A 144,179-nucleotide genomic window follows, 5' to 3' on the forward strand; every position below is an offset into this window, starting at 1 on the left:
ATTTGATAACATATATGGATGGATTTCAGTTAGGTAATGCTATTACAGGTGATGGAGTCAAGATGGTGTCTGGAGTCAAAACGGGTTCAGTAATGAAACAGTGGAATTGTGAAACAGTCTTAAGGGGATGACAGGGTACCTGTGCAAAGTTGCGCAGCTGTAGAATTTCTGCCTTACAAGTGCCAGAGACCCAGGTTCGATCCTGACTATGGATGCTGTCAGTACGGAGTTTGTACGTTCTACCTGTGACCGTATGGGTTTTCGCCGAGTGCTCCAGTGTCCTCCCACACACCAAAGATGTGCAGGTTTGTAGGTTAATTGGCTTCTGTAAATTGTAAATTGTCACCAGTCAGATAGTGCTGGTGATTAGGGTGATCGCTGGTCGGCGCGGACTCAGTGGGCCCAAGGACTTTCGTTCCACGTTGTATCTCTAAACTAAACTAAACTAAACTAAACTAAACTAAACTAAACTAAACTAAGGAAGGGTTTGAAGAAGGGTCTCAACCCGAAACGTTACCCATTTAGAAAGTCGGGTAACGAAACGTTATCCAATTTATCATCGCCCGTCGGGGACTCTAACATCAAGAGCCTCGATCAGCTGCTTGACTGTGGGGAGAAGAATAAGAGCGGATAGCAGGGAAGTGATGACTTTTGCCTTCCATCACAGTGAGGAGGTGTTTGGAGATTCACTGTGATGGATGTTTGTGTGGAATTGTGTTGATTGTGTGTTTTGGGTTTTTTGTTAGTGGGACTGCAGGAACATTATTTCGTTTGTACCTATGTTTGAATGACAATAAACCTGATTGTGATTCTTTCTCTCCAGAGATGCTGCCTGACCTGAGTTACTCCAGCACCTTGTGTCTATCTTAAACTAAACTAAATAATACTTTACAGTAATGTCAAGGATAATGTTTAACTCTGTTACCTGTAATGTAATATCTAAAGGAGATTGAAGAGATTTGCTATGTCTGTGTTTGCATCATGGCCTGCTTCGGCCACTTGAATGCCCAGGGAGAATGGAGATTACAGATTACAGGAGTGGTGGACACAGGCCGGTCCATCATGTGTATTGACCTACCCACCATCGAAGAGATCCATAGTAGGCACTGCCTCAAAAAGGCAGGCAATATCATAAACATTCCACGGGACCCTGGTCACACTCTCATTTCATTCCTGCCATTGGAAAGAAGGTACAGGAGTCTCCATGACCTCCAGGGTCACGAACAGCTTCTGGCTATTGTACGCTACACAACACCAACCTCAACAACCTCAACACCAACCTCAATGGGACTGTCATACGCTGAGAGAATGTAGCGGCTGGGCTTGTACACTCTGGAGTTTAGAAGGATGAGAGGGTATCTCATTGAAACATATAATATTATTAAGGGTTTGGACACCCTAGAGGCATGTTCCCAATGTTGGGGGAGTCCAGAACCAGGGGCCACAGTTTAAGAATAAGGGGTAAGTCATTTAGAATGGACATGAGGAAAAACCTTTTCACAAACAGAGTTGTGAGTCTGTGGAATTCTCTGCCTCAGAGGGCGGTGGAGGCCGGTTCTCTGGATACTTTCAAGAGAGAGCTAGATATGGCTCTTAAAGATAAAGGCAGGAACGGGGTACTGATTGGAGTTGATCAGCCATGATCACATTGAATGGAGGTGCTGGCTCGAAGGGCCGAATTTCCTATTGTCTATTGTCTATTGTCTATTGTCTAACACTCTTGACTCTTAATGCTACGAGTGAAACTTTTTTTCATGCAGTTCTGTTGGTCATGTTTTTCAGGGCCAGTTATCACCAGAGCTCGTGAATGAATCCCATCTGCTCAAGACCTGGCTCTGAATGTTTCCAAGAAAATGCTGATTCTCTGTTGGACATTGGGAGGCTTTTTGTTGGAGCTTAGCAATCACCCTCGATGGTCCGCCCCGCAGAAGCACAAACATTTTGTGAAGTTAACATTCGTCCCATCTTCGTGGTGGCTGCTCTTGGGACTGTTGGCCCTGATGCACCAAGCACACTCTCTGAGGTTGAAGATCGGCGTGGTGGGACCCTGGAACTGCGACCCAGGTTTTTCTAAAGCTCTTCCAGACCTGGCCGCCAAGTTGGCCATGGATCGGATTAAGAGGGAGAAGCTCCTGCAAAGGGGATATGAAGTTGAATACATGGTGCTTCCAGATGACTGCCAGACCTCGAAAGCTCTCACAAACTTCATGGGGTTCGGCAAGCACGTGTCCGTGTTCTTGGGTCCCGTGAACCCCGGCTACTGCGAGGCCGCTTCACTGATGGGCAAGTATTGGAATAAAGCAATATTTTCATGGGCTTGTGTCAACTTTCAACTTGACAACACCATCAGCCACCCGACCTTTGTGAGGACCTTGTTATCGCCCGCCAAGGTTTTGTTTAGTGTGATGAAACACTTTCTCTGGGCCCACATTGGCATAATATCTTCAAATGAGAACATCTGGGTGGACACTGCCAACAAGCTGGCCAATGCCCTCAGGTACAATGGACTTCCAGTTGGGATTGTCAGATCGATGGGCTACACTGATGAAGATGTGTTGAATACCTTAACGAAGATTAAAAATGTTCCAGACCTTAGAGGTGAGTTTGCTTGAATGAATACAAGATTTTTGGACAGGTACATGGATCGGAAAGGTTTAGAAGGATGTGGGCCAAACGTAGGTAGGTGGGACTAGTGTAGATGGGGCATCTTGGTTGGCACTTTGGGCACCAGGGGCCACAGTCTTAGAATAAAGGGGAGGTCATTTAAGACTGAAGTAAGAAAAAACGTTTTCACCCAGAGAGTTGTGAATTTATGGAATTCTCTGCCACAGAGGGCAGTGGAGGCCAAATCACTTGATGGATTTAAGAGAGAGTTAGATAGAGCTCTAGGGACTAGTGGAATAAAGGGATATGGGGAGAAGGCAGGCACGGGTTATTGATTGGGGACGATCAGCCGTGATCACAATGAATGGCGGTGCTGGCTCGAAGGGCCGAATGGCCTCCTCCTGCACCTATTTTCTATGTTTCTATGTTGGGCTGAAGAACCAGTTTCCGTGTTGCACTGTGTGACTCCACAACATAAAATGCTCTGAATGCATGTATGCGCACTAAGGCAGTGTGTGCATTTATTGGACACATGGAAGGTATATGGGCTGGGAAGCTTAGTTTAGAGATACAGTGCGGAAACAGTCCCTTCGGCCCATCGAGTCAGCACTGACCAGTGATCCCTGAACCTTACCCTACCCTATTTGTGGTGGGAGATTGCAACCTTCACATGGTCCGACCTGTTTCGACGAACCTGGCATGGCGTGCATTCCCTACACACACTAGGGACTACACATACATTGTACCACGGCAATTAACCTACAAACCTGTACGTCTTTAGAGTGTGGGAGGAAACCAGAGCATCCGGAGAAAACTCACGCAGGTCATGAGGAGAACGTACAAACTCCGTACAGACAGCACCCGAAGCCTGAATCGAACCCGGGTCTCTGGCGCTGTAAGGCAGCAACTCTGCCACTGCGCCTCTGTGCCTCCCTTAGGTTTAGAGGGATATGGGCCAAACACGGGCAGATGGGACTAGTGTGTATGGGGCACTTTGGTCAATAGACAATAGACAATAGGTGCAGGAGTAGGCCATTCAGCCCTTCGAGCCAGCACCGCCATTCAATGTGATCATGGCTGATCATCCACAATCAGTACCCCGTTCCTGCCTTCTCCCCATATCCCCTGACTCCGCTATCTTTAAGAGCCCTATCTAGCTCTCTCTTGAAAGTATCCAGAGAACCGGCCTCCACCGCTCTCTGGGGCAGAGATTGTCAAGCATGGACAAGTTGGGCCGAAGGGCATGTTTCCGTGCTGTATGACTCTATAACTTAATAGGCTCTGAGTGCATGTGCATGCACCTAATATAGATATTATTTCTATCTCCCAATGACCATTCTGTTAAAATCAAAGTCCATAAAGTGTGCACGCATACTGTATAACTAATTATAATTACAAATAATACAATAAACCAGCCAATTCCTTCTCTCCATAGAATCTAAATGGTGGCCGATTAGGAAAAGGGGAGATGCAACGAGACCTGGGTGTCATGGTACACCAGTCATTGAAAGTAGGCATGCAGGTGCAGCAGGCAATGAAGAAAGCGAGTGGTATGATAGCATTCATAGCAAAAGTATTTGAGTATAGGAGCAGGGAGGTTCTACTGCAGTTGTACAGGGTCTTGGTGAGACCACACCTGGAGTATTGCGTACAGTTTTGGTCTCCTAATCTGAGGAAAGACATTCTTGCCATAGAGGGAGTACAGAGAAGGTTAACCAGACTGATTCCTGGGATGTCAGGACTTTCATATGAAGAAACACTGGATAGACTCGGCTTGTACTCGCTAGAATTTAGAAGATTGAGGGGGGATCTTATATAAACTTACAAAATTCTTAAGGGGTTGGACAGGCTAGATGCAGGAAGATTGTTCCCGATGTTGGGGAAGTCCAGAACAAGGGGTCACAGTTTAAGGATAAGGGGGAAATCTTTTAGGACCGAGATGAAGAAAACATTTTTCACACAGAGAGTGGTGAATCTCTGAAATTCTCTGCCACAAAGGTAGTTGAGGCCAGTTCATTGGCTATATTTAAGAGGGAGTTAGATGTGGCCCTTGTGGCTAAAGGGATCAGGGGGTATGTAGAGAAGGCAGGTACAGGATACTGAGTTGGATGATCAGCCATGATCATATTGAATGACGGTGCAGGCTCGAAGGGCCGAATGGCCTACTCCTGCACCTATTGTCTATGTTTATATGTCTATGTTTCTAGATGCTGCCTCACCCGCTGAGTTTCTCCAGCATTTTGTGTCTACAGTATAACTAAAATAACTCTCTCAGCACTGTTAATCATTTCTATTGTTATACTCGCGTGGAGGCACAGACCCACATACACACGTAAACATATGTGACCTGCACTCACACATGCATAGTCATGTATGAAAATGTGATGGAAATGTAGATCTGTACACACAAACACACACACACACACACACACACACACACACACACACACACACACACACACACACACACACACACACACACACACACACACACACACACACACACACACACACACACACACACACTCACACACACACACACACACACACACCACACACACACACACACACACACACACACTCACACACACACACCCACACACACACACATACACACACACACACACACACGCACACGCACACACACACACACGCACACGCACACGCACTCACACGCACTCACACGCACTCACACACACCACACACACACACACACACACACACACACACACACACACACACACACACACACACACACACACACACACACACACACACACACACATATCAGGCAGAGGAGATTAACCTGGCATCATGCACAGCACAGATATTTGGGGCTGAAGGGCCTGTTGCCATGCTGTACTATTCTACAGATGTTCTACGTTCATTCTTTGCTATAAGAAGAACAGTCACAGTTTCTCCAAACTAGTAGCTTGTGGCCTTAATTGGAGCCATATTGGTCGATCTATTGCCTGTTACATTACTTATTTAACTTCAATCAGTGAGGATTTGGAGTAAGCTGGTGTGCAGTTTTATGGAGAGTTTTAATAGATTAAATAGAAATGATTCTCACTGTGTTGGCTCACTGCCACAGCTCAAAGTTAATTGGCAACTGGGGAGAGAAATAAACAATCTTTAAAAGAACAAGTCGTAAAAGCTGCTTGTAATGAAAAGGAAGCAAGATGCAGAACCATAGTATGGAAAGGTTACAGGGAAGATTTACCAGGAAGTAGATTTAAGGGAATAACGTTTAGTGCAAGGTAAAGCCTGCAAAGTCCGATCAAGGATAGTCCGAGTGTCACCAAAGAGGTCAAGTCAAATCAAGAGAGTTTATTGTCATGTGTCCCAGATGGGACAATGCAATTCTTGTCCTATCGATATAGTTGCCTGATAACAGCTGGGAAGAAACTGTCCCGGAATCAGTCTGAAGAAGGGTTTTGACCCGAAACGTCACCTATTCCTTCGCTCTATAGATGCTGCCTCACCCGTTGAGTTTCTACAGCATTTTTGTCTACCTCTGAATCTGGAGGTGTGCATTTTCACACTTCAGTACCTTTTGCCTGAAGGGAAAGGGGAGGAGAGGGAGTGGCCGGGATGAGACTGGTCCTTGATGATGCTGCTGGACTTGCCGAGGCAGCGTGAGGTGTAGATGGAGTCAATGTGGGGCAGTGAGGAGTCAAGAGGATTGAGAAGTAAAGCCAGAGGGAGGGATATGGGTGGAAGGGGACTGGTTGGCACTTCCGCCCTCTGAGGCAGAGAATTCCACAGACTCACAACTCTCTGTCTGAAAAAGTGTTTCCTCGTCTCCTTTCTAAATGGCTTACCCCTTATTCTTAAACTGTGGCCCCTGGTTCAGGACTCCCCCAACATCGGGAACATGTTTCCTGCCTCTAGCGTGTCCAAGCCCTTAATAATCTTATATGTTTCAATAAGATCCCTCTCATCCTTCTAAACTCCAGAGTATACAAGCCCAGCTGCTCCATTCTCTCAGCATATGACAGTCCCTCCATCCCGGGAATTAACCTTGTAAACCTACGCTGCACTCCCTCAATAGCAAGAATGTCCTTCCTCAAATTAGGGGACCAAAACTGCACACAATACTCCAGGTCTCACCAGGGCTCTGTACAACTGCAGAAGGACCTCTTTGCTCCTTTACTCAACTCCTCTTGTTATGAAGGCCAACATGCCATTCACTTTCTTCACTGCCACAGCAGCATAGTCGCCGAAAAGATGGCGTAAAGTGGGACAGGCCCTTAAGGATCGTAGCTAAGCTTCCTAGGAAAATATGTTCACCTTCCCTCACACAGACACGTAGAGATTCTAGGACTGTGAGGGTGGCAGGCAAGGAGGAAATGGTTGAGGACAGAGTCAGTCGGTGCTGAAGAAAACACAAAGTGCTGGAGGAACTCAGCCGGTCAGGCATTCGGCCCATCGAGTTCATGCCGACCATCGATCACCCATTCGCACTAGTTCTCTGTTATCCCACTTTCTCATCCAATCGCCCACACACGAGAGGGATTTTTCCCGAGGCCCAATTAACCTACGAACCCGCATGTTATTGGGATGAGGGAGGAAATCGGAGAAAGCCAACGTGGTCGTGGGGAAGATGGACATAATCGACAATTGGTGCAGGAATAGGCCATTCGGCCCCCCCCCCCCCCACCAGTAGTTTGGTACAGTAAGCTAGTCCCTGGTGGGATAAGGGTTTACAGTCCCAATGGCCTCTGGGAAGAAACTCCGTCTCATCCTCTCTGTTTTCACAGCAAGACAGCGGAGGCGTTTGCCTGAAACATAGACAATAGGTGCAGGAGTAGGCCATTCGGCCCTTCGTGTCAGCGCCGCCATTCACTATGATCATGGCTGATCATCCAGAATCAGTACCCCGTTCCTGCCTTCTTCCCATATCCCTTGATTCCGTTAGCCCTTAGAGCTAAATCTAACTCTCTCTTGAAAACATCCTGTGAATCGGCCTCCACTGCCTCCGGTGGCAGAGAAATCCACAGATTCACAACACTCCGGGTGAAATTTTTTTGCCTTATCTCAGACCTGAATGGCCGACCCCTTATTCTTAGTCAAAAGGAAGCGGGACATCTGTTTAGCTGAATCAGGGTTGATTTTGAAGAAAGCTTGATGTGTGTTTGTCGTTCTGTGTCTGTTGAAGCTGCATGAATTACAGCTGTTTAGTTTAGAGATACAGCGCGGAAACAGGCCCTTCAGCCCACCGAGTCCGTGCTGACCAGCGATCGCCCCGTACACTGACACTGTCCTACACACACTAGGGACAATTTACAATTTTATCAAAGCCAATTCGGGATTTGGTCAGGTCGGGGGAGTTCCCCCCGCCACAGGCTACTGTGCTACCTGCTCCATGCTCAGATAGTCAGCGACTAAACCATCTCCCCCACCTGGTTTGCCAGGTGAGGAGGGGGCTGTGGTCCCCAGCAGGATCAAAAACAAGATATAGATATAGATATAGATATAGATATAGAAAATAGGTGCAGGAGGAAGCCATTCAGCACTTCGAGCCAGCACCGCCATTCATTGTGATCTTGGCTGATCGTCCCCTATCAATAACCCGTGCCTGCCTTCGCCACATATCCCTTGACTCCACTAGCCCCTAGAATGATCTCCCCTTTATTCTAAGACTGGGGGCCCTGGTTCTGGACTCGCCCAACATTGGGAACATTTTTCCTGTATCTAGCTTGTCCAGTCCTTTTATAATTTTATATGTTTCTATAAGATCACCCCTCATCTTTCTAAACTCCAGTGAATACAAGCCTAGTCTTTTCAATCTTTCCTCATATGACAGTCCTGCCATCCCAGGGATCAATCTCGTGCACTGCCTCAATCACAAGGATGTCCTTCCTCAGATTAGGAGACCAAAACTGTACACAATGCTCCAGATGTGGTCTCACCAGAGCCCTATACAACTGCAGAAGAACCTCTTTACTGTTATACTGAAATCCTCTTGTTATGAAGGCCAACATTCCATTAGCTTTCTTCACTGCCTGCTGTACCTGCACGCCAACTTTCAGTGACCGGTGTACAAAGACACCCAGGTCTCGCTGTACCTCCCCCTTACCTAACCTAACCCCATTGAGATAATAATCTGCCCCCTTGTTTTTTACGCCAAAGTGGGTAACCTCACATTTATCTATATTATGCTGCATCTGCCATGCTTCTGCCCACTCACTCAACCTGTCCAGGTCACCCTGCAACCTCCTAACATCCTCTTCACAGTTCACACTGCCACCCAGCTTTGTGTCATCCGCAAACTTGCTAGTGTTGCTCCTAATTCCCTCTTACAAATCATTAATATATATGGTAAACAGTTGCAGCCCCAACACCGAGCCTTGTGGCACTCCATTCGCCACTGCCTGCCATTCTGAAAAGGACCCGTTCACTCCTACTCTGCTTCCGGTCTGCCAACCAATTTTCTATCCATGTCAAAACCCTACCCCAGTACCATGTGCTCTAATTTTAGTAACCAGTCTCCTGTGCGGGACCTTATCAAAGGCTTTCTGAAAGTCTAGATACACTACACCCACTGGCTCCCCTTCATCCATTTTACTTGTCACATCCTCAAAAAATTCCAGAAGATTAGTCAAGCATGATTTCCCTTTCATAAATCCATGTTTAATCCATGACTTGGACATACTTTTACTGCTATCCAAATGCCCCATTATTACCTCTTTAATAATTGACTCCAGCATCTTTCCCACCACCTGTCAAAGGGCGGATGAGCTTCTAGCGAGCCAACGACCATCCACACTTCAGTAGAAGTTGCGATCACTGTCGTACACAGCATTGTAAGGAATGATGATAAACCACACATACACCAACATCCTATACTTCCAGCGGCGGAAGTCGGCAGGAACTGGAGGACAGAGATGTGTGGTGCGTCCGTCACCGTTCCGTTGGAGACCAGCACCACTGCGTCGCTAATGTTTGCAACGATGATGAATGAATGAATTGAACGGTCTTGAATCCTTACCTCCTGTACAAATGATATTTGGCTCAAACCAACAGTATGAGTCGGCGTTTGGAGGTGATCCCCCAGGGAAATGAATGTCAGTGTCTCCGTACTGCAGCGTTTCATTCGCCATATTGATGGTGTAGGTTGGCAAGAGACGGTCACTTCTCCCGTCTGTGTCCAAGATGACGTAGTCAGCTATCCCCTCACCACCTTCTCCAATGTTTTCAATGATGATGAATTAACCTACAAACCTGTACGCCTTTGGAGTCTGGGAGGAAACCGGAGCACCCGGAGAAAACACACGCAGGTCACGGGGAGAACGTACAAACTCCGTAAAGACAGCACCCGCAGTCGGGATCGAACCTGAATCTCTGCGCCGTGAAGCAGCAACTCTACTGCTGCGCCACAGTGCCGTAGTTGTTAGAGCATTAATTGGATGCTGGCGTGCAGGTGTAAAAACCAAAGAGAAAGAAAATGTATAAAGATTACATGAAGCTTAGTTCGATGTACTGTCCAGGTTGACTCTTCACAACTATTGTGGTGTCAGACGTATTAAATAAAACCCTGGATCGCCTTGACCGAGCCTTGTGGTGTGTTTTCAAGTTTTCTTTCAAACAGACCCATTTGATGGTCGACAATATGACGTGTTATAAGTTCATAAGTTCATGAATGGTAAGAGTGGAATTAGGCCATTCGGCCCATCAAGTCTACTCTGCCATTCAACCATGGTTGATCTATCCCTCCCTCCTAACCTCATTCTCTTGCCTTCACCCCATAACCTCTGCCACCCGTACCAATCAAGAATCTATCTCTCTTTGCCTTGAAAATATCCATTGATATTATATCCATCTTACTTTTCTTTGTGGTCAATATGATAGTGGTCTTCCCAAAGCAGGTCGGAGACACAAATGGTAGTATGGGGTGGTTAAAAATGTCCGCTGATACGACTCTCAGCTCATAAGGTCATTAGATCACAAGTGATAGGAGCTGAATTAGGCCATTCGGCCCATCAAGTCTGCTCCGCCATTCAATCATGGTTGATCTATCCCTTCCTCCTAACCCCATTTTCCTGCCTTCTCCCCATAACCTCATAATTAATCAAGAATCTGTCAATCTCTGCCTTAAATATACCCATATACCCAAAAGTCACCACCCTCCTCCTTTAAGGTCCCTTAATTCTGAGGCTCTGGCCTCTAGTCCTAGACTCTCCCTCTAGTGGAAACTCCACATCCACATCCACATCCACTCTATCCAGGCCTTTCCCTATTCGGTAAGTCAATATGCAGCATTCCAAAGTTATAATCGGAGACTCCACCCGGGCCAGTTGTTTTCTACGGGTTCACTCTAAGGAAGGTGGATTTGGTGTCTGAGATGGTGAGCAATGGGAATAAATGCTTTCTCTAAGGACCGAATGGCCTAATCCTGCACCTATTGTCTATTGTCTAGATGCACCTATTAGGTGTAGTAGGTGAACACGTGCAAAGAGTTATCCCACCCCGGTCATTCCTTCTTCTCCCTGCTCCCGATGGGCAGAAGGTACGGAAGCTCAAAAGCTCTCTCTACCAGACTCAGGAACAGCTTCTTCCTCTCCATTATCAGGCTATCTCGGTCCTTGCATAAGCTATGTCACTGCTGGATTCACCTCGACCCCATTGTGGACATTGGACTTTGTCTCTGGAACTGATGCGCTACAATACTGAGAACTATATTCTGCATTCTTGCAAACGCTCTCCGATGCTGGCCCATCACTTCCCCGATATGGGACTCAACACTGCTCACCATACTCCAAATGTGGTCTGACCAGTTCCATAAAAAGTCTTGTTTAAGAAAGAACTGCAGATGCTGGAAAAATTGAAGGTAGACATAAAATGCTGGAGTAACTCAGTGGGTGAGACGGAATCTCTGGAGAGAAGGAATGGGCGACCTTTCAGGTCTAGTCCCTTTCTCAGACTGATGTCAGGGGAGGGGGCGGGACAAGGATAGAATGTAGGCAGAGATAGTAGGACTGGTGGGAGAACTGGGAAAAGGGAGGGGATGGGGAGAGAAGAAGAGAGAAAGAGAGAGAGAGAGAGAGAGAGAGAGAGCGAGAGAGAGCGAGAGAGCCCCCTCCACTGACATCAGTCTGAAGAATGGTCAGGATGCTTTCAAGAGAAAGTTAGATAGAGCGCTTAAAGATAACGGAGTCAGGGGATATGGGGAGAAGGCAAGAACGGGGTACTGATTGTGGATGATCACAGTGAATAGCTGGCTCGAAGGGCCGAATGGACTACTGCACCTATTGTCTATTGTCTATTGTCTTATCCTTTATAAAAGCACGAGTCTTTTAACCAACGTAGAGGAATCAAGAACCAGAGGACATAAGTTTAAGATGAGGGGAAAGATTTAATAGGAACCTGAGGGGCAACTTTTTCCATTCAGAAGGCAGAAGGTGTATGGAATAAGCTGCCAGAGGAGGTAGTTGAGGCAGATACTATAACAAACTAGAAGACTCTTGCACAGGTACATGGATATGAAAGGTTTAAAGAGATGTGGACCATATGGCATTGGGGTCGACATGGATCAGTTGGGCTGAAGAGCCTGTTTCCTTGCTGTATGATTGTATGTCTATGATCATCGTTGATTGTCTTGGAATGTTGGTATCACAGGCAAATCCAGCACTACTGACCTCTACTGCTTGAGAAAGGAACACTCTTCACCTTGGCATGGTGGCGCAGTGGTCGAGTTGCTGCCTCACAGCGCCAGAGACCCGGGTTCGATCCTGGCCAGGCGTGCTGGCTGTGCTGGTTGTGTTTTTGTGTGTACGTATGCGTGCGTGTGTGTGTGTGTATATATATATGTATATATATATATATATATATATACACACATACACATACACATACATACACATAAATATATATATATATATATATATATACCAGACTAAGTGGGACCCGTTGGGTCCCATGTTCGCACAGGAGGGCTGGTCCCCCAACGCAATATTCCACCTCTCCACCAATTCCAATCTGGAGCGCTAGTATGGGTGTTGTGGGCTGAAGGGACTGGTCTCCAGAGGGCTAGTATGGACATTGTGGGCCAAATCTGGAAGTGGGGGCGCTGTTGAACGGCTGCGGCTCGCCTGCAGTCCATCTGTCTTTACTTTTTTTAGTTGTTGTTTTTGTCTTGTTTTAGTCAAATTTTAGTTATTAGGTTGTGTTATGTGTGTGGGGGGGGGGGGGGGGGGGGGCTGAAACATGGTTTTCTGTCTCTCCCTTTGGGGGAATGCGACTCTTTCTGTCGTATCCCCCCTACTCTGCCTCCGTCTGCGCTGAGGCCTAATGGTGGAGCTGGCGGCCTCCAACTGCGACCGACCTCGAGGCTCCGGATGCAGAGCCAGCCGGGACTTACAACTAGAGGCTGGCCGTCTTCGAGCTGTGGCGGCGTTCCGACGTTCCAGTGGCAGCGGCACGACTCGGGGCTGAGACTGTGCTCATGTGGCTGAGGCGGCATTCCCGCGGCGGCGACCTGAATCCGGGGCTCGGCCACGGGCCTGTGGACGTCGGGAGCTCGCAGGTCACAGGTTGGTGCCTGTTTTCCGGAGCTCCCGCGGCAACAGCTGCATCTGCTGGACTGGAGGGCGGCAGCTTCGACCACCCCGGGCCGCGGAGCTTGAACCGGCCCGTTCGCGGAGCTCGGTTGAGCCGCGGGACTGACTACCATCGCCCGGTGGGGTAACAACATATCGCCTCAGCACAGAGGGAGAATGAGGAGGGAAGAGACAGTAACTTTAAGGCTTTTGCCTCCATCACAGTGAGGAGATGCCTGGTGAACTCACAGTGAGGAGATGCCTGGTGAACTCACTGTGGTGGATGTTTATTTGTGTTTATTGTGTGTTTTGTTGTTTATTATTATATGTATGACTGCAGGCAACGACATTTCGTTCAGACCGAAAGCTCTGAATGACAAATAAAGGATCTAATCTAATCTAATCTAATCTAATCAAATGGATTCTTGGTGTGTCAGCTCAGTCACTCAAGCCTGATGTGCTGGCAGCTCACTCACAGCTGGTGGGCTAGCATTTGACTCACGACTATTCCTTGAAATTCCATTTCAAGCAGGGTGCAAGGCCACCAAATTCAAATCCATTTTCCTACCACTTCAAGCAGGGTGCAAGGCCACCTAATTCAAGTGCAGTTTCATACCACTTCAAGCAGTGTGCAAGGCCACCAAATTCAGGTGCAGTTTCATACCACTTCAAGCAGGGTGCAAGGCCACCATAAATCCACCATAAAACCACACAACACAGTTCAGTAGACATTCAGTGTGTTCAGTTGATTCACAGCTCAGACAGAGTTGTGACCTCTCCCTCCCCCATCATGCAGAGACTGAGCCACACCCACACTTCCGGGTTTTATAATCCCTCCCTCCTCCCACCGGAAAAGGTGTGGCTTTCATGGCGTGATTGACAGTAGAGAGATTCTCAACATTTTTTAAACACTAATAACACTTTTATTTTTCATTGATGGGAAGAATCCTCTGCACCTGATGAGTGGAGGGGGACTGAGTAAGATGGCCAAAAATCACAGCCGTAAGTGTAGCGTTTTATCTAAAATCAATTTACAGTGCAAACAGAAAGTTGTCAAGTTTAGACCACCAACCATTTGCACTGCTTTTACTTCAACCCAAACACCCAACCAACCATTTGCAGGGTTTGAAGTAAAATCACTGCAACTTCCTCCTCCTCGTTGGCCTACCAACTGGATTGGCGCGTCCTTTCCTGCCGGGGACTGGACCAGAGCTTCAGCAGCGGTAGTGCAGCGCTGGATACATCGCGGAGTTGGCGATGCCTTACCTGGGATCGCCGTTTGAAGCTCCGGAGTGTTGGGCCCGCTGCTTCAACATCGCGGAGTTGTTGTTTGCGGATCTAGCAGCGTGGGCGGCACTGACCATCATCGCGGAGTCCTGGGACCCTTTGCCGGGGGCCGCCAGCGTTGAATCTCCGCCCAGCTCGGCCTGTGGACTTCGGGAGCCGCGGACCACGGTAGGAAGTGGCCGATTCGGAATCCAAGTCGCTGAGGATGTTCTTCTGTCCCGATGTCGGAGTTCCATCATCCCGGCGAGAGGGCCTGAACATCGAGCCGCCCCGACCATGGGGTGAACATCAAAGAACATCAAAGAGGAGGTTGACTGAACTTTGGTGCCTTCACTCACAGTGGGAAACTTTGATACCGCTGTGTGGGGATGTTTATGTTCAAGTCTATCGTGTTCTGTGCTCATTATTATTCATATGGCTGTATGGTGAAAATAGCATTTTGTTGTTTCTGTACTTGTACTCTGCACAATGACAATAAAGTTGAGTCTAATCTAATCTAAAAATAACATCAATCTGAACGCAAGTTGACACAAACCCTGTCAATTTCGTTGTACATGGTTCATGTTACAATGACAATAAAGAAACTATTCTATTCTATTCTACATGGGAGGCTTGTTCCCCCAACGCAACCCATTCCCCGATATGATATTCCACCACTCACCCATTCCCCCAAACTCCAGCACTCACCCATAGCCCCCAACTGTGCAGGGGCGGATCCCCCAGCACTGCCTCCCCCTCCTCTTGCTGCGAGGACTTTATAAAAGAATGCAATTGCCTCCTCCACCTCCTGTTCAGCTAAACACTTGCTGGAAGTTTTGCCGGAGTGTTCCTCGTTAGCTGGGCCAGCAAGGATTTTAGCTGCTAAATTTTTCTTAAACTTGAATTTCTAAAGTTAAAATAGACAATAGACAATAATCAATACACAATAGGTGCAGGAGTAGGCCATTCGGCCCTTCGAGCCAGCACCGCCATTCAATGTGATCATGGCTGATCATCCCCAATCAGTACTCCGTTCCTGCCTACTCCCCATATCCCCTGACTCCGCTATCTTTAAGAGCTCTATCTAGCTCTCTCTTGAAAGCATCCAGAGAAGATTCAGATCAGATCAGATTCAACTTTAATTGTCATTGTCAGTGTACAGTACAGAGAACCGGCCTCCACCGCCCTCTGAGGCAGAGAATTCCACACTCACCACTCTCTGTGAGAAAAAGTGTTTCCTCGTCTCCGTTCTAAATGGATTACCCCTTATTCTTAAACTGTGGCCCCTGGTTCCGGACTCCCCCAACATTGGGAACATGTTTCCTGCTTTATGAATAACTTGTAAAATATAACACCAATCTGAATGAAACTTGACAGACCACCAAAGGACAATGGTGAGTACGGTGGTGCAAAAATGTTAGCGCTAACCTGTACCGTTTTGGCGTAGGTCCTTGATTACACACATATACGCGCATGGATAGATAGATTGATAGATAGACAAACGAGATGAGAGTTTTAGTTAACTAGTCAACTAACAGCATTCAGTAGCTAGACAGACTGTCAAGACTGGTGATGGATTGTGGATCTTGCAGGATGTCTTATAGGGGAAGTTATTGAGCTCTATGGCGGTGAGGCTAATATTAGCGTGTGTTTGTCTTGCAGTGATTGTGATGTGCATGCACTCTGTCTTCATCGGAGGCCAGGAGCAGTCAACCTTCCTGCGGCGAGCTCACGACATCGGATTGACGGATGGCAGATACGTCTTCATATCCTACGACACGCTGCTCTACAGCCTGCCCTACAAGAATGCAACCTACTCCGCCCTGAGGAACAACTCCAAACTATCAGCCGCCTACGACGCTGTCCTGACCATAACAATGGCCTCAGAAGAGATGTCCTTCCACGAGGCGTTCTCAAAGGCACAGGAGAGTGGGGAGATAACAACATCCCAGCCTGCGGAAGAGGTACATGGGCTGAACCCAATGGAAAATTACCCTGGGAATATTGGAGGGGGAGGCATGGTGGCACACCGGTAGAGTTACTCCATATCTCAGGAAGGTTGTCTTCTTGTTGCGAATGAAACATAAACCAAAGGAATAGTTAGATCTCAAGTCGGGTGTTGAGTAGCCAGGTTGTTGTCTCTGTTGGTGTCAATGTCTGCCGGGCCCTGAGTTCCATTTGGTGGGTGGTAGAGCGGGCACCCAGAGATGACATGGTTGGCTGTCTGCTGTTAGAGAGGGTCCAGAGGAGGTTTACCAGAAGGATTGGGTTAACATATGATGAGCGTTTGATGGCACTGAGCCTATACTCGCTGGAGTTCAGAAGGATGAGGGGGGGGGGGGGGGGTCCTTATTCAAACTTATCGAATATTGAAAGGCCCGGATAGAGTGGATGTGGAGTGGATGTTTCCACTAGTGGGAGAGTCTAGGATCAGAGGTCATAGCCTCAGAATAAGAGGACATTTAGAAAGGAGATGAGGAGGAATATCTTTAGTCAGAGGGTTGTGAATCTGTGGAATTTGTTGGCACAGACGGCTGTGGAGGCCAAGTCAGTGGATATTTTTAAAGTGGAGATTGACATGTTCTTGATTAGTGCGGGTGTCAATAGTTTTGAGGACAAAATGCAGGAGACTGAGGTTGAGCGAGAGAGATAGATCAGCCGTGATTGAGTGGTGGAGTGGACTTGATGGGCTGAGTGGCCTGTTTCTGCATGGTATCTCTGAACTAAATGAAACCTGTCAATGTTCAATTCTGTTGGGGCATCATGATGCAATAGACAACAGACAATAGGTGCAGGAGTAGGCCATTCGGCCCTTCGAGCCAGCACCGACATTCAATGTGATCATGGCTGATCATCCCCAATCAGTACCCCGTTCCTGCCTTCTCCCCATATCCCCTGACTCCGCTATCTTTAAGCGCTCTATCTAACTCTCTCTTTAAAGCATCCAAAGAATTGCCATCCACTGCCCTCTGAGGCAGAGAATTCCACAGATTCACAACCCTCTGTGTGAAAAAGTATTTCCTCATCTCCGTTCTAAATGGCTTACCTCTTATTCTTAAACTGTGGCCCCTGGTTCTGGACTCCCCCAACATCGAGAACATGTTTCCTGCCTCTAGCGTGTCCAAACCATTAATAATCTTATATGTTTCAATAAGATGTCCTCTCATCCTTCTAAACTCCAGAGTGTACAAGCCCAGCCGCTCCACTCTCTCAGCATATGACAGTCCCGCCATCCCGGGAATTAACCTTGTAAGCCTACGCTGCACTCCCTCAATAGCAAGAATGTCCTTCCTCAAATTAGGGGACCAAAACTGCACACAATACTCCAGCTGCAGTTGTACAAGTCGTCGGTGCGACCACACTTGGAGTACTGCGTGCAATTCTTGTTGCCTATCTATAGGAAGGATGGAAAGGGTACAGAAGATGTTTGAAGGGGTTGAGCGGGGCGAGTCTTTAACACATCATGTGGTGGGTGCCTGGAACGCACTGCCAGGGGTGGTGGTGGAGGCAGATATATTAGTGGAGGGATATGGGCAATGTGCAGGTAGATATGTGATGATAGACACACAAAATACTGGAGTAACTCTGTGGGTCAGGCAGCATCTCTGGTCGGAGCCCTTCTTCTGACTGAAAGTAGAGGTGGAGGAGGGTGTGCAAACTGGAGGGAAGAAAAGGCCAGGACAAGATGAACCTCAGGAAGGGTGGAGCCCACAATGGTCCATTGTTGGCTGGGGAAGATGTGATAACAAGCGGGATACAAGGAAGCGGACAGTGGAATGGGTAGGACGACCAGGGTGGGGGAAGTGGAGAGAGTGGGGATGGGAGGGAATGGAGGAGTTACTTGAAATTAGAGAAATCAACGTTCATGCCGCTGGGGTGTAAACTACCCAAGTGTAATATGAGGTGCTGTTCCTCCAACAGTTTGCGCTGGGACTCACTCTGACAATGGAGGAGGCCCAGGACAGAAAGGTCAGATTGGGAATGGGAGGGGGAGTTGAAGTGCTGAGCCACCGGGAGATCAGGTAGGTTAAGACGGACTGAGCAGAGGTGTTCAGTGAAACGATCGCCGAGCCTGCGCTTGGTCTCGCCGATGTAGGGAAGTTGACACCTGGAACAGCGGATACAGTAGATGAGGTTGGAGGAGGAGCAGGTGAACCTCTGCCTCACCTGGAAAGACTGTTTGGTCCTTGGGCGGAGACAAGAAGGGAGGTAAAGGGAAAAGAGGTAGTATCTCCTGCGGTTGAAGGGAAAGTACCCGGGGAGGGGGTGGTTTATGTGGGACGAGTTGACCAGGGAGTTGCGGAGGGAACGGTCTCTGGGGAAAGCAGAAAGGGGCGGAGATGGGAAGATGTGGGCAGTGGTGGGATCCCGTTGGAGGTGGCGAATGTGTTGGAGGATTATATGCTGTATGCGACGGCTGATGGTGTGGAAGGTGAGGACAAGGGGGACTCTGTCCTTGTTGCGAATGGGGGGAGGGGGAGTAAGAGCGGACCAATATGATATCGAGGAGACCCTAGTGAGAACCTCATCTATAATGGAAGAGGGGAAACCCCGCTTCCTAAAGAATGAGGACATCTCCGATGCCCTGGTGTGGAACACCTCATCCTGGGTACAGATGTGGCATAGACGGATGAATTGTGAGTAGGGGATGGAGTCTTCACAGGAAGCAGGGTGAAATCATTGATAGACCCAAAGAACTGGAGTAACTCAACGTATCAGGCAGCACCTCTGGAGAAAAGGAATAGTTGACATTTCGGGTCGAGACCCCTTCTTCTTTGTGAAAAGAATTGTATCCTATCCTCCCTGGGGTCTGTTGGTCAGGAAGTCAAGGATCCAACTGTAGAGATGAGTGCTGGCACCAAGTCCCATGAGTTTGGTGACAAGCTTGGAGGTATAATGGTCTCGACCTGAAACGTCACCTATTCCTTTTCTCCAGAGATGCTGCCTGACCCGCTGAGTTCCTCCAGCATTTTTGTGTCTATCTTTGGTTTAAACCAGCATCTGCAGTTCCCTTCCTGCACATTTAAGGGCCTGTCCCACTTGGCCATCATTTGCGCATCACGCAGATGGTGCGCGAAGATTTTGTACATCCCAAAATCCTGAGGTGCCGCTCGACCGCGCATCACTGCCTATGTCACCACGCACCATGCGCACATCACGTGTGTGTCACAACGCGCGCGTCGTGTTGTGTAAATGATGTCGAGTAAATTACATGCAAATGACGGCCAAGTGGGACAGGCCCTTTAGTATAAAAGTCATTGTTGGTGGCTCTGAGCAGGTCCTGGTTTGTTATCCTAGTTCCCGCCCCCACTGCGTGGACAAATGTTGGGCTTCTTCTTGTGCTGAAACATTAAACCCATCTCATCTCATCCTGCAGGTTTCTCCTCTATTTGGAACCATATATGACGGTGTCTACTTCATCGCCAAGACTATGGAGAATGTGCTAAGGGATGGGGCCCACATCTCCGGAAGGACCCTGGCCAACCATACCAAGTTCCTCAACTTCACCGGTTTCAGCCAGAAGCTGGCGACCGGAGAAGGTGGTGAGGGGATAGCTGACTACGTCATCTTGGACACAGACGGGAGAAGTGACCGTCTCTTGCCAACCTACACCATCAATATGGTGACTGAAACGCTGCAGTACGGAGACACTGACATTCATTTCCCTGGGGGATCACCTCCAAACGCCGACTCATACTGTTGGTTTGAGCCAAATATCATTTGTACAGGAGGTAAGGATTCAAGACCGTTCAATTCATTCATTCATCATCGTTAAAAACATTAGCGACGCAGTGGTGCTGGTCTCCAACGGTAACGGTGACGGACGCACCACACATCTCTGTCCTCCAGTTCCTGCCGACTTCCGCCGCTGGAAGTACAGGATGTTGGTGTGTGTGCGGTTTATCATCATTCCTTACAATGCCGTGTACGACAGTGATCGCAACTTCTACTGAAGTGTGGATGGTCGTTGGCTCGCTAGGAGCTCATCCGCCCTTTGACAGGTCTTGTTTTTGGTCCTGCTGGGGGTCCACAGCCCCCTCCTCACCTGGCAAACCAGGTGGGGGAGATGGTTTAGTCGCTGACTATCCGACCATGGAGCAGGTAGCACGGGATTACATGGTACCCGTGGCGGGGGAACTGCCCCCGACCGCTCAAGGTTTTTAAATTTCCAATTGACTTTCTATTGCAGTTCGATCTATAGTTATAGAATCATAGAGCAAGGACACAGGCCCTTCAGCCCGACTCACCCGACAGATGGCACAATGGGCTAAGTGTTCGGCTGGCAACCGGAAGGTAGCCGGTTCGAATCCCGCTTGGAGTGCATACTGTCGTTGTGTCCTTGGGCAAGACACTTCACCCACCTTTGCCTGTGTGTGAATGTGTGTGAGTGATTGGTGGTGGTCGGAGGGGCCGTAGGCGCAGATTGGCAGCCACGCTTCCGTCAGTCTGCCCCAGGGCAGCTGTGGCTACAGAAGTAGCTTACCACCACCGAGTGTGACTGAGGAGTGAATGAATAATGCGATGTAAAGCGCCTTGAGTATTAGAAAGGCGCTATATAAATCCCATCCATTATTATTATTATTATTATTATCCCATCCAATTATATGGTGGTACTTTATTCATAACATTGAAACAGTGAAGCTTAAGCTCACTACACATAAGCTTCTCCTTCTTCTTGCGTATGGCGTGCACAGCCTAACCTTGTAAGACATCTTGTTCTGTTTGTGCACGCCAGGTTGATTGCATTCGTCGAAACAGGGTGGACCGCATGAAGGTTGCAATCTCCCACATAAGCAAGAGAGAGTTAGATTTACAGTAAATCTTAGGGCTAAGGGCATCAAGGGATATGGGGACAGCCTAACAACTGCGGAACGATAGCGCAGCGGTAGAGTTGCTGCTTCACAGCGCAGAGACTCGGGTTCGATCCTGACTGCGGGGGGTGGAGTTTGTACGTTCTCCCCGTGACCTGCGTGGGGTTTTCTACGGGTGCACCGATTTCATCCCAGAGTCCAAAAACATGCAGGTTTGTAGGTTAATTGTCTTTGGTAAAAATTGTAAATTGTCCCTCGTGTGTGTAGGATAGTGTCAGTGTGCGGGGTGATCGCTGGTCGGCACGGACTCGGTGGGCCGAAGGGAATGGTTCGCGCTGTATCTCTAAACTAAACAGCTGCAATTCATGCAGCTTCAACAGACAGAGCAACAAACACACCTCAAGCGAATGAGGAGACGACTCACGACCGTACAGGCGACATGTCGCGGGGTGAAGCCTGTATGGTCGTGAGTAATCGCCCAAAGAGTCGTACCTTGTTCTGGTGGCCGCTGGATTTTCAACATGTTGAACATTTTCTGCGACCTGCAACGACCTATGAAGGGTGCCGGCCGTCGCCGAAAAAGTCGCGTAAGTGGGACAGGCCCTTAAATTCTTGACCTGCCCACAAAGGCCAAGCTAGTCTCATATTCTTCTAAGCCTTGGCAAGTATGATCACAACGTTTTAGAATCATTGAGAGTGGTACATGGCTATGGAAAGTTTAGAGGGATATGGGCCAAAAGCAGGCAGGTGGGACTAGTGTAGATGGGACGTGTTGGTCGGTGTGGGCAAGTCGGGCTGAAGGGCCTGTTTCCACACTGTATCACTAAATGACCTTTCCTTTCCATGTACCTGTCCAAAAGCCCTTGAAGTGTCGTTATACCACCTCAATCATTTCCTCTGCAGCTCTTTCCATTTACCCACTTTTAGTTTTTAATTTTAGAGATACAGCGCGTAAACTGGCCCTTCGGCCCACCGAGTCCGCGCCGACCAGCGATCCCCGCACATGGACACTATCCTACACACACCAGGGACAATTTACCCATTAATGCCAAGCCAATTAACCTACAAACCGGTACGTCTTTGGAGTGTGGGAGGAAACCGGAGATCTCAGAGAAAACCCACGCAGGTCATGGGGAGAAGGTGCAAACTCCGTACAGACAGCACCCGTAGTCGGGATCGAACCCGGGTCTCCGGCGCTGCAAACACTGTAAGGCAGCAACTCTACCGCTGCACCACCGTGACACTGAAAACATTTCCCTACAGGTTCCTATTCAATCTTTTCCCTCTGACCTTACACCTAGAGCTTGATCACAAACACAATCACAATCCTCCCCTTCTCTGCTCTCCCTCAGCCCACTGGCTCCACCTCTCCCTTTCTTCTCCCCCCTCCCTCCCCCCCCACTCTCACATCAGTCTGAAGAAGGGTTTCTGCCTGGAATGTTGACTATTTCCTTCGCTTCATAGATGCTGCCTCACCCGCTGAGTTTCTCCAGCATTTTTGTCTACCTTTGATTTTCCAGCTTCTGCAGTTCCTTCTTAAACATAATCACAATAATACTTTATTAGCCAAGTATGTTTGCACCATAAACGAGGAATTTCATTTGCCAATCCAGTCATTCCTTTATCTTGAGAAAACAACTTTGAATTATCCCTATCTATTCCCCTCGTGATTTTGTACACCTCTATGAGGTTGAGCCTCATCCTCCTGCATCAAAGGAATAGTCCCAGCCTGCACGACCTCTCCCTCTAGCTCAGACCCACGAGTCTTGGCAACATCTTCTCAAATCTTCTCTGCACTCTTTCCAGCTTTAATGACATCAGGGTCCATGGTGCGGGATGCTATCTGCATAGAGCGGCACAGTGGCGCAGCGGTAGAGTTGCTGCCTTACAGCGCCAGAGACCCGGGTTCGATCCTGACCTCGGGTGCTGTCTGCACAGAGTTTGTATGTTCTCCCAATGGCCACTTTCTCTGGGTGCTCCGGTTTCCTCCCACACTCCAAAGATGTGCAGGTTTGTAGGTTAATTGGCTACTGTAAATTGTCCCTTGTGTGTAGGATAGAAGTCGTGTACGGGGTGATCGCTGGTCGGCGTGGCCCTGGTGGGCAAAAGGTTCAGTTCAGTTTAGTTTAGCTCATTGCCATGCGTACCAAGGTACAGTGACAAGATTTGTCCCCGATCCTCACTGGGGTCTGGTGGGCAGGAAGTCAAGGATCGTGACACCAAGTCCCATGTGTTTGGTGATAAGCGTGGAGGTATAATGGTGTTAAAGGTAGAGCAGTAGTCTATGGAAAGGATTCTGATGTTGGTGTTTCTCTTATCCACCTTTTCCAGGCATTAGTGTAGGGCATTGTCTGTGGACCTGTTGGGGCGGTAGGTGAACTGTAGTGGGTCAAGGCCTCTGTGTAGACTGGATTTAATGCATCCCATTACTAGCCTGTAGCCATAACTAGTCTAGAAGGGCTGTACATGATTGGATTTGGTGTTTAGTTGAGAAGGTTGCGGATAGTAGATCAAATGCTTCTCCTCAAACTTGTTGGGTATTGTTCAACCTCCCAGGCTGTTTAAATGATGCCTGATGAAAGGATATTCACCTCAGGCCCAGCGGACAAGTGTTCTCCCGCGACACTGTCACATAAAGGGCTGAAAATCATCCATTCATCAAAAATCCCAAAAATCCCAAAATCCCGTTGGTGTATCAGGTTGCACTCTCCACGGATGCTGCCTGACTCACCCAGTGTTCCCTTAATCTTTCACCACTTTCAGTTTCATTTTTAAATTTTAGATTCCTTTTTAAATTTTAGATTCCTGTGCAGTAATCATTTTTCATTTCTCTCTCCTTTCTCCCCTTATTTTCTTTTTTTTTCTTTTTTTCCTTCTTCCTTTCTTCCTTTCTTCCTTCCTCCCTTCCTCCCTTCCTTCCTTCCTTCCTTCCTTCCTTCCTTCCTTCCTTCCTTCCTTCCTTCCTTCCTTCCTTCCTTCCTTCCTTCCTTCCTTCCTCTCTCTCTCTCTCTCTCTCTCTCTCTCTCTCTCTCTCTCTCTCTCTCCAGGCATTGAGTTAAAAGTCGTAATCCTGGGCTTTGCGTTAATCATTGGCCTTGCTCTCTGTGGACTTGTGGTGGCTTACTTTATCAGGTAGGATCTTTATCCATCCATTGCTCCTTTGTACGGCGATGAGCTTGGGTCACCTGTCGGACCCTCAGCTGTGGGGTCCGCAGGAGCCCGCTGTTCCAGGCGTAGACTCCGGGCAGATTCCCAGCGGCACGCACTGATCTTGTTACTTTTTCAGACGGCGAATCCAACACATACAGATGGTGAAGGGGCCCAACAAGATCATCATGACCTTCGAAGATCTCACCTTCATCAACCCTCAGCTCAGCAAGAAGGTGGGTATGTGGCTCCAGCTCTCTCTTTGTCTCTCTCTCTGGTGGAATATGAGGGCAGACACAAAAAGCTGGAGTAACTCAATGGGCCAGACAGCATCTCTGGAGAGAAGGAATAGATGATGTTTTGGGACATAATCATAGTCATAATCATATTTTATTAGCCAAGTATGTTTTGCTACATATGAGGAATTTGATTTGCCGTACAGTCATTCTGATAAAAAGCAACAGAACACACAACATACATTTTAAATCATTCCGTCAGGGTGATCAAGCTCCTGCATCGGGGGGAATCTCAGCTCCCCTGCGCCGGGCGATCTACCCCGGGTCAGGGCGAGTCGAATGTCGTGCGGCTTTTGGAACTTCCCGACGTCGGTCTCAACCCGAGACTGCGAGCTCCTTGATGTTAAAGTCCGCAGGCCGCAGTTGGAGCGTTGATCCCAGGCAAGGGATCAGCTCCAATGGTAACTCCACGGCCCCGCGGTGGGACTCAAAGTTAATCCCGAGCGAGGCCTCCAGCTCCATGATGTTAGGCCGCAGATGCGACCGGAGATACGATCCGGAAATCAATCGCATCTCTGGCAAGGTAAGAGATTGAAAAAAAGTTTCCCCTGACCCCCTCCCCCCACATAAAACAAACCGGAGAACTTTAACACAAACTTTTAAAACACACTTTTAAAAAGACGAAAAGGACAGACAGACTGTAGGCGAGGCTGCCATCGAAGCGCCACCTGGTGGAATTAAGTTCTAAAGCAGAATTAGGCCATTTGACCCAAAGATCCTATAGCGTGCACTCGACCAATAAGACGTAGTAGGGTCATGGGCAGATTCATGGGTAATTTACAGCCCCATTCCCGTAACCTTCTGTCTCCGCACTCCTGTCTTTGCTTTGCCCATGGTGTCCACATCTTGTCAACAGAGTGATCAAATGAATGACAGTGCAAGTTTAATACAATTATCAACTCAAACACAGCACAAAAGCCATTTAAAAAGAGATTTAAAAAAAAAAAAAAAAATTTTAAAACATTAAAAAAAGAAAATTAACAGAATTATAATTTATTGACATTAATCATTTACAAAAAATAACAGAATTATCAGGAATGGACTATCTTGCTTGTTATAGGATCTTTGGTTTGACCCTTCATGTCTACTCCACCACTCAATCATGGCTGACCCATCTTTCGGGAAAAAAAACCCACGTGGTCAAGGGGAGAACGTGCAAACTCCGTGCAGTCAGCACCTGTAGTCAGGATGATGGTGGATGATGGTGGAGGCAGACTTTTGGATCGGCATGTTCTATGAAAGCAGAACCAATCATGTGGTTTACTTGAAGGGCCAACATCAGGTCAGTGGGCTGAATGGTCATCCATGCCCTGGATGATCACCAGGTCACAATATCTGACACATCATGGACCCGATTGTGAAGAAACAAGGAACTGAAGATGCTGGTTTTCACAAAAAGGCACAAAGTGCTGGAGTAACTCAGTAGGTCAGGCAATATCGCTGGAGAACATGGCTAGGTGATGTTTCAGGTCGGGATCTTCAAACATCATCTGAGTTTAGTTTTGTTTATTGTCACGTGTACCGAGGTACAGTGAAAAGCTTTAGTTGCGTGCTATCCAGTCTGTGGAAAGACAATACATGATTACAATTTAGCCATTTACAGTGTAGAGATACATGATAAAGGAAAAAATGTGAATGATGTTCAGTGCAAGATAAAGCCAGTAAAATCCGATCAAAGATAGTCCGAGGGTCACCAATGAGGTAGATAGTAGTTCAGCCCTACTCGCTAGTTGTGGTAGAATGTGAACAGCTGATAACAGCGGGGGAAGAACCTGCCCCTGACTCTGGAGGTGTGCGTTTTCACACTTCTGTACCTTTTGCCCGATGGGAGAGGGGAGAAGAGGGAGTGGCCGGGGTGAGACTGGTCCTTGATGATGCTGCTGGCCTTGCCGAGGCAGCCTGAGGTGTAGATGGAGTCAATGGAAGGGAGGTTGGTTTGTGGTTGGAAGGCAGGTGGGTGTTTGGAACACCTATCCTTGTTTCCAGAGATGCTGCCCAACCCTCTGGGATCCTCCAGCACTCTGTGCCCTGATTGGGATCTTGTGCCTTGAGAATGTGACTCCTGATTAGACTCAGCTCATCAATTGATGCTGAGTAACGGGCTGATTGTTAACAGATTCTGTCAGGCACGCCTTTCCAATGGTTCTTCAGTCTTTTTAACGCAGCAAGCTTGCTGCAAGATCAGATGGATTAAACTCTGGACACGATGGACACAGTTGTTTAGTTTAGTTTAAGTTTAAAGACACAGCGCGGATACAGGCCCTTCAGCCCACCGAGTCTGCACCGACCATCCATCCCTGCACACTAACACTATCCTACACACACTTGGAACAATTTACAATTATACCAAACCAATTAGCCTACAAACCTGCACGTCTTTGGTGTGTGGGAGGAAACCAGAGCACCCGGAGAAAACCCACGCAGGTCACAGGGAGAACGTACAAACTCCGTACAGGCAGCACCCGTTGTCAGGATCGAACCCGGGTCTGTAAGGCAGTGTAAGGCAGCAACTCTACTGCTGCCCCACCATGCAGTCTCGATGGAACTCATCATACTGGTAGTGGTTTATCATTGTCACATATTGTGAGTTACAGCAAGAAACTCTGTTTTGTGTGCTAACCAGGCAAGTCACACCAGACATGAATGCATAAGCCAGTCTAAATGAGAAAAGTTAGGGAAGCACTGTGTCACCGCAGGAGAGTTGCTGCCTTACAGCGCCAGGGACCCTAGTTCAATACTGACTACGGGTGCTGTCTGTACGGAGTTTGTACGTTCTCCCCGTGACCTCCAGGTTTTCTTCAGGTACTTCGGTTTCCTCCCACACTCCAAAGACGTGCAGGTTTGTGGGCTATTTGGCTCGGTATATCATACACCATCTCCAGTGTTTGTAGGATAGTGTTCGTGTGGGGGGATCGCTGGTCGGCGTGGTCTCGATGGGCCGAAGGGCCTGTTTCCGCGCTGTATCTCTAAACTAAACTAAACTAAACTTCCGAGAAAGTGCAGATAAAAAAAGAGCAAGGGCCACAACGAGCTGGATTGGAAGATCGAGAATGATATTAAGATTCATTCTGAAGAAGGGTCTCGACCCGAAACGTCACCCATTCCTTCGCTCCATAGATGCTGCCTCGCCCGCTGAGTTTCTCCAGCATTTTTGTTTACCTTAAGATTCCTTAGGAATTTTTTGACTTTAGTCTTTAGTTTAGAGAAACAGTGAGGAAACAGGCCCTTCGGCCCGCAATGTGTTTGCTAGACATGATACCAACACCAATTCTTATCCTTCTGCACATAATCCCTATCCTTCCATTCCCAGCACATCCTTGCGCCTATCAAAAGCCTCCACCACTACCCTCGGCACGGCTATCCAGGCACCCACCACCCTCAGTGGAAAAAACTTGTCCAGCTCCTTTAAACGTTGCCCCTCTCACCATAAAACTGGGCCCTCTAGTGTCTGTGTAAGAAGGAACTGCAGATGCTGGTTTACAATGAAGGTAGACACAGTAGGTTGACGCGGAAACAGGCCCTTCGGCCCACCGGGTCCGTGCCGACCAGTGATCCCCGCACATTAACACTATCCTACACCCACTAGGGACAATTTTTACATTTCATACCAAGCCAATTAACCTACAAACCTGCACGTCTTTGGAGTGTGGGAGGAAACCGAAGATCTCAGAGAAAACCCACGCAGGTCACGGGGAAACGTGCCAACTCCGTACAGACAGCGCCCGTAGTCGGGATCAAACCCGGGTCTCCAGCGCTGCATTCGCTGTCAGGCAGCAACTCTACCACTGCGCCACCGTGACCGCCCCTTGATGGGCTGAATGGCCTCATTCTGCCCTGATCACTCATGAACTTCTGAACCTCCCGTGGGAATTAAATTAAAAAATGTACAATTCACAACAGAAAATTATAAATTAAGGATGTTTTCTTTTCCTTCCCGAAGTAGAAACTGACCCTGGACGATCTGAGTGATGGAAGAAGTATGTCTGAGCGGAAGAGTGTGAAGTCCATGGGGTTATCCATGTCGGGGAAAAGTTCAGCCGTGGTGTCGCATGAGAATTCAAACATAGCGGTGTATGAGGTAAACAACGCTGCCCTCAACATGTTGGTTCGGTTAAGAATATTAGTTGGTTAGGTTGGGATTAATCATTAAGAATAAGGGGAAGGTAGACAAAAATGCTGGAGAAACTCAGCGGGTGAGGCAGCTTCTATCGGGTGGGGCACCCGAAACGTCACCTATTCCTTCGCTCCATAGATGCTGCCTCACCCGCTGAGTTTCTCCAGCATTTTTGTCGACCTTCGATTTTTCAGCATCTGCAGTTCTTTCTTAAAGAATAAGGGGAAGGCCATTAGGTCCGAGATGAGGAAAAACCTCCTCACCGAGAGAGTTGTGAATCTGTGGAATTCACTGCCACGGAAGGCAGTGGAATCCAATTCATTGGATGTTTTCAAGAGAGAGTTAGATTTAGCTTTTAAGGCTAATGGAATCAAGGGATATGGGGGAGAAAGCTTAATCCCTAAAGGAATTAAGGGATAAAGGTTCAAAGGTTCAAAGGTCTGTTTATTGTCACGTGTACCAATTAAGGTGCAGTGAAACACCGATTACCATACAGCCATACTGAAAAAGCAACAAGTTACACTACTACACAAAAGTGAACATAAACATCCACCACAGCAGATTTCCCATACTCCTCACTGTGATGGAAGGCAATAAAGTCTAATCTTAGACAATAGACAATAGGTGCAGGAGGAGGCCATTCGGCCCTTCGAGCCAGCACCACCATTCAATGTGATTAAGGCTGATTATCCACAATCAGTACCCGGTTCCTGCCTTCTCCCCATATCCCTTGACTCCTTCCTCTTCTTTCTCCCACGGATATGGGGAAGAAACAGGAACAGGGTACTGATTCTGGATGATCAGCCATGATCACATTGAACGGCAGTGCTGGCTTGAAGGGCTGAATGGCCTACTCCTGCACCTATTAGCTATGTTTCTATTTTTCATTGAATTGAATTGAATACTTTATTGTCACATGTGACGAGTCACGGTGAAATTCTTTGCTCGCATACCCCTGGTAAGCAAATAGTCGCCTATAAAGCACGCTGACCAAGTGACAAAGTACCCTCACGCCAGGTCCCCCACTGTCCATTGTTCTTCCCCCTCCCTCACGCTGGTCCCCCCCCCCACTGGCTACTCCATTGTCCCTTCCCCCGGCAGCGGCGTCCTCACTTCCACGTGGTCCGTCCTCGTCCGTCCGTCGGCGCCATCATCGACCGCCGCGCCGTCCTCTCCGCTATCGCCGCCAGATCCTCTCCGGACGCCTCCGTGGCGCCGACCCGGGCACCAATCGCGGGCTCAGGGGCTGATGGCCGTGGGCTTCATCGACCCACGTGGCTCCAGCCCCGGCTTCTCAGCGGCAAGGCAAGGCAAGGCAAGGCAACTTTATTTATATAGCACATTTCATACACGAGGCAGACTCAAGGTGCTTCACATAAAAACATGTCATACAATAAAATGAAATAATAAAATGAAATAAAATAGAAGAATTAAAAGAAAAGAAAAGCAAAATTAAAAATGCATTATAAAAAGTGCAAAAGTTAAAAGTGCAATGTAGTTAAGATTTAGCTGAAAGCTAAAGTAAACATAAAAGTTTTCAGTCTTGTTTTAAAAGTGGTCAAAGTTGAGGCAAGTCTTAAATCTTCAGGAAGTTTATTCCAGCTATTTGTTGCATAGTAACTAAATCCTGCTTTCCCATGTTTTGTATTTACTCTGGGAATCACTAACAGATTGGTTTCAGAAGATCTTAGCGGTCTAGAAGGCTTATATAGTGGAAGCATGTCAGTGATATACTTTGGTCCTAAACCATGTAGTGATTTATAGGCGAGCAGCAGGATTTTGAAATCAATTCTCTGACATACAGGGAGCCAATGTAAGCGGCACCTCCGGAAAACGCCTGGCATCCCGGTTATTCACACCATCTACACTTCAGTTTATCAGTTTAGTTTATTGCCACATGTACCGAGGAACAGTGAAAAGCTTTTGTTGCGTGCTAACTAGATAGCGGAAAGACAATATGTGATTCAGAGAAGGTTTGCTAGACTAATACTCGGAATGGCAGCTTGAACAGGTTAGGCTTGAATCTGCTTTTAAGCACAAAACACATTCTGTCTTAGGCTTGTGCAGGCTAGAACTGCAGATGCTGTGTTAAATCGAAGGTAGACACAAAATGCTGGAGTAACTCAGTGGGACAGGCAGCATCTATGGAGAGAAGGAATGGGTGACGTTTCGGGTCGAGACCCTTTAGTCTGAGGAAAGATGTTAACCCGAAACGTCACCATTCCTTCTCTCCAGAGATGCTGCCTGTCCCGCTGGGTTAGGTTTACCGCACAGTAAACCTGTTGTGTTTAATCTTCCAATATTAGTAATATTATTAATTAATACTGCAAGTGCAACAGTGTGGTCAAAATCTAAATTTACTGTGGCATGTTGAGAACCTGAATTCAAATGACAATGACATTTGAATTCTAATGAATATGAAATCTGAATTCAAGTGAAAATGAAATCTGGATTCAAATGACAATGAAATCTGAGTTGAAATGAAAATGAAATCTGAATTAAAAAAAAGAAAGAAGGAAGAAATCACTGGGTGGATTTAAGAGAGAGTTAGTTAGAGCTCTAGGGGCTAGTGGAGTCAAGGGATACGGGGAGAAGGCAGGCACGGGTTATTGATATGGGACGATCAGCCATGATCACAATGAATGGTGGTGCTGGCTCGAAGGATCGAATGGCCTCCTCCTGCACCTATTTTCTATGTTTCTATAATCATGTGATAGGAGAAGAATTAGGCCATTTGGCCCATCAAGTCTACTCCGCCATTCAATCAAGGCTGATCTATCTTTCCCTCTTAATCCCATTCTCCTGCCTTCCCCCCCATAACCCCTGACAATACAGGTATATGATGATCACAGTCATAGAGTGATACAGTGTGGAAACAGGCCCTTCGGCCCAACTCGCCCACACAGACCAACATGCCTCATCTACACTAGTCCAGCCACCTGCATTTGGTCAATATGCCTCTAAACCTGTCCTATCATGTACCTGTGTAAACGTTTCTTAAACGTAGTGATAGTCCCAGCCCCCGGCAGCTCGTTCCATATACCTACCTAAGGGGCAACTTTTTCACTCGGAGGGTGGTGGGTTTATGGAACGAGCTGTCAGAAGGGGTGGTTAAGGCAGGCACGATAACAAAGTCTCAAAGACATTTGGACAGGTACATGGATACGAAAGGTTTAGTGGGATTTGGGCCCAATGCGGGCAGGTGGGACTAGTGTTGAGTCTATCTTGCGGCTCGGATGTTTCGAGATTTAGCGCGAAATCAGGCCCTTCTGCCCACCGGAGTCCACACCAACCACCAACACTATCCTACACACCCAAGGGACAATTTTACATTTATAACAAGCCAATTAACCTACAAACCTGAACAAAATGGCAGCGGCGCGGGCACATCGCGACGCCCCGTGTCTCCCAAGAATTGGGGAAATAGCGACAATTCCCCTACCTGTTTCAAGGCTGCTCACACGGAGCAGTCTTGTATCCCTTTCGTACAGCCGCCAGGGACTCCTGGACTTCGGTTCCTGCGGCTGCAACAACTTTCTGGGCGATCTCCGTCTCGCTCCTGAGCTCGTCAGAGCAACGGAGCACCGGAGCCGCGGGGCTGGAGAACACCAGCGGAGCAGCGGGGCTGGAGAACGCCAGTGGAGCCGCGGGGCTGGAGAACACCAGCTGAGCCGCGGGGCTGGAGGACGCCAGCGGAGCCGCGGGGCTGGAGACCGCCAGCTGAGCCGCGGGGCTGGAGAACGCCAGCTGAGCCGCGGGGCTGGAGACCGCCAGCTGAGCCGCGGGGCTGGAGAACGCCAGCTGAGCCGCGGGGCTGGAGACCGCCAGCTGAGCCGCGGGGCTGGAGAACGCAAGCGGAGCCACGGAGGCGCGGAGCAACGGAGCGGCAGAACACCAGCGCGCACCAAGCCAGCTCGGCCGACCGGAAGCATCAACAGACGGCGACGCATACGAAAGCACCGCTGGGGACACAGAGATGGGTTAAAGGCCAGGTTAGAGCTAGCCCCACACAGGGTAGCGATTCCTAGCCTTTTCCTCGCTAACGTGCGCTCACTGGCAAACAAAATGGACGAACTCCGGCTAAGGATCACCTCCCACAACTGGACCAAAGACTGCAACATCCGGATCTTCACGGAAACTTGGCTCAACATCGACGTTCCTGACAGCGCCATCCAGCTATCGGGGCGTCATTTACTCCGAGCGGACAGGACATCAGACTCCGGTAAGACCAGATGTGGGGGTCTGTGCATTTATGTAAATAAAGCATGGTGCACGGACTCCACCATCATCGAGAGTCACTGCTCAGCTAACCTTGAATTCCTCTTGGTTAGATGCAGACCGTTCTATCTGCCCAGAGAGTTCACCTCCACTGTTGTGACTGCAGCCTATATCCCTCCTGATGCTAATGCCAAGCTTGCAATGAAAGAGCTGCATACTGCCATTAGCGATCAACAGACGCACAACCCCGAGGCAGCCTTCATTGTTGCGGGTGACTTCAATCACTCCAACCTGAAGACTGTACTCCCCAAATTCCACCAACATGTCTCCTTCCCCACTAGAGTAGACAAGACACTGGACAAAGTCTACACCAACATGGCTGAAGCTTACAAAGCCATCCCCCTCCCCCACCTTGGTCAGTCTGATCACGTCTCATTGTTCCTGCTCCCTAAGTACTCCCCACTCGTCAGACGGGTTAAACCAACTGTGAGGACAGTTAAAGTCTGGTCAGAGGAAGCGGACTTCACACTTCAGCAGTGTTTTGGAAACACTGACTGGAAGGCGTTTGCAGCCCAGGCCACCCTTGACTCCCACACGGACATTGATTCCTACACATCCTCTGTTCTGGACTTTATAAACTCCACCATCAATAGTGTCACCTCCCTCAAACAGGTGACCATATTCCTGAATCAGAAGCCATGGATGAACAGCGAGGTCAGGCTACTGCTGAAAGCACGGGACACCGCTTTCAGGTCAGGCGATGCTCGAGCCTACAGTTCAGCCAGGGCTAACCTGAAGAGGGGCATCAAGAAGGCCAAGCACTGCCATAAGCTCAGGATTGAGGAGCACTTCAACAACAACTCCGACCCCCGACGCATGTGGCAAGGCATCCAGGCCATCACGGACTATAGACCCACCAACACCACCCCCACATCCAGCGACGCCTCCTTCCTTGAGGAGCTTAACCACTTTTAGGCCGCTTCGACAGGGACAATCTAGAGGCAGCCATCAAGGCTGTGCTACCTGCCGATCACCAACCCCTCACACTCACCCCCTACAACGTATACGTGGCACTGAGTAGGACTAATGCACGTAAAGCTGCTGGCCCTGACGGCATCCCCGGGCGCGTGCTCAGGGCCTGTGCTGCGCAGCTGACAGACGTCTGGACTGACATCTTCAACCTGTCACTTGCCCAAGCAGTTGTCCCCACGTGCCTTAAAACCACCTCCATCGTGCCAGTGCCAAAACACTCCACTGCGGCAAGCCTCAACGACCTCCGCCCAGTTGCACTTACCCCCATCATCACCAAGTGCTTCGAGAGGCTGGTCCTGGCACACCTCAAAAGCTGCCTACCCCCCACACTGGATCCCTATCAGTTTGCCTACCGCAAGAACAGGAGTACGGAGGATGCCATCTCAACGGCACTTCACTCTGCCCTCTCCCACCTCGACAACAGAGACACTTACGTAAGAATGCTGTTCATCGATTACAGCTCAGCATTCAACACCATTATACCCTCTAAACTGATCACCAAACTCGGTAACCTGGGCATCGACCCCTCCCTCTGCAACTGGATATTGGACTTTCTAACCAACAGACCCCAGTCGGTTAGGTTAGACAAGCACACCTCTTCAACCCTCACCCTGAACACCGGCGTTCCACAGGGCTGTGTGCTGAGCCCCCTCCTCTACTCCCTCTTCACCTATGACTGCACACCTGTACATGGTACTAACACCATCATCAAGTATGCAGATGATACAACGGTGATTGGCCTCATCAGCAACAACGATGAGTCGGCCTACAGGGAGGAGGTCCAGCACTTAGCAGCATAATGCGCTGACAACAACCTGGCCCTTAACTCCAAGAAGACCAAGGAGCTCATTGTAGACTTCAGGAAGTCCAGGGGCGGCACGCACACCCCCATCCACATTAACGGGACGGAGGTGGAACGTGTTTCTAGCTTCAGGTTCCTGGGTGTTAACATCTCCAATGACCTCTCTTGGACCCACAATACCTCAACTCTGATCAAGAAGGCTCACCAGCGTCTCTTCTTCCTGAGGAGACTGAAGAAGGTCCATCTGTCTCCTCAGATCCTGGTGAACTTCTACCGCTGCACCATCGAGAGCATCCTTACCAACTGTATCACAGTATGGTATGGCAACTGCTCTGTCTCCGACCGGAAGGCATTGCAGAGGGTGGTGAAAATTGCCCAACGCATCACCGGTTCCTCGCTCCCTTCCATTGAGTCTGTCCAAAGCAAGCGTTGTCTGCGGAGGGTGCTCAGCATCGCCAAGGACTGCTCTCACCCCAACCATGGACTGTTTACCCTCCTACCATCCGGGAGGCGCTACAGGTCTCTCCGTTGCCGGACCAGCAGGTCCAGGAACAGCTTCTTCCCTGCGGCTGTCACACTACTCAACAATGTACCTCGGTGACTGCCAATCACCCCCCCCCCGGACACTCGTCCCACAGGAAAAACACTATGACTGTATGCATGTAAATAGATTTATTTATTGAAATCATATTCTATGTCGCTCTTCCAGGGAGATGCTAACTGCATTTCGTTGTCTCTGTACTGTACACTGACAATGACAATTAAAGTTGAATCTGAATCTGAATCTGAATCTGAAACCTATACTGTGCGTCATTGGAGTGTGGGAGGAAACCGAAGATCTTGAGAAAACCCACATGGGTCACGGGGAGAACGTACAAACTCTGTTCGGACAGCACCCGTAGTCAGGATGGAACCCTGGTCTCTGGCGCTGTGAGGCAGCAACTCTACCGATGTGTTTAGTACTGTGTTTAGCTCAGATGTGTTTAGTACTGTGGGTCATGACCATGAGCATTTATCTGCTTTCTGCTGTTGCATTTGTTGAAATGTCCTGAAGTTGATGCTGAAATATTTATTTTTTAATCGACCAGGGGGACTGGGTCTGGCTGAAGAAACTTGACTCCAGAAGTAACCAAGAGGTACAGAAATCTACAACCAAGATACTGAGAAAGGTAAAGCTGGGCTCCCATAAAGAGCCTTATGCCAAGACAGATATCAGTTTAGTTCAATTTATGGGCCTGACCCACTTACACCAATTTTTCAGCGACTGCCGGCACCCGTCATAGGTCGTTGCAGATCGCCGAAAATTGTCATCAAGTTGAAAATCCAGCGGCGGCCAGAATAAGGTACAACTCTTTGGGCGACTACTCATGACCATACAGGCTTCACCCCGCGACATATTGCCAGGGTGTCGCCTGTTTGGTCGTGAGTAGTCTCCTAGTCACCCAAAGAGCCGTAGCGTCTTTATGGTCACCGCTGGAATTTCAACATGTTGAAAAGCAGCGTGAGTGGGGCAGGCCCATTAGAGTTACAGCATTGAAACAGGCCCTTCGGCCCAACTTGCCCACACCGGCCAACATGTCCCAGCTACACTAGTCCCACCTGCCTGCGTTTGGTCCATATCCCTCCAAACCTGTCCTATCCATGTACCTGTCTAACTGTTTCTTAAACGTTGGGATAGTCCCAGCCTCAACTACCTCCTCTAGCAGCTTGTTCCATACACCCACCACCCTTTGTGTGAAAAAGTTACCCCTCAGATTCCTATTAAATCTTTTCCCCTTCACCTTGAACCTATGTCCTCTTGTCCTCGATTCCCCTACTCTGGGTAAAAGACTCTGTGCATCTACCCAATCTATTCCTCTCATGATTATATACACCTCTATAAGATCTCCCCTCATCATCCTGCGCTCCATGGAATAGAGACCCAGCCTACTCAACCTCTCCCTATAGCTCACACCCTCTAGTCCTGGCAACATCCTCATAAATCTTCTCTGAACCCTTTCAAGCTTGACAATATCTTTCCTATAACATGGTGCCCAGATTCTATGTTATCCCACTTTTTCATCCACTCCCTACTCAAAAAGGACAATTTACCGGATCCCATTAATCTACACAAACCCACACGCCTTTGGGTTGTGGGGGAAACCGGAGCACCCGGAGAAAACCCACGTGGTCACATGGAGAACGTGCAAACTTCACACAGGCAGCAGCCAAGGTCAGGATCGAACCCGGATCTCTGGCGCTATAGAAATATAGAAACATAGAAATTAGGTGCAGGAGTAGGCCATTCGGCCCTTCGAGCCTGCACCGCCATTCAATATGATCATGGCTGATCATCCAACTCAGTATCCCGTACCTGCCTTCTCTCCATACCCTCTGATCCCCTTAGCCACAAGGGCCACATCTAACTCCCTCTTAAATATAGCCAATGAACTGGCCTCGACTACCCTCTGTGGCAGAGAGTTCCAGAGATTCACCACTCTCTGTGTGAAAAAATTTCTTCTCATCTCGGTTTTAAAGGATTTCCCCCTTATCCTTAAGCTGTGACCCCTTGTCCTGGACTTCCCCAACATCGGGAGCAATCTTCCTGCATCTAGCCTGTCCAACCCCTTAAGAATTTTGTAAGTTTCTATAAGATCCCCTCTCAATCTCCTAAATTCTAGAGAGTATAAACCAAGTCTATCCAGCCTTTCTTCATAAGACAGTCCTGACATCCCAGGAATCAGTCTGGTGAACCTTCTCTGCACTCCCTCTATGAACCAGCAATTCTCCCAGATATTATCATATAGTCACAGAGCCATACAGCATGGAATCAGGCCCTTCGGCCCATCTTGCCCTTGCCAATAAAGATGCTTCTGCCTGCATTTGGCCTATATCCCTCTAAATCTGTCCTATACATGTACCTGAGATAGACACAAAAAGCTGGAGTAACTCAGCGGGACAGGCAGCATCTCTGAGAAAAGGAATAGGTGATGTTTTGTGTCGAGACCCTTCTTCAGACTGAGAGTCAGGGGAGAGGGAAGCGAGAGATACAGACAGTGATGTAGAGAGATATAGAACACATGAATGGAAGATATGCAAAAAAGCAATGATGATAATGGAAACAGGCCATTGGTCTAGGTGTAAACGAGTTACAGACAATGAGTCTCAGCAAGATGACTTTGAAACTAGTAGAATGTCTTGGATGGGGAGGGACAGAGAGGGGATGCAAGGATTACTTGTAGTTAGGGAAATCAATATTCATTCCTTTTATCATTTTGCATATCTTTCATTCATTTATTCTGTATCTCTCTATTTCGCCATCTATATCTCTTGTTTACCTATCCCCTGACTCTCAGTCTGAAGAAATGTCTCGACCCGAAACGTCACCCATTCCTCGAGAGTTGCTGCCTGTTCCGCTGAGTTATTCTAGCTATTTGTGTCTATCTTTGGTTTAAGATCATAGGGAATATGAATAGAATTAGGCCATTTGGCCCATCAAGTCTACTCCGTCATTCATTCATGGGTTGATCTATCTCTCCCTCCGAACCCCATCCTCCTGCCTTCTCCCCAGAACCTCTGACACTTAAACCAGCATCTGCAGTTCCTTCCTGCATGCTATCCACGTAACTGTCTAATTGCTAATTCGTAAACGTTGGTGTGTTGTCTCTCTCTCTCTCTCTCTCTCTTCGAAGATGAGAGACCTGAGGAATGAGAATGTGAACCCCTTCTTGGGCTTCTTGTGTGACCGTGGAGTGTTGGCCATCGCGACGGAACACTGCTCCCGGGGAAGTCTGCACGACCTACTCCGCAATGATGACGTCAAGCTGGACTGGATGTTCAAGTCTTCCCTTCTGTTGGATCTGATCAAGGTGATTGATGCCTGGGTGAAGGCCTCGCTTGAGGGTGGCCGTTTAGTTTAGAGATACCTCCAGATCCACATTCTTCAATGCCAAAGTCAAAATCACTTTTATTGGTCACATACACCCGAAGGTGCAGTGAAATGAATTTGCCAGCAGCGATACACTTAAAAAGAACACACAATACACAATATAATTTAACACAAACATCCAGCACAACATTCTTCACTGTGGTGGAAGGCAACAAAGTTCAGCCGATCCTCCTCCTTTGTTCACCCGTGGTCGGGGCCATGAATACTCCGTAGTCGCCGCTACGGACGGCCCGATGTACAGGCCTTCTCGCTCGTCGGGATGATCTAAGCTCCCACGTCGGGACAGTCAAACACACTCCACGGTTTGGAGGTCCCGAATCAGCACTTTCCTACCGGAGACCGCGGCTTCAGGGTGTTATGTGTAACTCTGCACCGTTTCATCTTTATTCACTACGTGCATCAGTTCAAGGAGGTTTTGTTCGGTTTAGTTTAGATTAGAGATACACACAGTGCGGACACAGGCCCTTCGCCCCACCTTCAGTCCGCACTGACCAGCGAGCACCCCGCACACAGTGCCACCCTACACACACTAGGGACTATTTACTGAGGCCCTAGAAACCTACAAACCCGCACGTCTTGGGAATGTTGTCTTGTTTGACCCGCCCCGTTTTCTCTTGGTAATTCCTGTCCTGACCTTCAGTGACCAGGACCTCAACTAGAATAAGAAAACTGACCAGTTAGACAACAGACAATAGACCATAGGTGCAGGAGTAGGCCATTCGGCCCTTCGAGCCAGCACCGCCATTCAATGTAATCAAGGCTGATCATCCCCAATCAGTACCCCGTTCCTGCCTTCCCCCCATATCCACTGACACCGCTATCTTTAAGAGCCCTATCTAGCTCTCTCTTGAAAGCATCCAGAGAACTGGCCTCCACCGCCCTCTGAAGCAGGGAATTCCACAGACTCACAACTCTCTGTGGGGAAAAAGTGTTTCCTCGGTCCGTTCTAAATGGCTTACCCCTTATTCTTACACTGTGTGTGGCCCCTGGTTCTGGACTCCCCCAACATGGGGAACATGTTTCCTGCATGTTGGTTTGTCACTGGTTTATTATTGCCAGCTGCACCGGGATACAGAAAGGAAAGATTGTTTGACGAGCCACCCATCACAAAGCTTCAATGTTTAACATCTCTCTGCCAGGGGATGAAGTACCTTCACCATCGAGACTTCCCGCATGGACGGCTGAAATCCCGGAACTGCGTGGTAGACGGACGCTTCGTGCTGAAGGTGGTGGACTATGGCTACATCGATCTAATGGACGCGCAGAAGGTTCCTCACCAGGATCCAGCACCCGAAGGTACTGTGTACGAACCAAGTGTACAGACCCGCTTGTTCTAACTGTTTACTCTAGGTTAGTTTAGAGATGCAGCACGACAGTCAGGGTGGCGCAGCGGTAGAGTTGCTTCCTTACAGCAGAATGCAGCGCCGGAGACCCAGGTTCGATCCCGACTACGGGTAACAATAGACAATAGACAATAGGTGCAGGAGTAGGCCATTCGGCCCTTCGAGCCAGCTCCGCCATTCAATGTGATCATGGCTGATCATCCCCAATCAGTACCCCGTTCCTGCCTTCTCCCCATATCCACTGACTCCGCTATTTTTACGAGCCCTATCTAGCTCTTTCTTGAAAGAAAAAGTGTTTCCTCGTCTTCGTCCTAAATGACTTACCCCTTATTCTTAAACTGTGGCCCCTGGTTCTGGACTCCCCCAACATCGGGAACATGTTTCCTGCCTCTAGTGTGTCCAAGCCCTTAACAATCTTGCTGTCTGTATGGAGTCTGTGCGTTCTCCCCGTGATCTGCGTGGGTTTTCTCTGAGATCTTCGGTATCCTCCAAGCCAATGTAGGTTAATTGGCCTGATAAAATGTAACGATTGTCCAGTATAAAATTGTCCAACTTCCAATGCTGAGTGATGCTTTGCATGTAGATCCAGATCCGGGAAACAGGCCCTTCGGCACCAACCAGCGATCATGAGTCATGGAAGCATAATTAAGCCATTCGGCCCATCAACTTTACACCACCATTCAATCATGCTGGAGTAGATTAGATGGGCCAAATGGTTATCTTCCCACCAAACCCCATCCTCCTGCCTTCTCCCCATTTATCCCTCTAAACTATTTTCATTCAAAGTACAGAGCATCAAGGCACACCAGGCTACTATCAGAATTCCGGAGCTGTAGACACAAGAAACTACAGATGCTGGTTTACCAAATACAAGACACAAACTGTTGGAGTATCTCAGCAGGTCATGGAGTCATTCAACATAGAAACAGGCCCAACTTGCCCACGCTGACATACATGCCCCCACCTACACGTCCCACCTGCCTGAATCCTGCCCGTATCACTCCAAACCCAATCCATCATATTAACACTACCCGACACACTCTAGGGACAATTTTACACTTATACCAAGCCAATTAGCCTACAAACCTGTATGTCTTTGGAGTGTGGGAGGAAACCGGAGATCTCAGAGCTGAACCTCTACAAGGCGCTGGTCAGGCCAGTTTTTGGAGAACTGTGAGCAAATTTGGACCCCACATCAGAGGAAGGATGTGCTGGCTCTGGAGAAGGTCCAGAGGAGGTTTACAAGAATGATCCCGGGAATGAGTGGGTTATCATATGATGAGCGTTTGACGGCACTGGGCCTCTACTTGCTGGAGTTTAGAAGAATGAGGGGAGACTTCATTGAAACATACAGAATAGCGAAAGGCTTGGATAGAGTGGATGTGGAGAGGATGTTTCCACTGGTGGAACAGTCTCGGACCAGAGGTCACAGCCTGAGAATTAAAGGACGCTCTTTTAGAAAGGAGGTGAGGAGGAACTTCTTTAGTCACAGGGTAGTTAATCTGTGGAACTCATTGCCACAGAGGGCTGTGGAGGCCAAGTCAGTGGATATTTTTAAGGCAGAGATAGACAAATTCTTGATTAGAACGGGTGTCGAGGGTTGTGGGGAGAAGGCGGGAAAATGGGATTAGGAGGCAGAGATCAGCCATGGCTGAGGAGACTCGCTGAGCTGAATGGCCTATTCTACTCCTATAACTAGCAATGTTACAAAATTTTGTAATTAAAAAAATCATGTCTGCAATTTATCCCATCAGATAAAGCATAAAAAGAAGTTTAATTTGACACCTAATTCACTTTCATATCTTCAGTATTAAAAAAGTTATGGCCATTTTCATACTCGGAAATTAGCATCTTGTTGATTATTGATTTTCCATTGACTTAACACAAAAGCTGTGATCAAGAACAGTCAAAAGCCCATAACTTTATTAAAATTTAAGAGAACTGAAATAAATTTTCAGTTGTTATAGATTGAAGCATTCTGAAACAAATATTAAACAATCTTACTTGGATGACCTGAAGTTAAAGCATATAATTAGTTAGTTACCCAATTGTAGCTAATTACAAAATTCAATTACTAGATCTAAACATCTATCCATTTCTTAAGAAAAGATTAACATTTTTAAATAGCCTAAGTGTCCAAAGAACATTCACACAAGAATTCACAATAAAACATGATTTTTAAATCTCATTGACATTAATTTATAGGCCAAATGGAAAGAATTTAGTGTTCAATGGCTGTAAATTAATGGCCATTTAAATCAGTTTGCGAGTGGGTTTTTCTGGATGGTTTGGAACGTTGCCATTGCGGTGGATTTGAAGCCCATGTGGCATGAAAGATACTGTGGGTTTGAATGGGCCCCCAAGTCACGTACTCGCAATTTAAAATTTTGAATAAAGGGATCTTAAGAAGCCCTTTTTAATGTAAAAATAAACAACCTACCTTGCCTTGTCCCCTACATGAGATCCGTCCCGTTGTCGGGGTTCGCGGCTTTAGAGGATGATTTTTAATCTACTATAACAATTAAATATCCCAATTTAGTTTAAAAATAGCTGCAGCGAACAAATTTTGCAGTGATTTTTCGTCAGCAACTAGTCAGGCTGAACAACATCGATTTCAACAGCCGAGAGAAAAACGCATTTTAAACCCGCCCCCCTCTCAAAGGTGACAAAGTCGCGCACACGGGCAGCGACAGAACTGCAGTGCCGCTGAAGGTAAGTTTTGCAATATACCTACTATATCTTGTGAACTTGTCAAATGCCATGCAGGTCATGGGGAGAACGTCCAAACTCCATACAGACAAGCACCCATAGTCGGCATTGAACCCGTATCTCTGGAGCTATAAGGCAGTAGCTCTGTCGCTATGCCACCATGCTGCCTGTTAGTCTGTCATTGTATAGTTTGCAAAATCCCTGTCAGTTTAGTTTAGTTTAGTTTATTATTTCTGGCGCGGCACAGTGGCACAACGGTCGAGTTGTTGCCTTACAACCCATTCCCTTCATTCTGTGCCTGTACACCTCGGTACACGTGACAATCAACTAAACTAAACCGATGAAGGGTCCCGACCCAAAACGTCACCCATCCGTTTCCCAACCATTCTGCCTGACCCGCTGAGTTACTCCAGCACTTCGTGTGTGTATGCATTCTAGACTATACTAAGTCAGGTAAACATGTTGGCCGGTGTAGGCATGTTGGGACAATAATAGACAATAGACAATAGGTGCAGGAGTAGGCCATTCAACCATTCGAGCCAGCACCGCCATTCAATGTGATCATGGCTGATCATCCACAATCAGTACCCCGTTCCTGCCTTCTCCCCATATCCCCTGACTCCGCTATCTTTAAGAGCCTGACAAAGGGCCTGTTTCCACACTGTATCACTCTATGATTATATGACATTGTGTAGCTAGTCACTTCCATTCCAGAGCTACTGTAAACCCTGACTCTTGGGATGATCTTGCATTCATCTGTCCTAATCTCCAGCTTCATGGATTAAAGTGAAAATTTGCCTGACTTTAATGTGCAGGAAGGAACTGCAGATGCTGGTTTACACCGAAAGAAGACACAAAATGCTGGAGTAACTCAGCGGGTCAGGCAGCATCTCTGGACCCCAAATGAAGAAGGGTCCCAACCCAAAATGCTGTCTATTCCTTTAATCCAGAGATCCATGTTCCCTATGTTGGGGGAGTCCAGAACCAGGGGCCACAGTTTAAGAATAAGGGGTCGGCCATTTAGAACGGAGATGAGGAAAAACGTTTTCACCCCGAGAGTTGTGAGTGTGCAATTCTCTGCCTCAGGAGACCTGGAGGCCTGTTCTCTGGATACTTTCAAGAGAAAGTTAGATAGGGCCCTTAAAGGTAGCGGAGTCAGGGGATATGGGGAGAAGGCAGGAACGGGGTACTGATTGTGGATTATCAGCCATGATCACATTGAATGGCGGTGTTGGCTCGAAGGGCCGAATGGCCTACTCCTGCACCTTTGTCTATTTTCTATTGTCTATAGAAACCTGACCTGCTGAATTATTCCAGCATTTTGTGTCTATCTTCATTATGGAAGGAGCTGCCAGAGGAGGTAGTTGAGGCAGGGGCTATCCCAACATTTAAGAAACTGTTAGACAGGTAAATGGATAGGACAGGTTTGGAGGGATATGGACCAAATGCAAGGCAGGTGGGGCTAGTGTAGCCAGGACATGATGGGCGGTGTGGGCAAGTTGGGCTGAAGGGCCTTTTTCCACACTATGAGTCTAAAACAACAATCTATCTCTTTATTTTCTCTTCAGAGTTGTTTTGGACGGCTCCTGAGTTTCTGAGGGACCCTGAGCTATCGAGGAAAGCGACAATCAAAGGAGATACGTACAGCTTTGCAATCATCCTGCAGGAGGTCGTGGTCCGAGGGTCACCATACTGTATGCTGGGTCTCAGTCCTGAAGGTGGGTGGTGTCCAGCATTCCTCGGTCATAAGGCCATAAGGACATAAGGAATAGGAGTAGAATTAGGCTATTTCGCCCATCAAGTCTACTCCGCCATTCAATCATGGCTGATCTACCTCTCCCTCCTAACCCCATTCTCCTGCCTTCTCCCCATAACCTCTGACACCCGTACTAATCAAGAATCTATCTCTGCCTTAAAAAATATCCACTGATTTGACCTCCACAGCCTTTTGAGGCAAAGAATTCCACAGATTCACCACCCTCTGACTAAAGAAATTTCTACTCATCTTCCTAAAAGAGCGCCCTTTAATTCTGAGGCTATGACCTCTTGTCCTAGACTCTCCCACTGTAAATGCTGGCCAAAATAGAGACAAAATAAAGCTGAGGATTCATGCATTTACAAGGCCTAATGGCCTTTTCTGTGTAAGAAGCCACAGGCTGCTAGCTTGTGCCGGGAAGTCTAAGTCCCAGATCAGTACATCAGATACGGAAGGTCCAAGTATCTATGCAATTGTTAGTATGTATGAGAATCTTGCAGAGAAACTCCAAGGTGTTGTGGATGGATGAGTTTGATTGGATTGTAAATAATGTAAACAATGTTGCAAGACAGTTACCCTGCTGTTTGTTGATTGGCCAGAGTGTTAAGCCCTGGCAGAATTATTTGTATTCCAAGGTAAATGTTGCATTATTCAGTTAAACTGACTTCCTTCCAGAAGCTTCTGTAAGAGACATTGTTTGGGACTTTTTGTAATTGGTTTGGGGAACTGTCAATAATACTTTGATGTAATTGATATGTATGATTGGTTTGTATGGGGAACCACCCCTATGTAGTTCGGCCCCTCAAGGTTCGTTGACCTATAAAAGGTAGCCCTCATTTGGATCGGTGTCGATTTTCTGGAAGGGCGTTTGGGACAGACTGCGTGACCTTTTGGTAGTGCCTGCTTGCACGAGGCTGAAGGGCTTGGCCAGACAGAGACAAGGATCGAACCAGTAGTGGTTTAGATATCTTATAGGGGGATTTGTTGTTCAACCAAAAATAAAGTTTGGTTGTTCCAGTGCTTGACTCGGTATTTTATCTGAACTAGACTGAGGGGGGTGAGCTTTAGGAGCCTATTTACACCACTAATGGAAACATCCTCTCCACATCCACTCTATCCAGGCCTTTCACCATTCGGTAAGTTTCAATGCGATCTCCCCTCATCCTTCTAAACTCCAGCGAGTACAGGCCCAGTGCTGACAAATGCTCATCATATGTTAACCTACTCATTCCTGGGATCCTGGGAGAAAAACATTTTTTACACAGAGAGTGGTGAATCTCTGGAATTCTCTGCCACAGAATGTAGTTGAGGCCAGTTTATTGGCCATATTTAAGAGGGAGTTAGATGTGGCCCTTGTGGCTAAAGGGATCAGGGGGTATGGAGAGAAGGCAGGTACAGGATACTGAGGTGGATGATCAGCCATGATCATATTGAATGATGGTGCAGGCTCGAAGGGCCAAATGGCCTACTCCTGCACCTATATTCTATGTTTCTATGTTTCTATCATTCTTGTAAACCTCCTCTGGATCCTCTCCAGAGCCGGCACATCTGTCCCCAGATGTGGTGCCCAAAATTGCTCACAATATTCGTTGTAGACCATTTTCCTCGAACCTCATCCCCTCTGATCTTTCGTTTTCACACCTTACACCTTAGGAGAAACTTTTTCACCAGGAGTGTTGTGAATCTGTGGAATTCTCTGCCACAGAAGGCAGTGGAGGCCGATTCACTGGATGTTTTCAAGAGAGAGTTTGATTTAGCTCTTGGGGCTAACGGAATCAAGGGATATGGGGAGAAAACAGGAATGGGGTACTGATTTTGGATGATCAGCCTTGATCCTATTGAATGGCGGTGCAGGCTCGAAAGGCCGAATGGTCTACTCCTGCACCTATTTTTCTATGTTTCTATGTTTCTTACCCTTCTATATCTATGTCTCCCTCTCCCCTGACTCTGAAGAAAGGTCTCGATACAAAACATCACCCATTCCTTCTCTCCAGAGATGCAGCCTGTCCCTTATGAGTTACTCCAGCATTTTGTGCCTATCTTTGGTGTAAACCAGCATCTGCAGTTCCTTCCTACACATCTCTTTGTGTGCTGGTCACAGAGGTGGATCTGCAATCAAGTATTACAATCGCTCCACTCTTTTAAACCTCTACTCTGACAGCAACATTTCCAACTTTGACATTATTCCCTTTATCCTGTATCTGTACACTGTGGACGGCTCGATTATAATCATGTGTAGTCTTTTCGCTGACTGGGTAGCACGCAACAAAATGCTTTTCACTGTACCTCGGTACATATGACAATAAACAAAAGTCAACTATCTTTAATTGGACTTTACTGGACTTTAGCTTGTATTAAAGGTTATTTCCTTTATCCTGTATCTGTACACTGTGGACGGCTCGATTGTAATCTTGTTACTGACTGCATCGCATCCATCAAAACCTTTTGCTGCTCCTTGGTACATGGGACAATGATAAACTAAACTAATGATGTTAAAGCTTTATAATACTTACGTTAGGCCACATTTTATAGTCTAAATTAGAAACTAGACAATAGACAATAGGTGCTGGAGTAGGCCATTCGGCCCTTTGAGCCAGCACCACCATTCAATGTGATCATGGCTGATCATCCACAATCAGTACCCCGTTCCTGCCTTCTCCCCATATCCCCTGACTCCGCTATCTTTAAGAGCCCTATCTAGCTCTCTCTTGATAGTATCCAGAGAACCGGACTCCACCGCCCTCTGAGGCAGAGAATTCCACAAACTCACCAGTCTCTGTGAGAAAAAGGGCTTCCTCGTCTCCGTTCCAAATGGCTTACTCCTTATTCTTAAACTGTGGCCCCTGGTTCTGGACTCCCCCAACATCGGGAACATGTTTTCTGCCTCTAGTGTGTCCAAACCCTTAATAATCTTATATGTTTCAATGAAATTCCCTCTCATCCTTCTATACAAGCCCAGTCGCTCCATTCTCTCAGCATATGACAGTCCCGCCATTCCGTGAATTAACCTTGTAAGCCTACGCTGCACTCCCTCAGTAGCAAGAATGTCCTTCCTCAAATGAGGGGACCAAACCTGCACACAATACTCCAGGTGTGGTCTCACTAGGACCCTATACAACTGCCGATGGACCTCTTTGCTTCTATACTCAACTCCTTCCGGAAGTGGCGGCGCTGGGAACGGCTGCGGCTCGCCTGCAGTCCGTTTGTCTTTTACTTTTTTGTGTTGTTTTTTTCGTTTTGTCTAGTTACGTTTTTGGTTTTTAGGTCGTCTTTATGTGGGGGGGGGGGGGGTGGGGGTTGAAACGGGGATTGCTGTCTCTCCCTTCGGGGGAATACGACCTTTTTGTCGTATCCCCCTTCTCTGCCTCCGTCTACGCTGAGGCCTAATGGCGGAGCTGGCGACCTCGGGACTCTGGAGGCAGCTGACAGGACTCGCCTTGAGCTCGCTCCCGTGAGGGTGGCCCAGCCCGGGGCTGGAACTGCGCTCTCGTGAGAGTGGCCTGGCGAGGGGCTGAGAGACTCTCCCGTGAGGGGCTGTGGCCCGTCGGAGTGGCCCAGCCCGAGGGAGAACGGCACTCCCGTCGGAGTGGCCCAGCCCGAGGGAGAACGGCACTCCCGTCGGAGTGGCCCAGCCCGAGGGAGAACGGCACTCCCGTCGGAGTGGCCCAGCCCGAGGGAGAACGGCACTCCCGTCGGAGTGGCCCAGCCCGAGGGAGAACGGTACTCACGTGAGGCCGATCCGGCTCGGGGCTGGAATGGTGCTCCGGTGGCTGGGACGGCGTTCTGGCGGCGGTGACCCGAGTCCTGGGTTGAGCCGCGGGCCAGCGGCTGCGTGTGCTGGACTGGTGGGCGGCAGCTTCGACCACCCCGGGCCGCGGTGTTTGAACCGGCCCGTTTGCGGGGTTCGTTGAGCCGCGGGACTGTTGTGCCATCGCCCGGTGGGGAATCGCCTCAGCGCAGAGGGAGAAGAGGAGGGAAGAGACAGTAACCCTAAGATTTTTGCCTCCACCACAGTGAGGAGGTGCTTGGAGGATACACTGTGGTGATGTTAATTTGTGTTTATTGTTGTTTATTATTGTATGATTGTATGTAGGACTGCAGGCACGAAATTTCGTTCAGACCGTAAGGTCTGAATGACAATAAAGGTATTCAATTCAATTCAATTCAATTATAAAGGCCAACATGCCATTCGGTTTCTTCACTGCCTGCTGTACCTGCATGCTTACTGCATGTTTACTTTCATAGACTGATGAACAAGGACCCCCAGATCCCGCTGTACTTCCCCTTTTCCCAACAAGTCGTCACTCCACCTGATTCTGCTGCTTTTTTGCACTGACAATTTAATAACAACTCTGACACTGGCCACTTAAATCAGCTGCCCTGGACAATTTATCACTGTTTTTACTTGCATTTTAATGTTGCTGTTTTTTACCTGCACTTTTTAACTATTTGTATTGTTTTTATCAGGGACTGGATTGTTTTTATTGTTTTTATGTATGTGTGAAATGTTTAACTTTTATGTGCGATGCTCCGGTATTCCCTGGGAAACGTCTTCTCATTTTGCACTGTACATCTGTTGCTTTGCAAGATGACGCTAAAGGTTGATTGATTTATATACCCGCGTCGCTGGGCGTCACCCGCAGGACAGCGTACGTCAGCGTGTGACAGGGGCACCACATGATGAGACACCCAGATGTCACCTGAAGATTTTGAACTTTCCAAAATCCAGGGGCGACAAGGAGACACCGCGTCACCCCGCGTCACCCCGCGTCACCCCGCGTCACCCCGTGTCACCCCGCGTCACACCCCGCGTCACCCCGCGTCACCCCGTGTCACCCCGCGTCACCCCGTGTCACCCCGCGTCACCCCGCGTCACCCCGCGTCACCCCGCGTCACCCCGCGTCACCCCGTGTCACCCCGCGTCACCCCGTGTCACTCCCGTGTCACCCCGCGTCACCCCGTGTCACCCCGCGTCACCCCGCGTCACCCCGCGTCACCCCGCGTCACCCCGCGTCACATCGTGTCGCCACGCTTCACTCCGCGTCACCCCGCGTCACCCCGCGTCACCCCGCGTCACCCCGCGTCACCCCGCGTCATACCCGCGTCACCCCGTGTTACCCCGCGTCACCCCGTGTCACCCCGTGTCACCCCGCATCACCCCGTGTCACCCCGTGTTACCCCGCGTCACCCCGCGTCACCCCGCGTCACCCCGCGTCACCCCGTGTCACCCCGCGTCACCCCGCGTCATACCCGTGTTACCCCGCGTCACGCCCCGACTATGCCACGACAACCTCTTTTCAGGCTGTCGCAAAAAATGTCACCCTAGTGGGACAGGCCCTTTAGTCCTTCCTTCATAGGTTCTAGGAGCAGAATTGGGTAATTAGTCTCGTGTCTGTTCTGCCAATTAATCATGGCTGATCTACCTTTCCCTCTTAACCCCATTCTCCTGCCTTCTCCCCATAACCCCTAACACCCATACTAATTAAGAGTTTGTGAATGTCTAAAAATATCCATAGACGTGGCTTCCACAGCCGTCTGTGGCAATGAATTCCACAGATTCACCGCCCTCTGACTAAAGAAATTCCTCCTCGTCTTCTTTCTAAAGGTATGTCCTTTTATTCTGAGGCTGTGACCTCTGGTCCTAGACTCTCCCACTAGTGGAAATATCCTCTCCACATCCAGACCTTTCACAATTCAGTACCTTTCAATGAGGTCTCCCCTCATCTTTCTAAACTCCAGCAGGTTCAGCCCCAGAGCCGACAAACGCTCAACATATGTTAACCTTATCACCGCCGGATACACAACCCATTGACGTGGCCTCCACAGCCGCCAGTGGCAATGAGTTCCACAGATTCACCGCCCTCTGGCTGAACAAATGTACTTGTCGTTTTCTCCTCAGAGATAATAAAGAAAGTGAAGAAGCCTCCGCCGATGTGTCGGCCCACAGTCTCCCCGGACCAGGCACCGCTGGAGTGTATCCAACTCATGAAGCAATGCTGGAGCGAGCTGCCGGACAGGAGACCCACCTTCAATGAGATCTTCGATCGAGTGAGTAGACGGAGGGGGGGGCAGCGGTAGAGTTGCTGCCTCACTGCATCAGAGACCTGACTACAGGTGCTGCCTGATGCTGAGGACTCGAATCTCTCGCAGGCCCAATGATTTTTATTGCAACAACACTGAGTGATTTTACACTTGTTGTCGGGCGAGTTACTCCTTCGTTTTGCCAGAGACCCGGGTTTGAGCCTGACTGCGGGTGCTGGCTATGTGGAGTTTGCACGTTCTCCACTTGGGTTTTCTCTGGGTGCTCCAGTTTCTTCCCACACTCCAAATATGTCCAGGTTTGAGGGTTAATTGCCTTCTGTAAATTGTAAATAGTCCCTTGTGTGTAGGACACTGCTAGTGTACGCGTGATTCCTGGTCGGCACGGAATCAGTGGGCTGAAGGGCCTGTTTCCACACTGTACTAAAGTCTAAAGTGAAAGGAATCAGGGACTTGAATCTGTCGGAAATGAGGAGTTGAACTGATCGGAAAGATACAGCATGGAAACAGGCCCTTCAGCCCACCGTGCCCACGCTGACCATCGATCACCTGTTCCCACTAGTTCTATGTTATCCCACATTCCCATCTACTCCCTACACATCAGGGGGCAGTTTACAGAGGGCCGATTAACCTACAAACCCGGACATCTCTGGGATGTGGGAGGAAACCAGAGCACCCAAAGGAAACCCACGCGGTCACAGGGAGAAGGTACAAACTTCACACATAGACAGCACCTGAGGTCAGGATGAAACCTGGGTCTCTGGCCCTATGAGACAGCGGCTCTACCAGCTGTGTTACTCATTGGAGCGGGTAACATCCATGGAGGCAAGTTCTTCACGCTGTGGGTGCCTGGAACACGCTGATAGGGGGACTGGTGGAAGGAGATACAATAGTAATATTTAGGAGGTACATCGGCGTATACATGAACAGACATGGAATTAAGAGACTTGGGGCAAGCACAGACAAACATGCAGTTACAGTTGGCGTCGTGGATAGCATTGGCAAAATGGGCTGAAGAGCCTGTTCCTGTCCTGTACTGCCACATGTTCAATGTAAATATGGGGACAATTCATTAGAATTAGTGTAGATGGGTACACAAGGAATGGCAGTTCACTGGTCGGCACGGACTCGGTGGGACGAAGGGCCTGCTTTTCCGTGCTGTATCTTCAAAGACTGAACTCTAAACTTTGGGATGTCTTGAGGTTGTGCCGGTCGCTATAGGAATGCAAGTTCTTTTTATTGCACCTCGGAGGAGGGGAGAGGCTAGTTTAGTTCAGTGCAGTTTAGTTTAGTTTATTTTCATGGTGCAGTGAAAAGCTTTTGTTGCCTGTTCACCAGCCAGCGGAAAGACAACACACGATTACAATCAAGCTGGCCACTGTGTACAGATACATGATGAAGGGAATAACGTGATTAACGTTTAGTGCAAGATAAAGCCAGTAAAGCCCGATCAAAGATAGTCCGAGGGCCATAACAAGAGCAGATGAGTATAGGAGCAAAGAGGTCCTTCTGCAGTTGTACAGGGCCCTAGTGAGACCACACCTGGAGAGAAGGCAGGTACAGGATACTGAGTTGGATGATCAGCCATGATCATGTTGAATGGCGGTGCAGACTCGAAGGGCCGAATGGCCTACTCCTGCACCTATTTTCTATGTTTCTATGTTTCTATGTTTCTATGTATTGTGTGCAGTTTTGGTCCCCTAATTTGAGGAAGGACATTTTTGTAATTGAGGGAGTGCAGCGTGGGTTCACAAGGTTAATTCCCGGGATGGCGGGACTGTCATATGCTGAGAGAATGGAGCGGCTGGGCTTGTACACTCTGGAGTTTAGAAGGATGAGAGGTTATCTTATTGAAACATAGAAAATTATCAAGGGTTTGGACACGCTAGAGGCAGGAAACATGTTCCCGATGTTGGGGAAGTCCAGAACCGGGGGCCACAGTTTAAGAATAAGGGGTAAGCCATTTAGAACAGAGATGAGGAAACACTTTTTCACACAGAGAGTTGTGAGTCTGTGGAATTCTCTGCCTCAGAGGGCAGTGGAGGCCAGTTCTCTGGATACTTTCAAGAGAGAGTCAGATAGAGCTCTTAAAAATAGCGGAGTCAGGGGATATGGGGAGAAGGCAGGAACGGGATACTGATTGGGGATGATCAGCCATGATCACAGTGAATGGCGGTGCTAGCTCGAAGGGCCGAATGGCCTACTCCTGCACCTATTGTCTATTGTCTCGGATGAGGTAGATGATACATCAGTACTACTATAGACAATAAACAATAGATAATGGACAATTAGGTGCAGGAGTAGGCTATTCGACCCTTCAAGTCAGCACCTTAATTCAATGTGATCATGGCTGATCATCCACAATCAGTACCCCGTTCCTGCCTTCTACCCATATTCCCTGACTCCGCTATCTTTAAGATCCCTATCTAGCTCTCTTTTGAAAGTATCCAGAGAACCGGCCTCCACCGCCCTCACGACAGTCCCTCCATCCCGGGGTTTAACCTTGTGAACCACTGCTCTCTTGTTGTTGGTGTTGGGCAGGGCTAATGCATTCACCACTGTTTCGTCCAAGTTTAAAATCCTAAACAAAGGGAAGAAGACCAACATCATTGACTCCATGCTGCGGATGCTGGAACAGTATTCCAGTAACCTGGAGGACTTGATCCGGGAGAGGACGGAAGAGCTGGAAGTGGAGAAACAGAAGACGGAGAAGCTCCTGTCCCAGATGCTGCCTCCGTGAGTAGACTCCATCTGCCCGTAGCTCGGAGCCAAGGCCTCCATTGACATAGAACATCATGGAAGGTAGACAGAAAATGCTGGAGGAACTCAGCGGTTGAGGCAGCATCTATGTAGAGAAGGAATAGGCGGCGTTTCCGGTCGAGACGCCGCCTATTCAAGTTCCTCCGCCATTTTTTGTCTACCTTTGATTTTTCCAGCATCTGCAGTTCCTTCTTAAACAATAGAACATCATGGAGATGAGTTGGGCTAGTATCTTACACAGAGAATGGTGGGACCATGGAACGTATTGCTGGAGGATGTGGGCGTATTGCGAGTCCATGCCGACCTTCGATCCCTGCACATCAACACTATCCTACACACACAAGGGACAATTTACATTTATACCAAGCCAGGTAACCTGCAAACCTGTACGTCTTAGGAGTGTGGGAGGAAACTGAAAATCTCAGAGAAAACCCACGTGGGTCGAGGGGAGAACGTCCAAACTCATTACAGACAGCACCCGTAGTCAGGATCAAACCCGGGTCTCCGTCGCTGCAAGCACTGTAAAGAGCCTGTCCCACTTACGCAACTTTTTCGGTGACTGCCGGCACCCGTCAGAGATCGGTGAAAATTTTCAACATGTTGAAAATCCAGCGGCGACCAGAATAAGGTACAGCTCTTTGGGCGACTACTCACGACCATACAGGCTTCACCCCGAGACATGTCGCCAGGGTGTCGCCTGTATGGTCGTGAGTCGTCTCCTAGTCACCCAAAGAGTCGTAGCGTCTTTCTGGTCGCCGCTGGATTTTCAATATGTTGAAAATTTTCGTCGACCTATGACGGGTGCCGGCAATCGCCAAAAAAGTCGCTTAAGTGGGACAGGCCCGTAATGCAGCAACTCTACCGCTGCGCCAACGTGCCACCCTAATCCAGCTTTTTGTGTCTATCTTTGACAGATACGATAGGAGTGTTTACAGTTACAGTTTATTGTCACAGTGAAAAGCTTTTGTTGCGCACTAACCAGTCAGTGGAAAGACAATACATGATTACAATCGAGCCGTTTACAACGTATAGATACATAATAATAATAATAATAATAAATTTTATTTGTTGGGCGCCTTTCAGACATCTCAAGGACACCTTACAGAGATTAACAGGAAATATAAACATAAATCAGAATAAAATAAGTAATAAAGACATCACAGAGACACAAACTAAAAACAGAATTCAGTCCAAAAACAGAAAATCAAAAACACAATGTGAAGAGAGAGCAGCGGCAGCTAAAGCGCGCCAGCGTCCACTCTCCCTTCCGACAGCCATCTTGGACACAGACTTACAGGATTACATTACAGACAAAAAATCATCCCCCCACAATGGTTACCACTGTGGAGGAAGGCACAATGTCCAGTCCCCACCAAGTTCACCCCAAAGTCAGGCCTATTGAGGCCACCGCAATTGCCTCTACGGAGGCCCGATGTTCCTGACCGTTCTCACCGGGTGATCTTGCCCCGGCGTCGGGAGAGTCCTCTCAGCGGCTGGGCCACCTGGAACGGCCGCTTTCTAGTTGGATGCCGCGGCTTCCGAAGCCGACAAGGCCACGCCGGATTGGAGCTCCCAGGCTCCCGATGATGAAGTCGGCGCCGCCCGCTCCGCACCGCAGACCCGCAGCCCGGAGGTGTTGAACACGGCGGTCTCAGCTCGCCGGTGCTCCAGTGCGTCAATCCAGCGCGGCGACCCAGGCAAGGCATCGCCCGCTCCGCTCCGCGATGGCGCTCCAGCGCTGTGCCGCCACCGAGGCCGAGGTGCTGGGCGGTCCCCGCCAGGAAACGGCGCTCCAAGCCCGCTGGTAGGCCACGAGGACGGGTCGACGGGCAGCCCGGAGAAAAAGCTGCCTCGCCGACCAGGTAGGGACCTAGAAGTAGAGTTGACACCTACCCCCCACATTAAAAAGTCCATATCCCCAACGAACGAAAAACAGGACTCACTAAAAACTATAAAAAAAGCGAATTAAAACGGACGGCTGCTGGCTAGCAGCCGTTCCACAAGATGGCTCCTCCTCCTCTCTGATACATGATAAGGGAATAACGGTTGGTACAAGGTAAAGCCAGTAAAGTCCGATCAAGGATAGTCCGAGGGTCACCAATGAGGACGACAGTAGCTCAGCATTCCTCTCCGGTTGTGGTAGGATGATTCATTTGCCTGATAACCGCTGGGAAGAAACTGTCCCCTGAATCAGAAGGCATGCGTTTTAACACTGCCACCGTATACTTTTATGAGGCTTCATGAGGGTTGTGGCTTTTATGTAACAGCAGATGAAATCAGTTTAACTACCTCCAATCCAAACCTAGGCTAATCGGCTTGGTTTAAATGTAAATAGTCCCTTGTGCGGGTAGGATAGTGCTTGTGCGCAGGGATTGCAGGTCGGCATGGACTCGGTGGGCCGAAGGGCCTGTTTCCGTGCTGCATCTCTAAACTGGGCATCAGGAAGTGGCTGAAGATGCTGGTTTACACCAAAGATAGACACTAAATGCTGGAGTAACTCAGCGGGCCAGGCAGCATCTCTGGAGAACAGGACTGGGTGATGTTTCGGGTTGGAGACTCGGGTCTGAAGGAGAGTTTTAGCCCGAAATGTCACCTATTCCTTTTCTCCTGAGATGCTGCCTGACCCGCTGAGTTACTCCAGCATTTTGTGTATAACTATGCATTATGTTTGGCACAGACCTTGTGGGCCTATGGACCTGTTCTGTTCTATGTTCTAACATAGAAAATAGAACATAGAGCATTGAACAGTACATTAGTGAAGATGGTTGTGAACGATTGCAGCAGGATCTGGATCAATTGGCCAGGTGGGAGGAGGAATGGTTGATGGAATTTAATACAGAGAAGTGTGAGGTGTTGTATTTTGGGACGTCGAACAAGGGCAGGACCTACACAGTAAATGGTCGGCCTCTGGGTAGTGTTGTAGAGCAGAGGGATCTAGGAGTACAGGTAGATAAGGTGGTCAAAAAGGCTTTTGGCACATTGTCCTTCATCAGTCAGAGTATTGAGTATAGAAGTTGGGAGGTCACATTGCAGTTGTACAAGACATTGGTGAGATCACATTTAGAATATTGTGTTCAGTTCTGGGCACCATGTTAAAAGAAAGATATTGTCAAGCTTGAAAGGGTTCAGAAAAGATTTACGAGGATGTTGCCAGGACTAGAAGGTGTGAGCTATAGGGAGAGGTTGAGTAGGCTGGGTCTCTCTTCCATGGTGCACAGGAGGATGAGGGGAGATCTTATAGAGGTGTATAAAATCATGAATAGATTGGGTAGATACCCAGAGTAGGGCAATCAAGGACTAGAGGACATAGGTTCAAGGTGAAGGGAAAAAGATTTAATAGGAATCTGAGGGGTAACTTTTTCACACAGAGGGTGGTGGGAATATGGAACAAGCTGCCAGAGGAGGTAGTTGAGGCTGGGACTATCCCATTGTTTGAGAAACAGTTGGACAGGTACATGGATAGGACAGGTTTGCAGGGATATGGACCAAGCGCAGGCAAGTGGGACTAGGTTAGCAGGGACATTGTTGGCTGGTGTGGGCGAGTTGGGCCGAAGGGCCTGTTTCCACTCTGTATGACTCTATTTCAAGAACAGGCCCTTTGGCCCACAATGTCTGTGCTGAACATGAGGCCAAGATCAATTCTTACCTACCTGCGTGTAATCCTTATGCCCCCATCCCCCACATATCTATGTACCCATCCAAAAGTCTCTTAAACACCACTATTGTATCTCCCTCCACTACCACCCCTGTCAGCATGTTCCAGGCACCCACCACCCTCTGTGTGAAAAAAACCTTGCCCCATACTTCCTTAAAGTTGTGTTTAGTTGAGTTTATTTAGTTTAGTTTAGAGATACGGCATGGAAATATATCCTTCGGCCCACTGACTCTGCACTGACCATCGATTACCCCGTTCGCTAGTTCTATCCTGCACACCAGAGACAATTGACAGAGGCCAATTGACCAATTAATCTTCAAACCTGCATGTCTTTGGAAAGTGGGAGGAAACCGGAGCACTCAGAGAGGAGGAGAACGTACAAACTCCACACAAACAGCACCCGCAGTCAGGATCGAACCTGGGTCTCTGGCATAGTAAGGCAGCAACTCCACTGCAGGGCTGCTGTGCAGTCTCTAACTTGGCATCAAGTTTGGCCCAGACATTGTGGGCTGAAGGGCCTATTCCTGTGCTGCCTTGTGACAATAAACAAAGCTGAACACAAGAATGTGGTTTGGGGGGGGGGGGGGGGGGGGGAGAAGGCAGGAGAATGGGGTTGAGAGGGAAAGGTAGATCAGCCATGATTGAATGGTGGAGTAGACTTGATTGGCTGAATGGCCTAAGGCTGTTCCTATAACCTATGAATTTATGAACATCTATGGAGATAATTAACTTTCAGATTTTTTAGATTAGATTAGATTAGATTTCTTTATTGTCATTTAGACCTTTCGGTCTGAACGAAATGTCGTTGCCTGCAGTCATACATATAATAATAAATACCAAAACACACAATGAACACAAATTAACATCCACCACAGTGAGCTCACCAGGCACCTCCTCACTGTGATTTGCTTTTAGTTTAGTTTAGAGACACAGCGTGGAAACAGGCCCTTCGGCCCGCCGGGTCCGTGCCGACCGGCGATCCCCGCACATTAACACTATCCTACACCCACACTAGGGACAATTTTTACATTTACCAAGCCAATTAATCTACAAACCTGTACGTATTTGGAGTGTGGGAGGAAACCGAAGATCTCGGAGAAAACCCACGCAGGTCACGGGGAGAACGTGCAAACCCCGTACAGGCAGCACCCACGGTCGGGATGGAACACGGGTCTCCGGCGCTGCATTCGCTGTAAGGCAGCAACTCTACCGCTGCGCCACCGTGACCCGCCCTTGTAATCGCATTCTCTTGTGTCTCTCCTCAGATCTGTGGCGGAAACATTGAAGACAGGCGGCAACGTGGAGCCGGAGTATTTCGATGAGGTGACCATCTACTTCAGCGACATTGTGGGCTTCACCACAATATCAGCCATGAGTGAACCGATCCAGGTCATTGATCTCTTGAACGACCTCTACACTTTGTTCGATGCTGTTTTAGGCAATCACGATGTATACAAGGTGAGGGTTTGCAGGGAACATCCACACCATCGGTCTTTGCTGGACTTGAACTTGCACTAAACCTCATTCCCTTTATCCTGTATCTGCACACTATGGCCGACTTGATTGTAATCATGTATAATCTTTCTGCTGACTGGATAGTACACAATACCTCTGGTCATGTGACAATAAACTAAACTAAACTAAATTAAATTAAACTAAACTAAATCAATAGACAATAGGTGCAGGAGTAGGCCATTCAGCCCTTCGAGCCAGCACCGCCATTCAATGTGATCATGGCTGATCATCCCCAATCAGTACCCCGTTCCTGCCTTCTCCCCATATCCCCTGACTCCGCTATCTTTAACAGACCTATCTAGCTCTCGCTTGAAAGTATCCACAGAGAACCGGCCTCCACTGCCCTCTGAGGCAGAGAATTCCACAGACTCACAACTCTCTGAGAGAAAAAGTGTTTCCTCGCCTCTGTTCTAAATGCCTTACTCCTTATTCTTAAACTGTGGCCCCTGGTTCTGGACTCCCCCAACATCGGGAACATGTTTCCTGCCTCTAGTGTGTCCAAGTCTTTAACAATCTTATATATTTCAATGAGATAACCTCTCATCCTTCTAAACTCCAGAGTGTACAAGCCCAGCTGCTCCATTCTCTCAGCATATGACAGTCCCACCATCCCGGGAATTAACCTTGTAAACCTACGCTGCACTCCCTCAATGGCAAGAATGTCCTTCCTCAAATTAGGGGACCAAAACTGCACACAATGCTCCAGGTGTGGTCTCACTAGGGCTCTGTACAACTGCAGAAGGACCTGTATTAAACTCAACTTAACTCAACTTAACTAGCATCTCCTCTCCTCCGAGGAACATTAGAAAGACCTTGCATTCCTATAGCGCCTCGCACAACCTCAAGACATCCCAAAATTTGGACTCGAGATACAGGACGGAAGCAGGCCCTTCATCCCGCCGATCCCTGTACACTAACACTATCCTACACACACAAGGGACCATTCACAATTCATACCAAAGCCAATTAGCCACAAACCTGTACGTCTTTGGAGTGTGAGAGGAAACTGGAGCACCCTGGGAAAACCCATGCAGGTCACGGGGAGAACGTACAAACTCTGTTCAGACAGCTCCAGTAGTCAGGATCAAACTATGGTCTCTGGCGCTGTGAGTCAGCAACTCTACCGCTGCGCCACCGTGCCGTCTAGCTCTTCACAATTATTGGGTGCCTTGAAAATACAGTCAGAGCATCATACAGTGTGGAAACAAGCCATTCGGTTCTCACCATCAAACAATCATCTGGTGGCTCAGGTTCAGCTGGCAGAGCTGCACACGCACAGTGCCAGAGGCCCGGGATCGATCCTGACCTTGGGTGTCTTAACTAAACTAAACTAAACTAAACTCAACTCAACTCCTCAACTCAACTCAACTCAACTCAACTCAACTCAACTCAACTCAACTCAACTCAACTCAACTCAACTCAACTCAACTAAACTAAACTAAACTAAACTCAACCTCAACTAAAGTCTGAAGAAGGGTCTCGACCTGAAACGTCACCCATTCCTTCTCTCCAGAGATGCTGCCTGTCCCGCTGAGTTACTCCAGTATTTTGTGTCTATCTTTCACTCAACTAAACCTTGCGGAACAATCGATTGTGTCAATTGCTTCCATTTGATCCTTCAGGTTGAAACGATCGGTGATGCTTACATGGTGGCGTCGGGGCTGCCACAGAGGAACGGCAACAGGCACGCTGCGGAGATCGCCAACATGTCTCTGCACCTCCTCAGCTCCGTGGGTTCCTTCAGAATGAGGCACATGCCCGAGGTCCCTGTCAAGATACGAATTGGGATACATTCAGGTGAGACCCCCCCCCCCCCTCCCGCCGTCCCGTCCAATCCCGTACCACAGGTAAATGTTTTCTAGTTTTAGAGACACAATGTGGAAACAGGCCCTTCGGCCCACCGGGCCTGCACATTAACACTATCCTACACACACTAGGAACAATTTTTACATTTACTAAGCCAATTAACCTGCAAACCTGCACATCTTTGGAGTGTGGGAGGAAACCGAAGATCTCGGAGAAAACCCACGCAGGTCACGAGGAGAACGTACAAACTCACCGCTGTGCCACTGTGACTGTGTTCAGTGTTGCTGTGTTGGAAGCTGAGAGTCATAGAACAAATTATAGACACAAAATGCTGGAGTAACTCAGCGGGACAGGCAGCATCTCCAGAGAGAAGGAATGGGCGACGTTTCAGGTCGAGACCCTTCTTCAGACTGATGTCAGTGGAGAGGGAGATACATAGATAAGGAAGTGTAAAACGGGACAAAGGACTTGGTTGGCCAGGTGGGCTGAGGAATGGTTGACTGAATTTAATACAGAAAAATGTGAGTGTTGCAATTTGGGAGCACTAAATTGTCCTTAGTGTGTGTGTAGGATAGATAGTGCTAGTGTGTAGGGATCGCTGGTCAGCGCGGACACGGTGGGCCGAAGAGCCTACTTCCACACTGTATCTCTAAATGAAACTAAAGATAGAAACAAAGCACTGGAGTAACTCAGCGGGACAGGCAGTATCTCTGGAGAGAAGGAGTGGGTGCCGTATTGGGCGGAGGCCCTTCTTGAGAGTCAAACTTCAAACTAATGGGTCTGTCCCACTTAGGCAACTCTTTAGGCGGCTGCCAGGGGCTAATTTTAATGGAATTCACCTACGACACCTGGCGACAACCTACTACAACACCTGGCAACAACCTACGACAGCACCTATGTCAATTTAGACAACCTACACAGCACCTACGTCAACTTAGACAACCTACGACAGCACCTACGTCAACTTAGACAGCCTACGACAACACCTGGCAACAGCCTACGACAGCACCTACGTCAACTTAGACAACCTAGACAGCACCTACGTCAACTTAGACAGCCTACGACAGCACCTACGTCAACTTAGACAACCTAGACAGCACCTACGTCAACTTAGACAGCCTACGACAACACCTGGCGACAGCCTACGCAGCAAAAATTGTCGCCACTGTCGCCAAAGATTTTTCAATATGTTGAAAATATTGCGGCAGTCGCCCAAAAAATGGCCTAAAGGACAGGCCCATAAAGCTACATTGTGCAGTGGTTCTAATGGATGTTTTCATTCTCTTGTCCTTCTCCTCCCCTAGGGCCATGTGTGGCCGGTGTGGTGGGGCTGACGATGCCACGATACTGCCTCTTCGGAGACACAATCAACACCGCCTCGCGTATGGAATCCACAAGTTTGCGTGAGTATCATCGGGTCATCGGATCAGAAGTGATAGGAGCAGAAATCGGCCATTCGATCCTTCAAGTACGGGTGGCGCAGCGGCAGAGTTGCTGCCTTACGAGCGCTTGCAGCGTCGGAGACCCGGGTTCGATCCTGACTACGGGCGCCGTCTGTACGGAGTTTCTACGTTCTCCCCGTGACCTGCTCCGAGTTTTCTCCGGGATCTTCGGTTTCTTCCCACACTCCAAAGACGTACAGGTTTGCAGGTTAATTGGCTTGGCATGTGTAAAAATTGTCCCCAGTGTGTGTAGGATAGTGTTAATATAGGGGGAGATCACTGGTCAGCGCGGGCCCGGTGGGCCGAAGGGCCTTGATCCGCGCTGTATCTCTAATCTAATCTAATAATCTAAAAGGTCTACTCTGCCATTCAATCATGGCTGATCTATCTCTCATCAGAAGTGAAGTAAAATTACCATGAATCACATCATAGAGTGACTGTATGCTGCATCGACCAATGTTATCATCTGGAAATAGTCAATCATAGACCAGAGGAAAACAGAAAACACAGTAACTTTCTTCAGGTTTAAGGTTACGTTTATTATCGCCAAGATACAGTGTAAAGAGTTGTTCTGCATGCGATGCAAACATAAATAGAATCCCAGTCTGAAGAAGTTTTCCATAACGTCAAAATAACATTAGCAAATGTGAGGTTATCCACTTTGGTAGCAAAAACAGGAAGGCAGATTATTATCTAAATGGCGTCAAGTTGGGAAAAGGGGAAGTACAACGGGATCTGGGGGTCCTTGTACATCAGTCTATGAAAGTAAGCATGCAGGTACAGCAGGCAGTGAAGAAAGCGAATGACATAGAAACATGGACATAGAAACATAGAAAATAGGTGCAGGAGTAGGCCATTTGGCCCTTCGAGCCTGCACCGCCATTCAATATTATCATGGCTGATCATCCAACTCAGTATCCTGTACCTGCCTTCTCTCCATACCCCCTGATCTCTTTAGCCACAAGGGCCACATCTAACTCCCTCTTAAATATAGCCAATGAGCTGGCCTCAAGCATGTTGGCCTTTATAACAAGAGGTGTCGCCGTGTCAGGGAGGAACATACAAACTCCGTACAGACAGCACCGGTGGTCAGGTTGGAACTGGGGTCTCTGGTGCTGCGGCACCGTGCCGCCCTGTGTTGTTGTTTTTGCTACGTGGTCCATCTCAGTGTCCTCCACCAACACTGTGTCCTCCACCAACACTGTGTCCTCCACCAACACTGTGTCCTCCACTAACACTGTCCTCCACCAACACTGTGTCCTCCACCAACACTGTGTCCTCCACCAACACTGTGTCCTCCACCAACACTGTGTCCTCCACCAACACTGTCCTCCACTAACACTGTGTCCTCCACCAACACTGTGTCCTCCACCAACACTGTGTCCTCCACTAACACTGTGTCCATGTCCTCCACCAACACTGTGTCCTCCACCAACACTGTGTCCATGTCCTCCACCAACACTGTGTCCTCCACTAACACTGTGTCCATGTCCTCCACCAACACTGTGTCCATGTCCTCCACCAACACTGTGTCCTCCACCAACACTGTGTCCTCCACTAACACTGTGTCCTCCACCAACACTGTGTCCTCCACTAACACTGTCCTCCACCAACACTGTGTCCTCCACTAACACTGTCCTCCAACACTGTCCTCCACTAACACTGTGTCCTCCACTAACACTGTGTCCTCCACCAACACTGTCCTCCACCAACACTGTGTCCTCCACCAACACTGTGTCCTCCACCAACACTGTCCTCCACCAACACTGTCCTCCACTAACACTGTCCTCCACCAACACTGTGTCCTCCACTAACACTGTCCTCCACCACCAACACTGTGTCCTCCACTAACACTGTCCTCCACTAACACTGTCCTCCACTAACACTGTCCTCCGCCAACACTGTGTCCTCCACCAACACTGTGTCCTCCACCAACACTGTGTCCTCCACCAACACTGTGTCCTCCACCAACACTGTCCTCCACCACCAACACTGTGTCCTCCACTAACACTGTCCTCCACTAACACTGTCCTCCACTAACACTGTCCTCCACCAACACTGTCCTCCACCACCAACACTGTCCTCCACCAACACTGTGTCCTCCACTAACACTGTCCTCCACTAACACTGTCCTCCACTAACACTGTCCTCCACCACCAACACTGTGTCCTCCACTAACACTGTCCTCCACCAACACTGTGTCCTCCACCAACACTGTCCTCCACTAACACTGTGTCCTCCACCAACACTGTGTCCTCCACCAACACTGTGTCCTCCACCAACACTGTGTCCTCCACCAACACTGTGTCCTCCACCAACACTGTGTCCTCCACTAACACTGTCCTCCACCAACACTGTGTCCTCCACCAACACTGTGTCCTCCACTAACACTGTCCTCCACTAACACTGTCCTCCACTAACACTGTCCTCCACCAACACTGTGTCCTCCACCAACACTGTGTCCTCCACCAACACTGTGTCCTCCACCAACACTGTGTCCTCCACCAACACTGTGTCCTCCACCAACACTGTGTCCTCCACTAACACTGTCCTCCACCAACACTGTGTCCTCCACCAACACTGTGTCCGTCCTCCACCAACACTGTGTCCTCCACCAACACTGTCCTCCACCACCAACACTGTGTCCTCCACTAACACTGTCCTCCACCACCAACACTGTGTCCTCCACTAACACTGTCCTCCACTAACACTGTCCTCCACTAACACTGTCCTCCGCCAACACTGTGTCCTCCACCAACACTGTGTCCTCCACCAACACTGTGTCCTCCACCAACACTGTGTCCTCCACCAACACTGTCCTCCACCACCAACACTGTGTCCTCCACTAACACTGTCCTCCACTAACACTGTCCTCCACTAACACTGTCCTCCGCCAACACTGTGTCCTCCACCAACACTGTCCTCCACTAACACTGTGTCCTCCACTAACACTGTCCTCCACTAACACTGTCCTCCACCAACACTGTCCTCCACCACCAACACTGTCCTCCACCAACACTGTGTCCTCCACTAACACTGTCCTCCACTAACACTGTCCTCCACTAACACTGTCCTCCACCACCAACACTGTGTCCTCCACTAACACTGTCCTCCACCAACACTGTGTCCTCCACCAACACTGTCCTCCACTAACACTGTGTCCTCCACTAACACTGTGTCCTCCACTAACACTGTCCTCCACTAACACTGTCCTCCACTAACACTGTCCTCCACCACCAACACTGTCCTCCACCACCAACACTGTGTCCTCCACTAACACTGTCCTCCACCAACACTGTGTCCTCCACCACCAACACTGTCCTCCACTAACACTGTGTCCTCCACTAACACTGTCCTCCACTAACACTGTCCTCCACCAACACTGTGTCCTCCACCACCAACACTGTGTCCTCCACTAACACTGTCCTCCACCAACACTGTGTCCTCCACCAACACTGTGTCCTCCACTAACACTGTCCTCCACTAACACTGTCCTCCACCAACACTGTGTTGTTTCTGTCTTTGCAGCTTATCGAATACATGTCAACCAGAGCACTGTGAAAATTCTCCGCAACTTGAACAAGGGATATAAAATACAGGTCCGCGGACTAACAGAGTTAAAGGTGAGGAAAGGAATGATGAGGCTCCGTTAGGCGCTGGTCAGGCCGCATTCGGAGTACCATGAGCAATTTTGGGCCCCATATCTGACAATAGACAATAGACAATAGGTGCAGGAGCATGTCATTCGGCCCTTCGAGCCAGCACCGCCATTCAATGTGATCATGGCTGTTCATCCCCAATCAGTACCCCGTTCCTGCCTTCTCCCCATATTCCCTGACTCCGCTATCTTTAAGGGCCCTATCTTGAAAGCATCCAGAGAACCGGCCTCCACCGCCCTGAGGCAGAGAATTCCACAGACTCACAACTCTCTGGGTGAAAAAGTGTTTCCTCGTCTCCGTTCTAAATGGCTTACCCCTTATTCTTAAACTGTGGCCCCTGGTTCTGGACTCCCCCCAACATTGGGAACATGTTTCCTGCCTCTAGCGTGTCCAAGCCCTTTATAATCTTACATGTTTCAATAAGAACCCCACTCATCCTTCTAAATTCCAGACTATGCAAGCCCAGCCGCTTCATTCTCTCAGCATCTGAGTAGGGATGTGCTGGCTCTGGAGAGGGGGTCCCCAGGTGCGTCTACGTCAATGATCCCAGGAACGAGTGGGTTAGCATATGATGAGCGTTTGATGGCACTGGCCCTGTACTCGCTGGAGTTTAGATGGATGAGGGGGAACCTCATTGAAACTTAAAGAATAGTGAAAGGCTTGGATAGAGTGGGTGTGGAGAGGATGTTTCCACTAGTGGGAGAGTCGAGGACTAGAGGTCATAGCATCAGAATAGAAGGACGTACCTTCAGAAAGGAGATGAGGAGGAATTTCTTTCATGTGGGGGTGGTGAATCTGTGGAACTCATTGCCACAGAAGGCTGTGGAGGCCAAGTCAATGGATGTTTTTAAGGTGGAGGTTGATTAATACGTGTGTCAGGGGTTATGGGGAGAAGTCAGGAGAATGGGGTTGAGAGGGAAAGATAGATCAGCCATGATTGAATGGCGGTTTAGATTTGATGGCCCAAACAGGTGATGGATGGTCAGCGTGGACTTGGTGGGGCAAAGTGCCTGTTTCCATGCATTTTTCTAAACTCTATACCGATGTAATCAAGATTGCTTTATCATTGATAGTGTTTGCACATTATTATGGTTGCTCTAATCCAGGTACTTTATCACATTCCAGGAGTGGGGATCACTCACAATGTCCTAGAGTCTTACAGTGTGGAAACAGGCCCTTTGGCCCAACTTGCCCACACTGGCCAACATGTCCCATCTACACTAGTCCCAGCTACCTGCATTTGGCCCATATCCAAATTCTTAAGGGGTTGGACAGGCTAGATGCAGGAAGATTGTTCCCGATGTTGGGGAAGTCCAGAACAAGGGGTCACAGTTTAAGGATAAGGGGGAAATCTTTTAGGACCGAGATGAGGAAAACTTTTTTCACACAGAGAGTGGTGAATCTCTGGAATTCTCTCCCGCAGAAGGTAGTTGAGGCCAGTTCATTGGCTATATTTAAGAGGGAGTTAGATGTGGCCCTTGTGGCTAAAGGGATCAGGGGGTATGGAGAGAAGGCAGGTACAGGATACTGAGTTAGATGATCAGCCATGATCATATTGAATGGCGGTGCAGGCTCGAAGGGCTGAATGGCCTACTCCTGCACCTATTTTCTATGTTTCTATGTTTCTATCCCTCCAAACCTGTTCTATCCACGTACTTGTATAAATGTTTCTTCAACGTTGGGATAGTCCCAGCCTCGACTACCTCCTGGGGCAGCTTGTTCCATGCACCCACCACCCTTGGTGTGAAAATGTTACCCCTATTAAATCTTTTCCCATTCACCTTAAACCTATGTCCTCTGGTCCTCGATTCCCCTACTCTGGGCAAGAGACTCTGTGCATCTACCTGATCTATTCCTCTCATGATTTTGTACACCGCTATAAGATCACCCCTCATCCTCCTGCGCTCCATGGAATAGAGACCCAGCCTGCTCAACCTCTCCCTATAGCTCACACCCTCTAGTCCTGGCAACATTCTCGTGTATCTTTCCTGAACCCTTTCAAGCTTGACAATATCTTTCCTACAACATCCCCCCTCACCTTAAACCTATGTCCTCTTGACCTCTGGTTCTCAATTCCCCTACTTGAGTTTAGAAAAACAGCGCAGAAACAGGCCCTACGGCCCACCTTTCCATACTACACACTAACGCTATCTTACACACACTGGGGACAATTTACACTTTTACCAAGCCAATTAACCTGCAAACCTGTGCGTCTTTGGAGTGTGGGAGGAAACCGAAGATCTCGGAAAAAACCCACGCGGTCACGGGGAGAACGTACAAACTCCGTACAGACAGCACCCGTAGTTGAGATCGAACCTGGGTCTCCCGCTCTGTAGGGCAGCAACTCTACTGCTGTGCCACCTTGCTGCCCGACTCTGGGCAAGAGACTCTGTGCATCGACCCAAACTATTCCTCTCATGATTTTATATGTCGCTCGTGTTTCTGTTCGGTTTGCTCTGACATCGGTATTGGTCGCCAAAACTAAGAGGAAAATGTTAACCATGTATAAAAATCATGAGAGGAATAGATCGGATAGATGCACAGAATCTCTTGCTCAGAGTAGTTGAATCGAGGACCAGAGGACACAGGTTTAAGGTGAATGGGAAAAGATTCAATTGGAATCTGAGGGGTAACTTTTTCACATAAAAGATGGTGGCTGTATGGAACGAGCTGACAGAGGAGGTAGTTGAGGCTGGGACTATCCCAATGTTTAAGAAACAGTTAGACAGGTACATGGATAGGACAGGTGTGGAGGGATATGGACCAAGCATGGGCAGGTGGGACTAGTGTAGATGGGGCATTGTTGGCCAGTGTGGGCAAGTTTGGCCGAAGGGCCTGTTTCCACACTGTATCACTCTGTGACTCCCTGACTCAATTTGCTTCATATTTCAGGGCAAAGGCATTGAAGAGACATATTGGCTGGTGGGGAAAGACGACTTTACTGATCCTCTCCCTGAGCCTCCAGCAATCAAACCAGGGTAAGCATGTCCCATCAAGGTGAAAAAATTCGGACTCAAAGTGTACAGGATGGTGCTTAAAAGGTGGCAACTCTTGTGCACTGACTGGTTGCAGCCTGCTGTCTTACACTCCTATACTTAGTGTGATTGTGTGGACTGTACAGTAGAATTGTCACTGAACTGAATGCAAAGAAAAATAATTTCACTGTTCTTGGCCACATCGAATCTTACACAGAGATTACGTTCTTGAATAACGGCGCCTATTTCAAAGTGTGCATCAATTAAAAAATATTGTGAGGATGCTGCCAGGGGTATTATTTCAAAAAATGAGCCATTAGTTTATTAAGGATTGGACAGGCTAGATGCAGGAATAATGTTCCCCATGTTGGGGGAGTCCAGAACCAGGGGCCACAGTTTAAGAATAAGGAGTAGGCCGTTTAGGACTGAGATGAGGAAAAACGTTTTCACCCAGAGAGTTGTGTATCCATGGAATTCTCTGCCACAAAAGGCAGTGGAGGCCAATTCACTGGATGTTTCAAGAGAGAGTTAGATATAGCTCCTAGGGCTAAAGGAATCAAGGGATATAGGGGGAAAGCAAGAATGGGGTACTGATTTTAGGATGATCAGCCATGATCATATTGAATGGCAGTGCTGGCTCGAAGGGCGAAATGGCCTACTCCTGGACCTATTGTCTATTTTTATTGTCATGTGTACCGAGGTAGAGTGAAAAGCTTTTGTTGTGTGCTAACCAGTCAGCAGAAAGACAATACAACTCCCCCTCCCATTCCAAATCCGACCTTTCTGTCCTGGGCCTCCTCCATGGCCAGAGTGAATCCCACCGCAAATTGGAGGAGCAGCACCTCATATTTTGCTTGGGTAGTTTACCACCCCAGCGGTATGAACATTGACTTCTCCAATTTCAGGTAGTCCCTGCTTTCTCCCTCCTTCCCCTCCCCTTCCCAGCTCTCCCACAGCCCACTGTCTCCGCCTCTTCCTTTCTTCTTCCCGTCCCCCCCCCCCAACCCCACATTAGTCTGAAGAAGGGCCTCGACCCGAAACTTCATCTATTCCTTCGCTCCATAGATGCTGCCTCACCGCTGAGTTTCTCCAGCATTTTTATACACATGATGACTCGAGCCTTTTACAGTGTACAGATACAAGTGCAAGGGCACAGTTAAAGTCAGATATGTTGCTGTAGGAATAGAGATTTAAGAGTGTGGGGCGATTGTAATATGTGGTTGTAGATCTGATTCTGCAGCTGGCATGCAAATGGTCGCCAGGGTTGGGCGCCATCTTGGGAAGCATCTTCAGCACGTCAAGTCGGCTTTAATATTAATTAAACCATTTATCAAGAATGCACACGTTAACATCAGGTGCCCGTACTTAGGTACAAGTGACAATAACCCACCATTGAACCATTGAAAGCCAATAACCAGGTAAGAGTGTAAGTGGTTGGAGGCAGATATTTAAGGCATTCTCGATTTGTACGGATATCAGAGGTCAGAGGTGAGAAGGCAGGAGAATGGGGTTAGGAGGGAGAGATTCTTCAGCCATGATTGAATGAGTCAAGTCAAGTTTATTTGTCACATACACATACAAGATGTGCAGTGAAATGAAATTGGCAATGCCTGCGGATTGTGCCAAACAACAGAACAGAATAGAACAGAATCAGTATTAACATATTGGAAAAAAATCCCCAGCAATTTTAAAAAGACACAACACAGCAGTAAGTTAGTCCCTGGTGAGATAAGAGATTACAGTCCTAATCAAAGATCTTATATAGGATCTTTGGTCCTAATGGCCTGTGGGAAGAAACTCCTTCTCATCCTCTCTGTTTTCACAGCGTGACAGTGGAGGCGTTTGCCTGACCGTAGCAACTGGAACAGTCCGTTGTTGGGGTGGTAGGGGCCCTTCATTATGTTGCTGGCTCTGGATCTGCACCTCCTGGTGTATAGGTCCTGATGGAGTAGACTTGATCGGCCGAATGGCTTAATTCTCATTAGGGTCATAAGCAATAGGAGTAGAATTAGGCCATTCGGCCCATCAAGCCTACTCCCCCATTCCATCATGGCTGATCTATCTCTCCCTCCCAAACCCATTCACCTGCCTCCCCCATAACCTCTGACACCTGTACTAATCAAGAATCTATCTATCTCTGCCTTAAAAATATCCATAGACTTGGCTTCAGTGGCAAAGAATTCCACAGATTCACCACTCTCTGACAAAATAAATGTCTCCTCATCTCTGTCCCAAAAGATTCTGCTCCTATCACTTCTGAACTCATGATCTTATGATCTTATGGTTGAGTAAGCAGTCTTGGAGGTGACCCATATCTACCAGCCTTGTTCAGTGCTAGTTTAAAGCTACACAGCTCTGTGAACGAGGGAGCGAGGGTCATTCAGCTGTCTTGGAATCACGCCGCTATCTAAATATCTTCCACAGAGTTGAAAGTCATGGGTTGAACCTGGAGGAGCTTGCAGAACACAGAAAGTTAAAAGCAGCACAGACCCCCGTGGTGCAGGTGTAACGGAGGTAGTGTGACGACTGTATCTGTGTGGCTGTGGTGATCTTTGAGTTCTCGCCTTGGTTCCCCTTGCACGTTTTGTGATGTGCTTTTCTTTTCTTTTCTTTGTCTTGGGCTGGCCGGTGTTAAATAATTGCTGTGATGGGACCTTCCCTCTCTTGGCTTCCACCGCTTTACCTTTTAGTTTTAGCTTCGGAGATACAGCTCTGAACTGACCCGCCGTGTCCGCACCGACCAGCGATCGCCCGCACACTAACGCTATCCTTCTTCCTCTTCATATCGCGTCCACACACAAGATTAATTGTTCAGCCAGAGCTGACCACACGTCACGGCATCTGCGTACAATGGTGTCTGTCTTGTAGCTTCTTGTGCGTGGTGGTGGAAAGATTGGTGGAAACCGAACCGCGATGTGAACTCTCTTTCCTTGACCCCAGCTCTACCCTACATGCGAGGGTCAATTTACAATGTTTTACCAAAGCCAATTAATCTATAAACCTGATTAAGAAGGAACTACAGATGCTGGAAAATCGAAGGTAGACAAAAATGCTGGAGAAACTCAGCGGGTGAGGCAGCATCTATGGAGGGAAGGAAATAAGGTCTGAAGAAGGGTCTCGACCGGAAACGTTGCCTATTTCCATCGCTCCATAGATCGCTCCATTTTACCCGCGGATGGGACCTGAAGGGGCTACAAAATGGCGTTGGCAAGTCTTATTAAATCCCAAAGATTTTTATACCTACATTAAAAATAAGTGGGTCACCAGAGAGAAGGTAGGACCATGTAAGGATAAAGGGGGGAATTTAGTTTAGTTTAGAGATACAGTCTGGAAACAGGCCCTTCGGCCCACCGAGTCTGCGATCTCCGCACGTTAACACTATCCTACACACACCAGGGACAATTTACATTTATACCAAGTCAATTAACCTACAAACCTGTACGTCTTTGGAGTGTGGGAGGAAACCGAAGATCTCGGAGAAAATCCACGCTGGTCACAGGGAGTACGTACAAACTCCATAAGGACAGTACCCGTAGTCGGGATCGAACCCGGGTCCCTGGCGCTGTGAGGCAGCAACTCTACCGCTGCGCCACCGTGCCGCCCAAAGCGCCTGGTCTGGGGATGTAGACGAGGAACTGAACCAGCATTTTGTCTCTGTTTACAGCATGGACAGAAGATGGAGGACAGTGAGATCAGGAACTTGAAATCAAGAGTCAATATTTTCTTGTATGAATGGAATAATAAAATTCCCACTGACATCAACAGCGCCACAGATTTGTAAATACAATACTACTAGCTGGTAGAGCTGCCGCCTCACAGCGCCAGAGACAAGGGTTCGATCCTGACCTCGGGTGCTGCCTGTAGGATTTTAAGAAACAAGCATGTAATTTATCCCTTCAGATAAAGCATAAAAAGATCTTTAATCTGATACCTGATTCACTTTCATATCTTCAGTATTAAAAACGTTATGGCCATTTTCATACTCGGAAATTAGCATCTTTTGCTTTTCCATTGACTTAACACAAAAGCTGTGATCGAGGACAGTCAAAAGCCCATAACTTTCTTAAAAATTAAGAGAACTGAATGAAATTTTCAGTTATTATAGATTGAAGCATTCTGAAACAAATATAAAACATCTTTTTTGGATTACCTGAAATTAAAGCAAATAATTAGTTAGTTACCTAATTGTAGCTAATTACAAAATTGGCCGTTGTGACGGAAATAGTAATAAACACCCAGACTGCCTTGAAAATTCAAAAATGTGATATTCTCAAGGTCAGAACTTTCATATTATTGTATTATATGCTGTAAGTCCATAACAGATAGGTAAATAAATTACACTTTCTAGCAAAAGACCAAGTCTTTATGGAGAAGATCAGTTGCTAGCTGGTACATTGGCATATCATAATCAGTAACATCATCATACTCCTCAGATTGTAACCAATAAGCAACTCTGTACACCTTGTTTTTCCTCAACTTTTCCATTTTGGCATTGTAAACTACAAGTTTTTGCTCTTCCAAACCACGCATGACATGCCTTTCTGCCCACTACTTTCCCATTAAGAATGTCCTGTAGATCATCACATTTGGAGTAGTCCAAATTCGGATAATCTTTGCGAATGCTGTCTAAATCAGTCTCTTTTGCTGGGCATTTAGATTGACAATTTTGCATTTCTTCTTTGGAGACATCTGTTTAAAATGTAAAGAAAAAAAAACACCGAACAGCGTTAACAGAAACAAGTTATTATTTGCAGTTTTAGAAAAAAGGTAGAAATGATAAAGTTAAACGCTAAAACAAATAGTAAATACCCAACAAAAAATCCATGTTCATCAGTTTCATCAAATCAATTAAATTCATCTAATCAATTAAATTCATCTAAATTCAATTACTAGATCTAAACATCTATCCATTTCTTTAGAAAAGGCCAAAACATTTAAATAGCCTAGGTATCCAAATAACAAATAACAAACTGATCCCATTCACACAAGAATTCACAATATAACATGATTTTTAAATCTCACTTTGTCATGAATTTATGCCAAATGGAAGGAATTTAATGTTTAATTCGCATAAATTAATCCAGAAACATCCACTCCCAAGATAATCAAAATGATTATTTTTTGCACAATACATCTGACTAAAACTGTACTGTGGGTATCTAGTATGAAAATATTGATCATGGATAGACAATAACACAACATATAGATTATTTAGATGTTCTTATGACATGATTGTGCAAAAAAATAATGAATTTGATTATCTTGAGAGTGGATGTTTCTGGAATGTGATCGATTGGGATGTTGCTGTTGCCATAAATTTTAAGCCCATATCGGCAGGCAAGACATGGCCGATTCGTAAAATGCCTAAATAACATTTTTCGCATCATAGGATTAAAATGAAGCCACACCAAAAAGTCAGATAATATGTTAAATAAACGACATACCTTTTGTTTTGTCCTGATATTGCGATCCGTGATGTTGAAGGCATTTAACTTTAATCCCGCAATGCAATGGTCCAGCAAATAAATAAAAAAACGGGAATGATTTTTCTACATCAGTAAGCAGCCCGAGGAAATCTCTCTCCGACAGCTAATACAAACCTGCATTTTAATCCTGCCCCCTCCCCCCCAAAGTCTCCGGAATCACACGCACAGGCAGTGGCAGATCTGCAGCGCCGCTGATGGTAGGTTTTGTAACAACACTACTGTCTGTGTTTAGTTTTTGTTTTCGAGATACAGGGTGGAAACAGGCCCTTCGGCCCATCGAGTCCGCGCCGACCAGCGATCCCCACACACTAATACTATCCTACACACACTAGGGACAACTTACATTTGTGCCAAGCCAATTAACCTACAAACCTGTACGTCTTTGGAGTGTGGGAGGAAACCGGAAGATCGCGGCGAAAAGCCACGCACGTCGTCGAACCCGGGTCGAACCCGGGTCTCTGGTGCTGTCAGGCAGCAATACTTTAGACTTTAGTTGTTAGAATTTAGAGATACAGCACAGAAATAGGCCCTTCAGCCCTCCCTCCGATTCCACACTGACCAGTGATCGCGCCGTATGCTAGCATTATCGTACACACTAGGGACAATTTACAATTTTTACTAAGTCCAATTAACCTACCGACCCGTACATCTTTGGAGAGGGAGGAAATCGGAGCACCCGAGGGTCACATCCGTTTAGTCTATTGTCATGTGTACTGAGGTACAGTAAAAAGCTTTTGTTGCGTGTTATCCAGTCAGCAGAAAGACAATACTTGATTACAGTCGAGCCATTTACAGTGTACAGATACATGATAAGGGAATAACGTTTAGTGCAAGGTAAAGCCAGCAAAGTCTGACAAGGTTAGACCGAGGGTCACCAATGATGTAGATAGTAGTTCAGCACTGCTCTCTGGTTGTGGTAGGATGGTTCAGTTGCCTGATAACAGGGAGAACGTACACACTCCACACAGACAGCACCCGTGGTCAGGATCGAACCCTGGTCTTTGGCACTGTAGGGCAGTAACTCTACTGTTGTGCCGTTGTGCCACCCTTCCCCTCCACAGACCCTGCCTGACCCGCTGAGTATTTCTGACTCAAGGTCTGAAGAAGGGTCTCGACCTGAAACACCACCTATTCCTTTTCTCCAGAGACGGTGCCTGATCCGCTGACTTATGGGCCTGTTCCACTTGGCAACTGCCGGCGACTGTCGTAGTCCTAGCAGGTCGCCGAAAAACCGGCGACAACCTACGTCATCCTGGCGACAACCTACGACAGCTCCTACATCAGGAGGAGTCAAGCTTCGCTCATTGGCGTTAAACCCACGGTCGGCAACATTTTTTTCAACATGTTGAAAATTTAGCGCCGACCAGAAAGACGCTACGACTTGTTGCGCGACTGAGGAGACTAATCCCAGCGACCACCGGTGAACATGTTTATGAAGGAACTGCAGATGCTGGAATAATCGATGGTAGACAAAACTGCTGGAGAAACTCAGCGGGTGAGGCAGCATTTATGGAGCGAAGGAATAGGTGTAGAAGGGTCTCCATTCGAAACGTCACCTATTCCTTCGCTCCATAGATGCTGCCTCACCCGCTGAGTTTCTCCAGCATTTTTGTCCACCAAGGTCTTCGTGTCCCTGCTTTTTGATTTCTACCCTGTGGTTCTTTGTTGTTACCGACTGCCGAACTTTCTGACTTTCTTGTTTCTCCCCTCCCTCGTTGCTTTCCCTCCACACAGGGAGAACTGGCAAAAGACCGTGACCGAGGAGATAAAGACTCAGTTCCGCAACAAGGTGACCGACAAGCAGAAGGCGTGAGCGGGTGTGCGTGGGATTACAAAGCGTGAGATGAAATCACCTTCATGGTCGAGGCCAAGGGCTTGTTGGAGGAGCTGCAGTGATAACACCCTCACTTTAACCAGATTAAAGCAGATCTCTTTAATTCTGCTCTTCCCAGCACAGCAGAAAGAAACACAGAGCTTCTATTTAAAGGTGGTAAATCCTTCTTAATGTTGTTTCCGGTCCAAGGGTGAAGAAGTCTGACACACTCAGCAGGCTGGTCCCACAAGTCCCCACTGCACGTTAGTTTATGGATTTCACTTCTTTTTCCCAATGCTTGAGAATCGTTGAACGAGGAATGTTAAGCTCCTTTTCCTTGGAGACTTTATAATTGCAATCAGTCGAGGCTGTTGGCTGATGGTGTCATTGTTTCATCTGTTCCAATGAGGAGGAGAGGCCAAAGTGACGAGGTTCCCTGGTTCTTTCACAGGAGGGAGAGAGAGAGAGAGAGGGGGGGAGAGAGAGAGAGGGGGAGGGAATGGGAGCATTAGTCATGGTGAGGCCATGTGGTCACAGCAATGCACCACTCTCTCTCTCTCTCACTCTCAATCTCTCTCTCTCTGTGTCTATCTTCCTCTCACACCCACTCTCAAACTCTCTCTCTCTCACTCTCTGTCTCTCTCTCCTTCTCTCTCTCTCTCTATCTCTCTCTCTCTATCTCTCTCTCTCTCTCTCTCTCTCACTCTCAATCTCTCTCTCTGTGTCTATCTTTCTCTCACACCCACTCTCAAACTCTCTCTCTCACTCTCTGTCTCTATCTCCTTCTCTCTCACTCTCTGTCTCTCTCTCCTTCTCTCTCTCTCTCTATCTATCTCTCTCTCTATCTCTCTATCTCTAGCAGGTTTAACCAAATGGACAGTTCCGTTGTCATGACAACCGTGTTCCTCTGGCTTGCCTGATGGGGACAAAGGCGATTCCAACCAATGATCAGCCTCTCTGATCGCTTGTTGTACCTGCACCCGAGCTCCAGCGTCAAGCTGCACCGGGGATGGGTAGTGTTAGAGTGGTTCACGGCCCCTTCCCTCACCCCACACCATCACCCCCCCCCCCCCCACCACCCCCCCCCCCCCCCCCCCCCCACCAACCCCCCCCCCCCATCTGCAATCCCCCCCCATCTGCAATCCCCCCCCTGGGGATGATGGCCTGATGCGCATTGAGGGTGGTGGGATTGTGCGACGAGGAGAGCCCAGAGGAGAGTGGGAGAGGCCATGTGTCGGCTATGTTGGGCCAGTCCCATGACCACTGGGCAAGGGAGACGAGGTGGGAGACGGTGGGAAGAGGAGAGGTTGGGGGCTGGGAAAGTTGGGCCGAAGGATCTGGGGGGTTGGTCACATTGAATGTCCATTGCTTAGCACCTTCCCGACTCGGGGAAGGTGCCGCGTGAGAGAGACCTACTGAGGAATGGAGCTCACAAAACAAAACGTGTATATATTTATGGTTAATAAATTTCCACCAAAGGTGGGAAAGATTACAATACCATCTGCAGGCTTGTCTTATTTCTTCATACTCATAGAGTGATGCAGCGTGGAAACAGGCCCTTCGGCCCAACATTCCCACACCGACCTGCTTGTCCAAACTACACTAGTTCCCACCTGCCTTCATTTGGCCCATATCCCTCCAAACCTTTCCTTTTCTATCTCCATCTCCATCTCCAGCTCTAGCTCTAACTCTAACTCTAGCTGCAACTGAACCTGTAGCTCTAACTCAAGCTCCATCTCCAGCTCCATCTCCAGCTCCATCTCCAGCTCCATCTCCAGCTCCAGATCCCTCCGGCTCCATCTCCAGCTCCACCTCCATCTGCAGCTCTAGTTCCATCTCCAGGTCCATCTCCAGCTCTTAACAGAGGGTGAAGACATTGGGGAAACTCAGCGGGTGCAGCAGCATCTATGGAGCGAAGGAAATAGGCGACGTTTCGGGCCGAAACCCTTCTTCAGACTGTTGATCTACCTCGACAAACTGGTATTTCAGCACCAAAATACTATCCTGGAAACTTTCCAATCAGACTTCAGGGCCAACCACAACACAGAGTCTGCCTTGTTGAAGGTACATAATGACCTGGAGCTGCCGTTGGATTCATACTGGAGCATTCACGATGCTGAGAAAGTCATGGATAGCACGTACAGCGAGTTGGTCACACCGCAGGTAAAAGGTAAGAGGACAGAAAGGGAACGGGTGGCCAATAGCCAGCAAAGCAGTAGGCAGGTAGTGCAGGAGTCCCCTGCGGTAATCTCCCTCCTAAACAGGTATACCATTTTGGATACTGTTGAGGGAGATGGCCCATCAGGGGAAGGCAGCAGCAGCCAAGTTCATGGCACCATGTGTGGCTCTGCGGCACAGGAGGGGGGGAAAAAGAGTGGAAGGGCAATAGTAATAGGGGATTCAATTGTAAGGAGAATAGATAGGCGTTTCTGCGGCCGCAAACGAGACTCCAGGATGGTATGTTGCCTCCCTGGTGCAAGGGTCAGGGATGTCACTGAACGGCTGCAGAACATTCTGGAGGGGGAGGGTGAACAGCCAGTTGTCGTGGTGCATATTGGCACCAACGATATAGGTAAAAAAAGGGATGAGGTCCTACAAGATGAATTTAGGGAGCTAGGAAATAAACTTAAAAGTAGGACCTCAAAGGTAATAATCTCTGGATCACTACCAGTACCGCGGGCCAGTCAGAGTAGAAATAGGAGGATATTGCAGATGAATACGTGGCTTGAAAAATGGTGCAAGGGGGAGGGATTCAAATTTTTAGGGCATTGGAACCAGTTCTGGGGGAGGTGGGACCAGTACAAACAGGACGGTCTGCACCTGGGCTGGAATGGAACCAATGTCTTTGGGGGAGTGTTTGCTAGTGCTGTCAGGGAGGATTTAAACTAATGTGGCAGGCGGATGGGTGCAAGAGCAGAGAGACAGAGGGGTGTAAAATGAGGGTGGAAGCAATAGGTAGCAAGGTGAAAAGTAAAAGTGGCAGGCAGACAAATCCAGGGCAAAAGTGGTAAGAGTGTTGTAAAAACAAGCCTGAAGGCTTTGTGTCTCAAGGCAAGGAGCATTTGTAATAAGGTGGATGAGTTGAATTGCAGATAGTTATTAATGAATATGATATAGTTGGGGTCACGGAGACATGGCTCCAGGGTGACCAAGGCTGGGAGCTGAACATCCAGGGATATTCAATATTCAGGAGGGATAGACAGAAAGGGAAAGGAGGTGGGGTAGCGTTGCTGATTAGAGAGGAGATTAACGCAATGGAAAGGAAGGACATTAGTTTGGAGGATGTGGAATCGGTATGGGTAGAGCTGCGAAACACTAAGGGGCTGAAAACGCTGGTGGGTGTTGTGTACAGGCCACCTAACAGTAGTAGTGAAGTTGGGGATGGCATCAAACAGGAAATTAGAAATGCGTGCAACAAAGGTAAAACAGTTATAATGGGTGACGTCAATCTACATATAGATTGGGTGAATCAAATTGGCAAGGGTGCTGAGGAAGAGGATTTGCATCTAAATTTGTCAAAGACTGTCTGTATGTTTTTCTCCAAAAAGGCAAGTACAGATGCAGATCCGGATGCGTTTGTTCATGGAATTGTAAAGGAGTTTAAATATTTAGGAATCGTGATTGACTCACAGCTCGGTTTTAAACAACAGGTAAAAAGAACAGTGAATTTAATTAAATTTAATTTGTCCAATTTTAGATATATTAGGAATAATTTAACTACTGATTTGGCTAAATTATATTTTAATGCTATGATTATGCCATACATGACCTACGGTATAACGACTTGGTCATTGGCATGTAAGTCCACGATAAAGCCTGTTGAAATTGCTTACAAACAAGCCTTAAAAACTCTTGATAAAAAGCCCAGAATGTACCATCACTGCAGCATCCTTAAAACATTTGATCTGCTGAGCTGGGAAAATGTAATAAATTATTCAGACTCAATTTTAGTTTATAAAATCATCCATGGACTAGCCCCACCTCCGTTAAAAGAATTTATAAAGAAGAACATAAATAGGTCGACAAGAGCAGCATCCAGGGGTGATTGTGTTGTCCCGTTTAAGAAAAGTGTATTTAGCCGGACAGTATTTTCCTATAGAGCGTCGCATACCTGGAACGCGATCCCCTGCTTCATACGGGATCTGCCAACCATCACCACATTTACAAAACAACTCAGAAAATGGTTACTGGAAAATCAAACCTGTATTCATAATCAACCGCAATATAATCATCCGGCAGTCTTTTATTGTTACTTTTTAACTTTATTGTCTGTTTTGTTATAGAAACATAGAAACATAGAAACATAGAAATTAGGTGCAGGAGTAGGCCATTCGGCCCTTCGAGCCTGCACCGCCATTCAATATGATCATGGCTGATCATCCAACTCAGTATCCCGTACCTGCCTTCTCTCCATACCCTCTGATCCCCTTAGCCACCAGGGCCACATCTAACTCCCTCTTAAATATAGCCAATGAACTGGCCTCGACTACCCTCTGTGGCAGGGAGTTCCAGAGATTCACCACTCTCTGTGTGAAAAAAGTTCTTCTCATCTCGGTTTTAAAGGATTTCCCCCTTATCCTTAAGCTGTGACCCCTTGTCCTGGACTTCCCCAACATCGGGAGCAATCTTCCTGCATCTAGCCTGTCCAACCCCTTAAGAATTTTGTAAGTTTCTATAAGATCCCCTCTCAATCTCCTAAATTCTAGAGAGTATAAACCGTCTATCCAGTCTTTCTTCATAAGACAGTCCTGACATCCCAGGAATCAGTCTGGTGAACCTTCTCTGCACTCCCTCTATGGCAATAATGTCCTTCCTCAGATTTGGAGACCAAAACTGTACGCAATACTCCAGGTGTGGTCTCACCAAGACCCTGTACAACTGCAGTAGAACCTCCCTGCTCCTATACTCAAATCCTTTTGCTATGAAAGCTAACATACCATTCACTTTCTTCACTGCCTGCTGCACCTGCATGCCCACTTTCAATGACTGGTGTACCATGACACCCAGGTCTCGCTGCATCTCCCCTTTTCCTAGTCGGCCACCATTTAGATAATAGTCTGCTTTCCTGCTTTTGCCACCAAAATGGATAACCTCACATTTATCCACATTATACTGCATCTGCCAAACATTTGCCCACTCACCCAGCCTATCCAAGTCACCTTGCAGTCTCCTAGCATCCTCCTCACAGCTAACACTGCCCCCCAGCTTAGTGTCATCCGCAAACTTGGAGATATTGCCTTCAATTCCCTCATCCAGATCATTAATATATATTGTAAATAGCTGGGGTCCCAGCACTGAGCCTTGCGGTACCCCACTAGTCACTGCCTGCCATTGTGAAAAGGACCCGTTTACTCCTACTCTTTGCAGTTATGTTTTTTGTTTGTCTTTTGTTTTGTTTTGATTCTTTTCTTATGGATTGAATGTGTTGTGATGTGTTAACCTGGTTTACCAGAGGGACTACAGATGGAAATTAGCCTATAGCTATAATCTTGCGTTTTGCATGCAAATGTTTATAAATATGCACTGTCCTTAATAAAAACATCTAAAAAAAAAAAAAAAAATTGTATGCGGGATAGTTTTCTAAACCAACATGTAGAGGAACCAACGAGAGAGCAGGCTATTCTAGACTGGGTATTGTGTGATGAATACACAGACGAGCACAGACGAGCGGACAGCATCGCCACAAACAGAACACGCTTTTTTAAGAGCTTCTACCCTGCCACAGTGAGATTCTTGGCCAAAACAAAATGAACTGATGTCCTGACCTACCTCATAGCATATCATATTATATCATATTATATTGTCTCCTGGGCCTGTGCAATTTACAATGCAATCGACACTTTTATAATAGGGTTTGTGCAAGTTACAATGCTCTCACTTCCCCCTTTATATAGGGTTTTAGGCACTTTCTTTTCTATTTCTAGAGAAGTATATGTTTTTATAGATTATGTGTCTTTCTGTGTGTCTTTTTAATTTATAACCATATAACCATATAACAATTACATCACGGAAACAGGCCATCTCGGCCCTACAAGTCCGTGCCGAACAACTTTTTCCCCTTAGTCCCACCTGCCTGCACTCATACCATAACCCTCCATTCCCTTCTCATCCATATGCCTATCCAATTTATTTTTAAATGATACCAACGAACCTGCCGCCACCGCTTCCACTGGAAGCTCATTCCACACCGCTACCACTCTCTGAGTAAAGAAGTTCCCCCTCTTGTTACCCCTAAACTTCTGTCCCTTAATTCTGAAGTCATGTCCTCTTGTTTGAATCTTCCCTATTCTCAAAGGGAAAAGCTGGATCACATCAACTCTGTCTATCCCTCTCATCATTTTAAAGACCTCTATCAAGTCCCCCCTTAACCTTCTGCGCTCCAGAGAATAAAAACCTAACTTATTCAACCTATCTCTGTAACTTAGTTGTTGAAACCAAGGCAACATTCTAGTAAATCTCCTCTGTACTCTCTCTATTTTGTTGACATCCTTCCTATAATTGGGCGACCAAAATTGTACACCATACTCCAGATTTGGTCTCACCAATGCCTTGTACAATTTTAACATTACATCCCAGCTTCTATACTCAATGCTCTGATTTATAAAGGCTAGCATACCAAAAGCTTTCTTTACCACCCTATCTATATGAGATTCCACCTTCAAGGAACTATGCACGGTTATTCCCAGATCCCTCTGTTCAACTGTATTCTTCAATTCCCTACCATTTATCATGTACGTCCTATTTTGATTTGTCCTGCCAAGGTGTAACACCTCACATTTATCAGCATTAAACTCCATCTGCCATCTTTCAGCCCATTTTTCCAAATGGCCTAAATCACTCTGTAGACTTTGGAAATCCTCTTCATTATCCACAACACCCCCTATCTTGGTATCATCTGCATACTTACTAATCCAATTTACCACCCCTTCATCCAGATCATTGATGTACATGACAAACAACAAAGGACCCAACACAGATCCCTGAGGCACCCCACTAGTCACCTGCCTCCAACCCGACAAACAGCCATCCACCATTACCCTCTGGCTTCTCCCATTCAGCCACTGCTGAATCCATCTTGCTATTCCTGCATTTATACCCAACAGTTTAACCTTCTTAACCAACCTTCCATGAGGAACCTTGTCAAAGGCCTTACTAAAGTCCATATAGACAACATCCACTGCTTTACCCTCGTCAATTTCCCTAGTAACCTCTTCAAAAAATTCAAGAAGATTAGTCAAACATGACCTTCCAGGCACAAATCCATGTTGACTGTTCCTAATCAGACCCTGTTTATCCAGATGCTTATATATATTATCTCTAAGTATCTTTTCCATTAATTTGCCCACCACTGAAGTCAAACTAACAGGTCTATAATTGCTAGGTTTACTCTTAGAACCCTTTTTAAACAATGGAACAACATGCGCAGTACGCCAATCCTCGGGGACTATTCCCGTTTCTAATGACATTTGAAATGTTTCTGTCATAGCCCCGGCTATTTCTACACTAACTTCCCTCAATGTCCTAGGGAATATCCTGTCAGGTCCTGGAGACTTATCCACTTTTATATTTTTCAAAAGTGTCAGTACTTCTTTTACTTTGAAACTCATAGTATCCATAACTACTCTAAAGTAAAGTAAAGTAGCCTTTATTGTCATTCAGACCTTGCGGTCTGAACGAAATTTTGTTGCCTTGCAGTCCTACATATAGTAACAAATGGCAAAAACACACACAAAAAACACAAATTAACATCCACCACAGTGAGGTGAATACTCCTCACTGTGATGGAAGGCAAAAGTCTTCAGTCTATGTCTCTTCCCTTCTTATTCTCCCTCTACTCGTTTCCCTTACCTCACATAATTCAATATCCTTCTCCTTGGTGAATACCGAAGAAAAGAAATTGTTCAATATCTCCCCCATCTCTTTTGGCTCTGCAGATAGCTGCCCACTCTGTTTCTCCAATGGACCAATTTTATCCCTCGTTAACCTTTTGCTATTAATATAGCTGTAGAAACCCTTTGGATTTACTTTCACCTTACTTGCCAAAGCAACCTCATATCTTCTTTTAGCTTTTCTAATTTCTTTCTTAAGATTCTTTTTACATTCCTTATACTCCACAAGCACCTCATTTACTTCATGCTGCCTATAATTATTGTAGATCTCCCTCTTTTTCCGAACAAGATGTCCAATTTCCCTTGAAAACCAGGGCTCTTTCCAATTTTTACTGTTTCCTTTCAACCGAACAGGAACATAAAGATTCTGTACTCTTAAAATTTCCCCTTTAAATGTCCACCATTTCTCTTCTACATCTTTCCCATAAAACAAAATGTCCCAGTCCACTCCTTTTAAATCATCTCGCATCTCATCAAAGTTTCTCCAATCAAAAATCTCAACCCTAGGTCCAGTTCTGACCTTCTCCATAATTATATTGAAACTAATGGTATTGTGATCACTGGACCCGAAGTGCTCCCCAACGCATACCTCTGCCACCTGTCCCGTCTCATTTCCAAACAGGAGGTCCAGCACTGCCCCTCCTCTAGTAGGTACCTCTATGTATTGCTGCAAAAAACTATCCTGCACACATTTTACAAACTCCAAACCATCCAGCCATTTACAGAATGTGTTTCCCAGTCTATGTGTGGAAAGTTGAAATCTCCCACAATCACTACCTTGTGCTTACTACTAATATCTGCTATCTCCTTACATATTTGCTCTTCCAATTCTCGTTCCCCATTTGGCGGTCTATAATACACCCCTATAAGTGTTGCTACACCTTTCCCACTTCTCAGTTCCACCCAAATAGCCTCCCTAGATGAGCCCTCCAATCTATCCTGCCAAAGCACTGCTGTAATATCCTCCCTGACTAGCAATGCAACACCTCCACCTCTTGCCCCTCCAATTTGACTTGACTTGACTCTCTGAACAACCGCACAAGAGTTCCTATGTGTGTAAGCACAAATGGCCTTTGAAGAAGGGTAGAGTTAGCAGTCACAAATAGTAGCCCGGATGTAGGGTGTAAGTTGCAGCAGGAGTTAAAACTGGCATGTAACACAGGTAATGCCACTGTGGTGATGGGGGATTTCAATATGCAGGTAGATTGGGAAAATCAGGTTGGTTCAGGACCCCAAGAAAGAGAGTTTGTAGAATGCCTCCGAGATGGATTCTTAGAGCAGCTTGTAATGGAGCCGACCAGAGAAAAGGCAATTCTGGATTTAGTGTTGTCCAATGAACCAGATATGATAAGAGAACTCGAGGTAAAGGAACCGCTTGGAGGTAGTGATCATAATATGCTTATTATCTGCAATTTGAGAAGGAGAAGGTTAAATCGGAAGTGTCAGTGATGCAGTTGAACAAAGTAGCAATGTTACAAAATTTTGAGATTTAAAAAATCAAGTCTGTAATTTATCCCATCAGATAAAGCATAACAAGAAGATTATTTTGACACCTAATTCACTTTCATATCTCAAGTATTTAAAAAGTTATGGCCATTTTCATACTCGGAAATTAGCATCTTGTTCCCTATTGATTTTCTATGGACATAACAAAAAAGCTGTGATCGTGGACAGTCAAAAGCCCATAACCTTCTTAAAAATTAAGAGAACTGAATGAAATTTTCAGTTATCATAGATTGAACCATTCTGAAACAAATATAAAATAATCTTACTTGGATGACCTGAAATTAAAGCATATAATTAGTTAGTTACCCAAGTGTAGCTGATTTCAAACTTCAATTACTAGATCTAAACATCTATCCATTTCTTAATAAATGATTAACATTTTTAAATAGCCTAAGTGTCCAAATAATATTCATAAATAATTCACAATAAAACATGATTTTTAAATCTCATTTACATTAATTTATAGGCCAAATGGAAGGAATTTAGTGTTCAATTACTGTAAATTAAAGTCCATTTAAATCAGCTTTCTAGTGGGATCCTGTGAACGCGCTGGTTTAGAACGTTCACATTGCGCTAGATTTGTGCCTCAAATGCCCAGAAAAATACTGCGGGATATAATGGGCCCAAAATGAGCTACTCGCAATATTAAACTTTGTATAAAGGGATCTTAAGAAGCCCTTTTTAATGTAAAAATAAGCAGCATACCTTCTATTATTTGCTCTATGAGACCCTGACAGCTGCCGGTGGTCGCGGGTTTAGAGATTGATTTTTAAACTACTATAACTATTATACGAGGCCTTTAAAACTAATAATAGCTTTTGCGACGGGGTCTTCCAGCGATTTTTCATTAATAATTAACTAGGCTGAACATCTTCGATTTGAACAGCCTAGAGAAAATCGCGTTTTCTACCCGCCCCCCCTCTAAACGGCGCCAAAATCGCGCACACCCGCAGCGACAGATTTTCAGCGACGCTTCAGGTAGGCTTTGCAACATACCTAAACAAAGGGGACTATGAAGGCATGAGGGAGGAGCTGGCCAAAGTAGACTGGAAAGGGATCCTAGCAGGAATGACGGTGGAACAGCAATGGCAGGAATTTCTGGGCATAATCCGGAAGACGCAGGATCATTTCATTCCAAAAAGGAAGAAAGATTCTAAGGGGAGTAGGAGACAACCATGGCTGACAAGAGAAATCAGGGATAGAATAAAACTGAAAGAAAAGATGTATAACACAGCAAAGAGTAGCCGGAAGCCAGAGGATTGGGAAACTTTCATATGACAACAGAAGGAAACAAAACGGGCAACACGGGCTGAAAAGATGAAGTATGAAGGGAAGCTGGCCAGGAATATAAAGAAGGACAGTAAAAGCTTCTTTAGATATGTTAAGGGAAAAAGAGTAGCAAAGTCAAATGTGGGTCCCTTGAAGACAGGCACGGGTGAAATTATTATGGGCTACAAGGAAATGGCAGAAGAGTTGAAGAGGTACTTCGGATCTGTCTTCACTAAGGAAGACACAAACAATCTCCCAGATGTACTGGAGGACAGAGGATCTAAGGGGGTAGAGGAACTGAAAGAAATTTTCATTAGGCGAGAAATAGTATTGGGTAGGCTAATGGGACTGAAGGATAATAAATCCCCTGAACCTGATGGTCTGCATTCCAGGGTCCTCAGGGAGGTGGCTCTAGAAATAGGGGACGCATTGGTGATCATTTTCCAATGTTCAATAGATTCAGGATCAGTTCCTGTGGATTGGAGGATAGGTAATGTTATCCCACTTTTCAAGTAAGGAGCGAGAGAGAAAACGGGGAATTGCAGACCAGTTAGCCTGACTTCGGTGGTGAGAAAGATGCTGGAGTCAATTATTAAAGATGTAATAATGGGGCATTTGGATAGGAGTAAAAGGATTAATCCACGTCAACATGGTTTTATGAAAGGGAAATCATGCTTGACTAATCTTCTGGAATTGTTTGAGGATGTGACAAGTAAAATGGATGAAGGGGTGCCAATGGATGTAGGGTATCTAGACTTTCAGAAAGCATTTGATAAGGTCCCGCACGGGAGACTGGTGACTAAAATTAGAGCACATGGTATTGGGGGTAGGGTGCTGACGGATAGAAAATTGCTTGGCAGACAGGAAGCAAAGAGTAGGAGTGAACGGGTCCTTTTCAGAATGGCAGGCAGTGGCGAGTGGAGTCCCGCAAGGCTCGGTGTTGGGGCCGCAACTGTTTACCATATATATTAATGATTTGGAAGAGGGAATTAGGAGCAACACTAGCAAGTTTGTGGATGACAAAAAGCTGGGTGGCAGTGTGAACTGTGAAGAGAATGTTAGGAGGTTGCAGAGTGACCTGGACAGGTTGAGTGATTGGGCAGATGCGTGGCAGATGCAGTATAATATAGATGAATGTGAGGTTACCCACTTTGGCAGCAAAAACAAGGGGGCAGATTATTATCTCAATGGGGTTAGGTTAGGTAAGGGGGAGGTACAGCGAGACATGGGCGTCCTTGTGCGCCGGTCACTGAAATTTAGCTTACAGGTACAGCAGGCAGTGAAGAAAGCTAATGGAATGTTCATAACAAGAGGATTTCAGTTTAGGAGTAAAGAGGTTCTTCTGCAGTTGTATAGAATTAGAGAATTAGAATTAGAAATAATTTAATTGCCAAACAACCAAGGTCGGTGGTATTTGGGTTGCCAGCAGCGGTACAATAATAAAGAACTACAACCACAATAAAAAATTTACACAAACATCCACCACAGCATTCATCACTGTGGTGGAAGGCACAGAGCTTGGCCAGTCCTCCTCCATTTTCCCCCGTGGTCGGGACCACCACCCTCCACAGCCGTTGCTGCGGACGTCCAGATGGTAAGGGACAAAGTCAAAGTCAAGGTGAGTCCAGGATCGGCTCTTCCCAATCAGAGACCGCGGCTTCAGGCTGGTGTAGGCCGCAGGCCGGCGGTCAAAGTTTTAAAGTACCTGCCGTGCCGCAGCCGGAAGCACCGCAGTCTGCAGGGCCGGCGGTCGAAGCTCCCCTCCTGGGGTGATGATAAGTCCATACCGCACCCGCGGTAGAAGACGGCCGCGGGCCGGCGGTGGAAGCTTCTTCTTCCACCCGGGTCCCCAACGTGAGATCCCGGGCTGTAGACGCCGCACCAGCTGGAGTTCTGCAGACTGCGGCTTCAGGCTGCCGGCTGCCGCGGGCCAGCGTAACGGAGCGCTCCCCTCCAGCGAGGGCTCGCCCGCTCCGCGCCGAGAGTCCACGCTGCGCCCGCCGCTGAAGCTCCGGGCGCGTCTCCGGGAAAGTCGGTGCCGATCTTTGCTGTTAGGCCACGGGGGAGGCGACCTGAAAAAGTCGCCTCCCCATGGAAGAGGCGGCCGAAACGGTTTCCCCCTTACCCCCCCACACCCCCCCCCCCACACATAACACACAAAGAAACATTCAAAACACACTTTTAAACATACTAAAAAAATAAAAAAAGTTGAAAAAAGACGGACACACTGCCGACAGGCTGCTGCCAGTGCAGCGCCCCCTACCTGTAGTCTTGTGTACAGTTTTGGTCTCCTAATTTGAGGAAGGACATCCTTGTGATTGAAGCGATGGGGGGGGGGCGCCATCCTGTGCGGTATGGCTGCCCAACCTGCAGCTGTTGGTTTTTCACACTTTTTTTATTTTAGGGAGTTTTAGTGTTTTGTTTTTGGAGCTATAGTCTTTTTATGTGGGGGGTGGGGGTGAGGGGAAAACTGCTTTTCAGGGTCCCTACCTGGTCAGAGAGGCAGCTTTTCTCCGGGCTGCAATTTCGACCCGTCCTCGCGGCCTCCCAGCGGGCCTGGAGCGGCGTTTCCTGAGGGGACCGCCCAGAACCACGGCTTTGGCGGGAGCACAGCGCTGGAGCGCTATCGCGGAGCGGAGCGGGCGATGCCTTGCCCGGGTCGCCGCGCTGGAGCTCTGGTGAGCTGAAGACCGCCGAGAAAAACATTGTGGAGCTGCGGGTCTGTGGAGCGGCCATTTGCGGGCGGCGGCGCTGACTTTAAACATCGGGAGCCTGGGATCTCTCGATGAGATCGCCAGTGGTGGAGCTCCAACCGGCGCGACCTTGTTGGCTTCGGAAGCTGCGGTCTCCGATAAGGGAAGCGGCCGTTCCAGGGTTCCCAAGCCGCTGAGAGGATTCTCCCGACGCTGGAGCACCATCACCCGGCGAGAACGGCCTGGAACATCGGGCCTCCGTAAAGGCAACTGTGGAGGCCTCAATAGGCCCGATTATGGGTGGACATGGGATGGGACTGGACTTTGTACCTTCCCTCATAATGGGAACCATTGTGGGGGGATGTTTTTATGTTTAAATTTCTTTATTACTGTTATGTCTGTATTCTTTCTTTATTTGCTGCATTGGCAAGAAGTATTTCACTACACATAGGTGTATGTGACCAATAAAATAACCTTTGAACCTTTGAACCTTTGAAGCAGTGCAGCATAGGTTCACAAGATTGATCCCTAGGATGGCGGGACTGTCGTATGAGGAAAGATTGAAATGACTAGGCTTGTATTCACTGGAGATTAGAAGGATGAGAGGGATCTTAGAGAAACATATACAATTATAAAAGGACTGGTCAAGCTAGATGCAGGAAAAATGTTCCCAATGTTGGGCGAGTCCAGAACCAGGGGCTACACAGTTTTAGAATAAAGGTGATAAGTCTTAGAATAAGAGGGAGTTAGATATAGCTCTAGGGGCTAGTGGAGTCAAGGGATATGGGGAGAAGGCAGGCATGGGTTATTGATAGGGGATGATCAGCCATGATCACAATGAATGGCGGTGCTGGCTCGAAGGTCCGAATGGCCTCCTCCTGCACCTATTGTCTATGTTTCTATATTTCTATAACAACTACTGCCCCAGGTGGATATCATGATGTAGTGCAGCAAACATTGATTGGCTACTGGTGGGCGAAGGGTAAATGTGGTAATTGGCTTGATTGAAGCTGATTAGAAAATTGTCAGCTGCTGTGTATAAAAGGGGAGTTAAGGCAGTGTCTGAGTAAAGCAGTGGTCCTGGGCTGTGGATGGGAGCAGAGGTCCTGGGCTGTGGATGGGAGCAGAGGTCCTGGGCTGTGGATGGGAGCAGAGGTCCTGGGCTGTGGATGGGAGCAGAGGTCCTGGGCTGTGGATGGGAGCAGAGGTCCTGGGCTGTGGATGGGAGCAGAGGTCCTGGGCTGTGGATGGGAGCAGAGGTCCTGGGCTGTGGATGGGAGCAGAGGTCCTGGGCTGTGGATGGGAGCAGAGGTCCTGGGCTGTGGATGGGAGCAGAGGTCCTGGGCTGTGGATGGGAGCAGAGGTCCTGGGCTGTGGATGGGAGCAGAGGTCCTGGGCTGTGGATGGGAGCAGAGGTCTTGGGCTGTTGTGAGGAGCAGTGGTCCTGGGCTGTGGGTGGGAGCAGAGCTCAGGGTATGGACAGGGAGTCTCCCCTTGTGTCTGATGTGGATCTACATCTCCAGGGCATGAGGTAGGTGAGAACACTATTGCGCTCTACTACACTGTGTTTGCTTCTTTGATTAATTGTGCTGAATTTTCCTTATAATTGTTGTCATTTGAAGTGTCCAGGGCTTTTAATGATGATTTATTCCTGGTGCAACTGGAATTGTGCTGTTTCTGTGCTGTATCTCAGAACTAAAAGGATGTTTCTACTAGTGGGAGAGTCTCGAACCAGAGGGCACAGTGTCGGAATAAAAGGATTTATCTTTACTAAAGCAATGATACCTTAAACTTATCACAACTGAAATTGAATCTGGCTGATGTAAATATAGAAACAAAGACCTGTAGATGCTGGTTTATACCAAAGATAAACACATTGCTGGAGTAACTCAGTGGGTCAGGCAACATCTCTGGACAAACAAGAGATTTGGGAATGGAACAGAAGGGTTCTTACCCAAAAATCAACAATTCCTTCTCATCCAGAGATGCTGCCTGACCTCCATCGCAGGGGACAGACTCCTGACCTGCTGAGTTACTCCAGGACTCTGTTGATCAGTGATAATTGTTAATGATTGAAGCAGTGTGGAACAAGGAGCTGGAACAGATGCAGGGATGATGTAGAATATTGGGTTGAAGGGACCTGAGGGGACATTCTTGGAACAATAAGTCTGCTATAAGTGGCAGGCAGTGACTAGTGGGGTACCGCAAGGCTCAGTGCTGGGACCCCAGCTATTTACAATATATATTAATGATTTGGACGAGGGAATTGAAGGCAACATCTCCAAGTTTGTGGGTGACACTAAGCTGGGGGGCAGTGTTAGCTGTGAGGAGGATGCAAGGTGACTTGGATAGGCTGGGTGAGTGGGCAAATGCATGGCAGATGCAGATGCAGTATAATGTGGATAAATGTGAGGTTATCCACTTTGGTGGCCAAAACAGGAAAGTAGACTATTATCTGAATGGTGGCCGATTAGGAAAAGGGGAGATGCAATGAGACCTGGGTGCCTGCCTAAATGACTACCGCCCTGCCCCAATAATAATGAAGTGTTTTGAACGCTTGGTGAAACCCCACATTACTGTCAGCCTCCCCTCATTGTTAGACCCCCTCCAGTTTGTCTATCGCCCCAACCGTTCTACAGAGGATGCCATCTCTACCAAGCTGCACACAGTACTCACGCATCTGGAAAACAAAAACGTATACGCCAGAATCCTGTACATTGACTTCAGCTCAGCGTTTAACACCATCATCCCACAGAGACTTGTGGAGAAACTAACCCTGCTGGGCCTCAACACCACCCTGTGTCACTGGATCTTGGAATTTCTGACAGAGAGACCGCAGTCAGTCCGTGTTGGCAAGAAAACTTCAGGCTCGATCACGCTGAGCACCGGCTCCCCTCAAGGCTGTGTGCTCAGCCCGCTGTTGTTCACACTGCTCACACATGACTGTGCTGCCAGATTCAGAGACAATAAGATCATAAAATTTGCGGATGACACAACAGTGGTGGGATTCATCAGCGGAGATGACGAATCAATGTACAGGGAGGAAGTAAAACAAGTAGTGGACTGGTGCGGTAAAAATAATCTAGAATTAAATGTCGACAAAACGAAGGAGATGGTTGTCGACTTCAGGAGGGCGCAGCCAAAGCATACACCCCTCAACATCAGTGGCACTACAGTGGAGAGAGTGGAGAGCATAAAGTTCCTCAGTGTGCAAATTACAGACAGTCTCACCTGTTCTAGGAACACCACTGGGATTGTCAAACGGGCCCATCAGCGACTGCACTTCCTGAGGAAACTCAAACAGGCCTCACTCCTCACCAACATCCTCAGGACTTTCTACAGGGGCACGGTGGAGTCTGTACTCGCGTACTGCATAAATACGTGGTACTCCACCTGCAACTGCTCGGACAGGAAGGCTCTGCAGAGGGTAGTGAGGGGAGCAGAGAGGATCATTGGCGTCTCCCTACCCTCGGTACAAGAACTGTTCCAGAGCCGCTGTCTAAAACAAGCTCAGAGAATTGCTAAGGACAAACTGCACCCCCTCCACATACACCTGGATCTCCTGCCATCAGGCAAGAGATATCGAAGCATCAAAGCCCGGACTACAAGACTGCTAAACAGCTTCCTGCCACAGGCTAAACAGTCACTCTGTACTCACAGTCACTTGATTCTGCGGCTGGCACGGACACTTTAATAACTGGCATTGGCCACTCAAATCAGCTGCCCCGGACATTTTTTATGATTGGGTTTTATTGTATTTTAACGTTGTGTTTTACCTGCTTTTAACTATTTATACTGTTCCATCAGGGACTGGATGTTTTTAGTGTTATTATGTGTGAAATGTTTTAAATTTCATGTGCGATGCTCCGCTATTCCCTGGGAAACGTCTTTTCATTTTGCACTGTACAACTGTTGCTTGCAAGATGACAATAAAGGTTGATTGATTGATTGAATGGTACACCAGTCATTGAAAGCAGGCATGCAGGTGCAGCAGGCAGTGAAGAAAGCGAATGGTATATTAGCATTCATAGCAAAAGGATTTGAGTATAGGAGCAGTTGTACAGGGTCTTGCCGAGACCACACCTGGAGTATTGCGTACAGTTTTGGTCTCCAAATCTGAGAAAGGACATTCTTGCCATAGAGGGAGTGCAGAGAAGGTTCACCAAACTGATTCCTGGGATGTCAGGACTTTCATATGAAGAAAGACTGGATTGACTCGCTTGTACACGCTAGAATTTAAAAGATTGAGGGGGGATCTTATAGAAACTTACAAAATTCTTAGGGGTTGGACAGGCTAGATGCAGGAAGATTGTTCACGATGTTGGGGAAGTCCAGGACAAGGGGTCACAGCATAAGGATAGAGGGGAAATCCTTTAGGACCGAGATGAGAAAAACATTTTTCACACAGAGAGTGGTGAATCTGTGGAACTCTCTGACACAGAAGGTAGTTGAGGCCAGTTCATTGGCTATATTTAAGAGGGAGTTAGATGTGGCCCTTGTGGCTAAAGGGATCAGGGGGTATAGAGAGAAGGCAGGTACGGGATACTGAGTTGGATGATCAGCCATGATCATATCAAATGACGGTGCTGGCTCGAAGGGCCGAATGGCCTACTCCTGCACCTATTTTCTATGTTTCTATGTAAGGATTTATGAAATTCCTCAAAGAAATGTGTGGTGTAAGGATGTATGAAATTCCCCAAAGAGCTGATCCAATCTGCCTCCAATGTTTGGAGACACTGGGAAAGGGTGCAGACAAGATATATGCAGATATTGCCAAGAATTGTTGTTGCTGCCAAGTCAAACTTTGACCACAAACTGGCTGGGCCTGCAATGCAGCGGATCACCAAACGGTGGGAGTGTTGACCACAAATTGGAGCGACCCATTCTGTGAATTCACTGCACAGTGGGAGCAGCTGCCAACAAATTAGATATAATTTTGCCCTTTACTGCAAAATTGATCTTTATTGCTGTGTGCCCCGTTTCCTTTCCCTGTAATGTACCCATTGTACAGATGCCAAAGTTTGTAAAAGCCCTGACACCAGGGAAGATTTCGGATGACAATCAAGGTTTACAAAAAAAAGACAGAGTGCTGGAGTAACTCAGCGGGTCAGGCAGCATCTGTGGAGAACATGGATAGGTGACGTTTCACAGAGTGCTGGAGTAACTCAGCAGGTCAGGCAGCATCTGTGGAGAACATGGATAGGTGACGTTTCACAGAGTGCTGGAGTAACTCAGCGGGTGGGTCAGGCAGGATGCCCATAGTAAAGAGTACAGCTTTGGGCAACTCAGTTAGTTCACTGATTGTGTACATGGTTTGATGCCCATAGTAAGAGTTACAGCATTGGGCAGCTCGGTCAGGGAGTTCACTGTTTGTGTGAAGTGTTCTCGTTTATACAGCTGGCATGTTGCTGTGCCAGTTTGATTATGAAAATAGCCAATGTAGTCAAGTCAAGTCAAGTTTATTTGTCACATACACATACGAGATGTGCAGTCAAATGAAAGTGGCAATGCTCGCGGACTTTTGTGCAAAAGACAAACAACCAAACAAATTATAAACACAATCATAACACACATATTCTTTTACATAATAAATAATGGAAGGAAAAACGTTCAGTAGAGTTAGTCCCTGGTGAGATGGGCGTTTACAGTCCGAATGGCCTCTGGGAAGAAACTCCTTCTCAACCTCTCCGTTCTCACCGCATGGCAACGGAGGCGTTTGCCTGACCGTAGCAGCTGGAACAGTCCGTTGCAGGGGTGGAAGGGGTCTCTCATGATATTGTTGGCTCTGGAGTTGCACCTCCTGATGTATAGTTCCTGCAGGGGGGCAAGTGAAGTTCCCATAGTGCGTTCGGCCGAACGCACTACTCTCTGCAGAGCCTTCTTGCCCTTGGCAGAGCAATTCCCAAACCAGATGGTAATGTTCCCGGACAAGTTGCTTTCCACCGCCGCTGCGTAGAAGCACTGGAGGATCCTCGGAGACACTCTGAATTTCCTCAATTGCCTGAGGTGGTAAAGGCGCTGCCTTGCCTTACTCACGAGTGCTGAGGCGTGTGATGCCCATGTCATATCCTCGGAGATGTGGACTCCCAGATATTTAAAACAGTTCACCCTATCCACAGGATCCCCATTTATCCTCAATAGAGTGTACGTCCTCGGATGATGTGCCCTCCTAAAGTCCATGATCAGCTCCTTCGTTTTTTTGATGTTCAAGAGGAGGCTGTTATCCTGGCACCAGAGTGCTAGATCAGCCACCTCCTCCCGATAGGCCTTCTCGTCATTGTTTGAGATCAGGCCCACCACCACAGTGTCATCAGCAAACTTAATTATTGAGTTGGAGCTGAACCTAGCCACACAGTCATGTGTGTACAGGAGTACAATAGGGGGCTGAGGACGCAACCCTGGGGCGATCCTGTGCTCGGGGTGAGGGACTTCGATGTATTCCCTCCCATCTTGACTACCATACTTGGTACGACAGATGGCACAATGGGCTAAGTGTTCGGCTGGCAACCGGAAGGTAGCTGGTTCGAATCCCGCTTGGAGTGCATACTGTCGTTGTGTCCTTGGGCAAGACACTTCACCCACCTTTGCCTGTGTGTGTCCTTGGGCAAGACACTTCACCCACCTTTGCCTGTGTGTGTGGATGTAATTATGTGAAGCACTTTGGGGTCAATGCAAGTTGACTAAAAATGTGCTATATAAATAAAGAAATTTTAAAGAAATTTAATTTAAATTTACCTGGGGCCTGGCGATGAGAAAGTCCAGGACCCAGGCACACAGGGAGGTGTTGAGCCCCAATTCCATTAACTTCCCGGCCAGTCTGGTGGGGACTATCGTGTTGAAGGCTGAACTGTAGTCTATGAACAGCATCCTCACGTGGCCCCCCTTCTGGCTGTCCAGATGGGAGAGAGCGGTGTGCAAGACCTGGGAGACCGCATCTTCCGTGGATCGGTTCAGACGGTATGCGAACTGCAACGGGTCCATGTTCCGAGGGAGGAAGGCGCAGATGTGCATCTTCACCAGCCTCTCAAAGCATTTCATGTATTCTTCTACCCTGTAGGATTCACTACACATTTGAATTTCACTGGACCTTAATTGGTACATGTGACTATAAACTGACCTTGAAACATTGGGTCTAGAGTTATTTTTCCAGGCCCTGTCCACTCAGTGTTTGATATTTTGAGGTGAATGTAGAATCTTCTCACCTGCTGCTGTTTCTCCCTCTACTGTTATTCTATTTGTTTCTGGTTGATGAGCCAACATCTTTGGAGATCTTCTAATGTCCCCAGTTTTCTATGGTTTGTGATAGATGGGTTTTGTCATCTTGCTGTTCCAAGTACTGCTTGTGATAGAGGGTGTGATCAAAGATGTCAGGAGATTTCAATGATTAGAGTGATTTTATTTTGTTATAACCAAGCCTATCTAATCTAGTATTTGTGGAGATGGTATGAAGATATAAGGCCCTTATTTAGACCCTCTTGTGGTTTCAATGGGCATAAATCTTTGAGAAAGATTAACAATGTATTTTCCTAATGGCTTTGTGGTCACGTTCCTTGTATTTCAGGGTGCTGGAATGTTGAGCAGAAGTGCTGGAGGAACTCTGAGGGTCAGGCAGCATCTGTGGGGGAAATAGACAGATGGCATTTTGGGTTAGAAACCTACAGGCTGGAGTAGGGGGAGAAAGATGTAAAGTGGGGGTGGGACAAAGCCTGGCATGTGGGGGTGGGTGATTGGCAGATGGATGGAATAAGTGACAAAGGCCAGAGGTGAAAGTGATAAAACATGTTGGATAAGAAGGGCAGAGGTGTGGGAGATGAAGCCAGAGGTAGGTTTATGGGTGAATGGGACATGGGAGGGGATAAAAGGAAAATGTGGCATGGAGGTGGGAAATTAGCATACTGGTGATGGGAACCCCCTCTTTCCCTGCGACCCCCACCCTAGTGATGGGATCTGCTCTTTCCCTTTTGTCTACTTGTCACCTCTCGCCAATGTCACAACCCATCACCTCTCCCCTGTATCCACCAATCACATAACAGGCTTTGTCCTGCTCCCACCTCTTTCCCGTTTCTTCGAGTAGATGTGATCACACACAGACACAGACACACATCCAAGATCAGAGTTTTATAGTTATAAAGATATTTTTTTTTTACTCAATGGGTGTGAGCAGTTGTCGATGTTGATCTTTTTCCCAGCATGACATTGAGTCCATTGGAGCAGCAGATTAGTGTTGGAAAGGACATTGGGCAGTGTGGGTGGGTGTGTGTGTGAGCCGTGAGTGACTGGACTGAACTATCTATCATAATTTTGATCATTTCAATGGTACGAGGAATGATCAGAAGGTGCGATCCATCAGTGAAATGTGAAATGATAGTAAATTTGAAGCGGAAGGTGTAATGTTGACTGGGCTTCAGCAAAAAGAACCATCCCATAATGCAGGACCTTGATTCCAACCACTAATCGTCCCGCTCTCTTTCCGCTGTCTGGACAGCACACAACCATGAAGCTTTTCACTGTACCTCTGTACACGTGACAATAACAATCTAACTAATTTGATGATTCCCACTGGAAACGTTTCCTCGTGATGTCCTATTTCTAATGTAGAAATTTGACTCATTTTTGCATTTTAAAATTTTGCTCCAGACTTTGAGCATCTTTACGTCCAATTGTAGAACTATCATCGTGTCATAGCTGAAGATATAACTTTCTCCCTCGCAGAGCCATCCCGGGTGCGGGTGTCAACATTGACTCAGTCTGCTTGGCGCCTGATTTCTACCCGAAGGAAGTGAAGGCGGATATAAACTCTTCGTCCACTGCCGTCAGGAAAATGGGTTCAACTTCCCTGGTAACGGGAGACAGGAAATACCACATGAGGGAGCCCTGTAGGTAAACCAGTGGGTTCACGGGAATGTGATCGAGATCACAACTGAACATATCAGCGAGACGGACAGACGGGATCTTCTTTCAAACAAATTTACTATAGATCCAGATAAGGGTCGGAGGGGCCAAACATTAATCGTGAATTTCTATTCCCAGGAGAGACCCACCTGTTGCACATTTCGCACCTTAGCTAGAGTCTCCCCAAGTTTCCGCATATTATTGATGCACAAACTCATTCGGGGGCTCAGGTTTTTATATATTTATCATTTCTCAGTCCTTTTGGCATTGGTGGCTGCTGTATGATCGAGTAAGAAAATATTATATCGTCAATAGGTGCAGGAGTAGGCCATTCGGCCCTTCGAGCCAGCACCGCCATTCAATATGATCATGGCTTATCATCCCCAATCAGTACCCCGTTTCTGCCTTCTCCCCATATCCCCTGACTCCGCTATTTTTAAGAGCCCTATCTAGCTCTCTCTTGGAAGCATCCAGAGAACCTGCCTCCACCGCCCTCTGAGGCAGAGAATTCCACAGACTCACTTCTCTCTGTGAGAAAAGGTGTTTCCTCGTCTCCATTCTAAATGGCTTACTCCTTATTCTTAAACTGTGGCCCCTGGTTCTGGACTCTCCCAACATCGGGAACATGTTTCCTGCCTCTAGCGTGTCCAAACCCTTAACAATCTTATATGTTTCAATGAGTTTCCCTCTCATCCTTCTAAACTCAAGCCCAGCTGCTCCATTCTCTCAGCATATGACAGTCCCGCCATCCCGGGAATTAACCTTGTAAGCCTACGCTGCACTCCCTCAATGGCAAGAATGTCCTTCCTCAAATTAGGGGACCAAAACTGCACACAATACTCCAGGTGTGGTCTCACTAGGGCTCTGTACAACTGCAGAAATACCTCTTTACTCCTATATTCGATTCCTCTTGTTATAAAGGCCAACATGCCATTTGCTTTCTTCACTGCCTGCTGTACCTGCATGCCTACTGCATGCTTAGACTGATGATCAAGGACCCCCAGAACCCGTTATACTTCCCCTTTTCCCAACTTGACGCCATTTAGATAGTAATCTGCCTTCCTGTTTTTGCTACCAAAGTGGATAACCTCACATTTATCCGCATTAAACTTCATCTGCCATGCATCTGCCCACTCCCCCAACGTGTCCAAGTCACCGTGCATTCTCATAGCATCCTCCTCACAGTTCACACTGCCACCCAGCTTTGTGTCAATTATAATAATAATAATAATAATAATGCATTTTATTTGCTGGCGCCTTTCTGGACACCCAAGGACACCTTACAGGATATAAAATCACAATACATTTATCAATATTAAAATCAAGTTGATTAAAAACAAAAAACAAAAAATACACAAAACATTTTAAGTCATTAAAATCAGGGTGAACATGGTGGAAGTTATGTCGAGTATGCTAATCTAAACAGGTGTGTTTTGAGTTGTGATTTGAATTGATCGATAGTGTCCAGGTGACGGATGGGAGGTGGGAGAGTGTTCCAGAGACGTGTGGCAGAGCAGCTGAAGGCTCTGGCACCCAAGGTGCTGGGTCTAAATGTGGGGACAGTTAAAATTGCAGCTGAGGAGGAACGAAGTGACTGGGAAGGAGTGTATGGTAGCAGCAGGTCAGAGAAGTATTGGGGAGCAAGGTGGTGTAGGGCTTTGAAGGTCAGCAGTAAAATCTTGTAGTTAATCCGGTGGTGCACAGGGAGCCAGTGGAGCTGAGTGAGGATGGGTGTGATGTGGTCCGATGATCTGGTGCGGGTGATGATCCGGGCTGCAGAGTTCTGAATGCATTGGAGGCGATGAAGAAGTTAATTGGAGGTGCAAGTGAGGAGGGCGTTGCAGTAATCGATGCGGGATGTGACCAGAGCGTGGATGAGGACTTTTGTATTGTCTTTGGAGAGGTAGGGGCGGAGTCTGGAGATGTTGCGGAGATGAATGTATGCAGAGCGTGTGATATTGCTGATGTGGGGGCCAAAGGAAAGTGTACTGTCCAGAATGACGCCGAGACTTTTGACATGGGAGGAGGTGGGTATGGGTGAGCCATCAACTGAAATGGTGAACGGGTGGGTTTTGGAGAGTGTGGACTTTGAGCCAATTAGCATGATTTCTGTTTTATTTCCATTGAGTTTTAGAAGGTTGAGTGACATCCAGTTGCTGATAGTTTGAAGACAGGTGGTGAGGGCAGTTGGGGGAAGGGAGGTGTTTGGTTTTGTGTAGAGGTAAAGTTGTGTATCATCGGCGTAGCAGTGAAAATTTGCTAATGTTACTTTAAATCCCTTCTGCCAAATCATTGATGTATATGGTAAATAGCTGCGGCCCCAGCACCGAGCCTTGCGGTACGCCACTAGTCACTGCCTGCCATTCTGAAAGGGACCCGTTAATCCCTACTCTTTGTTTCCTGTCTGCCAACCACTTCTTTATCCATGTCAGCACTCTACCCCCAATACCATGTGCCCTAATTTTGCCCACTAATCTCCTATGTGGGACCTTATCAAATGCTTTCTTAAAGTCCAGGTACACTACATCCACTGGCTCTCCCTTGTCCATTTTCCTAGTTATATCTTCAAAAAATTCCAGAAGATTAGTCAAGCATGATTTCCCTTTTGTAAATCCATGCTGACCCGGACCAATCCTCAGCTTCATATCATCTGGTATTGTTTAGTTTAGTTTTGTTTGAATATACAGCGCGGAAACAGGCCCTTCGGCCCATCGAGTGTGCGCTGACCAGCAACCCCCGCACACTTAACCATATAACAATTACAGCACGGAAACAGGCCATCTCGGCCCTACAAGTCCGTGCCGAACAATTATTTTCACTTAGTCCCACCTGCCTGCACTCATACTATAACCCTCCATTCCCTTCTCATCCATATGCCTATCCAATTTATTTTTAAATGATACCAATGAACCTGCCTCCACCACTTCCACTGGAAGCTCATTCCACACCGCTACCATTCTCTGAGTAAAGAAGTTCCCCCTCATGTTACCCCTAAACTTCTGTCCCTTAATTCTGAAGTCATGTCCTCTTGTTTGAATCTTCCCTATTCTCAAAGGGAAAAGCTTGTCCACATCAACGCTGTCTATCCCTCTCATCATTTTAAAGACCTCTATCAAGTCCCCCCTTAACCTTCTGCGCTCCAGAGAATAAAGACCTAACTTATTCAACCTTTCTCTGTAACTTAGTTGTTGAAACCCAGGCAACATTCTAGTAAATCTCCTCTGTACTCTCTCTATTTTGTTGACATCCTTCCTATAATTGGGCGACCAAAATTGTACACCATACACCAGATTTGGTCTCGCCAATGCCTTGTACAATTTTAACATTACATCCCAGCTTCTATACTCAATGTTCTGATTTATAAAGGTTAGCATACCAAAAGCTTTCTTTACCACCCTGTCTATATGAGATTCCACCTTCAAGGAACTATGCACGGTTATTCCCAGATCCCTCTGTTCAACTGCATTCTTCAATTCCCTACCATTTACCATGTACGTCCTATTTTGATTTGTCCTGCCAAGGTGTAGCACCTCACATTTATCAGCATTAAACTCCATCTGCCATCTTTCAGCCCATTCTTCCAAATGGCCTAAATCACTCTGTAGACTTTGTAAATCCTCTTCATTATCCACAACACCCCCTGTCTTGGTATCATCTGCATACTTACTAATCCAATTTACCACACTTTCATCCAGATCATTACGCATCATTAAGACTGCTGAGAGGATCACTGGCACCCAGCTCCCCAGACTGGAGGACATCTACCGGACCCGCTGCATCCGGAGGGTCAAGGGCATCATTAGAGACAGCACACACCCTGGACACTGCCTCTTCACCCTCCTGCCCTCAGGAAGACGATACAGGATACTGAGCGCCCGCCCGACAAGACTAAAAAACAGCTTCTACCATAGAGCTGTGACACTACTGAACTCTATCCCCCTCCCACACTGATTCCCCCCCCCCCTCTCTCTCACACACCCGCCCATACTCCTACTCCTATATGTTTATAGTCTAATTTTTTAATAGTTATTTTTTAAATGTATTTTTGTACTCATATTCCTGTGCAGCTGGAGGACTGCTCCAACAAACTTTTGTTGTCTTGTACAATGACAATAAAGATTATCTATCTATCTATCATTGATGTACATGACAAACAACAAAGGACCCAACACAGATCCCTGAGGCACCCCACTAGTCACCTGCCTCCAACCCGACAAACAGCCATCCACCATTACCCTCTGGCGTCTCCCATTCAGCCACTGTTGAATCCATCTTGCTACTCCTGCATTTATACCCAACAGTTGAACCTTCTTAACCAACCTTCCATGAGGAACCTTGTCAAAGGCCTTACTAAAGTCCATATAGACAACATCCACTACTTGACCCTCGTCAATTTCCCTAGTAACCTCTTCAAAAAATTCAAGAAGATTAGTCAAACATGACCTTCCAGGCACAAATCCATGTTGACTGTTCCTAATCAGACCCTGTTTATCCAGATGCTTATATATATTATCTCTAAGTATCTTTTCCATTAATGTGCGCTATCCTAAACACACGGGCATCATTTACAATTATACCAACCCAATCAACATACAGAATTGTGAAAGACTTGGATGGAGTAGATGTTTCCATCAGTGGGAGAGTCTAGGACTAGAGGTCACAGCCTCGGAACTAATGGACATTCTTTTAGGAAGTAGGTGCGGAGAGATTTCTTCAGTCAGAGGGTGGTGAATCTGTGGAATTCTTTACTAGTAAGGGCTGCGGAGGCCATCAGTGGATATTTTTTAGGCAGAGATAGATTCTTAATTAGTACAGGTGTCCGAAGTTACGGGGATCAGGCAGGAGAATGGGGTTAGGAGAGAGATAGATCAGCCAAGTTTAAATGGCGGAGTAGTCTTGATGGGCCGAATGGCCTAATTCTGCTCCCATCACTTATGACTAGTGACATGACAAAATCTGTACATTTTATGAGAGTGAGAGGCAACCGGAGATCCTGGAGAAAACCCACGGCGGTCACGGGAAGAAACTAAAACAACTCCGTACAGACAAGCACGTGTAGTCAGGATGGAATCCGGGTCTCTGACACAAAGTTAAGGGCCTGTCCCACTTTCCCGAGTTACTCACAAATTCTCCCGAGTTTTCCCCTTGATTCAAACTCGGAGAATGTCCGTAGCGAGTCCGTAGATATATTGTAGCGGCTCGTTTGCCAGCCATAAGTACTCGGGGCATCAGGTAAATCGGGATGTTTTTTCCAGCATGACAAAGTCCACGAGTAAAAAGATAGTCGGGAGGAGGAGTTCGTAGATCACAAAAATCTTTTTCTTTTTTTTTCAACTCGGCAGAGTACTCGGGAAAGTGGGCAACGGGAGCCTCGATTCCTTCTTAAGTAATGATATGTTCCTTCGGTTTGGAACGTTTCATGATGAAGGATAAATGGCGTGTACTTTGTGCATCATACACTATGATGTATTAATTTCCATGTGAAGGTGATGAACGAAGAATTGATTTTGATTTAATTGATTCCTTTAGTAGGGCCAACATTCTCTGTCGCATTTTATCATGTACGCATGATATCTGGTTTCAAAGATAGGGGCGTTTCCTTTGAGATTATAGAAAACTTTGTTAAGCGTTTGTTAAAATGCAATTCCTGCCATTTCTAGCCGCCAAGTACTGGTTTTAATGTCTGAAGAAGGGTTTCGGCCCGAAACGTTGCCTATTTCCTTCGCTCCATAGATGCTGCTGCACCCGCTGAGTTTCTCCAGCTTTTTTGTGTACCTTCGATTTTCCAGCATCTGCAGTTCCTTCTTAAACACTGGTTTTAATGTGTTGTGTGGCCAACCTTCTTGCATCTGCTGGCATATACTCTATTGTCTTTTCATGTTTGCACTCATGGCCCGTTAACTAGCGGCACGAGAGAACGCTTGGGTAAGATTTCAGGAAATTTAGCCTGCATCAGGGAGCATGAACTGAAGAGTGGAGCTTCAACAGCACGGCGGAACTAGAGTGGTGATGCAACTGATGCGCAGTGAAAAACACATTTACACAAAGCATGTATAGGGCAAGCACAAATCTGAGGTATGGAGGAATCTTCACGGAGAATGGCAGGGCAAATGCTTAAATGTTTTCAATTGTGGGAGATATTTAAATAAGAGACCGTTACAAAATACGAGGGCGGTCGTTTAATACGAGGATATTAATTGTGAATTGTGGTGTTCACTTCAATCCTCTACACAGTGAACCACTATCTCATCATGTGACCTGTCACTGACTCCCATAGACTACACTTCTTCCCACCCTGCTTCCTGTAAAGGCTCTATCCCTAATTCCTCCGTCTACGCCGCATCTACCTCACCTTTCAACCATTGTCATGGCCCAATATGCGTAAACAGACAGAAACGCAAATAAAATCAGTGATCAAGCAGTAATCTTTATTTCGCCAGGCGTGTGTGGTAAAACAGTATGCAGTTTACGGACTATACAGAGTTCTCATCCCCACACAAAGGGACAACGATTTTAGCACATGTGTATATACACCCCTTTACTCGACAATCCAGCAATACGTTATCTATAAAGTTTAGTACAGCCTCTTGCTTCTTAAGATTGACAGATCCCGAAGATTGACAGGTTCTTCTGACAGAGGAAGGGTTATATTTCTGCAGAATAAGCATTTTTGTTTTTTCTACCTTTTTTCTTCTTGTGGAGCAAGAGTTAGTCGGAATCTTCGCCTATGTTATGGAGACATTTGTCAGCTGGGCTTGTTATCTCACTTATGTTATTGGAAAGGGAACATCGACAGTCTACTGACCTTGTTAATGTACAGAAAGCAAGGGTTAGTGCTTTTTTTCTAGCTTAGTAATTTAATAGAAGATGGTGAAAGCCTGTCTTAGTTTCATCAAAATCCATTTTGTATTTTTAAATCATTAACTTCCACACCATCCCATACAGCATATAATCCTAAACAATGTTGTCACCTCCAATGGGATCCCCACTACTAGCCACATCTTCCCATCTCCATCCCCTTCCGCTTTCCGCAGAGACTGTTCCCTCTGCAACTCCCTGGTTAACTCGTCCCTTCCCACCCAAACCACCCCCTCCCCAGGTACTTTCCCCTGCAACCGCAGGAGATGCAACACCTGTCCCTTTACCGTCGCCCTCGACTCCGCCGAAGAACCCCAACAGTCTTTTCAGGTGAGGGAGAGGTTTACTTGCACCTCCTCCAACCTCATTTACTGTATCCACTGTTCAAAGTGTGGACTCCTGTATATCGGCAAGACCAAGCGCAGGCTCGGCGATGAACAGCTCTGCCCAGTCCGCCTACCGCTACCTGATCTCCCCGTTGCTCAACACTTCAACTCCCATTCCCACACTGACATTTTTGTCCTATGCCTCCTCCATTGTCAGAATGAGGCACAGCGCACATTGAAGGAACAGCACCTCATATTTCGCTTGGGCAGCTCACACCCCACCAGTATGAACAGCGACTTTTTTCATTTCAAGTAGCACTTGCTATTCCCTCTATCTCCACCCCCAGTTCTCCTACCAGTCTCATTGTCTCCAACTACATTTTATATCTGTTTGGTTTGTTATTACATTCCCCAATTAACATAAAATTCCCCATTTTCCTTGATTTACATTCCCTTTGTCCTATTTTCACACCTTGCACGTCCTTATCTTTACACTTGCTGATCTATGCACCGCCCACTCCCCTGATATCAGTCTGAAGAAATGTATCATTCCGAAACGTCACCCATTCCTTTTCTCCGGAGATGCTGCCTGTCCCGCATAGTTACTCCGGCATTTTGTATCTATCTTCACTATATCTAGGCTTTCCATTATTCGGCAGGTTTCTATTAGATCTCCCCTCAACCTTCCACAGTACAGCAAGTACAGGCCCAAAGCCATCAAACGCTTCTCATACATTAACCCCATTATCCCCGGGATTATTCTCCCAAACCTCCTCCGAATCCTCTCCAATGCCAGCACACTCCTCCTCAGATATAGGACCCAGTACTGTTCACAATATTCCAAATGTGCCCTGACCAGTGTCTTTGAAAGACTCAGCACCGTATCCTTGCTTTTATGTTCTAGTCCTCTCTAAATGAATGCTCACGTAGCATCTGTCTTTCCGACTACGGACTCGACCTGCAAATTAACATTTTGGGAATGTTGCAGCAGCACATCAAGGTCCCTTTGCATCTCCTCTTTCTGAATCCTCTCTACATTTGGAAATAGTCCATATCTTTACTCCTTCTACCAGTAGCATGACCGTGTATGTTGCAAAGCCCAATTCCATTTGCCACTTCTTTTCCCACAGACCCAAAGTGTCCAAGTCCTTCTGCAGATTGACGGCTTGCTTCAAGTTACCTACCCCTCCACGTAACTGTGTATCATTTGTAAACCTGATGAATAAGCCACCAATTTCATCATCCGGTTCAATGACATATGATGTGCAAAGTAGCCGCAACATAAACGGCTGCAGAACGTGACCACTCACCAGCAGCCATCCAGTAAAGGCTCCTTTCCTTGCTTTCTCACTCTGCTTTCTACCAATAAGCCGATCCACACCAGTACCTCCCTCCATACCATGGGGTCCTATTTTACCTAGCAGCCTCTTGTGTGCCCCTTATCAAAGTGACTCTTCTTTGTCTATCTGGCTTGGTACTTCCTGAATGAATTCCAATAGATTTGTCAGGCATAATTGTCCCTTAACATCCTGACTATGAAAACTGACGGGACTTAATGTTACACGTAGAGCAGTGGGGCCGTCAGCGTGACATCTCAACGTTACCAGTTTGTAGTATAACAAGAATAGGATTAATCCCATATAAATAGTTAACAGCCTCGTTTAATCCGGGCAGAAAGAGTTCCTATATTACCAATATGTATTGTAACATTAATGTGTGAAACCAAGTATGTCAGGTGACAGGGATAATACTGTTTACAAGATAATTCTTGAGTTCTCATCAGGATGCACAGGGCCTGGCACGCTACGGTATGTGAATAGTGAGTGTTAAAATACAGGGACAATATATTTTAAGCACTGTCTGGAGTACATCACATCACTAACATCCTACCTACCCACTCCTTCAGATACCTCCGGCCTCCTCTGGAAAAGACCCCACCGTTCTCACATTGGCATGATCAATAATCCTAGGCCTAGAGTGGAAGCAAGGTCACCTCGAACGTGAATGGCTGCCTGGGAGAAAAGAGACATATGTAGGTACAATTGCCAGGTAACACGTGATCCGGTATAATAAATATGAATAAAAATGTATGACGACATATCGTCTCCCCTCCCCCCATCAGGTAAAAGGTACAGAAGTGAGAAAACGCAAGACTCCAGATTCAATAGACGCAGGAGTAGGCCATTCGGCCCTTTGAGACAGCACCGCCATTCAATGTGATCATGGCTGATCATCCACAATCAGTACCCCGTTCCTGCCTTCTCCCCATATCCCCTGGCTCCGCTATTTCTAAGAGCCCTATCTAGCTCTCTTGAAAGCATCCAGAGAACCGGCCTCCACCGCCCTCTGAGGCACAGAATTCCACAGACTCGCAACTCTCTGTGAGAAAAAGTGTTTCCTCGTCTCCGTTCTAAATGGCTTACCCCTTATTCTTAAACTGTGGCCCCTGGTTCTGGACTCCCCCAACATCGGGAACATGTTTCCTGCCTCTAGCGTGTCCAAACCCTTAACAATCATGTGTTTCAATGAGATATCCTCACATCCTTCTAAACTCCAGAGTATACAAGCCCAGCCGCTCCATTCTCTCAGCATATGACAGTCCCGCCATCCCGGGAATTAACCTTGTAAACCTACGCTGCACTCCCTCAATAGCAAGAATGTCCTTACTCAAATTAGGGGACCAAAACTGCACACAATACTCCAGGTGTGGTCTCACTAGGGCCCTGTACAACTGCAGGAGGACCTCTTTTCTCCTATATTCGATTCCTCTTGTTATAAAGGCCAACATGCCATTCGCTTTCTTCACTGCCTGCTGTACCTCCATACTTACTATTCAGGAACGATTTATTTCCGGCTGTTATCAGGGAACTGAATGATTCTATCAGCAATGAGAGTGTGGGCCTGAACTATTCGCTCCCTTATTGGGGACCCTTGGACTATATTTAAGTGGAGCTTACTGGGCTTTGTCATGCACCAAACGTCATTCTCTTTATCAAATATCTGTACTCTGTGGATGGCTAGATGGTAGTAATGTATAGCCTTTCTGCTGAATAGTTAGCACGCAACAAAAGCTTTTCACTATTCCTCTGTAAACGTGACAATAAAGGAAGGTAAACTATGCTAACGAAAAAAATATCTGTATCAGTGGCAACCGAGTGGTCATAGCATCACCCTCTGGTCACAAGTAATGTTTGAAATTCAATCTAAAATCCAAAATCTGCAATATAAATATACACCACGAGATGGCAGCAGATGCGGACTCACTCTGGGCAACACTGAATGGAACGCCCCTTGTTGCTCGAGATGGAAAGAGTACGCAGGGTCCTAAGGCTCGTATTAATCTAAAATAGTAAGATTAAACGAGAACTTACCAGTTTGAAGTTTGATCTGTATTTTATGAGGAGTTACGATGAGGGATTACGTGAAGAACCCGCTCAGTGCGCAGGCGCGGCATACTACGTGAAGATTTCAAAGCTCTGTGATTTCAAACCGTGTAACAGTTTCATTTCACTCACTGCCGGTTCTTGAGGGAGGAAGTGTTATCGTAATCAACCAATGAGTCTATTTGTAGAAAAACACAATGGTATTTTTTAAACAATAACAACAAAGAATTAAATTGCTCCCCTGGGCTTAAATTAAATAATTGCAGTTCGTAAATCTTTACTGCAAATAAACCAGGTTTTGCCAACGGCTTATTATAAAATTTCTGAACGGTCTTCCCCCCCCCCCCCCACCATCCTGCTGTAGCCAGGATGTGGTCTATAGGCATGTCCATTCTTTAACCGTCGACATGGATGCTGCCCTGGTGGAATAAAATTTGTACATGTTAGTGTTTATCCCAGCAGTTTCTAGCACCTGCTTGAGCCATCTCGCAATGGTTTGGCTCGTCACCCGACCATAAGGTTTTTGTGACTGACCCACAAGGCTTTTCATCTCCCTCGAATATTTTGGTTGTGTCTATGTAGGATAGTAGGTGGGTCATGGCACATAACCGTGGTTCTGGTGGGTAAGCCACGACTGGATTAGGTGTTCCTGGTCTGCTCTGTTTGACCAGTCGCTGGATAACGACAGATCTGGTCTGGAGCTGTGATCATGTTGTCCAGTCGCAATAGGTGTAGTGACTGGACCCTCTGAGCGGATACAAGTGCCATCAACATGAGCGTCTTTAGTGTAGCTTGCTCGAGGCCGGGGGATCTGGCTGGTGGCCATTCCCTGAGATATGTCAGGACCACACTGATATCCCAAATATGGGTATACCTGGGCTTAGGGCTTGATATTGTAAATGCCCTTCATCAGTTTTACCACCAGTGGATGGGATCCCATCGCCTGTTGTCCTGGCGCTGGTTTGAGATAAGCAGATAGAGCACTCTGCGCTGTGTTGATGGCACTGTAGCTGATCCCTACATCGTGGTGTAGATAGGCCAGGAACTCCAGTATGTTGGTGGCTGTAGCTGTTGCGTATGTTGTCCCTGTTTCCTGGCAGTACTTCTCCCTTTTTTGATGCTGGTTAAGTACTGCCTCTTGGTGGATGTTCAAAGGGATGCCGACATGGTGGTGATGGTTTGTTTGGACAATTCCAGTTCCAGGTAAGGTCTGTTCAAACTTGCAACCCAGGCGTTTAATTTTCTCATGGCATGGGTGTTTAGCTTACCTGGTAGGTAAGTAGCTGATAGCCAAATATGTCTTTCGACACACCATTGCCAAATCATGTTGACCAATTTGTCGCATGATAATGATTTTATGCCACCCATATGGTTAATATAAACCATCACCGTAGTATTTATCAATTTGTAACCGAACATGCAAGTGCTGCATATTAGATACATATGCTTTTAAACCATAAAAGGCGCCCAACATCTCTAGATAGTTAATGCCCAGTGTAAGTAGTAATGATGACTCTAGGTTAGTCCATCTACCACCTGTGCTGGATATGGAGTTAGTCACTCCCCAGCCTTGAGCACTGGCATCTGTTTGAGTAACTAAAGTAGGGTTAGTGATAAAGATAGGACTGAAACTATGCCAAACGTTTTCTGCCCACCACTGTAGCTCTGATATTGCTTCAGTGGGTAAGTTCATGACACGATCATAGTGACCTGTATGTCGTTTTATTGCCTGTACCTTTGCTCTCTGTAAATTTTTTGATAGTGCAAAGGTCCGAATTGTGTAGCCGGAAATGCTGCTACCATTTCCCCAATTACTCTTGCTACTTGTCGAATAGTTGGTCGCTCGTTGACCATTAAATTGTTGCATGATTGTGCTAATTCAACCATTTTTGCCTTTGGCAAGGTAACAGTCATATGGACTGAGTTAATTGTGAAGCCCAGGTAGTCCATGATAGTGGATGGCTTCAACTTAGATTTATCTGGATGTAGGACGAACCCCACAGTTTCGAGGAGCTGTTTTGTAGCTGATACTGCTGCCACAGCCAATTCCATCGTTTTCTCTACTATCAGAATATCATCCAGATATGCCATGACAATATGTTTTTATTTTCTTAGTATTGCCATGGCTGGGTTCAATATTTTGGTGAATAATCTTGGGGCTGAAGTTAGCCCATAGGGCAATGCTTTGTACCATCCAGATAAATTTTAGGTATCTGCGATGATCCTTGTATATGGGTACTAGATAGTAAGCATCTTTAAGATAAATGCTTGCCATGAAGTGTCCTTTGGAATTCAGTTGTTTGGCAGTAACAAATGTCTCCATTTTGAAATGTATATACTTAACAAATTTGTTTAGTGATGTTAAGTCAATGATGATGCGACAGCCACCATCTTTTTTGGTTTTAGTGAATATATTCGATACAAATTCCAAAGGTTCATGTTTGGTCTTTTCGATGACCCCCTTTGTGATAAGTCTCACCAGTTCAGCTTGTCCCTCACGTTTCTCTTTGACAGAGGGAGAAATACCCTTTGGGGCCAATGTTGAACTGGCGGCGTTTTTTCTGACATGAATTGTATTTTATATCCACTAATGCTGTTGAGTATATACTTGTCACTCGTGACCATACCCCATGCTTCTTTAAACAAGTGTAATCTCCCCCCTGTTAATAAAGCACCCTTATTCTCTATATGCTGGTAGGGACCAGACCCACCTACCTCCATGGTTATTGGCGATTCTGTTTCTTCATTTTCCTGAAGATTTTGTTCTGACGTGCTGGCGTTGTTGGGGAGAGGCGCATTTTCCAGAGGGTCTGCTGCGGGCCCTGATCTAAAAAGATCTTTGGGGATAATGTGCGGACCCCAAGCGTTCACCAGTCCCATATTGCGGACGTCGACTGGTGGATGCCGTGGGGTGCTGCCGCTTGGGTATCGGAGGTCTTGATTTGCTCGTCCCGGGGCCTGCCCTCATTAGGCCGAAGGTTTTTGATGCTTCCTCCATCTCCTTCAGTTTTTTATTGAGATCTTTCCCAAATAGCAGCGCGTCCGTCTCCGCAGCTGGGGCTTTACACAAGCCAGCAAATTTGGGATTGAGGGCAGGTCTTATGTTTCCCTCCGGAGATTTTTGATCTCAAATTGTGTGGTACACATTAATGCCAGCACATCCTGCTGGCAGGTATCCTCTCCGTGGTCTCCACGGAACGAGCAAAGGCTGTGATGGCCGACGTCAGGAGCCTTAGGATCCGCTGTAGCTTGAGTTCTTGGGTCCGGATGTGTGACCACACATGCCCCCAGATTTGGCTGTTGACACTTTTTACTTTGAGGGCCTCACAGTTTTATGGTGCTGTGTGTTGTTTCAGCACCTCAGCGAGCACTTTTTCCAGTAATGGTTTATTGGATAGATGGTTGATGCTGGCCGCCATTCTTGGTTCCAGCGGTGCTCCAGCCCGTGGGGTTGCTACAAAGCGGTCCATCACACCCAACAGCTCTTCCTGTTCCTGCACCCCTGGCATACTCCCGAATTCGTCCGCCTGCCCCTGTTCCAGACCAGCCCAGCCCTGGTCACCAATGCTAGCCTCCATTAATGAGGGAGCAGAGGGCAGTGCATGAAACACTGTGGAGGGGGTGCCTGACCTCCCTCCGCGAGAGCGCTCTTTCTGCGCATCTCGCTAGAGCTGCTCCAATAGCTGTTGGATGCAGCTCAGGCGGCTGTCTCTCCTCCATTTAGGTGTAGACATGTCCCCGTCCGACGAATCGGACGCCACCGGCCGGATACCTGTTCGGATGGCTAGACATCCAGCCCGCATTTCAGGCACTAGCGGGACTGGGCTCGGCGCGGTGATGGGGATAGCGGAGCGCCCGGTAATTGTTCCTACCGCCTTCTTCTGGAGCTTTTGTGCCTTGTAGATGCGAGAGCGCCCCTCAAGCAGCGCGTCTCGCAGGCACCTGCTCCGAGAGCCGCTCCAGGGGCTCAGGCGGCTCTCTCTCCCCCCGTGCGGGTGGAGAGACGTCCCGTCCAAAATCGGGAACACCTGCCGGATGCCTCTTCGAGTGGCTATGCATCCAGCCCGCTGCTCAGGTGCTAGCGGGCTGGCCTCGGCACGGTGTCGGGGAATAGAGGAACACCGGGTGAACGCTCCTACCGCCTGTTGCTGCCCCCCTCCCCGAAGGGAAAACGTTCCTCCTTTAACGGGGGACAGTTTTGTTCCAGAGCCTTTTTCTTTGCCTGTAAAAAACACAAGTAGAAAAAGGCTCACCTGTAAAAGAAACCCGACCTCAGGGTACTCACCTGACGGTCCGGTTCATTCTGTAGCGGGAGAGCCTAACTCCCGTTGCAGCCGCTGTTGCACTGCTGGCGTAATGCCGCGCCTGCGCACTGAGCGGGTTCTTCACGTAGTCACTCACGTGACTCCGAAGTAAAATCACAAGTCGAGTCAAGTCAAGTCCATTTTATTTCTATAGCACATTTAAAAACAACTCTCGTTGACCAAAGTGCTTTACATCAGTACAGGTACTAACGTGCTACATACAGTGGTACATAGATCAACAATACATACATAAATACATACATATAGCGCTCCCTCAGAGGATGTCAAGAAAGGCTTGAGAGTAGAAATAGGTTTTAAGTCTTGACTTAAAGGAGTTGATGGAGGGGGCAGTTCTGATGAGGAGAGGGATGCTGTTCCACAGTCTAGGTGCTGCAACCGCAAAGGTGCGGTCGCCCCTGAGCCTAAACCTGGACTGCGGGATAGTCAGTAGCTCCAAGTCGGCTGACCTGAGGGACCTGGAGGCAGAATGGTGGGTTAGCAGATTTTTGACACCTATATAGGAGGAGCTTGAAATTGATTCTGAACCACACAGGGAGCCAGTGGTGAGAGGCCAGAATCGGCGTGATGTGGTCCCTTTTTCGGGTGCCCGTCAGGAGTCTCGCTGCGGCGTTTTGGACCAGTTGCAGGCGGGACAGGGAAGATTGGCTGATGCCAGTGTAGAGGGAGTTGCAGTAATCAAGGCAAGAGGAGATAAATGTGTGGATGATCTTTTTGAGGTCGTCGATTGGAGGAATGGTTTGATTTTAGCTATCGTGTGAAGCGGGAAGAAGCTAGCTTTTACCACAGCATTGACTTAGACACATAGAAACATAGAAAATAGGTGCAGGAGTAGGCCATTCGGCCCTTCGAGCCAAACTTGTTTGTCAAACTTCAATGCCAATGCAAAGTCAAATATCACGCCAAGGTTTTTGACGTGAGGTTTGAGTAAAGAGGTTAGGCTTCCAAGGCTGCCTGCTATCGTTTTGGTGGGGGTCGAGGGGCCTACAGGCAGCAATTAAAGAGCGCACCCCCAGAGGTGGGGGTGGTAGAGGAGGCGGGGCCTGAATGCAATCACCTCCTACAAGGCGAAACCAGGAGGCAGCTCAAATGTCGGCGAAACATCACTCCCTGACGAGCTCAATGCGTTTTACGGGCGCTTTGATAGGGAGAATACTGATGTGCCTTCCCGATTCCCCCATTCGCTGTGATGGTATTTCAGTCTCAGTCACAGAGGCCAACGTCAGGAAATCCTTCAGAGAGGTGAACCCCCAAAAAGCACCTGGACCTGATGGTATACCCGGTCATGTTCTAAAAACCTGTGCGGACCAATTGGCGGGAGTTTTTATGGACATTTTCAACCTCTCACTTCTGAGGTCTGAGGTTTACACCTGCTTTAAAAGGTCATCAATCATACCAGTGCCCAAGAAGAGTAAGGTGACATGCCTCAATGACTATCGACCAGTGGCACTAACGTCTGTGGTGATGAAGTGCTTTGAGAGGTTGATCATGGAGCAAATCAACTCCTACCTCGACAAAAACCTGGACCCACTGCAGTTTGCTTACCGCCACAACAGATCAACGGTGGATGCGATCTCGCTGGCCCTCCACTCCACTCTGGACCACTTGGACAACAAAACTCATATGTCAGGCTGTTATTCATCGATTACAGCTCGGCATTCAACACAATCATCCCCTCCAAACTGGTTACCAAACTCGCAGAACTGGGTCTCTACGCATCCCTCTGCAATTGGATCCTCGACTTCCTCATTCACAGACCACAGTCTGTTTGTATTGGTGGAAATGTGTCAGCCTCGATAACAATCAGCACGGGAGCACAGCAAGGCTGCATGCTCAGCCCCCTGCTGTACTCACTCTATACTCATGACTGCATAGCCGGTCACAGTTCGAACTCCATCACCAAGTTCGCTGACGACACCACTGTTGTGTGACGTATCACTGATGGGGATGAGTCAGAGTATAAGAAGAGAGATCGAGCAACTGTCCATATGGTGCCAGCGCAATAACCTGGCCCTCAACACCAGCAAAACCAAGGAACTGATTGTGGACTTTGCAAGGAGTAGGATGGGGACCCACAGCCACATTTATATCAACGGGTCGATGGTTGAAAGGGTCAAGAGCTTCAAATTCCTGGGCGTGCATATCTCTGAAGATCTTTCCTGGTCTGAGAACACTAATGCTATAATAAAGAAAGCACATCAGAGCATCTACTTCCTGAGAAGATTATGGAGAGTCGGTTTGTCAAGGAGGACTCTCTCTAACATCTACAGGTGCACAGTAGAGAGCATGTTGACCGGTTGCATCGTGGCTTGGTTCGGCAATTTGAGCGCCCTGGAGAGGAAAAGACTACAAAAAGTAGTAAACACTGCCCAGTCCATCATCGGCTCTGACCTTCCTTCCATCAAGGGGATTTATCACAGTTGCTGCCTCAAAGGCTGGCAGTATCATCAAGGACCCACAGCATCCTGGCCACACACGCATCTCCCTGCTACCTTCAGGTAGAAGGTACAGGAGCCTGAAGACAAGCCAAACAGCTGATTGCATTTTCACTTCATTTACATTGCCATTGCACATAGAAACATAGAAAATAGGTGCAGGAATAGGACATTCGGCCATTCGAGCCTGCACCGCCATTCAATCCAAAATGATCATCCAATCAATATCTCATACATGCCTTCTCTCCATACCCACTGATCCCTTTAGCCACAAGGGCCACATCTAACTCCCTCTTAAATATAGCCAATGAACTGGCCTCAACTACCTTCTGTTGCAGAGAGTTCCACAAATTCACCACTCTCTGTGTGAAAAATGTTTTTCTCATCTCAGTCCTAAAAGACTTCTCCCTTATTCTTAAACTGTGACCCCTTGTTCTGGACTTCCCCAACATCGGGAACAATCTTCCTGCATCTAGCCTGTCCAACCCCTTAAGAATTTTGTAAGTTTCTATAAGATCCCCCCTCATTCTTCTAAATTCTAGCGAGTACAAGCCGAGTCCATCCAGTCTTTCTTCATATGAAAGTCCTGCCATCCCAGGAATCAGTCTGGTGAACCTTCTCTGTACTCCCTCTATGGCAAGAATGTCTTTCCTCAGATTAGGAGACCTTCAGATATATCTGAAGAAACTCTTGCTATCCTATTTTATATTATTGGCATTCTTACCTTTGTATTTCACCTTTTCTCCCCATCTTGCCTTTTTATTTACCTTTTGTTGTTCTTTAAAAGCTTCCCAATCCTCTGGCTTCCCACTAATCTTTGCAATGTTATCTACCTTCTCTATTTTGGTTTTATTCTGCCCTTGTCTGCAACGATCGCCTCTTTCTAATATTTGCATTATTAACTATTGTGAGTATTTGTGCTAGATTAGAGTATTTTCTTTCAGGTATGCCAGACGTGTTCTATTTTTACATCGCAGCACCCTTACATTGTGTTGTGTATCCTTTTCAACAACCATCTAATATGTACCAATCCATTAATATGACAGAAATAATGTGGTCACTCCATTAAAATTACCGGGCGTAGGACGTACATGGTAAATGGTAGGGAATTGAAGAATGCAGTTGAAGAGAGGCTCGAGAGCCGTTGGAGAGGTCGCAGAGGGAGGAGCTACACCCGAGTGGTAGGATTTAAAGAGGAGCGCGGGGCTTGCTTCTACAGAGGCCCGAGAGCCGTTGGAGAGGTCGCAGAGGGAGGGAGGAGCTGAAATCTGCAACGTTCCAAGTTCCACTTCAAAAACAAGTGGGTTTGAGGAAGCCGCTGATTGGTGGAAGCAGACAAGAGGGAGCAGCTGATTGGGAGTCAGATCCCTGCTGATTGTACTGTATTGTAGCTGTTTGTTTTGTATTGTATCCTAGGTAAGGGGAGTATGAGGGCCAGGGCAGTTTACTGTTCTGGATGTCAGATGTGGGAAGTCATGGAGTCTGATAGCCCTCCAGATGTCCACATCTGTGCCAGGTGTATCGAGATGGGGCTCCTAAGGGACCGTATTAGGAACCTGGAGCAGCAGCTCGATGACCTCCGTCTGGTCAGGGAGAGCGAGGAAGTCATTGATAGGAGTTACAGGGAGGTGGTCACTCCAAGACCACAGGAGGCAGGCAAGTGGATCACGGTTGGGAGAGGCAAGGGGCACAGGCAGGGACTAGAGAGTACCCCGGTGGCTGTACACCTTGACAAAAAGTACTCCTGTTTGAGCACTGTTGGGGGGGACAGCCTACCTGGGGGTAGCGACAGCGGCCGGGCCTCCGGTACAGAGATCGGTCCTGTTGCTCAGAAGGGTAAGGAAAAGAAGAGGAGAGCAATACTAATAGGGGACTCTATAGTTAGGGGGCCAGACAGGCGATTCTGTGGACGCAGTCGGGAGACCCGGATGGTAGTTTGCCTCCCTGGTGCCAGGATCTGTGATGTGTCTCAACGTGTCCAAGATATCCTGAAAGGGGAGGGAGAGGAGCCCGAGGTCGTGGTACATATAGGTACCAATGACATAGGTAAAAAAAGAGAAGAGGTCCTGAAAGGAGAATTTAGGGAGTTAGGAGGGGAGTTAAAGAGTAGGACAGCAAAGGTAACAATCTCGGGATTACTGCCTGTGCCACGCGACAGTGAGAGTAGGAATGGAGCAAGGTGGAGGATAAATGCGTGGCTGAAGGACTGGTGCAGAGGGCAGGGATTAAAATTTCTGGATCATTGGGACCTCTTTTGTGGAAGGTGCGACCTGTACAAAAAGGATGGGTTGCACTTGAACCTGAGGGGGACCGATATCCTGGCGGGGAGATCTGCAAAGGCTACTGGGGAGACTTTAAACTATAATGGTTGGGGGGAGGTACTCAAATAGAGAAAGCTATTAGACAGTGTGTGAGGCAGGAGGCAGAGAAGGAAAGCATTCAGACCCAACATGTAGGGGGAAAAGAAGAAAACAATAATAAACAGAGAATAAGAGGTGGTGGGGTTCTTAAATGGGTGAGCAGAGAAACAGAGGGGTGTAAAATGCGGGCGGAAGCAATAGGTAGCAAGGTGAAAAATAAAAGTGGCAGGCAGACAAATCCAGGGCAAAAATCAAAAAGGGCCACTTTTCAACATAATTGTATAAGGGGTAAGAGCGTTGTAAAAACAAGCCTGAAGGCTTTGTGTCTCAATGCAAGGAGCATTCGTAATAAGGTGGATGAGTTGAATGTGCAGATAGCTATTAATGACTATAATATAGTTGGGATCATGGAGACATGGCTCCAGGGTGACCAAGGCTGGGAGCTGAACATCCAGGGATATTCAATATTCAGGAGGGATAGAGAGAAAGGAAAAGGTGGTGGAGTAGCGTTGCTGGTTAGAGAGGAGATTAACGCAGTGGAAAGGAAGGACATTAGCTTGGAGGATGTGGAATCGGTATGGGTAGAACTGCGAAACACTAAGGGGCAGAAAACGCTTGTGGGTGTTGTGTACAGGCCACCTAGCAGTAGTAGTGAAGTTGGGGATGGCATCAAACAGGAAATTAGAAATGCGTGCAACAAAGGCAAAACAGTTATAATGGGTGACTTCAATCTACATATAGATTGGGTGAATCAAATTGGCAGGGGTGCTGAGGAAGAGGATTTCTTGGAATGTATGCGAGATAGTTATCTAAACCAACATGTAGAGGAACCAACGAGAGAGCAGGCTATTCTAGACTGGGTATTGAGTAATGAGGAAGGGTTAGTTAGCAGTCTTGTTGTGCGTGCCCCCTTGGGCAAGAGTGACCATAATATGGTTGAGTTCTTCATTAGGATCGAGAGTGACATTGTTAATTCAGAAACAACGGTTCTGAACTTAAAGAAAGGTAACTTTGAGCGTATGAGACGTGAATTGGCCAAGATTGACTGGCAATTAATTCTAAATGGGTTGACGGTGGATATGCAATGGAAGGCATTTAAAGACTGCATGGATGAATTACAAAAATTGTTCATCCCAGTTTGGCAAAAGAATAAATCAGGGAAGATAGTGCATCCGTGGATAACAAGGAACATCAGGGATGGTATCAAAGCAAAAGATGATGCGTACAAATTAGCCAGAAAAAGCAGCATACCAGAGGACTGAGAGAAATTCAGAGACCAGCAGAGGAGGATAAAGGGCTTAATTAGGAAAGGGAAAATAGATTATGAAAGAAAACTGGCAGGGAACATAAAAACTGACTGCAAAAGTTTTTATAGATATGTGAAGAGAAAGAGATTAGTTAAAACAAATCTAGGTCCCTTGCAGTCAGAAACAGGTGAGTTGATCATGGGGAACAAGGATATGGCGGACCAATTGAATAACTACTTTGGTTCCGTCTTCACTAAGGAAGACATAAATAATCTGCCGGAAATAGCAGGGGACCGCGGGTCATAGGAGATAGAGGAACTGAGTGAAATCCAGGTTAGTCGGGAAGTGGTGTTGGGTAAATTGAATGGATTAAAGGCCGATAAATCCCCAGGGCCAGATAGGCTGCATCCCAGAGTACTTAAGGAAGTAGCTCCAGAAATAGTGGATGCATTAGTAATAATCTTTCAAAACTCTTTAGATTCTGGAGTAGTTCCTGAGGATTGGAGGGTAGCAAACGTAACCCCACTTTTTAAGAAGGGAGGGAGAGAGAAAACGGGGAATTACAGACCAGTTAGTCTAACATCGGTAGTGGGGAAACTACTAGAGTCAGTTATTAAAGATGGGATAGCAGCACATTTGGAAAGTGGTGAAATCATTGGACAAAGTCAGCATGGATTTACGAAAGGTAAATCATGTTTGACGAATCTTATAGAATTTTTCGAGGATGTAACTAGTAGAGTGGATAGGGGAGAACCAGTGGATGTGTTGTATCTGGACTTTCAGAAGGCTTTCGACAAGGTCCCACATAAGAGATTAGTATACAAACTTAAAGCACACGGTATTGAGGGTTCAGTATTGATGTGGATAGAGAACTGGCTGGCAAACAGGAAGCAAAGAGTAGGAGTAAACGGGTCCTTTTCACAATGGCAGGCAGTGACTAGTGGAGTACCGCAAAGCTCAGTGCTGGGACCTCAGCTATTTACAATTTATATTAATGATCTGGATGAGGGAATTGAAGGCAACATCTCCAAGTTTGCGGATGACACTAAGCTGGGGGGCAGTGTTAGCTGTGAGGAGGATGCTAGGAGACTGCAAGGTGACTTGGATAGGCTGGGTGAGTGGACAAATGTTTGGCAGATGCAGTATAATGTGGATAAATGTGAGGTTATCCACTTTAGTGGCAAAAACAGGAAAGCAGACTATTATCTAAATGGTGGCCGATTAGGAAAAGGGGAGATGCAGCGAGACCTGGGTGTCATGGTACACCAGTCATTGAAAGTAGGCATGCAGGCGCAGCAGGCAGTGAAGAAAGCGAATGGTATGTTAGCTTTCATAGCAAAAGGATTTGAGTATAGGAGCAGGGAGGTTCTACTGCAGTTGTACAGGGTCTTGGTGAGACCACACCTGGAGTATTGCGTACAGTTTTGGTCTCCAAATCTGAGGAAGGACATTATAGCCATAGAGGGAGTGCAGAGAAGGTTCACCAGACTGATTCCTGGGATGTCAGGACTTTCATATGAAGAAAGACTGGATAGACTTGGCTTATACTCGCTAGAATTTAGGAGATTGAGAGGGGATCTTATAGAAATGTACAAAATTCTTATGGGGTTGGACAGGCTAGATGCAGGAAGATTGTTCCCGATGTTGGGGAAGTCCAGGACAAGGGGTCACAGCTTAAGGATAAGGGGGAAATCCTTTAGGACCGAGATGAGAAGAAACTTTTTCACACAGAGAGTGGTGAATCTTTGGAACTCTCTGCCACAGAGGGTAGTTGAGGCCAGTTCATTGGCTATATTTAAGAGGGAGTTAGATGTGGCCCTTGTGGCTAAAGGGATCAGGGGGTATGGAGAGAAGGCAGGTACGGGATACTGAGTTGGATGATCAGCCATGATCACATTGAATGGCGGTGCAGGCTCGAAGGGCCGAATGGCCTACTCCTGCACCTATTTTCTATGTATCTATGTATCTATGATCTGGGAATAACCGTGCATAGTTCCTTGAAGGTGGAATCTCATATAGATAGGGTGGTAAAGAAAGCTTTTGGTATGCTAGCCTTTATAAATCAGAGCATTGAGTATAGAAGCTGGGATGTAATGTTAAAATTGTACAAGGCATTGGTGAGACCAAATCTGGAGTATGGTGTACAATTTTGGTCGCCCAATTATAGGAAGGATGTCAACAAAATAGAGAGAGTACAGAGGAGATTTACTAGAATGTTGCCTGGGTTTCAACAACTAAGTTGCAGAGAAAGGTTGAATAAGATAGGACTTTATTCTCTGGAACGCAGAAGGTTAAGGGGGGACTTGATAGAGGTCTTTAAAATGATGAGAGGGATAGACAGAGTTGATGTGGATCAGCTTTTCCCTTTGAGAATAGGGAAGATTCAAACAAGAGGACATGACTTGAGAATTAAGGGACAGAAGTTTAGGGGTAACATGAGGGGGAACTTCTTTACTCAGAGAGTGGTAGCGGTGTGGAATGAGCTTACAGTGGAAGTGGTGGAGGCAGGTTCGTTGGTATCATTTAAAAATAAATTGGATAGGCATATGGATGAGAAGGGAATGGAGGGTTATGGTATGAGTGCAGGCAGGTGGGACTAAGGGAAAAAATTTGTTCGGCACGGACTTGTAGGGCCGAGATGGCCTGTTTCCGTGCTGTAATTGTTATATGGTTATATGGTTATACTGGGAGACCACAGAACATTCCTGAAATTCAAGAGAGTCAGGAGGTGGAAGTTAGTGAAGTGGCTATTAGTAAGAATATATTTTTGAAACTGAAAGATCTGAAGGTGAATAGGTTACCTGGGCCGGATGGAGTGCACCCAGGGTTCTGAAAGAGGTGGCTTTAAAGATTGTGGAGGCATGAATAGTGATATTTCAAGAGTCACTAGAGTCAGGAGCGGTTCCGGATGATTGGGAAATTGCCAATAATTCTCTGCTGTACAAGAAAGTAAAGTAAAGTAGCCTTTTTTGTCATTTAGACCTTTCGGTTTGAACAAAATTTTTGTTGCCTTGCAGTCATACATATAATAAAAATGACAAAAACACACAATAAACACAAATGTAACATCCACCACAGTGAGTTCACCAGGCACCTCCTCACTGTGATGGAAGGCAAAAATCTTAAAGTCCTTGTCTCTTCCCTCCTTGTTCCGCAGCCCCGACGTCGGACTTACAACACCCCGGCGAGTGGTCCTGAACATCGGGCCGCCCGTAGCGGCAACTGCGGAGGGCACGGGGAGGCCCTGACCACGGGGAACAATGGAGGAAGAGACTGACTTTGGTGCCTTCCCACACAGTAGGAAACTTTGATTTTGCTGTGTGGGGATGTTTTATGTCAAACTCTGTAGTGTGTTGGGTCCCTTATTTTTATTGTATGGCTGTATGGGAATTTCATTTCACTGTGCCATCTGGCACATGTGACGAATAAATGTATCTTGTATCTTGTATCTTCTCCTTCTGCTCCGAGGCGACCTGTGAGTTCCTGACGCTGTCGTCCACCGATCCTCCGAGGTCAGGTCGCCGCTGCCGCCGGAACCGCTATTGAAAGTTGCCAAATAGTGAAAGGCTTAGATTGATTTTATGGAGAGAAGATATTTCCACTAGCGGGAGAGTTTACGAAAAGAGGTCGGTGGACTTTCGCTTCCGAATTTTATGTATTATTACTGGGCAGTGCATATTAAGAATATAATTTATTGGCTGGATAGTTCTACCCAACAGACAGAATGGATAAAAATGGAGAAAGAGGATTGTCATCCTTGTAATATAGGAACGATCCTCTTCTCCCCGAAAAAACTGAATAACACAATATATAAGAAGAACGCAATTATATATGGTACAATAAGAATTTGGAAACAAATAAAATTATCTTTAAAATTAAGAAATTTATCATTGTTAATGCCAATAGCAAATAACCCTTTATTTAAACCATCTCTTTTTGATAAAACATATAACCAATGGGAAAGTCTCGGAATTAGAAGGATCGGGGATATGTACAAAATGGGAAACCTACTATCATTCCAACAATTACAATTAAAATTTAAACTGAAAAACAACCAATATTTTAAATATCTTCAGATTTGCGATTTCATGAAAAAATATATACAAGGATATCAAAAAATAACTCCTGAATTATTGGAAGAAGCAATGAATATTGAAGCTGACTCACAAAAATTAATATCATATTTATATAATAGTATTGTAAATATAGACCTACCATCGACAGAGGCATTTAGAGAAGAGTGGGAACGGGAACTAATGATAAAAATTACGAAGGTTACATGGGAAAAGTATTTGATATATATTCACAAATGTTCGATTAATATAAGACATAATCTAATTCAATTTAAAATTATACATAGATTATATTATTCAAAAACAAGATTAAACAAATTTTATCCAAATATTTCCCCCATTTGTGATAAATGTCTATCCCAAAACGCAACTATAACACACTCCTTAGTTTCCTGCACAAAACTTTATTGATTTTGGAGTGTTATTTTTGAAATATTTACAAAATTATTCAAGATAAGAATGGAATCTAATACTGAAATTATTATATTTGGAGTAATGGAAGATGGGAATAAATTGAACACATCTCAAATTTTATTTTTTAACTATGATTTAATAATAGCAAAAAAATTAATACTTAAATTTTGGAAAAACACATCAATACCAACGCTTAAAATGTGGATTGCAAGTATGTTGGACACCGCACATCGTGAGGAAATGCGATTCCTCCTAATGGATAAATCAGACCAATTCATAACGAGTTGGTCTCCATTTGTCTTTTTGGAATCATATGGTGCAACACAATTGTAAAAAATAACTGTTTCAGGACTGGACAAAGGTTGGTCAAGATTATAAATAATGATCTCCTTACCCTTTTTTTTATTTTATTTAAAAAAAAAAATTTTTTAATGTCTTATTCTCTTTTTTCTATTATCTTTTTCTCAACTTTCTTCACTCATTCGTCTTTCTTCTTTTTCTTCACACAATATATATCTCATGCTTTTCTATGCTTTACTATCTAATTTATTTTTCTTATTCTAATCTTTCTTTAATATAACAACAACAAAAAAAGAAGCTGTACATAAAATGTATTATGAAAATATATATTAGGCACTTTGGTGCCATATGATTGTACTTACTTCTAATAAAATAAAATATAAAAAAAAAAAAAAAAAGAATGGTGGTGCAGGCTGGAAGGGCCGAATGGCCTCTACTCCTGCACCTATTTTCTATGTTTCTACAAAGAGTAAGAAAGAATCAAGAGTGGACATCGGACCGCTGGAATAGTGGAGGAGATGTGATAATGGGGAATAAAGAAATGACAGAAGAATTAATAACTTTTTTTGCCTCAGTCTTCATACTGGGAGACCACAGAACATTCCTGAAATTCAAGAGAGTCAGGAGGTGAAAGTTAGTGAAGTGGCTATTAGTAAGAATATATTTGGGAAACTGTAAGATCTGAAGGTGAATAGGTTACCTGGGCCGGATGGAGTGCACCCACGGTTCTGAAAGAGGTGGCACTTAAAGATTGTGGAGGCATGAATAGTGATATTTCAAGAGTCACTAGAGTCAGGAGTGGTTCCGGATGATTGGGAAATTGCCAATAATTCTCTGCTGTACAAGAAAGTAAAGTAAAGTAGCCTTTATTGTCATTCAGACCTTTCGGACTGAACAAAATTTTCGTTGCCTTGCAGTCATACATATAATAAAAATGACAAAAACACACAATAAACACAAATTTAACATCCACCACAGTGAGTTCACCAGGCACCTCCTCACTGTGATGGAAGGTCTCTTCCCTCCTTGTTCTCCCTCTGCGTTGAGGCGACCTGTGAGCTCCCGACGTTGTCGTCCACCGGGGTCAGGTCGTCGCTGCCGCCGGAGCAGCTATTGAAAGTTGCCGAATAGTGAAAGGCTTGGATTGATTTGATGGAGAGAAGATATTTCCACTAGCGGGAGAGTTTATGAACAGACGTCCTAGCTTCAGATTTAATGGACGTTCCTTGAGGAAGGAGACGAGAAGGGTTTTTGTAAGTTACAGAGTGGATCATCTGTGGAATGCCTTGCCACTTAAGGCCAGTGGAGGCCAAGTTAAGGGATATATTTAGGAAAAGATTGATAGATTCTCGATTAGTACGGATGTAAGGAGTTATGGGGAGAAGACAGGCGATTGGGGTTGGGAGATAGATCAACCGTTACTAACTGGCGGAGTATACTTGATGTGCCGAATGGACTAGTTCTGCTCTCTTCACTTATGAATTTATGAACTTAATATCAGACACAATGCCAAATGTACAGCGTTCGTAGCCGGCATCGTTTACTAAATATAGGACCCAGTAATTTACACAAAGAGCGCCAATGCTGATTACTATGGAGAAGGTGCTTGGGAAGCTGACAGGGCTGAAGGTGGATGTTACCTGGAACGGACAAACTGCATCCTAGGGTTCTGAAAGTGTTAGCTTTAGAGATTGTGGATGCGCTGTGGGGGGGGACGAGTCGGGCTACAGGAGTCTGGTGAACGACATTCTTGCCTATGGTGAGGTGAACGACCTAAGCCTCAACACAGACAAGACAAAAGAAATAATAATGGACTTCAGAAAAAATGCACCCCCCCTGCAGCCCCTCATCATCAAGGGGACTGTGGTGGAGAGGGCTGACAGTTACAGATACCTGGGACTACAAATAACATCAGATCTGAACTGGACTTTGAACACTGCAGCCACAGTGAAAAAAGCCCAGCAGAGACTGTACTTCATCAGGCTGCTCAGAAAAGCTGGTCTGCACTGTCGCCCTCTCACCCAGGTCTACAAAGGACTGGTAGAGAGCATCCTCACCACAGGCATCACGGTGTGGTATGGAAACACCACACAGACAGAGAGGAAGGCTCTGCAAAGAGTCATAAAGACTGCAGAGAGGATCATCAGAACTGAACTCCCCTCCATGGACACAATCTACACACAGCGCTGTCAAAAAAGAGCAGGGAGAATCATTAGAGACACACTACATCCAGCTCACTCCCTGCTCAAACACAAAAACTGCACATACAACCTCAGGCACAGACGAGCGGACAGTATCGCCACAAATAGAACACGCTTTTTTAAGAGCTTCTTCCCTGCAACAGTGAGACTCTTGGCCAAAACACAACAAAATGAACTGATGTCCTGATATAGTGTTTGTGCAAGTTACAATGCTCTATGTGTCTTCTGTGTGTCTTTTTAAATTTTTTTAAATTTTTTAATTTTTAATTTAAATTTTTAACTTAACTTGACTCTCTGAATAGCCGCACAAGAGTTCCTATGTGTGTAAGCACAAATGGCAAATAAAGTTTTTGACCTTTGACCTTTTGACCTTGGCTGATAGTGATATTTCAGGAATCACTAGAGTCAGGAGTAGTCCCAGATGATTGGAGAATTGTCAATATTACCGGGGCTGGCCTTAGGAGGTACGGGGCCCAATTGGGAATAATTATGTTAAGCCCCAGCTTCCCAGCCAAGGTCTGTAGAACCATAGAAATACAAATAAAGTCTATTATAGATTTTATATCTCTATGGTAGAATGGAAAGTCATCAAAATGTGCGCTTAAAAAGTGCCTGCGACTTAATGGACCAAACAGTTCTAAGCTACATTTTAATATAAAATTGCATACATGTAAGCCTACAAGTAACAAACAAAATGTGTGGATCACCTCTGAAAAGTACATATTTACAATACCACTTGTTTTAGTTACTGTGAAATGAAAAAAAAAGTAATTTAATTAAATAGATCCTGGAAAACCAATAACCATTGGTGAAAAACCAGTCCAGGCATTAAACTTTGGGCTTCAGCCCCATCCTAACTTAGTTGTGTGTGTTAGTTGTCTGTGCGTGATGTGTGTGTGTTAGTTGTCTGTGCGTGATGTGTGTGTGGGAGGGAAGGAGAGAAGGGAGGGAGGGAGAGAAGGGCGGAATGACAGAAGGGAAGGAGGGAAGTAGAGAAATGAGGGAGGGGAGGAGAGAAAGAAGGGATGAAGCGAATGAGAGAAGGGAAAGGAAGGAGGGAGGGAGGGAAGAAGGGAGGGAGGGAGAGAAGGGAGGGAGAGGGCTGGCAGCAGGAGCGGATGCCGGGGTCCGGGCGGACGGGTGTGAGCTGAGGCCGATGTTTGTAAACGTTGCTCCAACCCCCGGCCCGGCCCTCCGTGTAGTGTTCACTGCGTCTCCCCGGGGAGAGAGAGGGGGAGCCGGGGCCGTGTGCGTGAAGCACGGCGACTGGAGGGGCGGGACCGCTGCCGTGAGCAAACGACCCACCTCCCCCTCTTCCCCCCTCTCCCCCTTTCTTCCCCCTCCACCCCTCTACTTTCTTTCCACCCCTCTCTCCCCCCTCCACCTGGGTAGACCTACCTGAGCCGAGAGTAGATTACTCTGACGAGGGGCCCAATTGGGAGCCATTGGTCCAATCGGCTTCAGGTCGGCCCGGAATATTACCATGATGCACATGAAGGAAGCAAAGCAGTGGGAACTATAGGCCGATTAGTCTCACTTTGGTGTTTGGTGAGATTTTAGAGTCCATTATAAAGGATGAGTTTACAGAGTACTTTGAAGTTGACGATAAAATAGGCCGGTCAGCATGGCTTTGTGAAGGGGAGATCTGGCTTGTCAAATTTGCTGAAAGTCTTTGAAGAAGTATATAGCAGAGACAAAGAAGAGTCAATAGATATTATTGTCTTAGATGTTCAGAAACCCTTTGATAACGTGCCACACATGAGGCTGCTACTGAGAGACCACGATATCAAAGGGCACATACTCGCATGTCTAGGAGGTTGGAGGGATGGCAGAAGACAAAGAGTGGCAATAAATGTGGCTTTATCTGGTTGGTTGCCAGCGACTAGCGAAGTTCCACAGGGGTCGGTGCTGGGGCTGCTATTCTTCATGTTGTATATTAATGATTTAGACAAAGGAATGAGGATTTTGTGGCCATGTTCGCGGATGAAACGAAAATATGTGGAAGGGCAGGTAGTGTATAGAATGCAGGGACTCTGCAGAAGGACAGATAGGTTGTGAGAGTGAGCTGAGAAATGGCAGATGGAATAAAGTGTAGCACGGGCGTAGCCTATTTTCTAAATGGGGAGATTATGTAAGAAATTGGAGGTACAAATGGATTTGGGAGTGCTAGTGCAGGATTCCCCAAAAGTTAATCTGCAAGTCCAATCAGTAGTAAAGAAAGCAAACTCGATGCCAGCGGTTATTTCAAGATGGCTTGTATACAAAAACAGGGATGCAAAATGCAAAGGTGCTGGAAAGGCCGCATTTGGAATATTCTGAACAATTTTGGGCACCAGCTCTGAGGAAGGATCTCTAGCGGGTCCAGAGGAGGTTTACAAGAATGCTCTCAGGAATGTGAACTACAGAGCATCACAAACACTCAACTACCCTCCCTGGATGACATTTACAGGGCCCGATGTTTACGCTGGGCCACAAACATCAAACAGGACATCCCACCCTGCCAACCACCTTTTCACTCTGCTGCCCTCTGGGAGGCGATACAGGTCTCTGAAGGCCCACACTTGTAGACTAATTAACAGTTTCTACCCACGTGCCATAAAATAACTAAACTCAAATAGACAACACTGCGGGCAACACAACACTATGCGTGGGGCAATATAATGCGCAATATTTTTTATATTTCTATTATCTATTTATTAATTTAATTTTATTAATTTAATTTACTGATCTTGCCGGTATATGAGAGTCAATGGTTGTTTGTGTTTTTGTTCTTTTAATCTTTTATCCCGTGTCTTCTATGTATACCACTGAAGGAGATGCAATGAAATGTTGTTGTACAGTTGTTGTGCAATGACAATAAACATATCTGATTTGATCGATTTGAATTGACCTATGATGAGTGTTTGACAACACTGGGACTATTCTCACTGGAGTTAGAATAATGAGGGAGAACCACATTGAAACATATAGAATGGTGAAAGGCTTGGATAGAGTGGATGTGGAGAGGATGTTGCCACTAGTTGGAGAGTCTAGGACATAGCAACATAGAAACATAGAAAATAGGTGCAGGAGTAGGCCATTCGGCTCTTCGAGCCTGCACCGCCATTCAATATGATCATGGCTGATCATCCAACTCAGTATCCTGTACCTGCCTTCTCTCCATATCCCCTGATCCCTTTAGCCACATCTAGCTCCCTCTTAAATATAGCCAATGAACTGGCCTCAACTACCTTCTGTGGCAGAGAGTTCCAGAGATTCACCACTCTCTGTGTGAAAAATGTTTTTATCATCTCGGTCCTAAAAGACTTCCCCCTTATCCTTAAACTGTGACCCCTTGTTCTGGACTTCCCCAACATCGGGAATAATCTTCCTGCATCTAGCCTGTCCGACCCCTTAAGAATTTTGTAAATTTCTATAGGATCCCCCCTCAATCTTCTAAATTCTAGCGAGTACAAGCCGAGTCTATCCAGTCTTTCTTCATATGAAAGTCCTGATATCCCAGGAATCAGTCTGGTGAACCTTCTCTGTACTCCCTCTTTGGCAAGAATGTCTTTCCTCAGATTTGGAGACCAAAACTGTATGCAATACTCCAGGTGTGGTCTCACCAAGGTGTGGTACAACTGCAGTAGAACCTCCCTGCTCCTATACTCAAATACTTTTGCTATGAATGCTAACATACCACTCGCTTTCTTCATTGCCTGCTGCACCTGCATGCCTACTTTCAATGACTGTTGTACCATGACACCCAGGTCTCGTTGCATCTCCCCTTTTCCTAATCGTCCACCATTTAGATAATAGTCTACATTCCTGTTTTTGCCACCTAAGTGGATAACCTCACATTTATCCACATTATACTGCATCTGCCATGCATTTTCCCACTCACCCAGCCTATCCAAGTCACCTTGCAGCCTCCAAGCATCTCCTCACAGCTAACACTACCCCCCAGCTTCGTGTCATCTGCAAACTTGTAGATGTTGCATTTAATTCCCTCGTCCAAATCATTAATATATATTGTAAATAATTGGGGTTCCAACATTGAGCCTTGCGGTACCCCACTAGTCACTGCCTGCCATTCTGAAAAGGATCCGTTTACTCCTACACTTTGCTTCATGTTTGCCAGTCAGTTCTCTATCCACATCAATACTGAACCCCCAATACCATGTGCTTTAAGTTTGTATACTAATCTCTTATGTGGGACCTTGTCGAAAGCCTTCTGAAAGTCCAGATATAACACATCCACTGGTTCTCCCTTATCCTCTCTACTAGTTACTACCGATGTTAGACTAACTGGTCTGTAATTCCCCATTTTCTCTCTCCCTCCCTTTTTAAAAAGTGAGGTTACAATAGCTACCCTCCAATCCTCAGGAACTACTCTAGAATCTAAGGAGTTTTGAAAAATTATCACTAATGCATCCACTATTTCTGGGGCTACTTCCTTAAGTACTCTGGGATGCAGCCTATCTCGCCCTGGGGATTTATCGGCCTTTAATCCATTCAATTTACCGAACTCCACTTCCCGGCTAACCTGGATTTCACTCAGTTCCTCCATCTTATTTGACCCGCTGTCCCCTGTTATTTCCGGCAGATTATTTATGTCTTCCTTAGTGAAGACGGAACCAAAGTAGTTATTCAATTGTTCCGCCATGTCCTTGTTCCCCATGATCAATTCACCTGTTTCTGACTGCAAGGGACCTACATTTGTTTGAACTAATCTCTTTCTCTTCACATATCTATAAAAACAATTTCAGTCAGTTTTTATGTTCCCTGCCGGTTTTCTTTCATAATCTATTTTCCCTATCCTAATTAAGCCCTTTGTCCTCCTCTGCTGGACTGAATTTCTTTATGCCTTCCATTGCATATCCACCGTCAACCCTTTAAGAATCAATTTCCAGTCTATCTTGGCCAATTCACGTCTCATACCCTCAAAGTTACCTTTCCTTAAGTTCAGAACCGTTGTTTCTGAATTAACAATGTCACTCTCCATCCTAATGAAGAACTCAACCATATTATGGCCACTCTTGCCCAAGGGGCCACGCACAACAAGACTGCTAACTAACCCTTCCTCATTACTCAATACCCAGTCTAGAATAGCCTGCTCTCTCGTTGGTTCCTCTACATGTTGGTTTAGAAAACTATCCCGAATACATTCCAAGAAATCCTCGACCTCAGCACCCCTGCCAATTTGATTCACCCAATCTATATGTAGATTGAAGTCACCCATTATAACTGTTTTACCTTTATTGCACGCATTTCTAATTTCCTGTTTGATGCCATCTCCAACTCCACTATTACTGTTAGGTGGCCTGTACACAACACCCACAAGCGTTTTCTGCCCCTTAGTGTTTCGCTGCTCTACCCATATTGATTCCACATCCTCCAAGCTAATGTCCTTCCTTTCCATTGCGTTAATCTCCTCTCTAACCAGCAACGCTACCCCACCTCCTTTTCCTTTCTGTCTATCCCTCTTGAATATTGAATATCCCTGGATGTTCAGCTCCCAGCCTTGGTCACCCTGGAGCCATGTCTCCGTGATCCCAACTATATCATAGTCATTAATAGCTATCTGCACATTCAACTCATCCACCTTATTACGAATGCTCCTTGCATTGAGGCACAAAGCCTTCAGGCTTGTTTTTACAACGCTCTTACCCCTTATACAATTGTGTTGAAAAGTGGCCCTTTTTGATTTTTGCCCTGGATTTGTTTCCCTGCCACTTTTACTTTTCACCTTGCTACCTTTTGCTTCTACCGTCATTTTACATAGAAACATAGAAAATAGGCGCAGGAGTAGGCCGTTCGGCCCTTCGAGCCTGCACCGCCATTCGATATAATCATGGCTGATCATCCAACTCAGTATCCCATCCCTGCCTTCTCTCCATACCCCCTGATCCCTGTAGCCACAAGGGCCACATCTAACTCCCTCTTAAATATAGCCAATGAACTGGCCTCAACTACCTTCTGTGGCAGAGAATTCCACAGATTCACCACTCTCTGTGTAAAAAATGATTTTCTCATCTCTAAAAGACATCTGTTGGCCACTCTTATCCTTAAACTGTGACCCCTAGTTCTGGACACCCCTTTTTACACCCCTTTGTCTCTCTGCTCACACATTTAAGAACCCCTCATCCTCTTATTCTCTGTTTATTATTTTTTTCTACTTTTACCCTACATGTTGGGTCTGAGTGCTTCCCTTCTCTGCCTCCTGCCTCACACACTTTCTCTATTTGAATCCCTCCCCCCAACCGTTCTAGTTTAAAGTCTCCGCAGTAGCCTTTGCAAATTTCCCCGCCAGGATATTGGTCCCCCTCGGGTTCAAGTGCAACCCGTCCTTTTTGTACAGGTCACACCTTCCACAAAAGAGGTCCCAATGATCCAGGACTGGAGGTCATAGCCTCAGAGTGTAAAGGACGTTCGTTGAGGAAGTATGTGCGGAGACAGTCAGAGGTCATAAGGTCAAATGTTCATAAGGCACATGAGTAGAATTAGACCATTCGGCCCATGAAGTCTATTCCGCCGTTCAATCATTGGTGATATATCTCTCCTTACTAACCCCATTCTGCTGCCTTCTCCCTATCACCCCTGATACCCGTACTAATCAAGAATCTATCTATCTCTCCCTTAAACATATCCAATAACTTGGCCTCCACAGCCGTCTGTGGCAAAGAATTCCACAGATTCACCACCCTCTGATTAACAAAATCTCTCATTATCTCCTTCCTAAATGAAAGTCCTTTAATTCTCAGGCTGTAACGTCTAGTCATAGACTTTCCCATTCACGCAAACTGGAGGGTGGTGAACCTGTGGAATTACTTGCCACAAATGCTATGAAGGCCATGTACTGTAAATGGATATTTGAAGGCAGTGAAGAATAGACTGTTGATTATTACTGATGTTTTGGGTTAAGGGCAGTGACAGGTGAATCAGGTTAGGAGGGAGAGATAGATCAGCCATTACTGAATGATGGAGTAGACTTGATGTGCCAAATGGAGCAATTTTACGCTCATCATTTTTGGCCCTATGACAATATCAGACATAACGCCCAATATAGAGAGCCAATGCTGATACAATGGATGAAAGATTCTAAATTTCCAACAGCCGTACGCAGTAAACGGAGGCCGGTGAACGTGAATATGGACGGGATCCAGAGCAATATAACACGTGGAGTGGACTGATGCTCTGACATCATGGACGTCACGATGACAACGCTTACACAGAGGCCGAACTTTGTTCTTGGAAAGAGGAAATGGCAATAGTGCATTATATTCAAAAAATGGGTAACTTGCTTAAGGCTTGGTGGGATCGGAACAGTGCACATCCTAGTGAGACAAAACACGATGTATTCTAAATAGGCGCAGGTCAACTGCGGTTATAACATTGGCGACATTAATTTTTGTTAGTTTAGTTCAGTTTAGTTTGGTTTAGTTTAGTCGAGTGATTATAGAATGGAAACAGATCCGTCCCACCGAATCCAGGCCGACCATCGAACACCGATTCACGCTAGATCTATGTCATCCTCCTTTCTTATCCACATCACATATTTCGGCCACTTTATAGAGACCAATTAAGTGACACTCTCACACGGCTTTGGGATGTGAGAGGAAACATCGGGCCATTCGGTAACAGGGAGAAGTTGCAAACTCCACGCAGACAGCACCCAAGGCCAGGATTGAACCAGGGTCTCTACCGCTGAGTCAGCGTCTGTAAGTGAATTACCCCAGGTTTTTGCGGCAGTGGTAATTTGGCGATATCACTGAGGAATATGAGCATGACAAGGATCAGGTGCAGAATCTGGCTACTGGCTAATTGACCAAGGCTAATGGAATATTGGCCTTCATAACAAGAGGATTTCAGTATAGGAGTAAAGAGGTTCTTCTGCAGTTGTGTAGGGCTCTGGTGAGACCACATCTGGAGTATTGTGTACAATTTTGGTCTCCTAATTTGAGGACATTCTTGTGATTGAGACAGTGCAGCGTAGGTTCACGAGATTGATCCCTGGGATGGCGGGACTGTCATATGAGGAAAGATTGAAAAGACTAGGCTTGTATTCACTGGAGTTTAGAAGGATGAGGGGGATCTTGTAGAAACATATAAAATTATAAAAGTACTGGACAAGCTAGATGCAGGAAAAGTGATCCCAATGTTGGGCGAGTCCAGAACCAGGGGGCCATAGTCTTAGAATAAAGGGGAGGTCATTTAAGACTGAGATGAGAAGAAACTTTTTCGCCCAGAGAGTTGTGCATTTATGAAATTCCCTGCCACAGTGGAGGCCAAATCACTGGATGGATTTAAGAGAGAGTTAGATAGAGCTCTAGGGGCTAGTGGAATCAAGGGTTATGGGGAGAAGGCAGGCACGGGTTATTGATAGGGGACGATCAGCCATGATCACAATGAATGGCGGTGCTGGCTCGAAGGGCCGAATGGCCTCCTCCTGCACCTATTTTCTATGTTTCTATGTCTAATCACATGAAACAATGCTGATTTTAACATTAACCAAGACATGGATTTGTGAATGAAGGAACTGAAGGTTCTGGTTTACATCGGCAATAAATCCTGGAGTAACGCAGTGGGACAGGCAGCATGTCCGGACAGAACAAATGGGAGACGTTTCAGATCGAGACCCTTCTTAGGTCTGGTAGTCAGGGGAAGAGACAGTTTAGAGGTATGGAAGGGCAAGGTGTGAAAACGGCATATCAAAGCAAACGATGCTGATGGAATGTAGATTGGTTAATTGTTCTCTGAGGGGAAGCTGACAAGAAAGCATCCAATCAGTGAAATTAATCAGGACAGTGAAACGTTGGTGAACTAGGATGGGGAGGGGTAGAGTGAGAGGAAAAGCAAGGGTTAAATCGATATCTATAACCGCTGGGGGTGTAAGCTGCCCGAGCGAAAAATGAGGTGCTGTTCCTCCAATGTTCGTTGGGCCTCACTCTGACAGTAGAGGGGCCAAGGACAGAGCTGTGTGGGAATGGGCGGGAAGTTAAAGTGTTTAACAACCGGGAGATCACGTCGGCCAAGGTGGATTGGTGTAGCTGTTGTGAAACACATTGCTTCGTTGCTATCGACATTTTGACATGTTCACTTGTGGCAACGTAGAACAGTACAACATAGGAACAAGCGCGTCGGTCCTTAATATCCTTGCCGAACATGGTGCCACGTAAAGCTCATCGTTTCTGTTTGTACGTGTGCTATATTTCTCCATTCCTCACATATCTATATGCTACTGGCATATCTGCCTCCACTAACACCCAAGGCAGCTACCAGTCTCAACTCTGTGCACAAAACGTTGTCCCGCATATCTTCTTGAAACATTGGCCCACTAAACAGATAGTCATTTGCATCCCAGCTGTTGTTTATTCCACAATTGTCTTTGCTAAAATCGCGAAGATCTAATCGGAATCTGTTGTGTTTATATTGCCTGATATTTCGCTAGATTTTGACATGGAGATAATTGTTTTTGGTGCTAAAAAAGAAAGGCTTAAAGTAAACCAACACCTTCACTCTCTGTCCCTGAAAACTTCAAACAAAGCCAGAAATCTTGGGGTCATTATGGATTCAGATTTAAATTTCGACAGTCACATCAAATCAGTAACAAAATCGGCCTACTATCACCTCAAAACATAGCAAGATTAAGAGGACTCATGTCAGCTCAAGACTTAGAAAAACTTGTACATGCCTTTATTAATAGTAGGCTAGATTATTGTAACGGTCTCCTTGCAGGTCTTCCAAAAAAAACTGTCAGGCAGCTACAGCTTGTTCAGAACGCTGTTGCTAGAGTTCTAACAAAGACCAAAAAATTTGAACATATTACACCAATTCTTAAATCCTTACATTGGCTCCCTGTATGTCAGAGAATTGATTTTAAAATCCTGCTGCTCACCTATAAATCACTACATGGTTTAGGGCCAAAGTATATCACTGACATGCTTCCACTATATAAGCCTTCTAGACCGCTAAGATCTTCTGAAACCAATCTGCTAGTGATTCCCAGAGTAAATACAAAACATGGGAAAGCAGGATTTAGTTACTATGCATCAAATAGCTGGAATAAACTTCCTGAAGATTTAAGACTTGCCTCAACTTTGACCACTTTTAAAAGAAGACTGAAAACTTTTATGTTTACTTTAGCTTTCAGCTAAATCTTAACTACATTGCACTTTTAACTTTTGCACTTTTTATAATGCATTTTTAATTTTGCTTTTATTTTCTTTTAGTTCTTCTATTTTATTTCATTTTATTATTTCATTTATTGTATGACATGTTTTTATGTGAAGCACTTTGAGTCTGCCTCGTGTATGAAATGTGCTATATAAATAAAGTTGCCTTGCCTTGCCTTGCCTAGATTCTGATCAGGGAAGCATTTTTAAAGCTCGGAGCGACTGTGGGGATATTTAGGACATTGAGACTCTCGAAAGTACATATTGCGACCCAATCTCAAATGTTTCAATTTTCAATCTTGAAATGTAAACGTTTTGCAGTTTAATCTATGGACGTTAAATAATGCGGCATGTTTGGGTCAGTCCGAGCATCCTTTGGTCAAGATGAAAGGTGCTGTGTTCAAATGGTTTCAATCCACTTGCAAATGGACATTGTGGAAGAGCAGCCTGCTCTCCAGAAGTGGTGTCGCATACTTGCATTGCCCTCACACAAACGTTGCGTTATTCTCTGCCATCGTATTGCAGGGACCTTTGCACAAAATAAAATCTGATAATCCTGTCCGGGAAATCTCAGGTCACTTTACTATTGCTGCCAGTAGCCAGAAAAGAATCCTTCTGGTCAGTTTCGAAAAACACATTGAGGAACATTGTTTTTTTTGTTTATTTTAGATGAGAGCGCAGCTGGACGCAACCGATACATTGATGTAAATAATCTCAGAAATAGAAGTCCCAGATTAGAACACTGACAGACAGAAAGAGCATCTAATTGTCCCCACCAACGCAGTACAGAATTAGGCCGTGCGCCATGCAAAACTTCAACCGATTCAAAAGCATGGCGAATGTTTCAGATAGTTTTCTGCTCGTCATTTGATAATATAATGGAGATTATATCCACGTTCACTTAAGGTAAAGAAATCCAGAACTCGTAGTTTGTGCAAGCATTCCGAAGGCTGGAATGGGGAGAGGGGTGTTCCTTGACGCAGTGCTCTCTCCATACCAACTCACTCTTTTATTAAACTTCTCCCAGAACTGTCAATACCCGAATGTCAATGTGAAGGAAACCATGTTCTGCCTGAAAGGCTGAGGATAGTGTGAGGGGGAGACTTGTATCAACATGTAATATGTGTATTCAGTTATCGGATGGAAGGAAAGTAGCCTGAAGCTGACCCATGATGATACTGGCCTGGTTGTGGGTGATGAGGCAGAGAAAAATTGAAACAAAGATAATAGGTGCAGGACTTGGGCATTTCGCCTTTCGAGTCAGCACCATCATTCAACATGATCGTGGCTGATCATCCACAATCAGTACCCCGTCCCTGCTTCTTCCCCATATCCCTTAATTCCATTAGCCTTAGGGGCTAAATCTAACTCTCTCTTGAAAACATCCAATGAATTGGCCTTTACTGCCTTCTGTGGCAGAGAAGTTCACAGATTCACAATTCCCTGGGTGAAAAAGGTTTTCCTCATCTCAGTAATAAATAGCCTACACCCTATTCATAAACTGTGACCCCCGATTCTGGACTCCCCAAACAAAGGGAACATTTTTTTCTGTATCTAGCCTCTCCAATCCCTTACGAATTGTATATGTTTCTACAAGATATCCTCTCATCCTTCTAAATTCCAGTGAATACAAGCCCAGTCGACCCATTCTTTCATCATATGTCAGTCATGCCATCCTGGGATTAACCTTGTAAACCTACCTGAACCCCCTCAATAACAAGAATGTCCTTCCTCAAATTAGGAGACCAAAACTGCACACAATAATCCAGGTGTGGTCTCACCACAGCCCTGTACAACTGCAGTAGGACCTCCTTGCTCCTAATCTCAAATCCTCTCGCAATGAAGGCCAACATGCCATTAGCTTTCTTCACTGCCTGCTGTACCTGCATGCTTACTTTCAGTGACTGATGTACAAGCACACTCGGGTCTCATTGCATCTCCCCTTTTCCTAATCTGACACTATTCAGATAATAATCTGCCTTCGTGATCTTGACACCAAAGTGTATAACCTCACATTTATCCACATTATACTGCATCTACCATGCAGCTGCCCAATCACCCAACCCATCCAAGTCACCCTACAGGCTCATAGCATCCTCCTCTCAGTTCACTCTGCCACCTATCTTTGTCAATAGACAATAGGTGCAGGAGTAGGCCATTCGGCCCTTTGAGCCAGCACCGCCATTCAATATGATCATGGCTGATCATCCCCAATCAGTACTCCGTTCCTGCCTTCTCCCCATATCCCCTGACTCCGCTATTTTTAAGAGCCCTGTCTAGCTCTCTCTTGAAAGCATCCAGAGAACCTGCCTCCACCTCCCTCTGAGGCAGAGAATTCCACAGACTCACCACTCTCTGTGACAAAAAGTGTTTCGTCGTCTCCGTTCTAAATGGCTTACTCCTTATTCTTGAACTGTGGTCCCTGGTTCTGGTCTCCCCCAACATCGGGAACATGTTTCCTGCCTCTGGCATGTCCAAGCTCTTAACAATCTTATATGTTTCAATGAGAAACCCTCTCATCCTTCTAAACTCCAGAGTGTACAAGTCCAGCTGCTCCATACTATCAGCATATGACATTCCCGCCATCCCGGGAATTAACCTTGTAAACTTACGCTGCACTCCCTCAATAGCAAGAATGTCCTTTCTCAAATTAGGGGACCAAAACTGCACACAATACTCCAGGTGTGGTCTCACTAGGGCTCTGTATAACTGCAGAAGGACCTCTTTGCTCCAATATTCGATTCCCCTTGTTATAAAGACCATCATGCCATTCGCTTTCTTCGCTGCCTGCTGTACCTGCATGCTTACTTTCATAGACTGATGTACATGGACCCCCAGATCCCGTTGTACTTCCCCTTTTCCCAACTTGACGCCATTTAGATAGTAATCTGCCTTCCTGTTTTTGCTACCAAAGTGGATAACCTCACATTTATCCGCCTTAAACTTCATCTGCCATGCATCTGCCCACTCCCCCAACCTGTCCAAGTCACCCTGCATTCTCATAGCATCCTCCTCACAGTTCACACTGCCACCCAGCTTTTTGTCATCTGCAAATTTGCTAATGTTACATTTAATTCCCATCGTCTAATTCGTTAATATATATTGTAAGTAACTGGGGTCCCAGCACTGTGCCTTGTGACAACCCACTACTCCCTCCCTGCCATTCTGAAAAGGACCCGTTAATTCCAACTCTTTGCTTTCTGTCAATTCTCTATCCGTGTCAATACCCTACCACCAATACCATGTGCTCTAATTCTGCACACTAATCTCTTGCGTAGGGCCTTTTTGAAGGTCCAGATACACTACATCCACTGGCTCTCCCTTATTCTTTCTACTTGTTACATCCTCAAAAGATTCCAGAAGATTAGTCTGTCCCAGTGTATTTCAGGTGAAATAGCCAAAGGAACTTTGTCATTAGGTCTCGTCAAGGATTACCCTCCCCTATAATATTTGTTGAAAAAATAGTTGTGGGGGTTTTGCTCATCGTATTAGCAGTACATTCCTCTGCCCTTGTAGAATATCAACGAACAATGTTTATGAAGATAACGATGTATTTACCAGTGGTGTTATTGCCCACGGAGTGACCTTGACAATAAGTACTCCTGTTTGAGCACTGTTGGGGGGGACGGCCTAGCTGGGGGTAGCAACAGCGGCCGGGCCTCCAGTACAGAGACCGGCCCTGTTGCTCAGAAGGATAAGGAAAAGAAGAGGAGGGCAGTAGTAATAGGGGACTCTATAGTTAGGGGGTCAGATAGGCGATTCTGTGGACGCAGTCTGGAGACCTGGATGGTTGTTTGCCTCCCTGGTACCAGGGTCTGGGATGTGTCTGAACGTGTCCAAGATATCCTGAAATGGGAGGGAGAGGAGCCCAAGGTTGTGGTACATATAGGTACCAATGACATAGGTAGAAAAAGAGAAGAGGTCCTGAAAGGAGAATTTAGGTAGTTAGGAGGAGAGTTAAGGAGAAGGACCGCAAAGGTAACAATCTCAGGATTACTGCCTGTGCCACGCGACAGTGAGAGTAGGAATTGAGCGAGGTGGAGGATAAATGCGTGGCTGAAGGACTGGTGCAGAGGGCAGGGATTCAAGTTTCTGGATCATTGGGACCTCTTTTGTGGAAGGTGTGACATGTACAAAAAGGACGGGTTGCACTTGAACCCGAGGGGGACCAAAATATGGTGGGGAAATGTGCAAAGGCTACTGCGGAGACTTTAAACTAGAACGGTTGGGGGGAGGGATTCAAATAGAGAAAGCTAGTAGACAGTGTGTGAGGCAGGAGGCAGAGAAGGGAAGCACTCAGACCCAACATGTAGGGGGGAAAGAAGAAAAAAAGAATAAACAGAATAAGAGGTGGTGGGTTTCTTAAATGTGTGAGCAGAAAGACAGAGTGGTGTAAAATGGGGGTAGAAGCAATAGGTAGCAAGGTGAAAAGTAAAAGTGGCAGGCAGACAAATCCAGGGCAAAAATCAAAAAGGGCAACTTTTCAATATAAATGTATAAGGGGTAAGAGCGTTGTAAAAACAAGCCTGAAGGCTTTGTGTCTCAATGCAAGGAGGATTCGTAATAAGGTGGATGAGTTGAATGTGCAGATAGCTATTAATGATTATGATATAGTTGGGATCACGTAGACATGGCTCCAGGGTGACCAAGCCTGGGAGCTGAACATCCAGGGATATTCAATATTCAGGAGGGATAGACAGAAAGGAAAAGGAGGTGGGGTAGCGTTGCTGGTTAGAGAGGAGATTAACGCAATGGAAAGGAAGGACATTAGCTTGGAGGATGTGAAATCGATATGGGTAGAGCTGCGAAACACAAAGGGGCAGAAAACGCTGGTGGGTGTTGTGTACAGGCCACCTAACAGTAGTAGTGAAGTTGGAGATGGTATCAAACAGGAAATTAGAAATGCGTGCAACAAAGGTAAAACAGTTATAATGGGTGACTTCAATCTACATATAGATTGGGTAAATCAAATTGGCAGGGGTGCTGAGGAAGAGGATTTCTTGCAATGTATGCGGGATAGTTTTCTAAACCAACATGTAGAGGAACCAACGAGAGAGCAGGCTATTCTAGACTGGGTATTGAGTAATGAGGAAGGGTTAGTTAGCAGTCGTGTTGTGCGTGGCCCCTTGGGCAAGAGTGACCACAATATGGTTGAGTTCTTCATTAGGATGGAGAGTGACATCGTTAATTCAGAAACAAGCGTTCTGAACTTAAGGAAAGGTAACTTTGAGGGTATGAGACGTGAATTGGCCAAGATTGACTGGAAATTGATTCTTAAAGGGTTGACGGTGGTTATGCAATGGAAGGCATTTAAAGACTGCATGGATGAACTACAACAATTGTTCATCCCAGTTTGGCAAAAGAATAAATCAGGGAAGGTAGTGCATCCGTGGATAACAAGGGAAATCAGGGATAGTATCAAAACAAAAGATGAAGCGTACAAATTAGCCAGAAAAAGCAGCCTACCAGAGGACTGGGAAAAATTCAGTCCAGCAGAGGAGGACAAAGGGCTTAATTAGGAAAGGGAAAATAGATTATGAAAGAAAACTGGCAGGGAACATAAAAACTGACTGCAAACGTTTTTATAGATATGTGAAGAGAAAGAGATTAGTTAAAATAAATGTAGGTCCCTTGCAGTCAGCAACAGGTGAATTGATCATGGGGAACAAGGACATATTGAATAACTACTTTGGTTCCGTCTTCACTAAGGAACACATAAATAATCTACCGGAGGTCAAATGAGACGGAGGAACTGAGTGAAATCCAGGTTAGTCGGGAAGGGGTGTTAGGTAAATTGAATGGATTAAAGGCCGATATATCCACAGGGCCGGATAGGCTGCATCCCAGAGTACTTAAGGAAGTAGCCCCAGAAATAGTGGATGCATTAGTGATAATTTTTCAAAACTCTTTAGATTCTGGAGTAGTTCCTGAGGATTGGAGGGTAGCTAATGTAACCCACTTTTTAAAAAGGAGGGAGAGAGAAAACGGGGAATTACAGACCAGTTAGTCTAACATCGGTAGTGAGGAAACTGCTCGAATCAGTTATTAAAGATGGGATAGCAGCCCATTTGGATAGTGGTGAAATCATTGGACAAAGTCAGCATGGATTTATGAAAGGTAAATCATGTCTGACGAATCTTATAGAATTTTTAGAGGATGTAACTAATAGAGTGGATAAGGGAGAACCAGTGGACGTGTTATATCTGGACTTTCAGAAGGCTTTCGACAAGGTCCCACATAAGAGATTAGTATGCACACTTAAAGCACACGGTATTGGGGGTTCAGTATTGATGTGGATAGAGAACTGGCTGGCAAACAGGAAGAAAAAAGTAGAAGTAAACGGGTCCTTTTCAGAATGGCAGGCAGTGACTAGTGGGGCACCGCAAGGCTCAGTGCTAGGACCCCAGCTGTTTACAATATATATTAATGATTTGGACGAGGGAATTGAATGCAACATCTCCAAGTTTGCAGATGACACGAAGCTGGGGGGGCAGTGTTAGCTGTGAGGAGGATGCTAGGAGGCTGCAAGGTGACTTGGATAGGCTGGGTGAGTGGGAAAATGCATGGCAGATGCAGTACAATGTGGATAAATGTGAGGTTATCCACTTTGGTGGCAACCACAGGAAAGTAGACTATGATCTAAATGGCGGCCGATTAGGAAAAGGGGAGATGCAACGAGACCTGGGTGTCATGGTACACCAGTCATTGAAAGTAGGCATGCAGGTGCAGCAGGCAGTGAAGAAAGCGAATGGTATGTTAGCATTCATAGCAAAAGGATTTGAGTATAGGAGCAGGGAGGTTCTACTGCAGTTGTACAGGCTATTGGTGAGACCACACCTGGAGTATTGTGTACAGTTTTTGTCTCCAAATCTGAGGAAAGACATTCTTGCCATAGAGGGAGTACAGAGAAGGTTCACCAGACTGATTCCTGGGATGTCAGGACTTTCATATGAAGAAAGACTGGATAGACTTGGCTTGTACTCGCTGGAATTTAGAAGATTGAGGCGGGATCTTATAGAAACTTACAAAATTCTTAAGGGGTTGGACAGGCTAGATGCAGGAAGATTGTTCCCGATGTTGGGGAAGTCCAGGACAAGGGGTCACAGTGTAAGGGTAAAGGGGAATCCTTCAGGACTGAGATGAGAAAAACTTTTTTCACACCGACAGTGGTGAATTTCTGGTATTCTCCGCCACAGAATGTAGTTGAGGCCACAGTTCATTGGCTGTCTTTAAGAGGGAGTTAGATGTGGCCGTTGTGGCTAAAGGGATCAGGGGGTATGGAGAGAAGTCAGGTACAGGATACTGAGTTGGATGATCAGCCATGATCATATTGAATGGCGGTGCAGGCTCGAAGGGTCGAATGGCCTACTCCTGCACCTATTTTCTATGTTTCTATGACTCCAGCAGATATACCAACAATGCTTAGCTGTGATGAAATGGTTCCATTCTATAGGTGCAAAGAAATTGACTTTTTTTTAATTAGATGCAAGTACAATAATATGGTATATATTGGCATGTTACATTTCATGTACAGCTTCTTATTATTTTTATTTTAACAATAAAAAGGAGACAGAAAAAGTATAGAAAAAAATAGAGAAGTGTGTGATATCAGAAAGTGAGAAAAGGAAAATGCGAAAAGAAAGAAAATGAAGAGAAAAGAAGCAGATGAAGAAAGCAGAAGAATAAAGGAGCGAATGCTATTTGTTATTCTTGACCACCATTCACCCAGTCCTGAAACGGATCGTTTCTACGTTGCTGTTGCATCATATGCTTGTAAGAAGTCGACAAATGGACACCAATTCCTTTGGAATTGGTCTACTTTGTCTGTTAGGAGGAATCGTATTTCTTCAAGATGTAGGGTTTCCAACGTTTGAAATCCACATTTTAAGCGTTGGTATCGATGTATTTTTCCAAAATGTCAGTATACGTTTTTTTGCCGTTATTAAACCATAATTAAGGAATGATTTTTGAAACACATTCAATTTATTCTCGTCTTCCAGTAATGCAAATATAATCAATTCAGTGTTAGGATCAAGTTTTATCTTAAGTAATTTTGTGAAAAATTTCAAAGATTTCTCTCCAAAATTTGTGTAATTTTATACAAGAAACAAAAGAGTGCTATAGTGGCATTCTGAGATA

General features: G+C 46.5%; 1 protein-coding gene across 1 annotated transcript; it reads left to right on the top strand.

Moving 5' to 3' along the window:
* The first annotated feature begins 981 nt into the window (after positions 1-981).
* LOC116974743 (retinal guanylyl cyclase 2-like) lies at positions 982-75,718 on the top strand. The gene is made up of 19 exons (XM_033023457.1): positions 982-1,099; positions 1,828-2,598; positions 16,074-16,375; positions 19,789-20,143; positions 24,271-24,355; positions 24,510-24,606; positions 28,610-28,744; positions 35,921-36,001; positions 38,504-38,680; positions 39,900-40,056; positions 44,381-44,530; positions 50,468-50,616; positions 53,180-53,343; positions 58,288-58,480; positions 60,160-60,334; positions 61,648-61,746; positions 65,314-65,408; positions 68,337-68,422; positions 75,640-75,718. The coding sequence occupies exons 1-19, from the start codon at positions 982-984 to the stop codon at positions 75,716-75,718; spliced, it is 3,468 nt and encodes a 1,155-aa protein (XP_032879348.1).
* Positions 75,719-144,179: the final 68,461 nt, after the last annotated feature.

Source organism: Amblyraja radiata, chromosome 6 (genome assembly GCF_010909765.2).
Source record: "Amblyraja radiata isolate CabotCenter1 chromosome 6, sAmbRad1.1.pri, whole genome shotgun sequence".
NCBI lineage: Eukaryota > Metazoa > Chordata > Chondrichthyes > Rajiformes > Rajidae > Amblyraja > Amblyraja radiata.

Bases quoted from the DNA above. Each gene is read 5' to 3' on its own strand.
- LOC116974743 (XM_033023457.1), top strand. From the start codon at position 982: ATGGCCTGCTTCGGCCACTTGAATGCCCAGGGAGAATGGAGATTACAG. The intron at 24,356-24,509 runs GTAGGATCTTTA...TTACTTTTTCAG, and splicing joins GTGGTGGCTTACTTTATCAG to ACGGCGAATCCAACACATAC. The intron at 53,344-58,287 runs GTGAGTAGACTC...GTCTCTCCTCAG, and splicing joins CTGTCCCAGATGCTGCCTCC to ATCTGTGGCGGAAACATTGA.